This window comes from Platalea leucorodia (genome assembly GCF_965183815.1).
Source record: "Platalea leucorodia genome assembly, chromosome: 7".
In the NCBI taxonomy this organism is placed as follows: domain Eukaryota; kingdom Metazoa; phylum Chordata; class Aves; order Pelecaniformes; family Threskiornithidae; genus Platalea; species Platalea leucorodia.
The window spans coordinates 40,186,820-40,329,609 of record NC_138829.1 but is presented as its reverse complement, the minus strand read 5'-3'; the positions used below and the strand labels follow the sequence as shown (position 1 = coordinate 40,329,609).

General features: G+C 44.0%; 4 protein-coding genes across 6 annotated transcripts; all 4 read left to right on the top strand.

Annotated features, from left to right (window-relative positions):
* Nucleotides 1-15,009: 15,009 nt before the first annotated feature.
* MED6 (mediator complex subunit 6) lies at nt 15,010-27,494 on the top strand. The gene is made up of 8 exons (XM_082316636.1): nt 15,010-15,113; nt 19,207-19,366; nt 20,399-20,490; nt 23,071-23,153; nt 23,841-23,949; nt 24,405-24,520; nt 25,273-25,300; nt 26,324-27,494. The coding sequence occupies exons 1-8, from the start codon at nt 15,092-15,094 to the stop codon at nt 26,452-26,454; spliced, it is 741 nt and encodes a 246-aa protein (XP_082172762.1). The 5' UTR covers nt 15,010-15,091; the 3' UTR covers nt 26,455-27,494.
* A 5,698-nt stretch (nt 27,495-33,192) lies between these two features.
* Nucleotides 33,193-35,524, top strand: ADAM20 (ADAM metallopeptidase domain 20; the record flags this gene model as incomplete). Its single annotated transcript, XM_082318876.1, is given in 3 exon segments — nt 33,193-35,361; nt 35,365-35,444; nt 35,446-35,524. Coding segments are annotated over 3 exon segments (2,328 nt in total).
* A 4,276-nt stretch (nt 35,525-39,800) lies between these two features.
* Nucleotides 39,801-78,904, top strand: LOC309593094 (synaptojanin-2-binding protein-like). 3 transcript variants are annotated; one of them, XR_014228719.1, is made up of 6 exons: nt 39,801-39,911; nt 44,015-44,151; nt 45,679-45,774; nt 46,808-46,929; nt 67,226-67,318; nt 78,823-78,904. XR_014228719.1 is itself a non-coding variant. In XM_082317223.1 (4 exons), exons 1-4 carry the CDS (start codon nt 39,845-39,847, stop codon nt 46,946-46,948), a joined length of 441 nt encoding a protein of 146 aa, XP_082173349.1. In that variant the 5' UTR covers nt 39,801-39,844; the 3' UTR covers nt 46,949-48,247. The 3 variants fall into 3 exon arrangements, 2 of the variants coding, with proteins under 2 accessions (XP_082173349.1, XP_082173350.1); XM_082317223.1 differs by lacking the exons at nt 67,226-67,318; nt 78,823-78,904 and having other exon boundaries at nt 46,808-48,247; XM_082317224.1 differs by lacking the exons at nt 39,801-39,911; nt 67,226-67,318; nt 78,823-78,904 and adding an exon at nt 40,164-40,386 and having other exon boundaries at nt 46,808-48,247.
* A 736-nt stretch (nt 78,905-79,640) lies between these two features.
* LOC309593093 (deubiquitinase DESI2-like) lies at nt 79,641-136,387 on the top strand (the record flags this gene model as incomplete). The annotated part of the gene is made up of 6 exons (XM_082317222.1): nt 79,641-80,124; nt 80,301-80,420; nt 116,177-116,249; nt 117,611-117,704; nt 118,750-118,891; nt 136,145-136,387. The coding sequence occupies exons 2-6, from the start codon at nt 80,382-80,384 to the stop codon at nt 136,385-136,387; spliced, it is 591 nt and encodes a 196-aa protein (XP_082173348.1). The 5' UTR covers nt 79,641-80,124; nt 80,301-80,381.
* Nucleotides 136,388-142,790: the final 6,403 nt, after the last annotated feature.

The window sequence follows — 142,790 nt, the reverse complement described above, 5'->3', positions numbered from 1 at the left end:
GGGTGCCTGCTCTGACCCTTCATGAAGGTGAAGACACTCATTCCTGTAACGCTGAAAGACTGCATATAGTGGGGAATAAGAGACTGCACAGAAGCAGTTACTGCAGGGCTGCTCATGTCTGGCATCCTCTAACTGCCCAGGTAAATGGCAAGTAGTTCAAGGTTAGTAAAGATCACTTAACTCCAGGAGGTGGACCAGGTGATGCTTGTCGTTCAGATCTGTACAGGAGTGTGGAGTAAGTCACTTGGGTTTGAGTCTAATCGGACAGTATGTGAGCGTAACTGGAAATTGAATTGCTGAATGACATAAAGAGAGTCCTAAAATGCACTGACTCCCCGTAAATCTTGAATTGGTGGCACTCAGAAGAGAAACGCCATCCAGTGAACACCAGCAGTAAAGCCTGCTCAGTTTATGTGTCCACATTAGGACTGTTACCTAGTCTTTATGTCATGCTTACACCTTTAGGATCAAGCAGTGATTGCAACTGCACTCCAGGGTAAGTGCATATTTATCATTATTTGCCCATTACCTACATAACTAACACCAGCACCCCTGGACTGAACTCACACATATGGCTGTAACTCTTATTCAGCTGAATTCTTCCATGGTAACATAGAGACACACATCAAATGTGCATCTGACTACCCCCAAGACTGAAAAAACATCTCTCTCTCTCAGTTTTGTGGCTCAATCTCTGTTTATGAGATTAAAAATGAAGCGTGGGAGCAAATGGGGACGCTCATGCTTCTAATTGCCTGCTTTGTGCGACAGCCAGATAGTGCGAGGCACAGCTATTCCCAACCCTTCTTACAGCTGAACTGCAAGAGGAAAACTGTGAGCACTAATTTTACAGAGCAAGCAGACCTGCTAGAGAAGCGGCTGCCTTTTTAATATCTGTTCCAGTGACGTGCGAAGGAGTTAAGATCTCACAACAAGCAGAGTCGTCTGGAAAGTTCCTAGTTTAGTGACGTCTTTGAAAACCAGGGCTTACATGAATTGTCTCACATGTGGCATTTGTTTTTGTTGTCTTATGTCATGGAGCAATCTTTGCTGAGGTGAAGATTGAATGCCTACCAACTTTGTCGTGCCTGGTGGGTGCCAAAGCCTGGCCTCTGGGAAGGCTCTTGCTGTGCTAGACGTACCTGACTGGGCTGATGTCAAAGGGAAAGTTTCTACTGTTTTCCTGTCTGGTCTCAGACAGTCCCTGCAAGTTGTAGATGGTGATCAGATGAGTGGCCTCCAAGGAGAAACAGGCTATTTCAGGAAGTGTAGCTGATGATGCAGTAAATGGTACTCTGCCCTAAGAGAGTACTTAGCCACTCTGTCGGCAGACCAGCAGGCCCTCCAGCTCAGTTAGCTATGCTATCTTTGGAAGAGAGGTGAGATGAAGGTGTTTTATGCTCCTGACCTTTAATACGCTACTGCTGTTATTGAGTTTGAAGTGTAAGCTGCAGGGCCTGGGTCAAATTTCAGTGTAAATGCATTTGCACTTGCTTTTCCAGTTGGATATAGTTATTCTGCTTGCTTTTCTCTCTCTCCTAACATGGTGAGGGTGCTGCAGTGCACAACTAAGCAGATGGCTCACTTCATCCTAGAGACAGATCAATTTCTGAGCATGGGGATTCTTGTATCTAAAGAAGTGCTTGAGTGAAACCCCTCGAGTGAAAGCTGCAGTGGAAACTGGAGATCTTTAAGGTCATTCAGCACATGTATGGGTGATCTACTCACGTGACAGGAGAAAAAGGGAGGAAAGCTCTGAAAGAGGAATGCTTCTTGCTGCATCCCCAACATTCATCATCCTGCAACACGTGGGGTTTTCCTGAGGGCTTGCAATCCCAGATTTGCTAGAGACAAATTTGTGAGGTCTGGTGAGCCCAAAGCCCCAGGCAGTATGGTCACAGGCTTACTGTCTGTGCATGATCCTAGTAGCATCAGGCCTGCCGTTCACATGTGAGGTTCTCGGCTCTCTTCTTTTGTTGCAAAAATGGTTCCGTTCCCCATCCAGGCAGCTTTCCAGGCCAGACCTCATCTCCCAGGACACTGCAGATGATGGAAGGTGGCCAGTATGGTGTGGTATCAGTATAACTGTGTGTATACTGGGAGCTTAAGTGAACCTTAAGTGAGGAAACATCATTGCTTCATCCTGCAAAGAGAAGAGAAATTCTAATAGACCTTGATCTATGAAAGCCTTTCAAACTCATTTAGAGAGGCCACGTGATATTGCAAATGTAAGGTCCCAAGTGTGGACACGTAGAGATTAGCACTATCACTCTTTAGTCGAAGCTCACTGAGGATTTCACTGCAGCAAATTTATTTAGTGGTTCCTGCAGCACACTGTTGCTGCATTGTTATACTCTTTGAAAAGGTGTTTCTTTCCCCATAAGCTGCTGTCCACAGATTATATTAACAAGGTCGCCCTGAGGAGAGTCTGAAGAGCGGTCTTTATGGCCCTACTTGTCTGTCCACAGCTGTTGCAATAATTTCTTAGCCCTGGGCAGGAGTGTCCTGGCAGCTCAGGAGAGGAAGGCTTCCTGGTGTTGAGGAGATTTTGGCTGCTGTCTTGGCATTTGAGTTTTCTCTGATGTTTCGAGATTTTTTCCTTGTTGCTGCCTGCCTTGGGCCTTTTCTGTGCCTTTTCTATGATTTCCTAATTCACTTCTGCATTTTGTGTGACAGTGAAATGTCCCTTGGCTTGGTGGCTTGGCTCCCAAACATCATGGACACACAACACATGAAGACTTTTGATGAAATGTCCTTGGTGGATGCAAAAAATGCATCTCCTGCATATGTATACATGTATGTGTACTTACACACACACAAATGAGAGTCCTTAGCTAAAAAAGCAGCAGTCAGAATACAATCCAAAGACATTGGTTCTTAAAATAAACAGTTGCCAAATAAACAGTTGCCATTATAAAGTATCATTTTCAGCATTGCTCTCATGCAGCTCTATTTGGGCTATTTCTAAATTAGGCCATCTAAAATGTGGGCAAGCTGTAACATGGGCCCGTTTTGCTCTGGAGAAAGTATCTTGTACAAATTGTGTCCCTCAGGTAATAAAAGGTTAAATGACACAAAGTTTGAAATACTTCGTATGTGACTGTTAGGGCAATATAAAATACATTTCTTCAGAATACACAGGTAAAAAAAGGTAGTTTCAATGCAGTGTTTCCAAATTTCTCAAAAAAGAGAGCCATTGTAAGCTATATTCGTGATCCTCTTTCCTTACCCTGCACTTGCCTTAGACGATCAGAGTATGAAAATAATTTAAAAATATAGCCCATGTTGTCAGAGAACTATGGGAAATCACTGCTTTGAGCATCTAAAGCTGGAAATTCCTTTGTCTTGGACGGCAGCTATGAGCTTCTTGATACATCAGTAATGTGTTTCCTCCTTCATAATGTCGTATTTAAAAACTTTAGTATATACAATATATAGTATTTACTAAAAACAGAGATATAGTCCTGATTAATGTTGGATGTGGAGGCTGGAAGTAATTTTTTATTCCAATGCAATGTTTCTGTAAAATACTGCGTGGCTTCAAGGCAGAGAGCAGTTAAATACTAGCTAGGGAGAGGAGAAAATATATTTCTAGCAGGGATTTGAGAAATGGAGAATCACTGGTCTAGAGAGCATCAGATGGATGTTCTAGAAGAGAGCTTTGAAATCAGAGGTAGTGAGAATATGAAAGAACAAAGACAGAATGAAAACAGGAAAAGATGAAATAAAAGGGTGTCATGGATGAGGAAGAAAATGGAAAATACTACAATAAAAACAGTACCTTTGCACTTCGGTGAGGAAGCAACGGATGTTTGAAGATGGAGCCGATGCAACTTCATGAAAGATGAGCTGGTGGCTGGAACACCTGTACGAATAAGGATTTCTAGAGCAGGGACAAACAGAGGCCACAGCAGCACAGGAGTGAGGAAGCAAAGCTAAATGTCGGTGGCAGTGAAAAATTCATGTTGAGGCATAAACAGGCAAAATGTGCAAAACCCTTTTATCTGTCATCACCCTACAGGTAGCATTTGGTATCCAGATGACTGTTCTCTGGAGAAGCCAATTTAATCCTAAGTTAATTAAAAAAATGGCCAGCCTTTTTTTAGTAATCCATGTGACAGGAATAGCAAGCAGAATTTGTCTGAGCCCTGACTCACTGTTTTCTTCAGACAAATCTGTGAAGTGATGTGCATTGATTGTTTTCTAGATTGTACCAGAGGTGGATTGTAGTCAAGACTCCAAAGGCATGGATCTCCACAAATAAAAAAAAGGATATACTATTCCCAAATGAGTAACCAAACCTGCCAAGATGGGCACAGTGGAGAAAGGCGGTTAAGGAGAAAACTCATTTTCTAAACAGGGACAAAAAGTTGTAGGGGCTTGATCTCATTCACCTAAAGGCAGTAAGATATCCCTTCTACAAAAGATGGACTTGCAAAATCCCTGTTGCATAAATTCAGAGGTCTGTGCAGTGAAGTACATGGGCATATGGGACAGACTTTCTGAGACCCTGTCTGCAAATCTGCCAAATCTACAGTATATTACAGACTTTGCAGCTCTCTAGGATTTTCTCATGCCAAGGTCAGGTGCAGTGTGTGAGGAATTAATCTGAAACCAGGCTTTTCTTGCCCTCATTATTCTCATAATTTAAATTAACCAAATCTACACTGACTGAACAGAAAGAAAATGGACACTTTTTCTCTAAAATGAAAATATCTGTATTAATATAGATTTATGAAATTACTCATTGACCATGCCTCTGTTTGCTTCTCTGATTGCATCTCCCATCAACTACTCACTGACTTCGGTATCCAGATTTCATTTAATTCTTAGTCTATTGGTTTTCAATTAAGGACGGTTTGCTCATGAGGATCAGCCTAGAAAAATCTCTCACTGGGCTGTTGCCTTCCTTTATGGATTTGCACAATTATTTGACTGTTCTCATCACGGTGCTAGGCTTAGAAATACCAGTATTGAAAAATGCAGAGCAGTTCGAAGAACAAGCTATGCTTGACCTTATTAGCAAGATTGCTCATTCTGTACTGGGAGGCTTTGGGGATGGTGGGAATTGGGCCAGTTTGCTGGGAGTAATGGGGTATGTCGCAATTGTCCCTGTGTTGTTTACTTGCTAACCCATTTAGTATTTGGTTTAGTTTATTGATTATCCTTTTTTCTCTGTGTTTAAGGGTTCTTCCTACAGTAACTCATATGTATATATCCCTGCCCACTGCAGGGGGGTTGGACTAGCTGACCTTTAAAGGTCCCTTCCATCCCAAAGCATTCTATGATTCTATATGTTATGTTACTAAATGTGAAGGGCTCCGCGTAAGCCACACAGTTTGCTCAGACTATTCTTAGGTGATGCCCTCTGTAGACAGGTACCCATGAGAACAGGAGACACTGCCACAAACCCGTCAGCTGACAACACAAAACGGGTGAACACACGCTCAGGAGCAGCACAGAGCTCTCGAAGCTGCTGATTTCAGAGACTGACCCCCGCAGCATGCCAGGCCATTAACCTCTGGGAGCAGGATCCAGGACAGGTGACAGGGGCCCGAGGTGAAAGTCCAGCCTCTCAGCAACAACTTTGTGCATCCCAGCCGAATTGCCTTCCCGCACCTCTCCCCTCTCCCAGTGGCCCAGCCCCTCTGGCACATCCCGCAGCTCCACCTGCGGGGATGAGGCTTCTCAGCTGCACCTCTCACAGGGGGCTGGGCTTTAGGGCCAGTATCAGGGTACCTGTGAAGCCACCCTAGCAATGTACGATGTGTTTCTAGCATTTTCCTAGTGAACGAGGGAATGAAGAGATGACAGGCATGGACAAAGTACTTGGAAACTTGCTTCTAAATATTTACCATATGCATTAAGAGTGCTTTAAAATTAGGATGGATGCTGAAATGAGATATTTGAGCTGCATTAAGGATATAGGAATTTATAAAATCACTTAGTGTCATGCTCACATTACAAATCAGATCATTGTCTAACAGAGAGTCTTCTATAGATTGAAAGCAAGCAGGTCACTTTTATATCACAGCAAATATTTTATGAAAAGGTCGATTTGTGTAGAGAGACTGGATAAGCAGCATCTTTGTAGCTTCATAGATGATTCTTTTTCTTCTGTTTGAGAGGTGATATTCTGACATACTCTTGCAGTCATAAATCTAGTGTTTATCTGCTCAGCTGACAGAAACGAGAAACACAGGTCCTAAAAAGAACTAGGTTCTGGATGTCATTGAGACAAGCTGTTGCATTGAAAATTGGTATAGGATATGCTATGGTCAGTATCTGGAAAACAAATGCCGTATATAGTCACTTCCACTCCATCAGCAGTGAAAGGTAGTCAGGCTTCAGAAACATAGTATTCACAAATGGGAAACTCAGTGTCTCCTGACCTGAAAGGCCTGAGATCTTTGGGGTGAAAACCAAGAATTTACAACATTTAATATATTCTGTATTTTTCCTGTAGGCAGACTGAATGAAATTTTAAAATATACTGATAAATCTGATAAATAATGACTATAAAACATAGGTAGACATATGAATTATAACAAATGAGACTCATACAGAGAAAGAAATGTGTGATGAATACAGCTTTCCACATCCACTATTGTAAATGTTCAAAGACAGAGGAGACATTTGATCTGCCATAAAAGCCACTGTGGATGAGAAAGTAGAAAACCCATGAGCAATACAAAAATTCAAGCTACAGCCTCTGTATCCTTGATACTCACCTGAGATACAGTTTGAAATGACCAGTTATTCTGCCCAGAATGGAGTCCAAAATTTCGTCTCAAAGGCTAGGAAGTCAGAAGCCATAAAATGTTCCTCTCTGCTCACCTTTCCCTTTTAGGAAGGAACAACCATCCTGAGTTGCATAGGTGGATAAGATACTCCAGTCAACCTGGAGCTTAAGTCTGAAGGGTATTGCTTTCACCACAGCTCTGATTGATAGTGGATTTACAAAGGCAAAGAAACTCATTTAGCTCAACCTTCCTTAAATCCAAATCTTATTATAACTTGGAATGAAAAAAAAAAAAAATTGACGTGATTAAGAGATTTTGTAAAGTGGCAGCGACTAAACAAGGGTTAATGATATATTTTGGGGCTGGGTGAACAAGACCATATAGCTTGGTAAGGCTCATGATGTTCTTTTTCAGTACACAGCGCAGGCTGATTATGTAAGGGCATTTTCTGCTGGGCAGAAATGCAATTTCTTACAGATGCAATTTTTTACAGATGCAGTGCTCAATATGTGAATGAAACACTTTGCTGCTGATTTGTCCCATACTGGGGAAGCCTGTCCTGGAGAAACAGCCCTATTGATAGAGGGTGCTCATTGCCCTGCCTTACTTTCTGTTCCTTCAGACAACAGTCTACACTTCATGGCACTGAATCAAGCTATGAAGGTCAGTCATGTGGTGTACTGCTGATGGTAAATGTTAATTTTTGACAGATTTGTAGGACATATAGCTTGTCTGTATTCATCTCCTGATGTTCCTATTATCATTATTTATCACTGGATCATGATAGCTTCTGAGTCCCTGTGGAGCCGCACTGTGCTAAGTACTATAGAAATACATGCCTGGCTTTGCTGTTTTGGCTTCTCTCCAGTAGATCAGCTATATTCATGCATCTCCTGCCTTGCTATTCTGATTTTTTCCTGTTCAACAAAGGGGATATTTAAAACACTGGGGAGAGGGGACTGGGGGGAATGATCACATAAGATCTTTTGCTTGTTAATCTCTAAGTGTCCTTGCTCCATTTTCTATTGCACCAACAGAAAAACATGACTGGCTCTTTGCTGGATGTGCAACTATCCCAGCATATTCTGTTCGTTGCCACATAGCTACTGACTTCAGTGTGATCTGCAAAGCAGAGAGGTGCTGTGGCACTTTCAATTATACAGATGAAGCTCTGGTATCAGTGCAGGTTTGTCACTTGTTTGAAGTGCATGCTGAATATCTGTGATGTGAGCTTAATTAATTTAACCTACTCTTTCCTATCAAAGTCTGATGTAAAATACTCACAACTGGCCAACTCTTGGCTGAGCTGGTTGAGAGACTATCCCCAGATGGAGATTTCTCTCATGTGAAAGATGTACTGGAAAGTGTCCTCTTGCCAAGCTCGATTGTTTCCAGCTTTGTACGTTGTGAGGGCAGGGTCACAAGTACAGCCTCTTTAAGTTTCTGTGAAGTGGCAGAGCAAGACTAATCTCCATCTCTGATGATGGAGAGTGCAGCACCAGCATGATGGGCTGATATTTTTCTGACACCCAAGGAATCAACCTTGCTTCTTTAGGACCATACTGAAGCCAAAGATGAGATAATCTATCTGTATTTGGGGAGGAAAACCCATCATTTTTTAATGCAGCCTGTGATAGGAATTTTGCTACTCCTGCAGGAGTAGGGATGGATGCTCCTGAGCATGGGATTCCTCTGCAAATTGCAGTCCAGAACTATCTGAGTAGACTTATGCACCTGTATTAGTTCCCAGAGCCCATGCTAAGCACTATTCACTAGTAGTTTCCTACCATGTAGAGGACCTTGTAGCTTAAAGGCTACAGGGCAACAAGGGGAAGGCTATAGTGATGCTCTCCACAGCAGCTTCTGAGTGGAAAGGAAGAGGAACCCATACCTTCTCAGCCACACTTGCAGTGACCGAGTAAATCTCCTCTCTGAAAATATCTTGTGCAGACTAAGCAGGCAAAAGCCTCATGGAGCTGTTGAGCTGAAAGGCCCCCATAAATCCATGCCACCCATACCAAACTGGAACTTTCCTCTGCCCAAAACAGTGTCCAATTACCTCGCAAGTAACCTTCGATAATGCAGTATTACCTGGCAGAGAAGGAACACTTTGCTATAGCTCATTTTTCACAGGCCCAGCAAATGTACCAAGTTGCCCACCTTAGGTTAGCTCAGTCGTTGGTGTTAATTCTCTCTCTCTGGGCCCGGGGATGAGCAGCCCTGGCTATGCAGAGATAGTTGGCCTGGGGTCAATGCTTGGGTGACTTGTCTGCCTTCAACATTGCGTAGTGTGGAGGCACAGATGAAGAAGGGACATAGCAGTCAGGATGGAAATAATGTTTTTTTATCACTACCTGTTGAGGGGGAACACGTAAAATTCCTGGGAAGGAAGCAGAGGTGTTAGGGTTACCAGGCAACCACCAGTAGGAAAAAATAATGTGAAAAGAGAGCGGGGAAGAAGGGATCCAATCAAGGACCTGCCTGGCCAATTAGGTGCCTGAGACAGTGATGGAGTGAGAACATTAAGATTTCATAGTAGGTGAGGAAATCTGTTTTACGTAGACAGAAGGTGCAGAGAAAAAAGGTATGTGACTAAATGGACAGAGCAGAGATGAGAATTCTTCACTGAAATGAAATACACCCCTTTATTTGAAGCATTGTAAGGCCTGGGGTTGTTCAAGCAGAGAGATTTTTAGAGATTTCGTTCATGTTCTGCCACCAATGCTGCTTGTTGGATTTTGCAGTTCTCTCCAATCTTGAAAAAATGAAATCAAGCGTTTCTTTTTCACTTCCTGATCTGATCAGCCTGTCCACGTTTTGCATCCTCCCACTGGGTAGCACAGGGCTCACTGCCAAACCAAAGCCCTGGTTTTTAATAGAAAATACAGTAAACCAGGAAAGCAAGTCCTGATTTCATTCATCGGACTAGAAAGACACTTATTTTATTAAAACCTTCTTTCAGATCAGCCAAGTGCCTGACTAAGGGCGTAAAAATCAAGGACTTCACAATTTGGCCATATTAGGGTTTATAACACACGGTAAAATGATGGCATTTAAAGCTTACCGAGAGGTATTCTACAAACGCTAGGTCTGTAGTGTGGTCTGGATATTGGTATTATTAGATTATCAGGCATGTGCAATACAGAGGATGCATGGGGATTTGATTGCTTTGCTTTTCTTCCCTTCCCTCTCCCGGGCAAGCCTTGGCTGTAAGTGGTCACTCACTGCCTGCTTGTTGGCAGCAAGCGGGGCCAGGGCTCTGCTCCAGGGCTCTGATCTTCCCTTTGGTAACTGGGTGGAAATAAAACACCAGTTGACTCACAATCCAGCAAACAATTGCAGACAAGTAGAGCCGTGCAGGATGGAGGCCATGCTCCGGGGTTACCTGACAGCTCCATCTGCCCCTTCCTGGGCATCGGTCTGCGTCTGACCCACGCGGCTCTCGGGACACGGGGCAACTTCTGCTTCTCCCACCAGTCCCCTCTGGGTGATCCAACACCTGCAGACTGGACTTGTTCCATCCTTCTCTATCGTGGGCTTTTGCATTGATTATGCCAATGCAGCAGCAGAGATGCTAAGATCAGAGATGCCTGCAGAAACACAAAAGTCAGTGTGGTTTTAGTACGTGATCATGTGCGAGATGACATAGCTGGTGCTTCTTTGCTTGGGAGCTCATTTCCCCTCCTGCCTGCAGTTGTTAGCAGCCATGTGGCACCCTGACATTTCGTCTTTATTAACTTCTTGACAGATAGCCTTTTGGGGTTTATTGGGAGATTAATTGTTTTCAGGAAGCTTTTAGACTGTTAGCAAGGTTTTATCTTTTTTTTTCCCCATCCCTTCGAACAGGTGACTCTAATAAAGCACTATGAGATGTATTAAAATGCTCTGCGGATGCCAGGAGCTTCACTCTTCTCACCGTCCCCCAGCTTCTCTGCTCTTTGCAGCCCAGAGCTGAGAGCAACGAGGGGGGACCCACTTTTGAAGAGGGCACCAGCTGCAGCCATCATTGCAGCCACTTTAGTTAGATCTTCACCGTGGCATTTTTCCAGGAGAAAAAAAAGAGCACACAAGCCTGGCTATTTTTTTCTACAGTCAATGCATGTGATTAGCGGTATTTATAAAAACTGTGCAGAAAACAGCATCTCAGGAAAAGGAAAAGTACAGACAGATGCACTGAACGAAAGGAGAAATTAACAGACTTTGAAGTCAGCAAAAGTGCCTGATTAAGGATTTAAAAACCAGAATTTTGCAATTTGGCTGTGCTATGGGTTTCTAAAGCACGACTCAATGATGGCTTTTGAGGCCTACTGGAAACTATTCTGTAAATGACTGCATGTGTAGTGCCATCTGAAGATACTGGTAACATTGTCATTGTTTTCAGGGTGGAAAGAAGGAAACTACCCCAGCAAAAATGTTAAAACGAAATAAGGGGGATGAACTTATAGTAGCCCACTCAAACCTTCCCTTTCCCCCCTTTAAAATTTTGTGACTTCAGCATTTTCCTTGGGTTGCCCATAATGTTCTATCAGTGGTTTGTTCATTTTTTGATGTCTTTCCCCCAAACCAGAAGATGAGCATTTAAAAGAACATTTTCCCATTCCTATTTACTATAAAACCAGTAGCAAATCGCTCATTTCGTAAGTAATTCAAGCCCAGCAATTTTGCATTAGCATAGGAATTTAAATCTCCCTTGTGCTTCACTGCAGAACTAGATTTGCCCAGAACACAGAAAGGGACTTGGAGCTTTTTACTATTAATTTGCGAGTTCAAATGCAGGTTGGCAGAATCCAAAGCACTGTGATGATCTCCTTGTTCAGCAGCCTCTAATATGCTTTGGAAACTGCCCAGAGTATAATGATAAGGATACATACATAATACTTTTCACCTGATGGCATATAGCTAGTTTATTTTTTCTGTCTCTGCGGACTGCCAGAGGTGTGCACAGAGAGGATTTTCCTTCCATTTGTAGATGTACTCCTCTCAATTTAGCTGTGTTTATTTGAGACTATAAAGGGAGTCCTTGGTAGTGTCCCCACTGTACCCATAACATGATTGGAGTGCTCGGCGCTACCAATCTTGCATCCACTGGAGATAACAAACATTGTAAATTAGGGGCAGCCTCTTTTGGTATATGTACGTGTAGTGCCTAGCAGAGGGGAGCATAGTAGGATGAGATTCCTCATTAGCTTTGATCAGAGAAATACATAAAAATAATTCCGCTGGGGGGAGAGTGCCACTAAATGACATCCAAACACCGGGGCATGAAAAGGTGCCAGTTTTTATCCAAGTATTTTATGCATTTTTAAAACACACAAATGGAATGAATATGTCTAAATAGTCATTGCGTAAGGTGCCTTTCTTTGACATTAAAAGCAGCGTGCATAAATTCCTCATTTTACCTGATAGCTTTCATTAGCTCTCCATCTGTAATCCACACCTCCTGCTAACAAGGACAGAACCGCAATACTCATTAGGACTCTCCCTTTAGAGGAAGCTGAGTGAAAAAGCCCTAGACTTTTATACTGCAGTAGAAGGTGAAAATGTTACCAGATGAACAATTCTTTCCAGCAGTGCTTCGGCTGGTCTCACCATGTAATTGAAGATTTATTGTAAGCCATCAAACCCCATTATTTCCCATCCAGGAATCTTTGCTTTTCAGCCCCTCACTCATCCGAGGACATAGTTGCTGAGGAGAGGTGCAGAGTCAGCAGGAAAGATGGACAACATGAATAATTAAAATGGAGGTTGAGTTCTCATTTGCTCCTGAAAAGAAATGGTTTGCACAAAAATAGAATGAGACAGGGCGTCAGAGATGCTCCAGAAGGGTGGCTGTTATGTCTGTTGGCATTTCTGCTCTCTGGGAGGATTGTTCATGACAGGGATATTTAAATATTGGATTTAGAATGGCAACCTAGCATAATTTTATTTGGAAACACTCTGCTGTGGATAACGCTAGAGAGGTGTGTTTCGCAAAGGTAGAAACTGCTAACAGGTAGCAGTTAACTAACGAATGGGGGTCTGCAGTGTGCGCACATGTGAATCACCCAGTGGAAAAGTATGTTATACAGAATATTATCTCAGTAGCAAAGACAAACACTCAGAAATGAGAAAACTGAAAAATTAAGCTTAGCTTTGATTTTTAACGTAGTTGTGCCATTAAAGACTATCAAGTGCCATGTTTTCATGGCTTCCTTCTGTATTCAGTGTTAAGGGTGGACAGTGCTCACTTGTTCAGTGTTCTGTTTTCTTCTGCTGTTCAATCTTTTTTACTTATTTTTTGCACATTAAGCAAATCCTTTTTTGAAGAAGGGATTATTAATTTCCTCATGACACCAACCACCCCAGCATCATTATATTTTTGCAGACATTATTAAATTTATTTTCATAAACCACTCAGAGCTAAGGGACCTGTTATCACCGCTCTTTTAGAGATGCAGCCTTGAGGCACAGAGATTACAAAAATCTTATTTTGGGTGCTTAAATTGAGAGAGATTTCAGTGAACTTGACTTCTCAGAGTGCAGAGAATTATAAAACACACGAAGCATGACCACAACTTTATTTGCAGAGAGGGCTCAGCACATCTATAAATTGGATCCCTGGTGTTAGTCTCCAACAAACGAGGAACTGAAATTAGTGGACAACTGTGAAATGTTAGGTTGAAAAAAACTTCATTAATATAATGTATGACTATGTTACTGGCAAGAATAGAGTCCAGTTCTCCAAAGCAGCATTCTTCTGCCTTAACTATTTGGTCTTGTCACTTTCTGTAACCTTCATTTGGTACCTTGACATCTTTCAACGTCTGAAACACATAAAGCAAGTGTTCTGCAGGCAGCTCTCCTTCACAGAAAACAAACCCAGTATATCCGCGAGTCATATAGTGACTCTAACATATTGAACAAGACAGGAATCCTGGGGAGAAAAAAAAGAAGAGCACGCAGTTGTGCAATTAAAGTCCGTCTCCTAATGCATCAGTACAAGAGGACTGAATAAAGAGCAAATAAGCAGCGTCAGCTCTGGTTTGTCCTAACTTTTTGATTGCTCTCATACAATAATAATAATATCCCTTTCCTGTACTTTATACAAACTATACCTGTCTCTAACGGAAGGCAAAGAAATTCCATCACCAGTTACCACCCCAACGTGCCATCAGCAAGGTGATAACCTCCAGGCTCACTTCACAGACCCTGTGCTCCCAGCAAGGGAATGGCTGATCCCGGCTGTCCTCCGCAAAGGCTCGGGCGAGACGGGGGCATGGAGCTACGCTGGTGGGACAGGGGGGTACTGGGCGCTCTGTACAGCAGTTTGGTAGATTGTGGTTGTTAGCCTAGATGAAAAGCTTGTTCATCTTCATTGTATGGATATTCATCCACCCACTGAATGGTGTTCTTCATCCTATAAATAACTGGTGATATCACTTAAGAGTCAGAATGCCAAGGACCAAACCTCAGGACAGGAACCATGCAGTGTTCTGATGGTGTGATCTCAAACATCCCGTATTATTCCCACACGTAACCTAAATCAGGGCTACCCCAGCCAGCTCGACCAGGATGGGTGTGGTGCTCAGCAGGAACCTGCAGCCCACATCTCTTTCACTTTGAAAGTGACCAGCAACTACCAGAGGGCCAAGATGAGGTGAAAATGATTGTAAAATATATGTATGTCTGTTTTTGAACAAATACTTCAGAATTAACATTAAATACATTTAGTTTTCACATTAACGCTGTCATTCTGGTTGTGCATCACTCATGGGTGAAGGGCAGGTCACCTGGCGGTTGTGCTCGGAGGCTGGGGCAGCACAACCCTCCGGTTCTCGCTTGTGTTTCCGCGACCAGCGGCTGTGTGTTGGGACGAGGGACGTTCTCCTCTCCTCTCCTCTCCTCTCCTCTCCTCTCCTCTCCTCTCCTCTCCTCTCCTCTCCTCTCCTCTCCTCTCCTCTCCTCTCCTCTCCTCTCCTTCCTCTCCTCTCCTTCCTCTCCTCTCCTCTCCTCTCCTTCCTCTCCTCTCCTCTCCTCTCCTCTCCTCTCCTCTCCTCTCCTCTCCTCTCCTCTCCTCTCCTCTCCTCTCCTCTCCTCTCCTCTCCTCTCCTCTCCTCTCCTCTCCCCTCCCCTCCCCTCCCCTCCCCTCCCCACCGCACCCCACCGCACGGCAGGGCTGGCCGAGGACCGCCTTCACCCCGGCTGGCCCCGCCCCTCAGCCGGAGGCCCCGCCCACTCCCCGCCTCCCGCCCCGCCAGGCGTGGCGCCGCTCTCGTCTCCCGTCTCTGTTGCCGGCGCCGCTCTACCCCGCTTCCTGTCCTCGCCGCCTCCCCCTGTCGGGGCGGCGGGCGGAAGTGGGCGGCGCGGCCATGGCGGCGGTGGATATCCGAGGTAGGGCCCGGGGCCGTGTGGGCGCTCGGGGCTTCCCGCTAGTGGCCCTGGCGGGCGGGGCGCGCTTCCCGCGGCTCCGGGCCTTGCGGGGGCCGCCTCCGTGTCGGGCTGTGGGCCCTGCCCGCCGTCCCGGGCTGAGCTCCGCCGGCGGGCGCGGAGCCTCTGGGCGCCGCGGGGAGCGCGAAGGGATGAGCTCCCCCCGCGGGGCAGAGCGCGGCGGGCCCGGCTGCCCCGGGCAGCTGCGGCTGAAGGCGGAGGCCGGTGTCCAGGCTCCGTCCTGGCTGGCCGGAGGTTGCTGTGCTAATAGTGTTCGCTCCAAGGAGCGTCCGAGTTGCTGGTGTGGCCAAAGGGCGAGGACAATCGAGCCGCTTCCTTTATTAGTGCTCTGTAGGGGCAATGGAGCTCCTAAGTTTGCTTGCATATCTTTGAAAACTCTGCAGAAGAGAGTTCAGTAGCGTTGCTAATGCATCTGTGTCATGAGAAAAAACCGGGAGGAAAAACTGACCAAAGAGCCGTTTTCTTGGACATGAGGCAGGCTAGGAGGTGTGTTCAGGGCTGCCACGGAAAAACAAACCTCCCTTCTGGTACATTGCTGCCTTTTCAGGTGGAGTAAGGAGGTCCTGGGGTAAGACAGTAACATAAGGGAACAGCTAAAAAAGAGAGTTTTAGCTCCAAGAAGTGTAGAGGAAAGTGGGGAACACTGGCATGTGTGGGACATGCACAAGACCAAAGCAGTGAGTTAGGCTGGTAATCTTAACAGTGCTTCGGGTGGATGTGATGAGGCAGGCCAGGTGTTAGAAAAGCCAGAAAGAAAGCTGAAGTAACTGAGAACAAGAAAGGTTTGGGTGAGAATTCAGGTATATGAATAGAAAGAGAGAACATTTTGAAGAAGAAGGGGTGATATTTGAATGAAGTATTAAAGAAAGTTTTAAGCAAAATACAGGTTAAATTACTGTGAAGAGTTTGAACTTTGAGAGGGGAAGAGGGAATTGAGAAGGCATGAGAAAGAAAATTATTTTTCTCCGTAAGAGTGTCTGAATGAGAGTCACACCAAAAGCCTATGTGATGGAGTTTCAGGAAACGACCAAAAGCAGATATTTAGGGAAAGCCTATGAGGGGTTAATTTTGATAATGCCACAGATGTTTTCTGCCTTTTTTTTTTTTTTTTTTTTCCAATTTCTTAATGATGTCTGCGGTCCTGTTTGCTTTTCTGACTGTCTTGTTTCAGATTGCAGCAAGGAACTATGTGGACAATTAATGGTAGGAATGCTGTATTAAGTTATTAGCTGGTGTGACAACCTTCTGTCTTAATCCAGATTGTTTAAGTTTCCTCAAAGTCTTGTATCTAATATGGTTCAACGTATTAAGTAGAGTTTGAAGCATACATCTATTTTTAAGCTGTCAAACTATTTTACTGTTCCTCTCAGTTTGTCAAAGCCTGGTGTTGGGCTATCCAGCTGGCAAGGCCAGGTACAGCACATTGAGTGAATTGCTCTCCTCTTATTTTTTACCATGGTTTGCTGACTTGTATCCCAAATTGTCCTGACATTCATGGCAGATTGGCAGTATTGTCACAAGCATTTTACTTTTACATCTGTGATGCAAATTCCACAAAAATACTTTGAACAAGATGTCCTGTTTTTGAAAGGAGCAGGGAAGCAGGAACACCATCCTTTCTTTCTCATGCCCAAAATAAACAGAAGTACTCCCTTCTTAGTGGGAATAACAGGCATGTCACGTTCATGGTTGCTTTTATTCTTCCTCCCCTTCTTTCCAAGAATAGTTTAAGAGAACAATCTTGCTAGTTATAAAGGCACTTATAAATATTGGCACTAAGCAGCTGTGGATACTTGAACCTTAGAGCCCAACTTTATATTCCATTTTATGATACATCCATCAGTCTATATACAGTAATATAGCGCGCGCGCTCTCTCTCTCTCTCTCTCTCCCCCCCCCTTGAGTCTTAGAGCCCAACTTTATCTTCTGTTTTACGATACATTTATCAGTCTATATAGAGTATTATAGCTATATAGATATATATGAAGCTCACTTGACATTCCTCTTGAGAAATGTAGTTATTGTTAATCATAGAAGCAAGAAAAGTTTGCATTTGAAATGTAATATGAGAATTTATTATGGCAAGAATGCAAGCACTTAAGATTTTGGTTTTGTTGGGAAGAAAGCTTGTCTTTTGGTTTTGAAAGGCATTTAGGATAATCAGCGCCACCACAACTTAAGTGCTTAATAATGGATTTTAGTGCTGTGTTTCTGAGATTTCCTTTTTTTTGTAGTGAGGAGAGAGAATAGTGTACGTGAAATAACATGAATGCCTCTAGACTTTGTGTTTGGGTTCCCCTCCCCCCCCCCCCCCCCCCCGGCTCTGTGAAAGAGTTAGGCTGGCAGTTCTGAGATTAATGAAGCAAAATGATTTACACATGAGTATTTATGCTGCATTTTTCCTGGTTTGCTGGGCAGCTAGTGTTATTTTATTAACTGTTACTCAGAGAACCTGCTAATAGTATATGAGCTGACATTTTTGGAACTGATCCAGTCATCCCTGGGCATGCAGAGTTGTCACAGAAGTAAAATATTCACAGTGGAAGGATAAGTGGGAGTTCTTAATATGTATATAATGCGCGAACATAAGGGAATGGTTCCTGTGAGAAGGGAATGTCAATTCTGCATTCAGTCTTCAATGGCTTCTCATCACTTATGGTTGTTTGTTTTTTTTTTTTTAACTCTAAACAATGCATGCCTTTGTTTCCTGCTCTCTTGTGTCTTGGGAATTCTGTTTGCTGCTGCAGCAATTTAAAATGGATGAATTTCAGGGTGCTTTTCAAGGCGCCTCACGGATCTTCAATGTTAGCAGAATTGTTGACTGTGGAACCAATTGTTGACACTGGTTTCTTTGGTCTGCTTGAGGAACATAATTTTGCTGCAGTGTGATAATAAAATCCAGGGATTTTAATTCAAATATCCCCAAATATGTAGGAACTTATCTAGCATATAATGATTTGCAGGTTATAGAGTATATTTCATTTAAAAAGCTTGCTATTTCATGTAATTCTTAGTACTCTGTAGTTAGATTTCTGTAATGTCCACTTGAGTTATGGAATAAGGAATTTGCTGCAGGCAGTTTGGCAGATTAATTGTAGAGTCAGGAACAGAATCTGTTGTTCAAGACTACTGGGAAACATCTGCCCGAAGATAGCATCTTTGTGCCTGCCATTTTGGTTTTTTTTGTTTATTATAGATTTCACCCACGTCAAAAATAATAATCTTTGAAACACAACAGTATCAGCTGCTATGATATCATACAGATATGTATTTTAGTAACAGAACATCTTAGAAATGTTAACAATGCCACTATTTGGTTTCACTTAGTAGTTTACTCATTGGCCTTAGCAAACGAAAACTCTTGGTTTAATTAATAGATCTCAGCAGTGTTTTGCCTATTTTCAGTATCATAGTTTACAGCTTGGAAACTATTTTTGTAAGAAATGAACTTTTAAACATGGCCAGGCTCAGATTTATTGTGGGGTGTATCACTTCCCCCCCCATAACGGATCCTAACTTAGTTTAGTAAATTCAACTTACTTGCCAGAGACCTAACTTTCAAAAGGAACCACGCTTTGGATTGTCTTTCTACTCAGCTCTGTGGTTCATAAAGTAAACTGTATATAATACTGCTGAGTAGATGTAGTATGGTAATATTGTACTGTATGTAATGGTACATACAGTATCAGAGCTAATTAACTCCCACTGACGCAGCGCACACACACGTGCACACAGACCCTGCTCACATCCTTGAGACATAAAGGTATGCCAGCAGCTAGTGGTCAAGGAAAGAAAAGTGCAATAATAAAAAAAGATTATGTTTCTATTGTGTACCTACAACAGAACTGCAGAAGGTTAAAGGATATCAATTATTATTTGAACTCTGTGAAACACATTTTTAATTAGAACTGGTTTGTGTGAGGCTGTGTTCCACCTCCTTACCCTGCTATAATGATTAACTGGTGGCAATTTACTCTTGGAGGTATTTGTAGTGTTTATGGCTGCTTTGGTACTCAGTGTAGATTTCTCTTCTCAGATAATCTCTTGGGAATTTCCTGGGTTGACAGCTCCTGGATTCCAATATTAAACAATGGGAGTGTGTTGGACTATTTCTCAGAGCGAAGTAACCCATTCTATGACCGAACATGTAACAATGAAGTTGTCAAAATGCAGCGGATGACCTTGGACCATTTGAAGTAAGTAGTAATTTGGAACTGCTTCCTGTGCAGTGTCCTTTGTCCCTCCATCCAGAGGCTTTGATGGTGGCATGGAAGCATGCTGGAAACCTCCTTCTGTTCTGTGCTTTTTAGTCCCGCTGCTTGCCAGGGAGCCCAGCTTTTTTTGTATTTGATGTCTTCTGCTTCCTCTTATGCCATTTCAAGGAGGTGTTAAGCATGAAGGATTCTATGTATATCCTGAGATTCCAGTATATCACCTTTTAGATATTTCTCTGAATTAGAAAAGCTGTCTTCTCTCATCTTCCCAGCTCAACAGAACCCGAGTAGTGGTAATGTAGTTAAGTGTCTTTCTGTGGTGAAAAGGGTTTATGTTAGGGGATACTTAGGGTTCGTAAATAGTTTGTGTTTCCATATTCCGCTGGCTGTGTGCCATAATTAGTACATAATTCCTCCAAAGAGCTGGCTTTTTAGTATGGATAATAAAAGTAGTGAGTGTTGTAAATAAACTGATCACAGATGGTTGTGTAATGAGATTGCAGCATGCGCAAGTCAACTTTCTTTGCAGTTCCCCATCTGCTACACTGAGCACAAGTGAGGTATTTGAGAACTATTTAAAGACTTCACAGTATGATAAGGAGAGTGCAAGCTGAGCTAAAAGTTCATCGGTAAAGTTGCTTGTGCTCAGATGTGGTTGTGGAGGGACTTCCACATCAGACACACAGATGGTCACATCATACACTTGTCCTTTGTTTCTGTGTTTAAATGACATCTCTATGATGACAGATTGTGTTATCTTTCTTGCTATTTATTTGTTTGCTAACATGTTCTACTTAGATGTTGTGTCAGGTTGTTGTAACTCCCTTTGTGTATGCAGCTAGGTTTTGATAGCTACCTCGGGAAATCCTATGCCTCTAGTTACTGCACATGATATAGAAGAGCTTCCAAAGCATCAGAACTTCATCCCTTTACTGCCAGGCCATTTGGTAGGTCTTCACATCCTACAGATTTTACTTAGAAAGGGGATATTTATTCTGGTTGCTTCTTCTTCAGCCAGATGGTTGGAGTGGAGTACATCCTTCTTCATGCTCAAGAGCCCATTCTCTTCATTATCCGGAAACAGCAAAGGCAATCTCCAACACAAGGTAAGGTCACTCGGTTCTTGTCACTGTTGAGAAGGCCAATCAGCTAGTCACTTTTGCCTGTTCCTAATTTGTGTTTAAGCACTTCTGGTTCCCCTTTTCTGTCTTTATCTTAAATCTAAATAAAAGGGTATGAGGCTTTGTGGTGGGGTGGAGATATTTTGTCTAACAGAGTGACCTCTAGTGTGCTAATAGGAGGGATTGCCATCTTGTGGTGAAATGTAAAGAGTGCAATGAGAAAGTGCTGTCCTGTGGTATATTTTGCCACGGGAAATTGATAATGGCATTCATGCCATGTCGTATTTATCCGTTAGGCTGTGCAAGAGTTTTCATTTTAATTATTTGAATATAAGGCTGACAATATCCTTGCTTGGGGCTGATGAGCTTAGTTTAGAGCTAATCATCTGAAGTGGCTAGTATGCAATTTATTTATTTGTTTATTTTGCTGAACCATGATTTCCATTAGTTAAGGAGAGGGATCATTCATGCTTCTGTTTGTGTCATGTCGCTCTCTTATTTTGCACTATTTCCACCTTCAGCTGTGGGTTGGTTATACTGCTGAGTAGGATCTTGTCAGTAGAAGACAATGACCCAGGTGAAGGATGACCATGAGATACTGCAAATGCTTGTTGGTTTGGTTATTCCTCTGAGAACTGAGTATTTTGGAATCATGAGGGAATCTTGTGACAACACCACCACTCCTTCTTACAGTGTCACTGATGACCTTCCCAAGTTTTAAATGAAATACCTTAGCTTTTTTTTCCATTTGCATGCAACTGGCTTCATTATTCTTTTTAGCCTTAAATTTGTTTGTGCATGTGTGATTAATTAAAAAAGTAACCACACTTCAATAGTTATTGGACTGTCTTCTGTGTTTACTGCATGTATATGTAAAATAAATAAGCTGGTTATTTCAGAGTAAGCTTTACAGAAAAGAAAGGCAGGGTTAATGCTAGTTATTTCTTAACTTTGTTTTTTAGTGACTTAGGCTCTGCATATGCATTTTGGTCTTGCTTATATCGGGTAATGGCCTCTTTATATTGCAGTTTCATACTGAGAAAGAGCATGTATGATGCCTCCTTTTAATAGATTTTTGAGTTGTTTCTTTACTAAAGGTTTTGAATCTAGCTTTCAAAAGGTGAGTATGGAAATATCACGCAGCCCTTAATTTCCTGTTTTGACACTTTTTAAATCAAGAGCAGAGTTGGGGCTTCTACAATATGTCTGTTCAGACTTTTGCTGTAATGCAAATGTATGTTTGGTGGAACTTAACTGGGACTTGTTTGGTAACATTTTTCCCAGTGTGACCATACAGTTTGTGCTAGATACCTTGCTTGAGTCACATAGTTCCCTAGCTCAAATGTTATCCGTGTGTTTCATTTTATCATGGTACAAATATTAGTGTATTTGAGACATGAGAATGGGGATGGAAAACTAAAACTTAGTGAGTCCACAGCAAGTGTTGAGTACTCAGGTAGAACTGGTGCAGGTCTGTCTTATGACTTCTGTGTGGTTTTTTAAAAAAAGTATATTTATATTTTAAATTCTTTAAGCCAGGTTTTTGTCTATTTGAAGTGGTTTTGGAAAAATCTTTAGATCCAATGACTAGGGAGAGTTACCTGGCTAGGAAAATAGGCTGCTCTGGCACAGAGCTGTGAGACAGTAAAGCTGCTGTTCTGTGCCTTGCTCCAGTTCTAAGGAAATGCAGAGAATCCTCTTTCTTTTGAGGAGGACTGGGTACTGGCTGTAATATGCACCCAGCTATCTTGGCCTGTTAATTTAGGCAGGTGTCCAAGCTTCATGAAATGCAAGTACACGATGAATTGGGTCCTGTCAGTAAAAATAAGGACTGACATTGAGACTGAATATGTGTTAATACAGATGGAGGAACTGGAACAAATGTGTGCGCAGGTAAGATCCTTAGGAATGTGAAGCTGATAGCATCGCTATAGTTTCTCAACTGAAGAATGTTTGGCAGAGTATTACGGAGGCAACTGTGATGTTCCTCTGCACTGCAGTTCTAATGAACAAGAATTTTTGATGGGTCAGTAGAGGTTCCAAATCTGATTTAGCAAATGCCTTTGGAAGGTTGTCTTTTTTTGGCAGAATGTTATTAATTTTGAAAGGCATACTCTGTGTGTGCTTAGCTGCCATTGGGTCTGGGAAATCTAGCTAAAGAAGACTGTACAAGTTGAAGAAAGCTGAGGCCAGAAGAGTGAGATCTTTTGTTGTGGGTTTCTACCAGTAGTAAAGGCAAGTGGAACTATTTCTAGTGCAGTTCACTTGACTCCTTGTGTGTAGCTCTGAAAGCCCGAACTCTTCTGAGGTCAATTATTTGTTTGTAGTAGGACAGGACTTAAAGCTGATGCTTTTCTATCTGTAAAGCAGACCTTGGGTTTTTTTGTCCTTATCAGTCTGTGGCTAGGGTGCAAATAAAGCACCTTGAAGGAAAATGTTAAAAAGAGAAAATTTGGTGATGATTATTGCAATTTCTGCTGTTACTACTGAAATTCAGCAACAAATACAGAGTCTTCAGCCAGAGCTTTAAACTGATCCTGCTTTTTTTTTTTTTTCTTCCCACAGTTATTCCATTGGCCGACTATTATATTATTGCTGGAGTGATTTATCAGGCACCTGACTTAGGGTCTGTCATTAACTCCAGAGTTGTAAGTGTTCTGTGCATTTGATGTATAGCAGTTTGTATCTGCTTTTACTTTTGGTTGTTCCTCAGGCTGTTTCAATCCCTCCTTCACTGTTTGGAGGAAAGATCTTGTGTAGTATACAGTAACTTAAAACAAACCCCACTGGTTAATATGGTGTGTATCCCACATGGAAATGAAAGATCCTGGGAGGGTGCAATATGATCCAAAAAGTAGCACACATTGTTTAAGGATGAAGGATCAGAATAACTGAAGCCACGCAATTGGCGGAGCAACATGAGGTTCAAATAATCAAAAGGAAAACTAAATGACAAGTACATATGAAATAGTAATTAAATGCATATTCAGTGAATCTTGCTTTGGAATGTTAAAGTCACGTAATATTTCTCTTCAAATGAGGCTTGTTTTAAGTTAATGTGGTATTTCTTTTTCAATTGGTTACTTGGGTTTGTTTTGATTTCTTCTGTTCTAGTAAACTACTACTTCTGCAAGTTTTTCTCTGTCAGTTAAGAAAAGGTCTTGTAAGAGCCTGTTAAAGAGATTACATTCTTGGTCCAAAACTAGATGTCCCAAGTTCCCTTCCCAGAACAGAAATTAATATAGAATACTAATTTTAAAATCCCTGCTTTCAAAAATTTATACTGTATTTTCTCCTTAAATTCTGAACACTGCCTTATAATCTTGTTCTGAAAGCTCACTGCAGTGCATGGAATTCAGTCTGCTTTTGAAGAAGCTATGTCCTACTGTCGGTATCACCCATCCAAGGGCTACTGGTGGCATTTCAAAGATCAAGAAGAAAGAGGTATGATTCCTAGTTGCTCCTGCGTACTTTAGGAGAGGGAAGGTAATGTAGGGAAAAGCTTGAGGCAATGCACAGTGATGCTGTAGAGATGAGGTTAACTTGTCTGAAGGATAAGTTAGTGCTCTCTATCAGGTGGAAGGAATCTTGCTCTTCTGTGCTGGTGGGGATGAACATTGAGGCGTGGGTGGGAAATGAAAATGGTGAGCCATGTGTCAACAAAGTGGGCAACTCTTCAAGCCACTGGAGACTAAAGTACATTTTCAGAAGCCAAACCAGTTTGTCAGGAGGTAAGAGTTGTCCTTAATCTCCCTTCCACACAAAAAAAACCTGATGTCAAAGGGAAAATGTAGGTGAAGTTTAGAGGAGAGACAAATACCAACTTGTCATATGACAAAGAGCTGCTAAGAGAACAGAACTTTTAATACAGCTTTCTCTTATATTTCTGTGACTTGCAGAGAAAGCTAAACCAAAGGCCAAGAAGAAAGAAGAACCAAGTTCTATTTTCCAAAGGCAACGAGTAGATGCTTTGCTTTTAGACCTAAGACAAAAGTTTCCACCCAGATTTGTTCAGGTATGACACTTATAAGCCATGGTATTATTGTAACTTCCTTAGAACTTAAGGCAGTCATAAGTATTTGAACAGCTGAAACTGAATGGGAATTTTGTGTGCCTTCTGCAGTGGTAACATAATAAATTTGAAATGGAAGGCTCTGACTGGAGTGTAGGATTCCCCTTTGTAATTGCAGGAGTCATTAAAACCTCGGCAAAACTATGAGGGCAAATTTTATTATAGAAATTCCTTATCTAATCACAGAGGGTCTGTACTTGTCAGCTATCGGATTTTGCTGCTGCTTCCAGTATCCTGCTTTCTGAGCTCAATCAAGCCACCACAGCTATTTTGTTTTAGTTAATCCATTGTTCTGGAGGCTTATTAATTAGTGTGGAAATTCTTGGCATTCTGTGAAGTTGTCATTACCTCTGATTGTCTCTAGTAGCCATTTGTTCCACCAGGTCTTCTGCTTGGGAGCAGAGGAAATTGTTTACAGCATCTCACATAACTGTTTATTCTTCAGATGTGGGAAAGACTGGCTAACTGTGTATTTTTTCCTTTAGTGCTTTTCAGTTGTTAGAGGAAAAACTGGATGTTATAAAATGTTGATTGGATTTTGTTTAAAGTGTATTTAGTGATTCCTTCTACCCTCAACTTTTATGTATAAAGGTGCATTGCTTGGTTTATGTTCCTAAGTGAATAGTAGGAAGGGTTAAGAGTTATGACTTTGGTTCCACTGATGTTTTTTATTTTTTTTCCTTCCTCCCCCACAGCAAAAGCCTGGAGAAAAGCCTATCCCAGGTAAAACTCTTAATATTCTCACAAGACTTAAAAAATAGGCTCTACATAGCAGTGTCTTCCAGTTGCCATATAAGCTCCTTGCTACTGAGGTAGTTAGGAATTCTGGCATTGGCTAATTCTGCAAAGTACTAGGTAAGAGTTCTCTGTGACAGCCAGAGTGGAATTGAAAAAAATGTGTATTCTACTCCTGCCCTTTCTGTTTGCAAAACTGTATTGCCTGGAGGTCCAAATGCAGGAGATGGTCTTTGAAAGCAGGAGGAGGGTAAAAAGGTGAATGAGGGAACAGTTTGGTCAGTTAAAAAAAAAAATCTTAGTTTGGTCAGTTAAAAAAAAAAAATCTTAGTTTGGTCAGTTAAAAAAAAAATCTTAGTTTGGTCAGTTAAAAAAAAAATCTTAGTTTGGTCAGTTAAAAAAAAAATCTTAGTTTGGTCAGTTAAAAAAAAAATCTTAGTTTGGTCAGTTAAAAAAAAAATCTTAGTTTGGTCAGTTAAAAAAAAAAATCTTAGTTTGGTCAGTTAAAAAAAAAAATCTTAGTTTGGTCAGTTAAAAAAAAAAAATCTTAGTTTGGTCAGTTAAAAAAAAAAAATCTTAGTTTGGTCAGTTAAAAAAAAAATCTTAGTTTGGTCAGTTAAAAAAAAAAATCTTAGTTTGGTCAGTTAAAAAAAAATCTTAGTTTGGTCAGTTAAAAAAAAATCTTAGTTTGGTCAGTTAAAAAAAAAAATCTTAGTTTGGTCAGTTAAAAAAAAAATCTTAGTGATTTTGCATGGTACTACAAGCTCAAGAAAGCATATGGAGGCTTTGAGTTGATCATAAGCAACCTCAAAACAGGAAAATCATGAACTGTATCTCTTCAATCTATTCCACTTTTTTACCTGTATAGGTAGGAATTTAGTCCTTGGTTATTCTTACAGCTTTGAAATTAATTTTGCCCCTTTGATGTCAACAGTATTTTCTAAGTACTCTGAACAGTATTTTAGGAATAAAAATTGGAGGTTTAACTTTCTTTTGCTGTTACTTCTTAAGTGGATCAAATCAAGAAGGAACCAGAACCAGCCCCTGAAGCTGTCAAGACAGAGGAAAAAGAGACTGTAAAGAATGCTCAGCAGAGTGCTGGTGCTAAAGGACCACCTGAAAAACGGATGAGACTCCAGTGAAGGCAGAAGTTGTTACACACCTGGATTAGTCAGCACCTGGAAAACAGGAGATTCTTGCTCCCCTTTCTTTATATTTAAGCTCTTCAACTGAGACTGATGATCCAGGGACTGAAGTCCCTGTAACAGCTTTTTTCTGTAGAAACCTGTCACGCAAATGTTAATGTCAGGATGTGAGCTGCCTCAAAGAAGGTGTTTTCAGTCTTCATCTTGAATGTTGGCTTCTGAGAATGGTTTCTACGTGGACATATTTTGCAGCCTCCTGAAATCTTTGCAAACTCTTGCATCCCTTGTGTCCTGGTTTCCTATGTAAAAAGAAAAACTTTTATATAAAAAAAAAAAAAATCTGAATTTTTGGCAAATAAAACTCCTGGCTGCTGGAATGCCTTTCTTAAATGCTTACTTTGTTAGTAGCAAATATGCAAATGTTAGTAGCAAATATGTGCTGGCAGCGTTTTTTTGCTTGGATATTGGAATATATTGTGTGCTATTTTGAGGAAGAAAAGTTCAACTAAAGGATTTAGGCTGCCTGCTATAAATTGCTGTGCCTTTAGTATGCTTGGTATACAGATAAAAGATTTGATAACTGGAGGCTGAAATCCATGTAATTAGATGTCAAACTGCTCCCAGTCTCTAAATGTTCTTAGGCACTCATTTTACTTAATGGCTAAGGTGGTCTTTTATAATAAAAGCTAGTGTTCTATGAGAGAGATTTATGATGACATCAAACAGGCTAGAAAGTCTTGCTGTTGCACACTCAGTGAAGCTGTTTATAATTCTCCTTTTTTCACTGTAACTCAAATGTATCAATTACATCTCTTCCTCTGTGCTTCTAGCACTTTCTTGCTGCATCTGATCACCTTGATTAGTCATCTGTCTTTTAGACCTGAGGAGTTAGGGCAGTGGAAGAGAAACATCACTGACAGCTATACACTTTGCTATTTAAGCACGTGGCATACACAAACCATTTTTTTTTTTTTTTTTTTTTTTTCAGAAAAATTAGAAGTCATCCATTGCAAAGAAATGACTATTGGTTTGGTTTTGTTTTTTCATTGAAGTAACGGAGCAATCCTTGAACTAGCTTGCTTTCTTTTCACAACTGTTACCTGCTTTCTTGTAGTAAACTGTAATAAGCAAGAAAGACGTCTGTACATAGCAAACAAAATGTAGATACGAAGGAAGACTAAGATATGCTTAGATAGCTGTGTCAGATTTGTGTTGAGGTTATAAGAGACTCTTTTTCTGTTTCAGTAACTAATAAACAGCTCTGGGTAGCTGTTGAATGATGGAAAGACCCATGTAATTTTTGTCCTGTAATCCAAAGCTGTAACGTTAAAGATGTAGATAAGCCAATAGCTGTTTGCTCTTGATGCAGATACAGACCTAAAATTCATATATCGGTGTACTTAAGCGTGTATTAGCTTTATTTCATACCATGTGGGTCAAGTTTGAACAGCTGTTTCTCCAAATGTTGATAGAAGTAGATGATAAGCTAGTGTGAACTCTTAAATCAAGTGAAGATATAAAAGCAATTATTCTGGGATGCTCAAAACAAGAGAGAGCTAATTATTCAGCATTGAATAATTACAAGGTAGTGTGAATACACTTAGAACAAAAGGGTGTTGATTCTTTCTTGTATTAAACAAATTACTCTGAAAGCAGGGAGCTCAAGAAGCACCAAAGCCATCACCTCATCCACCCCCATGATGGAAAGGGGGATCTCCAGAAATGAGGCATGAGTGGTGAGGAACCTCAAGAGTCCTTCCTGGATTTTTGATGTTCAGAGTGAAGTCCTTGGAAATGGCCATTAAAGGAGCTGAATTTCTCTGTAGTTTTTCATATTACTAAGAACCTGTATATCATTTGGAAAAAAACTTAAGCAAGAAAGATGACTCGACTGCACTGTAATGAAGATCTAGGGTGGTGGGTTTTTTTTTTTTTTTGAGGGAGAAAAATTACCTACTCATACACCAAGGAAAGATTTAACATTACTAGCAGAAGAACGATATCTTTCTTATTGCTGAAGGCACATACAGCTGTGGTCAAAAATGGATGCTAGAACACATAGTATGAGCGAAGTATTCTATCAGTCACTGGACTTCACCTGAAATAGTGTGTTGTACAGCTCAGTGTCTGAAAAAGAATTCTCCTAAAGTAGAAGGATTTGAAGAAGGGCAATAAAATGAGTAGGAGAAAGTTTTTTCTCCTATGAAGCCACTGGGAGGACCAAGACTTTACTTCCTTAGGAAAGAAAAGATAAACAGAGTCTTTATAAAACTGAGGACTGCGAAGCAAGTAGGAAAGTAGAGAACTCTTGTTCTGTCCTGTAGTACAAGAATAGAGGGATAAGTTAATGAAGCTGAATTGTTATACTCCATGCTCAGAATTTGAGCTGATTCAGAGGTGAGGGTGGAACTTGAAGGGGTAGACTGTCCTCATGTCTCTTAACAGCCTTTTTGCTTTCTGCAGAAATGTCTGGTGTTGGCTGGTGTCAGAGGGCATTAAAAAGGATGGACTTCTGCTCTGATGCCATCTGAGTTAAAGTGCCTGCATCTAAGCTATTGAGAGGATAGAAAATGGCTTCCATGCATGAAACAAGGCATTTGAATATGATAAGCCTCTTCCAGGGGAATGATCTTTTCCTGAGAGAATTATATTATAAAGCAGTAAGGGATGTTACCAAAAAGTGTCGATTTCTTAGTAGCTGTCCTTCAATGCTGAAGGTTTGCCATATGAGGGACTGAAGTATCTTCTGATCCCGTTACTTGCTGACAAGATATTCTAAAATAATTTTATCAGTTAAGTAAGCTTTGATATTAACTTACTCAAGTGACATTATGTCAGATATTACTGTTAAACTCCAAGTAATTTACTGTCAAAAAGCTGTTAAGCAGCTATCTTCTAGTCAGTAATATTTTTCAGTGTATGAGCATCTAAGCCTTTTCTCTCTGGTATTTATACACTGTCTCTTGGTTTGGAGCCTGGGTGCCGAAGTCCAAAGTCCTTCAAAGGGCCTTCAGTATTTGTAAAGCTTATAGATGAAAGGGAAATAAGCGAGCAGTTCCAAAATTTGCCCTGCGTGTCACTTTCTTTTGTGAAAAGGAGAGATTTGGTTGTACAGGAGAGCTATCTCGACTTTTGCTCTTTGATAATAACCATTCAGACTTCAAAAGGGCTTTTCTTGGCCTAAATCATGGGGTAGCAGGAGCTGAAAATGACCTAGAACTCTTAATAGAAATGTTCTCCTGAGAGCCTGAAAGTACACATCAATGTGTGTATACACATGAACAGATACGCATACATGTATATACATGTGTGTATATATACACATACATGCAAAAATCGTAGGCCAGATTGTAGGAAGAAGGGCAGTCTAGCTACCTCAGTTCACTGTGTAAAGCTAACGGTGTCTCAGATGCAGCAGAAATACTGTCTTTTCCAACTCTTCACTAAGTAAGGTCTGATGAGGCTATGTGTTATTGTCGTCCACTCCTCTTTGCCACTCCACCCCCATACTTCGTATTTTGGTAACCTTTTCATAACAAAGAAAGTTAGCTGCTGTTTGGGCAGTCGGTACGTGTCGTTTGCCAAAGCAAGCTGTACTTGGAGCAAGGTTAGAAGGCTATAGGCAATAGGAGGGACGAGGCAAAGGGGAGAGATTAGCTTTATTTTGAGACATAGAGGTTCCTTGTGAGAAAAATGGTGAAGATATATTATGCAGATAGGTTGTGGCTTCACTGAACTAACGGGTGGCTTCTGAACAAAAGCTGATGTGATATACTTTTTCATTTTTTTTTGATATTTTTTTTCAATGGCAAAGCAAATGATGATAACTAGGCATTCAAGGTTCAGGACAGTTTTTCTTTTTTCTTGGAGAGGAAGGTGAGTTTTTGATAACGTTTTGCTTTCGTCCTGTAATCATGCACAGAACAAAAAAATGGTTACTTATGTGACAAGTGTCCCTCTGTAGCCTAATGTGGATCATAGATGGATGGGTGGTGGGGAGAAATTTTTGCAGTGGGATGAGTTATGATGTATTATTGATCTCTCAACAATCAGAAGGCTTCATTTCTTTCTGCTAGGAAAATGGATTTCAACCTGTGGTCCACAAGGCTGCTGGGGGTCTGTGACCTGTTCCTAAAGACTCAACAGAAGGTAAGCGAGAAAAGTAAACCTCTTGCTGGTAGGATTCAATTCCATAGGAGCTTGCACCTTCACTGGAAATTTTAGGGGGCTACAGGATTGAAAAAACATTTGAAAAACACTGATGAATCATGAGAAAGCCAGTTACACCTGCCAAACAAATGTTTCTGCAGTTGAAGTAGATACAGATTGCTGCGGTATTTTTTCCCTGGTCTGCTGTAAGGTCAGTCATTTTTTCTTCCAACCTGTTCGTTGTCATATAATGGGAATCTTTCCCTCCCTCCCCTTTGATCTTTACCTGATCAGAGTACAGAAGTACAAGGCTCTGGTAACTTGAACACAACAGTGTCATCTTTTTTTATGTAACCTCGATACTGAAGGGCTTGCTTAGGTGCTCAACAGTGTCATAAGCTTATGTTGACACTTACCCCCAAGAATAACCTGCCATGAGTTCAACAATGGAATCAGAGTACTTTCTAGTCCTAACTATATAGTTATGTTTATATTAAAAGAGAAAGAAAGTAGTAGGCAACTTCTGGGGGTGTTGGGTAAGGCATGTCTCTAGCAAGTTGGCAGAGTGATTTAGTAGGGCCTTTTCCGTAACTTACGGAGTGGTCACACAGCAGAAGTACGCATTTAAAAATAGTGCACAGACGCTGCACACAAAGATTGTGTAACAGGATTTTTCTATTATAGTTATTGTGGTCTGAGTTATATTTATTTCAAAAGACATAATCTGACTTAGGTCACAGCCCTGGAATGCAAAACTGATACTTGAAAAGTAGTGGACAATTATTCAACAACTAACTGCACATAAAAGACTTCACAGAAAATAGTTTCTAGAATTTTAAAATTAAAACTAATAAGAAAATAAATCTAAGGCTAACACAGGTCATGAGTTTGTTCACCTTTAGGTAAAGCAGTAATAAATTTCAGACAATATACAATTACGGATATCTAGAAAGATCTTTCTAGATTAAGATCTAGATGGATATCTAGAAAGATACTAATAGAAGCAGGCGTCCTCCTGTTTTTGTTCCTGTAATCTGAGGTATTGTGTTACAAGGTGTACGCTACTAATGCTGGCCACACTTGCAATGAACGAGCAAGGTGCCAGTTCACAGAATCTGAAGCCCCTTTGGACAACTGTTGGTAACCTCCACCGCTGTTGGTTAGGCCTGCCATGTGCCCAGCTCAGGGTACCAGCCCACTCAGGACCCTGGGGCATGAGGCAGCAGAGGGAGGCTCTGAGCACTCTGCCTCTCTCACTGCTCAGCCTCCTGAGGGGCAGTGCCTGTCTCTGGCCGTTTGAAATGTTAAGTGTTGCTGCCCGTGCCGGGATGATGGTCAGCACCCAGAAGCTGGTGCCGAAAGGCAGGATCCCTGAGATGGGGATGGAGTGGTGGGAGGGTGCACGTCCTGCAGCTGAGAAAGATAAGGGCCACAGCAGGTTGGACTTCATCCCAGACATGCTTTCAGTGCTGAAAAGAAAGTTGTGAAGAGTTCCCACAAGGTAACAGCTGTGGCTATGTCGAATCCCAGCAGTATGTGCCAAAAAAACAGTGCATAGCTGTGCTGCACAGGACATCCTGTCTTACCACAATCCAGATCACTGTCTTATAGCTGTGTCTTGATGGAGCTGTTCCCTGAAACAGGGGTGGCAGCCAAGTCGTAGATGTACCTGTAAGCTCTCTCTTCCCACTGCTCTGCGAGCACAAACCATTAGAAAGGCCATGATGTGGGAAAACGGCTGTTGCATCAGTGATGTCTGTGTTTAAAGCACATTGCTGTAGGTATGTAGCAGCTGTGGCATAGATAGGCTTTATGCTTTTATACTTGGTGCTATTAGTTTGTCTTGATATTATTGAATGTAGTGGAAGTGAATTCCTCCCTGGGTCTACCTTTTTTCTTGCAGGGTGTGTGTGTGTAGCTGTAGTAGCTATAGTAAGGCACGCGCTAAGAAAGCGCACCAAGGAGTGCTGTGTCCTAGTAACCAGCTACAAGACTAGGATTTCTGTACTTTTTCATTTTGGTACCTAAGCTTTTCCAAATATTCTTTTGAGCTGAAATAGTCTGTTCCTGATCTCCACTCACAAATTATCCTTTCATAATAAAAAAGCAAACAAAGCAAAAGCCAGCCTTTGAGCTATTAAAAGAGATTTTCCCCCTTGTAGTCTAACCAAATGATCCCTTTGCTCAACACAAACATCCGTGACAAGGAGTGCGAAGCTGAGCCAGGGCCCCTCCTCGCTATGTCTGCTCAGAAGGAGAAACACCCATTAATTTGAAAATGAAGATTATAAAAAGCTGGGAATGTGCTTGTGGTAGACTAATTTATTTGCTCCTCCGTACGTGCTCAAAGAGCAAGGGACGGATGTCTCCAGGCGCGCTCGCAGCCCTCCAGGTTGTACCCCCCGGCAGCGGGATGCCATTTCTGCAGGGGGAAGGCAAAGGGGCTGCGATGCCGCTGCTCTTCCCCAGCTGCGGCCCTCCCTGCCGAGGGGCCGTTGGAGGCCTCGGGGTGGTTCCCCCGGGCAGGGCCCTTCCAGGCTCCCTCCCCTCACAAAGCGGGGCGTGGGGCGGCACCGGGCAGCGGCGATGGCGGCGCTGCTGGGGCTGCTGGTGTTGCTGGGCCTGGCGGGGTGCCCTGCCGCCTCGGGGGACCTGTCCGGGGAGCTGCGCGTCGCCGGCACGTGGGTGACGGTGCCGCGGCAGTTGAGCCCCCGCGCCGACACCAACCCCCTGGCCGTCTCCTACTGGCTGGAGGTGGGGGGGCGGCCGCGGGTGCTGCGCCTGCGGCCCAGGCGGGGCCTGGTCTCCCACCCCTTCACCTTGGTCACCTACGGCAAGGACGGGGCCCGCTGGGAGGAGCACCCCTTCGTGCAGGACAACTGCTTCTACCAGGGCGAGGTGCAGGGGAGCCCCGGCTCCCTGGTGGCCCTCAGCACCTGCGGCAGGGGCCTCCATGGCGTGCTCTGGGTGGAGGATGGCACCTACGAGATTGAGCCCATCCCTGACGATCCAGCCTTCCGGCACATCCTCTACCACATGGAGGAGGCCAACAGCCCCGCGGGCCCCACCTGCGGGCTGACCCCAGAGGAGCTGCAGCACCAAAAGTCTTTGCTGCCCTGGTTCAAGGTCCCCCGGGTGGAGGAGGAGGAGGAGATGCTGAAGGACTGGTGGACACACATCAGGTATGTGAAGATGGTGGTGGTCGTGGACAATGTGCGGTTTGTGAAGTCAGGCAGGAACGAATCTGAAGTTTTGAGGCAGGTCATAGAAATCATCAACATTGGGGACTCTCTGTATGAACAGCTTTCTGTTCGGCTGTTTCTTGTGGGATTGGAGATCTGGACCAAAAGCAACCTTATAAACATTACTGACTCTGTCAACAAGGCGCTTGACAGCTTTAACAAATGGCGGAAGTCAGACCTGTCTCCACGGATGCGCCATGATACCGCTCACTTATTTGCATTTCAGAGCTTTGGAAGGAGCCTGGGACTGGCGTTTCTAGGGTCCATGTGTGATAACCAGTGGTCATCAGCAGTTGCTTCCTTCACTAATAGGAAGTTGTCCTCATTTATTACCACGTTTGTCCATGAGCTGGGCCATACTCTTGGGATGCGCCATGATGAACGGGGCTGTAAATGCAGACGAAAGAAATGCATTATGTATGAAAGCGATGTTGACACCGATGCGTTCAGTGACTGCAGTTACAAAGACTACTTTGACCTGCTTGGGCGTGGCGCCGGCTGCATTCGTCAACCACCAGCACCCGGCACTTTCTACACCATGAAGCGTGAATACTGTGGGAATAGGATAGTAGAAAGCGGAGAGCAATGTGACTGTGGTTCAGAATCAAACTGCAGAAAGGATCCTTGTTGTTACTCAAACTGTACACTTACTGCAGGCTCAGTCTGTGCTTCCGGAAAATGCTGCAAGAACTGTCAGGTCTCTCCAGCAGGAACGCTCTGCAGAGCAAGTACTGGCGGCTGTGACCTGCCAGAGTATTGCAATGGGACTTCCCCTCAGTGCCCGCCAGACGTGTACATACAAGATGGAACCCCTTGCGAAGATGGTGCTTATTGCTATCGAGGAAAATGTTCTTCCCACAGTAAACAGTGCCAGCGTCTCTTTGGCAAACAAGCCAGGGCTGCTCCTTTAGATTGCTTCAAAGCAGTGAATACTCGAGGTGACCGGTTTGGGAATTGTGGTATTCGTAAAAATATCCATTTTACAAAATGCAGTATTGAGAATGTCTTATGTGGTAGGATCCAGTGTGAAAACATAAACAAACTGCCTTTCTTGCAGAACCACGTAACGCTAGTCCAAACCCCTGTTGGAGATAAAAAGTGTTGGGGTGTCGACTATCATGTAGGGATCCCAATAGCTGACGTGGGGGCTGTGGAAGATGGCACGCCATGTGGTAGGGATCTGCTTTGTATCAACAGGACATGTACCAGCATATCATTGCTGAACTACGACTGTAACGTGACAAACTGTCATGACAGAGGAGTGTGTAACAATCGTAAGAACTGTCACTGCAGGTATGGCTGGGCTCCTCCATATTGTGAACAGGAAGGATTTGGAGGTAGCATTGACAGTGGACCCCCTCCATCCAGGGAGATTTTTCAGGGAGCAAGAATAGGAGTAACACTACTGAGTCTTCTTGTTCTGGGTATCCTTGGAGTAACGCTTACCATATGTTATAAATGGGAAATAGTGGGATGGCTTAGGAGGAAAAAGGCCCAATTCCACAGAAGAAGATAGCAGTTGTTTCAAATACTGGAAGTGGCGGCAGTTCCTCAAGGAGAATGCCTGCTGGTGAGTCAAAATCCACCACAAAGCACTTGCTGAAGACCAACAAGCAGTAGCTTTGGATGCTCCTGGGGAAATCTCCCTTGAGCAGGGCCAGCTGATAACTCATTAAAATAATTCAACACATTCTGAATAGTTCTAATCTCATGTGATATCATTAAATGCAGAGGAAATGTTATCTTTGTTTATTTTAAGTTAATAAATGCAGGCAGTAAGGCATGCTGTTCTTTTTTTTTTTCTTTGCACCTTGAGCTCTTAAACAGAAGTAGTTAGGTAAACTGTAGGTATAGCTTTTATGCTTCATATCAACAGTTTACAAATGTAAACTTCTTAAAACAGGTGTAAATGATTTGCTTCAACTTACTCCTTCATCTAATATTTTCTCCAGTTCAGGGAGAGAGAGGTTTGTGAACATCTTGCTTCTGTCATTCATTAATAACCAAAGAGAAAAAATTGCTCTTGCAGTCTCCATGTAATTCTCATCCATGACATGCAAGCAGGCAAGAGACAGGTATTGCAGTGAGACTGCAGGTGTCTGTGGCATAAGCCCTTCCAGCTGTTTCCAGGGAGTAGCCCGTCAGGAGGGAGGTAGATCACAGGGAACAGGGTCTTCATCTTGTGAGACGGTAGACAAGTATTACCCAGATCATGACAGTATGTTACATTTCTGAACCATCAGATATATGTCAGGAGTGTAGTGACACCAGACCTGACATTTCACAAGAACAAACTGTCTTTCTTTTCTGGATACTTTCCAATGCCTTGACTGCTGGGTTCGGCTGAGAAGTGCTATGTATTTTATTGTTGCTAAGAGGAGCTGTCTGTGAGGCTGCACACGTTAACTGGATTTCTAAAATACTTGGAACTACTCTGCAAGTCTCCCCCAACCAGAATTCCTGCAGTATTTGATAGATGTTTTATCTAACTATCTTGGGAGGGGGCGGGGGGGAGTTCTCTGGGTTTACTATGTGATTGCTTTGTAGGCTATTACTGAATGCGTCTTGCGACTCTACAGAATGCCATGCAGAAGCATCGTATTTTTCATTTTTTAACAGGAGGTAAAATGTGTCTAACTTACGGAAAAAGCAGGAGGGACGTGGAAATACCATTCAATAAATTTTATTTTTATTATTTATATTACAGCAGTGACTAGATCAGCATAAAGAGGAGTCTGTAGTCCAGACTTACAGTGAAAACTTTATTTTAAAGGACTGGTGTTTCTGGATTAAGGGCTATAATGCACTTGTCTGCTACCAAAAGACTTACTTGTATTTGGAAAGCAAAGACGGCATTTTTAGCAAACATTCTATAAAGGCAGGATAAGTACCCCAACACTTGAAACATTTGGGAAGATGCTGGTGACTCTACAAATGATGACGGTAAAGTCTTGCTGCCTCCCAAGTATGTCATTTGTGTTTTTAGAATACAAATTTTCCTGTACCTTTTTTTTTTAATTATTGTGTTCTGCATCCAAAAAGGGCAGGTTACGTTATGATTGGGTGTGAAATACAAAGGATGTGATTCACAGTTCTTCAAGGCTTTTTGTCTAAAGCAAATGGATCCTTAAACTGTTACCTCTATGTGTCTGGGGAGATGAGGTAACACATTGTTCAGCAGTCTACACTTGGTATCTTGATAGAATGTGGATGGTTTTGATTAGATGAAGATTTTGCTTTTTCAATACATAAGCATCAGTGCCAGAAGTCCTAGGCTGCCACCTTGATGGCCTGCTGTGTTGATTAATAGCGTACCGTAAATTGCTGAGTATAGATCTGTGCTGACACCAGAGAAACGTTTAGAGTCAGAGTTCTTATTTACAGACCTGCATACTGCACAGACAGAGGTGTAAATGAAACACAATTTAGGCTATAAAGCTTACTTGCAAATGCAGTTTTGGAAGAGACAAAGCAATAAAATGCTGTAGTTTCCATTTTTCTCTATGCTTAAAGATTGATCTAAAAAAACATGACTGTTAATTGGGAGGAGGCTTTCAGGAAGCTTTGGACAGGAGTATTTCTATACACTTTTCTTCCATTTCTGCTTAGGCCGCATGAGCAAGACAAAAGTGCATCCTCACAAACCTAGTCTATATTTTATAAAATGTGTGAGCTCCCTCGCTAAGGTTTTCTCCTTGAAAATATTGTTTCTGATTTCACCATAGCAACGAATAACTTGATACTTCTGGTGGTTTGTTAGAAACGTCCCACTACTCTGTTGCAGTGTGAAGGTGCAAGCCTAAGTTCAGTCCTAATCATTCTGGCTTCCCCCCCTGTTTTTTTCTCCTGATTTTAATTGCCTTTTTAAATGTTTTAAATAGATGCGAAAACTTGGCTAATGTAGAAGTCACTTCATCATGGAAGAGGCAGCCTGCAAATGCTGCTGTGCCATCTCCCAAGAGATGCTGGTCAGTCTAGTATGTGAAACGGTGCTGGGGGCAAGTGTCTGACTGTGAAGACCCATGAAATGGTTTCTGCCAGAGCACCAAGGTATTAAGTCTTAGGTAGCTGTTAACATGTGGTGGGTGAAGCCTGGAGCTGCCTCCGAGTAAGTAAAAACAATTTGCCCATGTTTCTTGTTTGAAATTTCTTCCTGGCTAAACAAGACTTTAAAAAAAACCCCTCTTAATATTGCATTTATCTCAGATCAAGATGAAATTGGTTTTGTTCTAAGCCAAGACTGTCATCTCTCAGATACATTTAAACTGCTTCTAAGGAACAGTATGTATCTTCACAGAGTGTGCCAAGTATGGTATTAGTAGAACCTGAGTTTGGAGAAAAAATAGTTGATGGCCATTGTACAGGTTTTGCTTTCCAGTGTTCTTAATCATTGGCAAAAATAAGTATAGATATCCAGGACAACATAAGTGTGGAAACTGGACTGAAACAGGTGTGAAACTGCATGCTGGGCTTAAATGGCTTAAGAAGTCCTCCTGTGATAGACAAGCCACGGTTTTGCTCATCTTTCCAGGTGTAATGAGGGCTTGAATGCTTGTCTCCCACCTCTGAGGCACGTGTTCTAACACTCAGCTGAGTGCTAAGCATTAATGCCGTAGCGTTAAGGCACGTGGCACACTTCCTCTAACCCCAGAGATCCAGCACCCAGGCTGGCTCTCCCTATTAAATTCAGGTATCCAAGAGTGTAGATAATCTTGGAATGAATACAGTCAAAAATGTTATCCATACTGCAATACAGAACAAACAAATCAGTAGTCCCAAGTTCAACATGGAAGACCAGAGCACCTGGTCCTCCTTTTCTTCAGAAAAGTTCCTGCAGCGTGTAGATGTGGGTGTCCCAATAGTGCCAAGCAGTTAGGTCATTACATTGCACCTGGCTCTGTTCATTGGTCCCTGTGGCCATTATCTGTTATTGCCACGCTTGTTGCATGTGCTGAAATAGATAAGGATAAAGTTTAATAAGGAAATAAACAGGGATAAATTTTGCCTTGCTATCTCTTTCCCAATCATCTGTTGGTTCAAGAACTCCCTGAGGTACAGGAGTCCCAAGTTCAAGTGGCGCTCCTCTGTTAGATGGAAAGCTGGACTACTTTGCCTTTTCTTGCTAGGTCATTATCTGTTCTGTCGAGTTTTGAGGAAATGGAACATCTTCTGCAGGACACAGTTAAGTATTCACTGTTCCCAGCAGTGTTGGTCAGCACAGCCGTTCCCTGTGGTATTTACGGTTTGGAATTATGTGCTAATAGTTACTACATACCTATTCTACCTTTGTATCGCACTGCAGGATGACTCGGAGTGGGCACGGATGCCCTCTGTGCTACCTAGCTGCACGGGGCTTTTGCTGCTGCCCATCGCTGTCTGATCAGCTCGTCACAGTATGTTGTGTGGCCTGTCGGCTCCAGTTGAAAGGGCTGGGAGCAGGTCACACATCTCTCCATTTATCCGCTACATCCTTAACCTTGAGGAGAAACCCACCTCCACTGTGCGGAGCAAACGGAGGGTGGGCAACCACGCTGTGCAGGGGCAGGGGCTGTGGGCAGGAGGACGCTGTGGAGCCCTGGCAGGCAGGGAGGGTTCCCTAGGGCCCAGTCCTCTTCCGCCTCCGTGGTGGGAGCCCATCGCAGGGGCCTTGGGGGGCCGGAGGGAGAAGCCCCGTTCCGCAGGCCGCCGCAGCTCCTCGGCCCGAAGGACGTACCGCTCCCCAGGCGCGCACTGGCACCGCTTCTGATGGCGGGGCCGCGGCGACCCCCGCCGGCTGTGAGGGCCGGGGCCCGCGGCAGAGGCCGGTGCTGGGCCCCGGCCCCGGCGCGGGTGCCATCGGCGCGTCGGCGGCGCTGGCTGGCAGCGGGGCCCCGGCCCCGGGCGGCGCGGCCGGGCGCGGACTACAACTCCCAGCGCTCCGCGGCGCGGCCCTCCGGCGGCGGCCGAGGAAACGAAAGCGGCTGCCCCGGGAGCCGACTTCACCTACGGGCCGCAGCATGAACGGCAGCGTGGCGGGCGGCGGCTTTTCCGAGGAGGTCATCAGCCTCACCCGCAGACCCTCAGGTAAGGCGGGGGCGGGCGCCGTACCCTCGCCGGGCCCTCGGCGCCTCCCGGGCCGGGGCAGCCGCGCCGAGGCCTGCGCAGCCCCCGGCGGGGCGGGGAGGCCGGAGTGGGAGCGCGGGGGTGGTGACCGGGGCCGGCCGGGGGGGGCCTCAGCGGGCACTGGGCCGGCGGCGGCCGGGGGGTCCCGGCGGTGAGGGCGGTGCCCGCTGCCGGGCACTGGTGCGGCAGCCCGGAGGTTCCCGGCCCCGACGGCCTCTCCTGGCGCGGCTGCCCGCGGAGATCGCCGCGGCCGATACGCTGCGCGGGGAGAGCCCGCGACCTGCGTGAGGGAGAGCTGGCTGGGCCGGGCTTTGCTGCGAGGACAGCGGCCGGGAGCTCCGGCTGCGGCGGGCCCGGGGTGAAACAACTCGGATCGGGTTTTCCCAGGAGCTGCCGTCTCTAGCGCAGCTCCTGTTGCTCTCCAGTGAGATGCCAGGTGCTCGCACTCGGTCCTGTGGGATACCCAAAGCTAGGGGGCTTTTTGGAAAACACTGGTCAGAATGACCCTGTGCTGTCGGAGATACCCTATACGGTCAGCTTCGTGTGAGTTGTTCAGGGTAGCTTTAGAAAGGGCTTCGGGGCGGTGCGCAAGAGGAGCACTGGCTGGAAGGGAAAGGGAACCGGGCAGCCTGTGGGGCATTTTTTTGGCTTTGCTTTTCCTGTCACAGCAGCATGTGCTCTCAGGGAAGCCTGCAGACGCCTGTCCACCTTCGTATTTTTACAGGATTTATAATGCTATTCAAATTACATCTCCAGAAGTGCAGCAAGTTAGCACCAAACATACGGCTCCGCAGCAAAACCCGGCTCCAAACAACTGCAGGCTCCGGGGAGGTTTTGGAGCTAGAGCTGTACTTTGGTGCGCAAGCCCTTCTCTTTAATTAAAATGAGCATGAAAGAAAGCGCGGCAGCCCTTCTGTCCGCACAACTGCTGGGTGCGGCTGCTGGCCGGCCTTGGCTCCACGGGCCCCCCAGGGACCCGCAGCACCCGCATCGTTGGCATATGTGCCATTTTCTTTTCTCGGAGCTGACGGCTGTTCCTGTGCAGGGCTGGGGTCGGTCCTGGCCCCCGTGCCAGTGATCGCAACCCAAAGGGTGAGCCCAGTGGGCAGCCTTCTGCCTCCCTACTTGCTGGAGCGGCCACTGGTCTGAAAGCTGCATAGCCCTACCTGCACAGCCACGAGCTCAGGCTAATGAAGGCATGCTTGTCAGTGAAAACTATTTGTTGAATGAAGCCAGTTCTGATGGGAAAGCTGTTTCCATACATTTGGGAACCTAAAATTTTGAGGGAGGTGGAAGGGTATGTTGAAGGTCACAGTTGAGAGGTCTTGAATGTGGCCACGGCAATTTAAATCTGATTACCTGGAACAGCATTTGTCCCATCATTAAGATGGGCTATGTATGTTTAGAGTTAGGTTTCTAACTATGTCACTTGATTTGAAGGTCCTACAGCCCCTTATGACCTTGATGCATTTACTATGTGAATTATTATTAATTTCTGTGGAAGGAACAAAGCGCTGTTATCTGTAAAGCAAGTGTAATCCCATAATCTCTTTAATCGGAGTTTTGACTGCGATTTTTTAAAATAGGGCTGATGCTAAACATATCTGGCAAGAGTTTGCTGAGGAGGTGAACGTATTTACAGTGGCAAAACTGTGTGTGTACGTCTCTCTTCTTTTTCAAATTTCCTTCTGAAGTACTAGGCTGAAATTAGGCAGAAAAAATCTGGTTTTATGGAAAAATAGATAACTTAATTGATTCAATTTGCAATATTATTCAATCTCTTTTACTAATCCTGCCAATCATGGGATTTTTTTAGTGTCTTTTTGAGGGACTTTTTGTGTTTCCGGGGGGTAAATGAGACATAGGGAGGTCTGCAGCCTCTGAGAGTGTCAGAAGTTTAGCCCAGAGCCTGCTTTTAAAACTGCCATTCCACTTCTGGTCCCTCGTAGACAAGGGATTTAATGCCATGTGCTCTCTTCTTCCCCTTGCTCCTTTTCTCCCGGTTGTGCTGTGTCTCTTTCTATGGCCGCGTGAGCTGGAAGGAGGAGAATAGCAGAGAGTTGAAGGAATGACAGGGAAGATATTTTTAGCCAGAGTGGAAATTTAAGTGCTGGAAAGGAAAGACACAATGAAAAAGCCCTGTGAATACTTAACTTGGTCTGGCATGAACTGCTGCCTCTTTTTGTCACAAAGATCTGCTCCTATCTCATGTTGCCTCTGCTGATGAAAGCTGTGACTTTTGATTATTTTTCCAATCGTGGGTGAAAACTTGCAAAATGTATACTTTTTTCATATATGTATTTTTAGGGATTTTTATATATGTGAGAGAGAATCAATGTACTCTGAAACTCTGATTCCTTCTTTCTGGCTTTTTAATAAATGTTGATTAAACCTTATACTTTCTGTAGTATTGATTCCCCCTGTTCCCAGGTTATTGGCTTCATGGCAAATAATTTTTAGGTTTGTGAATTTTTTTCTTTTTTTTTAAATTCCCATCAAAGGGTGTGTTATTGTGCACAGCTGTCACTTCTTGGAATAGATATTAGTCTAGCTGAAACATCAGTGTTTCTTCAATCTGCTGCCACTTCCATTTTATTCCTTGTTTGTCTGAAGCTGCCAGGAAGGGGAGGGGAAAAAAACGGTGTGGCAAGATTGCTGTTAATATTTCTTTACTTCCCAGCTGTAGATGCACACTTAAAATAGCATGACTCATCTTGTACATCCTTTGATCTCCTATGACTGCTTTAAAATGCTGCTTCCCAGCAGACATGAGGTGGTTTTACTTTCATTTGCAACTCTTCTTCTCAAAGTTTCTAGTCTCAACTTTGAGAGAAGGTAAGAAAGCAGGAGAAAACAAATCAGCCTGGCTGGACGTGGGGAGAATTTGCCTTCAGCCGTTCTTGACAATAGGTTTTGGATGACTGGTTTATGTCAGAAAAAAAAGTTTGATTTTTTTTCTCCATTCACTTTGATTGTATATTTGTTGTTTTTTGGTTTTTTTTTTTTTCTTTTTCCTTGACCTTTCTTTCTTTTTTCATTGCAGGCCTCTTCTTAGGGAATCTGTCCCATCCGTTGTCACATATTATTATTATTTACAGAGAAATTTAGTTGCCTGTGCAATGGGGAATGTGCTTTTGTAACGTGTGGTTTTCCAGATTTTGAATTCAATTTGTTCTTCTGGATTTTGATGAAACAAGAAGTCTTAATCTTTGACTGCACTTTAATCCAGCAGCTGGTTTCAGCTAGAGATCTGTAATCGAGGCTTACTTTAAAAAACAATATGAAACATAACAAAAATCAGAAGAGGACATCAGTTCTGGTTAATGTATGTGTATTCCTTTTTGTTTTGCTTTAAATCTGAGAGCTTTGTCTTTATTTCCTGTCATGTTTTGAATTTCTGAAACAGAACAAAGTGATTACATACAATTTGGAGTAGCTGCATCTAAGCTAATCTTATTCTTGGAGGCGAAGGATGCCAGTTCCAGCTCCTCAGATGTGGAAGGGGAGCCTTCCGAGCTCTAGGTGCCCTCGAGCTGGTAGCACAGCTCCTCTTGCCTGCTTCCTCGTCTGCAGACAGGGTCTAATGCTCCGTGCCATTCCTAACTCTGTTTCCCAGCTCATGAAACACTTGTTAGGCATGATTTCTTGTTGCCCAAAGGTAATGATTTACTATAGTCTCCTGTGAAATGCAGAATGCTTTCCTTTCCTTTCATGCTGTGCTGAAGAGGTGTATTCCTGCTGAGGGCTGAATTGGCATCTCAGAAATGATGGCGTGTCCCTCAGCGTTTGCAACACCCACCTGAAAACGGCTCATGGATGCTTTATGGAATGAAGCATCTGGGCCCTCAGGCATTCGGGGTCTCTCCTCTTCTTTCAAGATGAGTTTCATGAGGATAACTTTTCTAGACAGTGATGGTGGGAAAGAATGATGCAGATATATATGCCATGAGTTTCAATATTGTGGAGAAAACAGGACAATGTGGGAGGGTACAGTCCCCAACAACAGCAGTAATGTCTGAAGCTTTGAGCTTTTTCTCATCAGCTTTCTCTTTGGCTTACCTTAGGGCTGGGCTTCAACATTGTTGGTGGGACAGATCAGCAGTACATTTCCAATGACAGCAGCATCTATGTCAGCCGGATCAAAAAGGATGGGGCGGCTTACCTTGATGGCCGATTACAAGAAGGAGATAAAATTTTAGCGGTAAGCCCTTTCTTCTGTCGCCCCCTGTGTTCTTGAAGTGCTGTGATCAGCGATGTGATATGAGATGCAGGTTTGCCATTGCAGTGCCCAGAGAGGAAGGTTGTGACGAATGCAGCTAGATGATGCTGAGGAAACTCCATGGAAGGAGCTATCTTGGGGGTCTGGGGACAGATTTGAGCACCAGGGAGATGAGTGCCTCTACACATGGGCCCATCTCTTCTGCTTCTTGACTTGTCTCAGAAGCACTCCTTGGTGCTGCGTTTGTATTTCCTCTGTGACTTGCTCCCTGAGGTTTTAGAATCCATCAGACTTTCTGTTGCCCACAATGGATTGTCATTTACACACATGTACGTAAAGGAATCAGCCTCCCACCTCTAAGTTTCCATTTTTTGACTGGTAGTCAGCGATTACTGATCCTTGTGCTCAAGCAGATTTTTAGGCTATAAAACTTCTAGGCCATAAAACTATTCATTGCAGCTCATCAGGAATAACACAGGCCGCTTCTCCTTTCAGAAAAATGTTTTAAAGTGACTGAGGTTCAGTTCCCCTGGTTCTTCAGATAGTTGGCAGTCATGTAAGACAATATACTTTACAAAGTGATGAGTGAAGAAGTAGCTTCTCCTAGTGTGATACACGATCTTTTAATACTCCTTTATTTTATACTTGCTTATTATGTTCCACGTGTAATCTTTTTAGCCTCTATAGAGTGCCTTGCCCTAGTTGGAGCCTATTATTGACCCAGAAAATGATGTTAAGTTAAATGGAGAATACTATCCTATCTTATCTTGACAGTTTGAAATTTATGTACTTGTGTTTGGGGAGTCTAAATATCAAGAGAAGGGAAGCACTGGATATGATCTCAGGGAATACAATTAGGGGCAATGGGGATGAAAAAGAAAAATTAGGGTGAATATTATCAGTTAGTGAATGAAATCAAGCAGGTTATAAGAACTTCTGCCATGAGATATTATTTTAAATTCAGAAAAATCCTAATACTTTTAAGTGGATGCCAGTATGTATGTGAGTCTTGTCTTGTTTTGTTTTGTTACATCAATATGCTTTTAAATGTATGTTTACAACACTTTCAGACAGAAGGGTTTCAAAGGTAGACCAGTAGAGGGAACAATGTGGGAAAGAGACTCATAATAATAATTTTGCTGTAGCTGCTCTTTTATTTTCATTAGCTGTCAGAATTACACCTTTGATTTGTTTCCAGTAAAGCAACAGCATAAGAAGCTGCTTTTGACACAACTGTCTTCTTATATTCAGATTTTGCTTCTAGGTAGTTTTTTTCAGTACCTCTGTGTTTTGGCTTGGAGTTTCTCGTGTTCTCTCTCAACATATAAAAATACATCTGTAATATGGATGGATGAATATGGATCTTGCTGATTATAGTATCATGCCCCAAATGCAGAATTTTGTGAAAGAGGAGGATTTTTATCTCCTATCCTTCCTATGTTAGCCTGCATCATTAAAAATTGGCTTTTTGCCCTTCAGCAACTGGTTCTTCTTTTCCTTTTTTGTTAGGTCAATGGCAGAGACTTGAAGGATTTGCGGCACAAAGATGCTGTGGAACTGTTCAGGAATGCAGGCTATGACGTGTCTCTGAAAATTCAGCGCCGGGTATGTTTTACCTGTTTCTTAGGGTTATTTCTGGCTCAGTTGAGCCTGGTTTCTATGATTGATAGCTCTCTATTTCATGAGGCAGAAAAATAGCATGTCCAGGTGCTCTGTGTGAATGATGCATATAAAGATTTTGTTTGAACTATGGCCTTCTCTAGTTGACCACGGCTGTGGTCATCCACGCATTACTTGTTTGTAACAGTATCAGTGAAGAGGTGAGTTTGGAGAAGTCCCCAGTTCTTTGTTTTGCTGGGGTATGGTGTGTTTTCTGACAGATCTCTTTTCTCAGAGGCAAAGGCGTGTCTGTGAAGACAGAATCTCAAGTTCTCCAGTTTTGTTTGAGAGGCCAAAATCTTACTGGAGACAAAACTCTCCCGTTGTTTCAGAAGTCGTCACTCATGTTAGCGTTGAGGTGTACGCGCAGCCCAGCACAAAGGAACAAATGTGGGCTGCTATAGTTTAAATATACTGGCACCGTTTTGGATATAGAAAGAGAGGAATCCTTAATCCACTGTTGTAATTTGAACATCCTTGGCTAGCATTGAAGTTCACAAAGAAAATACTGATCAGCCTGAAGCTGGTGGGGAGAGGTGGGTTGAGGCCCCTTTTCTACGCCCTTAATAAAAGGAGTAAATCTTCTGGACCAGTGTACAGGGCAGGTAAGAAAAACAGAGCGAATTAGTGACGGCCTTTTCCTGGTAAAGACACCAGGAAATGGCGTGGTGGGAAGTGCATCAAGGGATGACTGGGTACGTGCGTGTCACTGCTTCTGCTGTATGAGACGTACCCTGCTCCAGCTGTTAACGGTCCTAATTTACAGAGTGGCAGAGAAACATGAGGGTGCCTGGTAGTGACTGAGTACCCTGCAGTAAAGCTCAGTCCATCCAAAGCCGTTCTAACCCTCCCATGTGTGCAGTGTACAGGTACCTGGGGAAATCATCTTGCACATCCTTACAGAACCAGCTGGTCCTGACGCAGAACAGGGGGCTCTCCTGTGATGGGCTCTGACACAAATGCTTTTTTTTCCTTGCAGTTGCAGCCACAGAATGGCCCTGTGGGTCATCAAGGCGATGGAGAATCAGGTGGGCTTCCTCTAGCAGCCATTCTTGTGCCAGGCCTGGCGCTTGCTGCGGCAGCAGTCTGGATCTTGCTGAGGTATCGACAGCGGATGTGAAGAGTTCACGTTTTGGATATCACTGCATATTTTACACAGCTATGATGTAATTTAAAGATAGAGAATCAACGATCTTGTCACAGACTGATGTCAAAAAGGATCATTGCCTATCATAAAGCTGCTGCTGATGTTCTTTATATATTGATTTTGTTGCAGAGTGGATGGAAGCAGAGAGGAAAAGAGGAAGGGAGATGACTGTGTTCATGTATAGAGTGGGATAGCTCAGTTTTTGACTAATCTGAGGAGGTTTTGCCATCCCCCTCTATTTTGCACCATGAACTTTCAAACACACTCATCTATTCCGTGTTTTAAATGTGACTTTTGGTTAAAGGGCGTGGGGGTTGGGGTGGTTTTAAATGAAAAACATTTACTAGAGGCTTTGCCTTGTTCCCACTGAATTTTTCTTGAAACTAATGATCCCTGTCTGAACCATCAATAAAGAGAAACAATGTAGAGGGTATATTTTTTTCCATTGAATTTTTGGTGGTTGTTGCTAAATAAATGCCTTAAGAAAAATGTATAAAATCTAACCTGTGGTTTCACAGGTAAAATCATCAGTGTAGCTGCTGATTTAACAGTAATATGCAGTATTGGTGAGGTATTGTACCAGTTCTGGAAAGAGAGAAGACAGTCTGCTGCTAGAAAAAGACTTGCATTGTCAGAATGACTGCTCGTTCTTGGGTCAGAGTTGTAAGAGAAAGCTTTCACAAAATGCTAGCATACTGGAGAGAGACAGGCAGACAATTCAATCACAAGGATAAGCAGTGGCAAGAGATTTGGGCATGCTGAAGCTGCAGAAGAGTCTTTGAATTAGTAATGAAGCAATAGTCCCTCCATCCGTCAAGTGGCTTGAAGTCTGCATCTCTCAGGTTAAAAATTCTGTTTCGGGGATTATTTTTTGCGTGGGGAATACTTTATCTAAAGTTTTCTGAAGCAGCTAACTTGCTTTCTGCAGTCAGAAAATCTTATGACAATGGAAAGGGGGAAGCCAAGAGCAGGCTGGGATCATCCTGGCTATTGCTTGTTTGTGAAGGCTGATGTGATGTTGAGGAGATAGACTGGCAGGTATAAGCCAGGCTAAGGCTTAGCGAGTAAAACCAAAGGGAGAGACCCTTGCTCTGGAAAGCGTGTTGCTGAATTTACCTGCAGGGTCTCGTCTCCTCACTGTGATTTCAATGCTTTTAAATGCCCCAGCTGACATGAGCTCTGCGGGGTAAGAACTGTTTCTCTTCTCTCCAAGAAATCAATGTGTTTTGTTGTTTTTGTAAAAGAAAAGCAAAATGCATGGTCTGGTCTGTATGATGCCAAAAAAAAAATCACATATGCAATATATGTATTCAAAGAAAGAAAAACTGGTGTCTCGGTGCTTTACTTATCTCTGTTCTTTATTATTCTAGCAGGACATTGCTGATGTTATTTGGAATTGTTGTGTGTTTGCTCAGGGCTGTATTCCTGCCGTCTGCTGGAGATAGAAATTGTATGCTGTTATATATGACATTTCTAAATCACCATGGAGTTTCAGAGCACTTAGACCACCTGAAATCTTGCTTTGGCCTACAAACTGCTCTAGTGTAAGGGGAAGACGAAGCAGGGGGAATTTTGCTCAATGTTCTTAGGGGACTTGGGGAACAGATGAGGTTTGGTGAACGTATATTGGTGTTGGATGGCCTGGGCCGATGCATGCAGTGACTTGCCTTGGCCTGCAAACCAGTTATGCCTGATAGCATAAGTGCTGCTGTTCAGACCGATCTTTGGAGATGCAGCATGACCCAGCTTGCTTGTCTGTAACCTGCTCTGAATATTAGGCTGTGGTGTCCACGTGGAGTACACGTGTGTATTAAGATGGATGATTAGAACTTGATGCTGTTGTATCCCAGCCATCGGAATAAAGATGCAGACAGTAAGAAAAAGGTCTGTCTGGGACAAACCTCTTGTTAGCCCTTGGCTGAGTTGAGTTTCTGTGAGAGGGAGTATGTGGAACAGGCTAGGAGGATGAGGATTTGCAGAAGGGAGTGGTTAGTTTTACTCATTTCCCATGGAAGTAAGCAGAGAAAGCAAAGCCTTTGGGTTTTTTTGTATTTTTTTTTACCTTTCAGCTTTGGGACTTTGATACTGTTCAGACATGATTGCCATCCATGTTGCAGGCAGTTTATTATGGGGGGAAGGTTACATCAAATGCCCAGATAATTGATGTGGCTTACTGAGCAACAAAGGGCCCTTCTGGTGCATACTGTTCCTTTGGATTTCTTTTCACGATTACTGAATAATTTTAATACCACCATGTTAACTCAGTGGCTTTGCCAGAAGTCTGAATAGTAGTTTTTACTCAGAATTTAAACTATCCAGTCTAACCCTCAGGAACACCTTTCTGTGTCTGCTGCCTTCAAACGAGTGTCTGAGGAGTACCAAACAATCCCTTTTCCAGTTCCCAGCCACCTCTTGTAACATTTATTGACAAAATCCTTGTGGAAAATACACCTCAACCCCAAACTCTCCTGTGAGCTATCACTCATATTACTTCCTCTCAGCAGCTGGACTGTCTCACCTAAACTTTGTGTGTTTTCCAAAGTCGTTTCCACCACATGGTTTCTGTAGCCTTGAGTTTCATCTTTACACTGAATGCTATATATACATTTTCTGTCATTGCGGAAGAAGTGAGTTAAAAAAAAAAATCTAATGAGGACAGCTTGTAAATGCAAGTGATCAGAAAGAGTTTTTGCGTTTGTTACAACTTAAATCTCTGGGGTTTGAAAAAAAGATAAGTTGAAATCTTGAAGACAAACATAAAAAGCATCCTAACTGTAATTCATAAGTTTGTTTTTTTAAGAACTCATTTGCCATTAATACTGAGGGCAGCTGAAACTCTTAAATCCCCACGCTTCTCTCCCATTCTCATCTGTTCCCTCAACCTTATTGTGACCTTACTGACCTGCTGGAGCCTTGATTTTCATATCCATGGTTTAAAGACAAACCCATCTAGTTTGACTTCCTGTATATTCTAGGCATTTGTGTCTCACCGAGCCTCCTGAATTGTATCTGCTAATAATATGTATTTGACTTAGGCATAACAGTGAGAAAGAGCAGCCAGACTTGATCTGAAGATAGGAAGATGCACTACCTCTGGCACTTTTTAATTAAAACAAACTAGAAAGGAGGGTGTGGGAGGGAAAGGTACCTTTGCTTTCAGTTTGCCTTTAGGTTCCAATGACTGGTTTGTTAGGTTGTTCTGTGCTAGATTAAAGAGGCCTCTAATAACTGATAGTCCCTGCCTGTGAGGGGATTTGTGTGTTGTAATTGCCTTACCTCTGATGTTATTTTTAAGAAATGAAGCCAACTGAGCCCTTTCAGATTCTCAGGGTAAGATACTTTCTCTCTTGGGGTGGTTTCTGTGGCTTCCTGTGCCCTTTCCAGTGTTTCTGTATTGCTTTGTAAAATGCAGACACCCCAACCATGTGCAGTCTCACTATTGAGCATACCAATGCCATATACTAGAAGTTTTCCATATCGTTTTTATCTGCAAACCCTTAATGTTTTTTTGGTGAAGGTGCAGACACCTGCAAAGCAAATTTAAGCCAACACCTAAGAGCTGGCTTTTCTTCAATAACTTTTACGAATCTCTTAGAAGTGGTATACAGCTTTTCCCCTCTTCATTTGCTTTCTCAAGTGCCCAAAGGAACCTGTAAACTACAGAATGGCCACCATTGCCACATGAGAGGTAAATTCTCTTAATTCCAGTTCGTAGATCAAAAAAGCAATCCCTTTTGGTCATAGTGTGACACTAGAAAGGAGTGTTAAGTGCCTGTAAGTTTTTACTTCTGAATCCTCGTCCATACCCAAATGTGACCTGAATGGTATGGGTGAAGGTGTCTGACTTTGCCTTTTGCTGAATGACTGCATCTCCTGTTCGAATTGGCTGCATGCACTGACGGGCCCAGATTCCTCTCTCTCTGCCTTGTCTGCTGTATTATTTACCAGTCCACTATCTTTAGCAGTACCGGTTTTGTCTTCTGCCAGATCATTGGTGAAAATACTGAATGGAGTTTGGCACAGAGGCAACTTCCCCCCATGGTTATGAATTTTCAGTAACTGTTGGTATCTCCTGGTTATTGGATTCTTCGTTTAATGGATTCATTTTGATGGTGTATAGCATTGATTTTTTTAAAAATACCTGGATCAGCATGTTGCATGGTACTAAGTAGATTACATCTGAATGGCCAGTAAACTTCATCTGTTTTCTTGCTGGCAGAAGCTGATACAAGGGTAATAATCAGGTCAGGTGAGCTTTATGAGCCAGTTTCCCTCCCCTCCTCTTTCCTAATTTACTGATGTGGGTTTTACCTCTGGAAGTTGGTTTCTTCTACTCAGGTTGAAGGAAAGAGCAGGTAACTTACTGATGGGACTGTGCCCCCAGGCTGGGGGCTCAAGGGAAGGGTTACGTGGAGAAGTCTGAAGGATGGCCTTAACTATACCCTTGTCGTCATGACTAGCTTTAGGCAGACTCATGCCGCATCCGTGCTGCCATGCTTGGTACGTGTCCTCTCTGGAGCTCTGCTCTGTCTCTCCCCACGTGCAGCTGAGGGGGACTCTGGGCCTTTCAAAGCTTCCTTGAAGAAGGATCCATGTACGATGAGAACGTACACTGTTTTAAATGAAGAGCAATGTTATGCAGACTCAAAATGGCTTTCCTTGTCAAATTTGAAAGCTTTTGTCCTTGCTGCTGCAGCTGTAACTGATCGCAGGCTAACTTCACCATAGCGCAAGCTGCATATCTCCTACCTGGCTGCCAAAACCAACTTTCCTTGGCTGGCACTTTTAGTAAAGAAGAGTAACTGTGCTAAGTATGCAGGGTAATTATTCAAAGTGGCGTGTGAATGATGGAGATCATTCACCAAGCTTTCATGCTTGTGTTTGTGTTCAAGTCTTCCAGCCATGTTTCCCTTTGGTAAAGTTCTCTTCCCTCTCTTCACCACCTCTCAGCAGCCTAGCATTTGTGCCTGGCTTGCATTTTGTGACATGACACAAAAGCAATTTTCATAGAAAAATTGCTGCTTTTGCTCTGTGTCAGCAGATACTGATATTTGTTAATTCAACTGTGTCCCCTTCATTGCTCTGAACTAGCTATTGGACTTGGTGTTACTTGTTCCTTTGCTTTTCTCCTCCCTTTGGAAATGAATGTTGGCAGTTAGTTCTGTGGCTGCCCTCGTTCTGGCTGGTTTGTCAGGTGTTGGAGGACAGATCAGCAGCACGAGCTGTGGTCTCCTCTGAGGTAGTGGAGGCTGTACAGTTAGAGCAGGAGGAGGCTCTGACCGGCTCTAAACTGAGCCCAAAGAAGCCCTAAGAGCTTCACACTGTGATTATGTGGACGCTAGGAGCTCTTGCGGAGTATCAATATTTTAAGCAGGATGGTCCAGTCTTTACAGCAATAAGGGCTGGATTCCAGTTTTGGGAATGCCTCTGAAGACCTGTGTTGATGTTGTGACACCTCCCAGCTCCAGGCCTGCCCTTTTTGCCCTTACGATGTGTCTGTCTCACCTTCCCAAGTTCCTGATCGGAGTGGTGCTGGGAGAGAAGATGTTTCTAGTGGTTAGAGCGTGGCATTCCACATTAGACCTGTACCCCATCTCCTGCTGTGGGTTCGATGGGCAGGATAGGCAGATCTTAAGGCTCACCAGCCAGATGACTACGTATCTGCTACTTGGGAAAGTGCAGCAGAAGGGTAGTTTATGCTAAGCATGTCATTCTTCTGCTCGGACAGAGTATCGCCAGAGAAAGAAGAGAAAACAGAGAAAGTTTAGCGAAGGCAAGCAGAGTTTTGGAAAGACAGCTGTACTTGTGCTGGAGAGCAGAGTTGTCTATATATCTGTGGCTAACAACATCTCTGGGAAAAGTTTTTGGAAAAGACTTAGAGTGGATGAGAAAAGAAAGGCTGAAGAAAAGCTGTTTGGTTTTATTCATAGTGAGTGTGCGAGGCAAGCGTGCTCCTAAAGAAAAGGAAATGAGATTTAGAGGAAATGACGGCTGACCCTGGTTCAGGAGGACTGCTTGGGCTGGGGGAGGCGGGGGGAAGCCGGGGAGCATGGCTGGGGCTGGCTGATTTAAACACAGTGTTGTCTGGGAATGGAGAATTAGCAGTGTACAGTGTAAGTCATGCTGTTTTTCCATCTTTCACACAGCCACCTGCTTCAGCTTCTTTAGTCTAACTAGTAATAAGCACTTGATGAACCATTAGAGCTACTCTGGATGTTAATAACATGCATGCAAATAGACTAGAAGCTCTGTTTCCCTGAATCACTTAAAATTTAGAGTTCATAGATAGTTTTCAAGGTAGATTGCTGACATTAATTGAAGGACATCAAGCTGTTAAATGGGAAATAGTCTAAGTGAGATAGTTCTGTGGTTATTTAACATTCATTAGTGCAGGAAAATGCTTAGGTTCTTAAAGGTGTTTTTTAAATCTAGAATGATTGATATACTAGCAATCTGGTGTTAAAAGTTGTTAGCATGGGGATTCCCAGGTGGAACTGGAGACTGTATGAAATAAATTACTTGCTTAACTGGTGAAACATTTGCTGTCGGACTGAAGTGCATAGGCTGTATGGGAGTCCAAATGCAACACATGAAATAGTGGGTTCACAGTTACCCAAACAGCCTTTTGCATTCATTGCTCCTCAGCATGTTTTAGTAGACTTCTAAACCACTGAAACAATAAAACATGGAAGGAAAGGGGATAAAAGAATTGTAATATTTAGGGCTTCTTTCACTTCCTTCTTTCTAAATATAGCAAGTATAGTACAAAGTTTGGGAATATAGTTCAGAAATTTGATTTTAAAAGGTGAGTAGTAATCCATGATTATGTGGATTTTTTTCTTCTTTCATTGTGTAAATAATACTCTTCAGAAGGGTTTCTAGTGAATTTAGAGAAGGCTTTATGCAGCTCTGCTTATGCTCCGCCTCAGACTGTTGTCAGCTGATGCACAAGAAGGCATGCTGGTCATGCACTCTAATGGCAAAGATAATACCTTTGGCTGTAAAGTGCTCTTATACATGGGAAGTTTTCATGTCTTCTTGGCTTTGCCGTGTTGGGATTGCGTGGGAAGGGAGCAGAAATCAGGTAGGAAGTAAGGCCAGAAAAGGCGCAGAGGTCTTGCAGAAGCAGGGTGGGTATCAGTGGGACACATGGCAGAGATGCGGTCTGCCTGGCATAGCAGTCCTCCTCCGCGCTGGGAGCTTCCCTGCAGAAAGCAAGCCCTTCGGCCCCTTCATCCAGGTCCCTGCAGCAGTGTGGGGCTTCCGAGTCCCAGCTGAGCTGTCATATGCCACGTGGCTGAATTGCAGCAAGAGTGCTGCAAAAAGCCGGTTTGTCTGCCAGCCCAGCACTTCAAGATCACAGTTCTGCAAAGAAATTTCAGTCTTAAGTCCTTTCTTTTAAATTGCCTGAATTTTTTCCCTAGCAGTGGTACCAGCTTTGCCAGTTAACTATAAACCACTGAGGAAGTATTGCATAGACATTGTGAAGAATCTGATTAAACTGTTAACTTTCTTCTAGTGGTATTTAAAAGGGAGTGTTTGAATCTGTGCCGAAATTATACAGCACAGTGGTTTATGGGCTCCACTGCATTTCGCTCAGAGGTTGAAACAGGACTTCAGATGTTCTCGTGTGAACATTTAGACACTCTGGGATGAGGAGCAAAAAGCCTTCCCATTCCATATTCAAGTTCTCCCTGCTTGGCAAGCTTTAATTAATCTCTCCTTGAACTGCTGGTATGTCCCATTTTGGCTACTGAATTTGTTTGTATTGTATAAATACTTATAAAAATCCTAAATGGAGGATGTAAGAGCAATGATCAGCTGAATGAGAACACGTGGTTCTGAGGCTGTGGTATGAAGCTGGAAAATAAAATCAAACACAATTCAGCACACGGACTTCTGTGGCTGTGGTTAAAAAAAAAAAAAAAAAAACATAGTCAAAATGCTGCTTCAGGGAAACCCCTGTACTCTGCTACTGCTGTCTCTAAGTGCTATTTTAAATGCTGGTATCAGAACATGTATGGTGGCGTTCAAGGTGAACACTGCAGTACGGAGATATGGGCTGGATGTGAAAGGCACTGATTATAAAAGATTGGCTGGAGAGGGAGAAGGGTTTGGATAACCTCGAGGACTCAACAGTTGTTGCTGAAGGAGGAGGTTTGGGCCACCTTGTGGCACTGTTTGCTGTGCCTCGGTCAATGTCTCCTGAATATCTGTGCTGATTCTTTGAGAAGCAGGCCCTACTTTCCCGAAATGCAGGCTTATTTTTTGCATAAAGCCAACATGCCCTTGATTTGAAAGTGGTTAAAGTTAAAGGGATTTGCTTTCAGCGGCTTCAACTGACTGAAATAGGTTCTGACAGTTGTGATATTTAACATTTTAGAGGTGAGTTTGTAGGCTGCCCTTTAATAGGGGCAACGATTTATGATTCAGAGCTTAACAACAGGGGACACAGAGGATGACCGTCTTGCATCGAGAAAAGAAAAGCAATGTTAGGCCAGTGTTCCCGCCACGCTTCTCCTGGCAGTGGGGGCAGGTGGGAGGAGAAGGAGGATGGCAGAGAGTTGTCTCTCTTGCTTGTCAAATGCTGATCTATTTTAAGAGCACCAAACTGGAAACTGTTCTCTGAAACTTTGCTTTGCTATGGCCTTCTAGTGACTTTTTCAATGCCTGAAATATACTGCTTTTTTGCTGGGCCATCAGCAAAACATACGTGACCTTTCTCCACCTAATTCTGAAGGTTTTCTGCTTGTCAGGAGCCCCTCCATGCACTGGAAGGGCACAAGAACTTTTTCAAGCCTGAAATGGAAACCACAAACTTGAGACTAAATAGAGGCTGATGCATCTTCTCTGAATTTAACTTTATTATGTTAATCAGATAGACAACTTGACAGAGAAAATTGTTTTTTCCCTGTGGAGAAGAGATCTCTATTTGCCCTTACTGAAGGGCAGAGAGGTAATTGCCACCTGTGGGACAGGGATGGGTTAGCAGGAGGGAAATCCCAGCGTGCCTCAAAGCTGTCCTCTTGAGATTCTGATTCAGAGATTAATTCCAATCGCTTGACTTGCCTTTTAAAGGTATTCTGTGCATCTCCCGTATGGCTTAAATCTAAGGTGTTGAAAGTAGGATGCTTGTTTTGTGAAACCACCGGTAATGGCGTATTTCTGTTATTTAACAATTGCCCTGGTAAATTCTTTCCGACTGCATAGTATTTGTGTGGTTTAGCCCCCATACTTTTCATGACGGCACTTGATATACTTTCTCTATCATCTGAACACATTTTTAAGTGTGTAGTAGAGCAGGGATAAAAAAAATGAAGTAATACTGCATATACACAGAAATGACCCATCTATACAATCACTGCCTGTTGAAGATACAATCACTGAGCATTAGTGATTCATTAGCAATTCTCAGTTCATTGGTTCCCAAGATGGCAATATCAAATCAGCGCAGTGTTCTTGGTTATGATCAGTGGCTCATCTAAATACCTGTGTTGATGGTTGTTGTTTTAAGGGGAAGGGTCAGACAAATATTCCTGCAAGTTGGGAAGCATGAATGCTAAGAAGAATGTGGAGCAAGGAAAATGAGGGATTAATGCAAATGACATGTTGTCACAGATGGTGAAAGAGATGAGTCAGACTGGGGTGTGCTAATAGCTGTTATTGATGAAGGAACTCTTTCTCAAACAGTTGTTAGTATGGTTTAAGCTTATCATTTGGGGACCTGTGTATTTATCCCCAGGCTTTAACGACACAGACTGCTCAAAAGCTGACGCTCATAGCCACTTGTTCAGCTGCTTGCACGCATGGCTGCATGAAGAGGGTCTCCAGCAAGATGATCTATGCCAGAATCAGTGACTATCTGTCTTGTTTTCCCTTGGCTAAGAGGATATGTGTTGATTATTGAAATAATCTTAAGAGGGCAGAAGAATGGAGAGCTTTAATATTTTACCCAGCACATCTTCAGCTTTGCAAACCAGAATAAGCAGCACATTAGAAGTGTCTAGTTATACACACCAGGAGGAAAATCTGCCTGACAGTGGAGTTATCTGTGTTGAAGAGAGGGGGTGTTCTGCTTGCCGTTCACTTCTTTCACTGTCTAAACTGTAGTTCCCCCCTTTTACAAGAGGCTGCATTCATTGTGCTTCTTTCAGGATGATAATAATGAACTTTTCCATAGGAGGAACAACTCCAAAACAGGGAACTGGGTCCAAACGTCATACAAATTCAAGTAGACATAGCTGGGCCAAGTGTTTGTTTAGAGTGAAAACTTTGAAAAGCTTATCTAAGTGGACAGTGCCACAGCTCTCTAAGTAATAGTTCATAGACAGTGACTATATTCTAGGACTCTGGTCTTTATCGAAATCACTGCTGTTTTTTGATCTGCAGAGCTTCTGTTGAAGTCCTGCCCTGTCTCTGAATCATAGAATCATAGAATTGTTTAGGTTGGAAAAGACCTTTAAGATCATCAACTCTGACCATTAACCTAGCACTGCCAAGTCCACCACTAAACCATGTCCCTAAGCACCACATCTACCCATCTTTTTAAATACCTCCAGGGACGGGGACTTAACCACTGCCCTGGGCAGCCTGTTCCAGTGCCCGATTACCCTTTTGGTGAAGAAATTTTTCCTGATAGCCAATCTAAACCTCTCCTGATGCAACTTGAGGCCATTTCCTCTTGTTCTATTGCTTGCTGCTTGGCAGAAGAGACTGACCCCCACCTTGCTACAACCTCCTTTCAGGTATAGAGTGATAAGGTCTCCCTTCAGCCTCCTCTTCTCCAAACTAAAGAACCCCAGTTCCCTCAGCTGCCCCTCATAAGACTTGTGCTCCAGACCCTTCACCAGCTTTGTTGCCCTTCTTTGGACACGCTCCAGCACCTCGATGTCCTTCTTGTAGTGAGGGGCCCAAAACTGAACACAGTACTCGAGGTGCAGCCTCACCAGTGCCAAGTACAGGGGGACGATCACCTCCCTGGTCCTGCTGGCCACACTGTTTCTGATACAAGCCAGGATGCCATTGGCCCTCTTGGCCACCTGAGCACACTGCTGGCTCATGTTCAGGTGGGTGTCAACCAACACCCCCAGGTCCTTTTCCACCAGGCAGCTCTCCAGCCACTCTTCCCCAAGCCTGTAGTGTTGCATGGGGTTGTTGTGACCCAAGGGCAGGACCCAGCACTTGGCCTTGTTGAACATCACACAATTGTCCTCGGCCCATCGATCCAGCCCTTCCAGATCCCTCTGTGGAGCCTTCCTACCCTCCAGCAGATCGACACTTCCACCCAACTTGGTGTCATCTGCAAACTTACTGAGGGCGCACTCGATCCCCTCGTCCAGATCATTCATAAAGATATTGAACAGAACTGGCCCCAGTACTGAGCCCTGGGGAACACCACTTGTGGCTGGCCGCCAGCTGGATTTAACTCCATTCACCACAACTCTTTGCGCCCAACCATCCAGCCGGTTTTTTACCTAACAAAGAGTACGCCCATCCAAGCCATGAGCAGCCAGTTTCTCCAGGAGAATGTTGTGAGAAACGGTGTCAAAGGCCTTACTGAAGTCCAGGTAGACAACATCCACAGCCTTTGCCTCGTCCACTAAGTGGGTCACCTTGTCATAGAAGGAGATCAGGTTAGTCAAGCAGGACCTGCCTTACATAAACCCATGCTGACTGGGCCTGATCACTTCTAATGTGTCAGTTTCTCAACAGGGAGAGCTAGTGGTTGAACTAGCTAAGTGATACTTTCTACTAGACTAGAGGCTTAGCAGAAGGGAAAATTAAGCCATTAACTAGAAAACCTGCTAAGTGATTTTTATGTTTTGAGTTTGTATCCAGTATGAGCTGAGTATATTATTAAGTCCCAATTATCACTTCTTGTTGTGCTTTTACCTGTGCTGAATTTAAAGTTAACTGGTTGCTTAATAAATAAATGAACTGAATTTCTGAGCTGTGGGAATTCATCTTGCAGGTGAGGTATGTCAGCACATAATGTGTTTTTCTAAGGGGTGGATGCCTGTTTTGAACCCTGAGTACTACTTCTGTTACTGGCAAAAGAAATGTAGTAATGGAGGCATGTGGGTAAAATAATCTTTTTATAAGGTGATATTAAAAAAGCCTATGTTAGAAGAAGACTCAGTGATGATCTAAGTAGAGTGTGTATCGTGAAAGTAATAGGGACAGAAGCACCGCTGCTCTGGAACAGTTCAGAAATCCTTCCAGTTTGGGCCTGATTCTAGTTCCAGTCTGTGTCTGGGACTAGTATTGGCTGTTTCAGATGAAGATGGAATGGACCCCACAGGAGGCATTGAGGAGATGGTCTTTTTTATAAACCTCTGTAATTAGTCATTACCTTATGTTTTGAAGCATCAAGGTCCATCTGAAAATCCTCCTCCTAAATACCGTTGCTGGTAGTACTGTTAGAAACGTCTTTTTCTATAGACACAAGTATGGCAAGTTTCGTGGGGAGATGTTATTATCCTTTTATTTGATCAGCTAATAGAATTGAAAACAGGCAGGTCAGAGGAGAGTTCGCATGCCCATATGCTGGCTGTTTTCTAACAGCTGTATCCATTAGTCAAATAAAAGGTATCACCTCCCTGTATAAAATCTGCTTTTCTATGTAATGGTATCACTTGAAATACTGTTATCGTATTGTTTGTCTTCCCTTCCAGTTCACTAGCATGTATTTTAAACAAAATACATCCAAGTGTTGAAAGTTGATGGATCCTGCTGTTGACCTTCTGTCATTGAGGAAAATTGTTCATTTATTCCCATTTTGCTGCCCTCAGTCATAGATCAGAATGGTCAAATTGTACTTCTTGCAGCTCAAACAATAATTATTCATTATTGCACCATGAGGAGCTTTACTAGATGCCTTCCAAAAATAGAAGTTGGTCACTAGTTCTCTCCCGCTAACTGTTTTATTGATACAACCAAAGAATTACAATAGAGGATGCTTTTTCTTTGCACTGTAATCCTGCAGAGGTGTCTTTAGGATTCTGCCTTCTAGGAGCTATTCAGCTGATTTATTAAGAAGGCGAGCAAGGTCTAACTTGCCCAGATTACTATCTGAGCCTTTTAAAATGAGATAAAACAAACTTGTTTTCCAGTTCTCTGGAAGAGATGCTGGTCTTAACTTGTCACTTGAAAGTTCAACATCTAGGCCTCATCCTTTGCTGCTCACAGTCCAAATCCCTTTGGGTTGTTTATAGTAAAGAAATTGAGGGTAGGATTAGGAATCTTTGATGTTACTTTCCAATGTGCAAAAATATTCAAGGTCCTTTTCTCATCTACTACAGCAGGTAGGGTCTGTGCTCTCTCCTTGTCTCTTTCAAGGAGATATCCAGATCTCACCCCAAAACTCCCTTGCTGAATTGTTCTCCGAGCCATGTTTCTGCTTGTTCTGTCATTTTTTTTTTTTGCTTTCTTCTCCTATTCTGTGCTGGTTCCTGTGGTGTTTCCCCTGACTGCTCTCTCACTCTCCTGCAACTCTGTATGTGCAGCCCTCTAAGAAGAGCAATGTACACCTTAGCCTCTTTTGTAGACTCCCTGGGCAGCCCCAGGAATGCCTTTGTTTTGGGCAGTGATGTACGCTCATGTTTGGAGTGGAGGCTGCTAAACTCTTTCAGATAGCATCTTAAATAATAGGTCCTAGTTTTTCTACTAGTTTCAGTACGTATTATGTTGATTATCATAGGTTCTTACCTTTATTATCAAGCTTCAAGTCAGCTAAAATTCCACACATGGAGATATTGTTCAGGGTGCTGATGTGCCTGGCAATGTGTCATTGATTGCACAAGTTGTTCCAAAGAGAGAGCTCTGGTCCCTCCTCCTGCAGGTGAGCTCTGGGTAGAGACTCTTAGTTTCTTCACTCCTCCATGAACTTCAGTTTTCCTCTTCTCTCACCACTCAAATTTACCAGGAGGAAAATTAAGACTCTTTCTGCTTACAGTTCTCCAGATTCCTCCCTGTGCCTTTTTGGAACATCATACAGTGTTTTCTACTTTCCTGTCCTCCAGAACAGGAGCTGATCTTAAGATATAGTATGATTTTTGGTTGAGATGCCAAAGGAAAGCTGCACTAACCCTCTAGTGTTTTTGCTGATGTTTTGCAGGTCAGAAGAGTGCCAACCCAAAAGACTCCTTCTGGAAGGCACTGTGTTTCTTTTTAAGGGAGTCTTCTGGGCAGCTGGTAGTGCTCAGGTCATCGGAAAGTCCCTGACTGAGTTTTTGTGACTCCCACAAGCTCTGAAATTGTATAGCAGTCAAAGCCAACCCTTTACAGATGGCAGCACCCAGAAAGATTCAGGAAGGAGTGATCTAATAATATTGCAGTGAAGCAAGTGGAAGAGCTCCCAACAGGTAGTGCTTTGTCTTCTGGGACAATTTAATAAAGCTATAGCAACCCTGTACTGTTGGGGGAGTAACACATGCATCCCCTAGAGGTAGTTATCTTATTTCTGTGGAGAACCAAGTAATTAGTGGTGTTCTAACAGCTCCTTTCCATTTCCAGGTTGTTCCACTCTTGAATCTTGTTCAGAATGGGAGATCACTTAAGAATATTGGCATATAAGGTTCTTCTATTCACAAAATGCCCTCTCCTTTCCTTGTCTTTATCCTTCCCTCTTTCAAACATCAACAGTTACAGCAGTGGGAAGATTGGAGGCAAAAAAGCAGCTGGCAGTCTTCCTAATGGGCAGAAACACAGGCTGGAGTCTCTCCTGAATTCAACAGCAGAGTGGTAGAATCACAGTAGCATTGCTAACAGTGGCACAGAGTGCATTTTGAGCTCGCAGGGTAGCTGGATTTAATGAGGTGAGATATTGCTCATGCTAAACCTTCTACCAGAGCTGAACAACGTGATGCATGCAAATGCAGAAAACATGGTCTAAGGTTTTAAAATTAGTTTCCTTTATTTATTTATTTATTTATTTATTTATTTATTTATTTGGTAAGAGATGGCCTGGGTTGCAAAACTGGGACTGAAAGAGCTGCTTAGTTACTGATTTCTGGAAGGGAAAAAAGAGGGATATCGTGGTTGCCTCTTATTTGGCTTTAGTGCAATGCCCTTCTTTTAGCCTAGCAAGTTTTCCACAAATGAGAGGTGGGGGAAAGAAGTAGGTTTGACAACTATGGAGTTAGATACTAGTGTTCCAGGGTTTGGTTTCTAATATACTTGTATCTAGTCCCTCCTGCTGTTGGTGTCTTTTGTTGGACCCTCACTCTGCAGACTGTTTTTCTGACATATCTATATTATGCTTCAATCCATTCTTTTTTTGTCTGCTGAGAGTTTCTTTAGCTCAGACTGTTCCCAGTAATAGGATAAAAAAAGATATTTTACAATCGATATGCCAATAAGGTGAAAATGTTTGGTAACTGTTACCTTTATTCGGCCCCAGATTAAATTGTGCAGATTTATCAGGTCTAATGGGACAGATTGATTCATGATGTGATTGAAAGGCATTGAAAGGCTGAATATGTCCTCAGTTATCTGTGGATGGAGGTGAATACTCCAAATTTCACATCTCAGTCCTACTCTCCTGAAGAAGTTTTGATTGGAGTTTCAATCCAAACTCCATTACTTAGCTTTATCTGCCTACTGGTTTGAAATGAACCCAGAGTTGAAACACCCTCCATGCTTCAGGGTGGTTCAAATTTAAATTTCAAGGACGGGGAAGATCAGGAGGAAGGCAGGAGGGAAGTCAGTGGGGTTCCCTAATTACTAGTAATGTTTTAATTAAGTGGCGTAGAGCTACATGAGTTTGATAATCTGAGTTCCTCTTTAGAATATTGCTGTCTATTAGGAGATACCTGCACTGGAAGTGGTTCCTTTTCATAACACCGCAGTTGTGTAAGAGCCATTTTATCCTGTCATTTTTAATGAAAGTTAAACCAGGAGTAATAGTATTTGAAGGCTGTCACTTCTGGCTGACAACTACTTCATCTCTGTTTTCATGCAGTCAGCTTTATATTTATAAGCATCCTCTGCAATGGTACAGCTTAAATGTACGGACTTCTGCATGCCTAGACTACCTACAAAATGCATTTGTCTCAGAACTACTCAAAAGTCAACGATTAGATGTGCAAGGTATGAGAGCATGTGTCCATGTCTGCATTTGGTGACAGACTTTGGATTTAATCCTAAAATACCTCCCAGGTTGCAGCTATAAACACGACTGTTGTAAGCCATAGTGGGTAAGGCCAGCTCAGCGTGTGTCAAGTTATATGGTGGCATGTGTCAACAAAACAGCTCTTCTATAGTCACAATTATTTTTAGTTCTTGGGCATCCCAGAATACTGCAGCTTCTGCTGCCTGCACTGAGATGCTAAGGGCTCTACTTTGGCCCCTGTTAGCTTCTGCTCCTGAGATCTCTTATTCCTCCCCTGTGATGGAGTGGCCATGCAGTGCCAATCCTGTGGATGACGCCGAGTGCCCCTGGGTTTTGGTACCCAGCCATCCAGAAGCAGAGCAGAAGGAATCGGAGCCTTTACAGCACTTTGGGGTTGGAAGGGCAGAGGAAGGGGAGACTGGGGCTGTCTGGACCCACGTGCCAGCGAAATTTTACTGAATGGACTTTGTGCAGTGCTCAGAGCAAGCTGTCACTGTGCTCCAGGTTTTCAGGACATGAAAAGGAATTACAGTCTTTACGAGCTCATCTAAGAAGTGTAGTAGTGCTGCTCGCTTACAGCCTGTGAGTCAGAGCCTGATGGGAAGCATGTTTGCAGTTGGGGATCAGTAGAGGCACCAACAGGGATCACCTCTATGTAGCAGCGTGTGCACAGTGATGCAGTCTGTGTTGCACGACAGAGGGGCTGCTGCTCAGGGCCTGTTCTGTCCTGCCCCCCAGAATCATGGCCACATCCAGCCTTTGCTAGTGTCTATAAACAGCGTGGTGAGTTCAGCTAGGCTAAGTGGACATCAGCCAGTGGACACATGCTGAAAACTGCAAGAAAGCCTGGTAGCAGGGAGAACAGGGGTATTCTTTCTTCTTTTCTGGTGGGAATCATTTGCAATTCCTTTTAAAGAGCATTATATTACAGGGGCATTTAGGCTTCAGTGACCCGAGACTTGGCACCACAAGATGTCCTCATGGCTGTCCGAGAGGTCCTCAGCACCTTGCAGAATTGGACTGCACCTCATCACCCACGTTAGACTGGCACATGGGCTCTTCCTTATTTCCCTACACCTTGCGTTGCCCTCCAAGTGTGGTAGGACACTTCTTCTTTCCCCCATGCCATAATTCCCAGACCTGTGAAATTGCTGCTGTTTCTTATCATTAAAACCTGATCTGCTCCCTGTGTCTTTTGGGTCTGCTTTTGCTTCTGAATTCAGTGGGGCTTCTGTCCATAGTTTCAATATATTAGGAGAGGGACGTTGTTTTTAAAAAGCAAAGCAAACAACATGAATTCTGAGCAGGGAAGCACTTTGAAGGTATAATTCATTTTATGGCGAAGTGCTTTCGAGCCGTATATAAAGTAAACAAAAATCCTAAAAAAATCCTTCAGCTACGCAAAGCAAAACAAACTTGGCACATTAAATAACGTGTTAATAAGCATCTATAAAATAGATGATGGTTTAAATCTGATTTATTTTTCAGTCCTGTGGAGACAGCTGATGAATCATACATGGTTATGGCACTTGTGAATTGTAAGTCTCCTCACGACTGAAGGTAAATGTCAAAGACACCATGTGTTAGAACAAGATATTTTGCTTGGCAGGTATGGCTTATTCAGGAAATAAGCTTCTGTTTTATACATACACACTCTACATTGCTCAATTGAGTGTATCGGTTCCTTGAGCACCCATCCTGTAGCTGTCTTGTGTGGTTGAATACCTCCTCCTCATTTAGGTAAATAGCATTTTCTTCGGTAGCGGAGAAGGGAGAGGGTACGATCAGTGAATCCTTTCTCTTTGGCACTCTTCTAGTAAGCAATAAGCAGAACGCATCTGTCACCTGGGCGGTTCGGAGGCACAACGTGAGCTGGGTTAGAACTGAGTTGCCAGAAGGCAAAGCGTTTGTGGCCGTGTCCTCTGCTCTTGCTGACTTTGACTTCCTGCCTGAGTGGGAGCGGGTTTCTGTCAGTGCTCAGAGCTCTGGGGCCTTTTTCCAGCAAACAGAAGAAGTTTCAGACATTCAGGCTGAGCAGAGGATATCTGATGCAAAACTTTCATCTCCTGACCTTTCAGGGCTTCTCTGGGAGAGGCGAAAGCTTTCTTAGAGGACCTGGCTCTGAAACGGTTCCCTGGAGAGTTTTCACATCTCCTGGTCTCCTTTAGCCTCTCACTGCTCTCAACACAGAGCTTATTCCAGGGATAAATCCAACAGCCCTGGTGCTGACTTTTGAGAGAGGAGCAGAGAGGAGTGCCCCCTCCCCGCCTTTTGGGGTGGGACAGTTGCAGTCAGCAAACTTTGCTCAAAAGTGAGTGCTGTTCTTGCCAGGCAGGGTCTGTGTGACTGCGGGCTGATCAAAGGGGAGGTGGGAAGAAGATGGGAAATGGCATCATGCTTGCAGCACTGCTAGTGGAGCACCCTCTAGAGAATGCTGCATCCACCAGAAACACAGCACAGAATTTTTCCTACTGAGCCTATGTATTTTCTCCCTTCACCTGAGAAACTAATGTAGTCAATGAGATTGGGAGACTCCGCGTACATGGACCATCATAAGTCTGAGACCCATGTATCGCTGGTGTCTTACTGACTGTGTATGAAAGAACAAAGTATGCTTTGTGCCAGGCACGACGGAAGGACGGGATTGGTATGAACGAGAGCGAAGGCACTCGTTCCCTTGTAGCTTGGCCTCAGCAAGTCAGACATTGGACAGGGTATGACCCTTGTTGAGTACATCTAAAGATTAGATTACCAAAGTATTTTGACTCTGTTCCAGTAGAACACACATCAAGGAAAATTGGAGCTTCAAGACGTGGCAAGCATCTGTACAAAGATGCATACCTAGTAGTCCTGAGCGGACAGAGGTGCCACTGTGCACAGCACAGTGCATAGCGCTGGTCTTCATGCATACGTGAAACATGCCTCTGGTGGCTGCACCTTGATTCCTGTAGCTCCATATTCTGCCTCTTTCCTCCAAGATCCTTGCCTCTTGCCTATCTACTCTACCTACAGCCACTGCTTTGCTGCTGTGTACCACAAAGAAGTTGTGGTCCTGAGCCAATCTCTGTAACCTCAGGCACCCTGCTGGATGGTGGTTTTGAACTATCCTACTTTCTTCTTTCTGGATGCTGCCTCCCTCACAGATTCCTACAGCTGTGATGAGGCAACACAGGGGAGTTTATAGGGAACTCTTTCATTGTAGTCCCAGGGGAGGTAATCTCATCTTTGGCCAGTGATGAGTAATGGAGTGGATACAAGGGAGATGGGGATGTAGCCCTGATGAAAACCTTGTTGGTAATGGAAGGTAGGATTATTCCTGTGCTGTTACACATCCTACGCATATCTAAAAAGACCTTATATGTGAAAGTCACCTTACTGCTAGCAATGAGTTTCATAGATGCAAAATTGAGGTGTTCTGAATTGTTCTGAGTTGTTACAGGTGTATCTTGGCAGAAACACAGCTGAACTGGTGCAAAAGATATTGCTGACTCTCCCTCAGCTGCTGGGGTCAGGATTCAGTTGTGGGTTGGATGAGTTTGACTGAGTGGCAGGGACAGGGGATGCCACTAAGCAGATTTTAAGAAATTTCCTTTAAACCAACATTTTTCGGAATCTGGCATCTGAATCTCTCTTCTCATACCATGTACAAGAGATGTGATTAGCAGAGAGATTTCAAAAGCAATGCAGCTCAATATAATGGAAAACACCTGACCTGTATCTGATTCCATTTGGGATCTCAGTAACAGCTGCAAATGAGACCAAGCTGAATTCCATCAGCATAGTGAGATCTCAAGAGCCCCTTTGGAGTATGCCCGGAATACAAAATAGAGCTAACCCCCTTGCATGCATTAGCATGACAGCTCTCTGAGTAGGAGAGAGAGGATGTGTACGCCTGTGACTTGGTGGCTAAAGGTGGAGTTGTGCTGCTTAAATTTGTAAGGATGAATTTGTTGAGGGGTTGATGCTTGATGAGGCTGGGATGCTTTTAAGCTGGGGAAGGAGAAAGGTTGAGTGCCTGCTGGGATTCTATTTTGCAAGTGGTTCCTTTCTTTATAATGACTGGAGTTGTTCTGCTGCAATGTGTTTTTAGTAAAAACTGTCTTTTTCATACAAAAGGCTAGGGTTTTTTTTTTTTTCAGGCAACGCTGATTTCCCACTCAGTCTCAGTGGGATTTACCAAAAGAAGCAAATTCCCTTCTTTTCCTTGTCCACAGAGAGACTCTGGGGAGCAGGTAAGGGGATTTTAGCAAAGTTAGAAGAACAACGCACTGAACTCTTGCCAAAAGTTGAATTTTTTTATATATATGTGAATCTATATGTATATATGAATGTACACCTATATGCGTATATATTTAATGAAACCCTGAACACCTTTGAGGAAAAAAGTCCATGCCGGTATTTTCAGTTTCATCAGACTTTCCTTTTCAGTTCTAATAATCCTGGTTCCTTTAAGGATGGTCAAAATCTGCACCTGTGACTTCACCCTTCATTTGGCTTCAGTCTTTACGTTGGATCAAACCCTGTTGATTGTCTAGCCCCCCTCTCCCTTGTTCTCTGATGATGTGTTGAGCCTATAGCCTCTGCGTCCTTGTGTGCTAAAATTGGTACAGTCTCCTGAGTTGCAGAGGGGCCTCCAGAGCATTACAGATGGTCGTTCTGGGGCACAATGGGGAGGCCTTGATGAATTCAAATCATCTGCTTCTCCTTCATTACCCTCCACCCACCCAATTCAACACAGCAGATCTTCCTATTGTATCTTTTAAAATAATTTTTCTTTTCTTTTTTTTTTCCTGCCTGTTTAGGCTGTACCCTTGGCTTAATCACTCCATAGTGCTTTCAATGTCAGGAGCATGCCCTTGTGTTACAGCAGAGCCTTGTATGGCTGAGCTCAGTTCTCCCAGTGCCAAACCAGCTGTCTCTGCTTTCTCACCCAGCTAGCAACATTTCCCCTTGGCATAAATACGTTAATTGCAGTCTTCGCTGTTTCCCACTTAAAGAGGTATGTCCCAGGCACCAGCAGGCTGGTGTCTCTGCAAGCCAGGGCTCTCCGCTAGTAGTTGTAAGGCGGCATAGTTCTCATCTGTCGCTTTGGCACATCTTAGCCAACAAAGGGTTTGTGCTGGTCTGTTACTGCCTGCCAGCCGTTTTCCTCTGCCTTGCTTAGTGGTGAGCAGGAAACTATATAGGACACACCATTTGGGTCTATGTATCCCATCAGGCTTTATTGTCACGAAGAATACAGGTGCTGTTGCTGCAGTGCTATAACTGAGGTTTTTAGCTGTTGAAGAGGAAAGCCAGAAGTAGTTGCCATTTCCACAGCTACTTTGAAATGTTTTGGGTTCTAGATCAGCAAGGACTGACCATTCAACTCAATTGATTTGCAACCCATTTGATTTATTTTCCCACCATTTCTTTATTTCATCTAAAAATAAAAGGGAATTCTGCCAGCAGCCAGATTTCCAGCAGTTCCCTGCCCTTCATCAAATAATAAATAACAAGAACTAACTGGAGTTCTTAATGTAAATCAAGAGAGAAGTTGGGAACAGATCAGAAGCTAAGCCTCACCTCCGAAAAATCTGAGACACAAATGTGCCAAGACTCTGATAGGATGGGTTCAAAAAGGGTCAGTTTTCAGCTGCTGCGTTCCCCTTTTTCCCTCCTCTTCCACTTTTCCCATCAGCTTCTCTGTAAGTCATCTCCCTCTCCTGGCTGTTCCAGGATTACAGAAGCAGAGGAGCTGTTGAGATCTGTCCCATATCATATGGGACAGATCTCAACAGCTCCTCTGCTTCTATGGCAAGATGAACCTGGGAGGAAAATGGCTAAGACTAGAAAACAGAAGAGCTGAAGGATATTGTCTTGTCCTGTTGGTGAGAAAGGACAGTGGTGCTGGTTGTGGGGTAGGGGTGATTATGTGGAGGCTGTTTCTTCCTGCACACTTCTTACCCCAGGACTCTGTTACAGACCCTGTGGGAGACACATCAGCCCGTCTCCTACTCAGCAAATTCTACCCAAGAAAAGGAGATGAGCAAAACCCTCTTCTCCTGCCACAGCACTGTCACTTTCTTCTGTCATTCCCCACATCTGAGATGAGGAGTTAGAAAGGAAGAGAGCTGCTGGTCTGGGAATTCACAGCCCCCGGTAGGAGAAAGGGAGATGGCTGAGGAGGGGTTAAGACCCTTCTGCTCCAGTAAGTCCACAGCCATATGAAGTACACGAGTGCAGCCTGGGTGTAATGGGTATCTTTGGAGCCTTAGCGTAAGGAAAACCATTTTGTCTCTTGAGTTAAGTGCAATGATGCTGAGGTTTTGCTATATATTCTGGAGTGCTGGTGTTGCTGCAACAAAAGCGCATGTGAAATCAAGGTAGCGGGTGCGACGTGCTTTAAGGATCACAGGGTTATCCTATTGGAGCAGGTGAAAGAGCAGATGGCATAATTTAAGTCCCCAGGTTCTTTAGACAAGATCTATTGGAGACTGAAAGGTACAATCCTCATATCATTGTAAGGCATGTCATAATCTTAGATTTCACACATGACAATCAAAATGTAAGTCATAAGGCATGGAAAAAAAATTACACTATACAAGTAGGAGTGTCAAATTTGAGAAGCTGGAAGATTTTGCTGTCTCAGTCTATTGTTGTTCTCCCAAGTGCTGTGTCTTGTACTTACCCTGCCTCTGTTAGAATACTGCTAAGGGTGTATTTTGCTTTTCAATAAGGAGTCATTTGCTAAGTAATAATCATGCAGGAGCTTTTATTCTAGAAACACCTGTCCTTCAAACTAACATCTTCACCCTAATTCAGAGCTGGAGATCCTTCCTTGCAGTTACTTTATACATGAGAATTATTGTTGTTATAGAAGGTGACTGTGATTACTGCTGTGCAGAGATGCAAGTAAAGGCAAGGCAGGCACTATGTATTTTTTCAAGACACACAGAAAGAGAAATGAAATCTCTTTGTGGAATGAAATAACTGGAGACAGTGGGAATGACCAACAGGGACCACGGTCTAAGATGGGGCCTGAGCAAGGCTAAAGCATATGGTCAAGGAATGTTTTAAAATGCAGAGAATCAAAGAGGCACATGTATGTATGTGTGTGTGGGGGGGAGGGTATGAGACTGAGAAAGAAGGTGTCAGGAATGATGCCGATGGAGCAAGGCACAGAGTTCACTGGGAGGAGCAAGCCTGCTATGGGTTTTTGCTTTGTTGGCGGAAATAGGACTTTGTATACATTTTTGTGAGCCAGCAGTAACATCTTTACTGGTATCGTTTTTTCCCAATAGGAACATAGATAGGCCTCCAATACTGGCATACTGCTTAGGCAGAGTAGACAACACGGGAAGAATGATGCTATTTTATTTTATTATTTTATTTTTAATTTTATTTCAGGGCTTTAACCAGAAAAAAGCAGATATCACTGTCTCTGTTAGGCTAGGTTATGGCAGTAGGTGGGAATGTGCGTGCTTTAGTGTTCATGACACCTACAGTGAGGAACTGGCAGAACAGGCAAACTCTGATATATGGCTGAAGCAATATTGACATTTTTATATACTTACTCCATTCCTTCAAGCAAGGTTATAAGGATGAGCAGTGCTTCAGAAAAGTGGGCTCCTATTGCTTCTATTCATTCCAAGACTGACCTTGCAAAATTATATACTTAGGCCTGTTGCCTTCAATTTTTCAGTGATTGAGGGTTGAAGAAATCTATATTAGCCATGGAGCTTGCTGATTAGATCACCAAATTCACTTAATTAATTCCTGTAATAATAAGCTAGTCCATTAGCCTGCAGTGCCACCTAGCCTCCTCATCCTTTGGAGAGCAGGAAGTATGGCGTGAATATTTAGGAAGATAAAAACAACTTGGAAAGGATTCATGTAACGATCTGTTTTCCACCTTTGTTTAAAGATACAATCATTCAATCTCATCAGAAGATTTTCATCAGCAATCTGAAAATAGTTGCTCTGGTATTAGCCAGTGGGGGATAAACAGGAGAAACAGAGATTATTTTTCTTTAAAATGTTAGTTCCTTGTTCAATGCAAGTATTACTCATAATTTGTAAGGTCTGAGCTTGGTAAGGAAGCAGCTGAGATGGTGCATGACTATTAAATATTTTAACAGTCTGATTCATCTCAAAGTGATTCAGAGACTATTGATAGTAGTCCTGTCAGGAGTTGCCATCTCTGTGGTGAAGTTGGAGCAGTAAGTGACATACCAGGAGCACTTTGTGGCATTTCATCGCATTCACGAGTTAAAAGTATGCGGGGAAATTAAGGCAGCAAATGGAGTTCTGCTGGGACGCCGATATTAGCATCTCTGCTACCTGAAGAACTGGCGTAGAATTGGCTTCCACCCACGGGCAGGTCCCAGGGCAGATTGCTGAGGGGAAAAACGGCCCTGGGAAAGGGGAACCAAGGCTCTGCTGCCTGCCCTGCCAACGCATGCCTTGGGGAGCCAGGGCTGCTGCTGTCCCATTCCTTCTTCCCTGATTCTTCACTGGGTGAGAGGAAGTCATTGTATCTGGGCTGGGAGACTGTCTACTGCAGGATAGCCGTTTGGCTGTGTTTCATGGGGAGCCATGCTCCTGGAATTGGAGGAAGAGATTGAGACATCAGCAAGGATGCAGGGTGGGAACAGCATCCCCAAATCAGATTGGATGCAGGAGGTTAGTGAAGGGTAAGAAACATGTCCTTACATCCATGAACTCCACCAACTTCATAAGAGGCCTCTGTGCCCTACCTGTCAGTTGAACCTTCTCCGTCACTGATGCAAGACAGAATTGTTTTTTCCTCACCCTTTGGTTGGCTAGGTTCACATTTTTTGCCTGCTGCTCAGATGTTGATCTGACTTCTGTGATACAGGATTGTTAATAAGTGATGGAGAAAATAAATTCAAATAATCCATTTCTGACCAATACACTTCCAAGACATCTGTGATAGCTTCTGCCTTCCTAAATAACAAATGTATTTAATCTGAAGCTTTGGTTTTCTGTAGCTCTGTAGAAACAAACACACAGCTTTTTGTTTTGGCACCATTAACCAGAATCTCCCTGCATTTAGAGTTTAGCATATAGGTCCTTTGTGAAAGACTGCAAATGGTGACTAAACCTGGGGCCGCTTTCATGGTGTGAACAAAAATAGGCAGAAAATGGAAAAAGTGCGCTGCCACGGGCTGCCTTTGTGCAGTGGGCTCTTTCAATTAGTTTGTCATTGCCAAGTGAGACCTCACACTAAGCTCAATGAATGTGGGTGGGATGGGACACCATTACTGGTGTTGTTTGATATGGATTTCAGCTTACATTATAGCAGTATTCAAAAGCATTGGTAGCCAGATTGTTATGTGTGCCACAGCAGGCTTATGCAAATTCAGGGGTGGTAGGAATGAGGGGGAAAAAAAAAAAAAATCTATTGAGTTTCATCTTCAAATCCTGCTAGATTTTCCTCTTTATCAACAGACATTCCTTCGTTGTTTGATGATCTTTTTATATATGAGCAATTTTGTTTGAGAAGGTACTGCAGTGGGTTTTGGCATGACTAAATAAAGAATTGGCTGCGTAGCGTACGCGTGCCTAATGGTTAGCCACAGCCTGTTTGCTCATACGGATTACGTGCAAGGGCCTGTTTGAGCCCCCCAGGTATGCCTTACAGAGTATATCGGGTTAAACAAAACCCATCACTAAGCCTTGTAAAGCTGTAAAATGCTATCCATGTTCAGAGATCCAATGAAATGACATAAGGGTCTAACGCTGAAGCCATACCCTCCTGTTGTTTTGAGGGAATGAGCTGCCCGCTCTCTGTATCCAACCAAACAAGGGATGAGGTACTCCAGGGGGATTAGAGAGCTACCAGCTTTGCTTAGGCACAGATTGATATCTCACTCTTTAAAATTAACAGAGGTTTTTGAGTGGCAGGGGTTAAAACTAATCAAAAAATTAACCAACTAAAGCTGGCATGGAGGTACCTATAGGTGGTGCTGGTCAGTAGAGCATAGTAGTCTTGAACCTACTAGAAGGCACTTGTGGATGCACCTGCCATCAGATATGGGTTTTGCTCTGTTATTCTAGAAGCTAAAAGGTTGCTTGTGTTGTCTGGATGCTATAATAGCTCCCAAGAATCACAGCATACCATCCAACATGAGGCTATGGCAAGTAAAATAAGAAAACGAAATTAAGTTTTTTGTATTCGGGGGGGTAAAAAAACCCAAACAAGCAACCACAGCGATTTGTAAAAAAAATTAATACAATCATGGTAAAGACAGTAGACCAGTTGTAGTTATTAACCACTGTTACCAAGCTGTAAGACTGCCTTGCAAGTTGTATTTTACCATACTTTGCACATACAGTAAAAGAAACTCAATGGAAAAGTTAAAAATTAGGACTAGTTTTGAGAGACCTTTTGATATTTTTGTGATTTCTTCATTTCCTTTATGTTCAGGTTCTATGAAAGGACTGTACAGAGAGGCTTACATATAGAATAAGGATACTTAAATTCTGTGAATAGCTTATGATGCTTATATGCATCTCTTTAATGAATCCCCTGTACCACTAGCTTTGATAACTTTTCTAGAATGACTGGACTGCAGCTGTGATACAGCTGTGATACAGCTGCAGAATATGATACTCAGCGTGACTGAAAAAAAGACGTAATACCTGGGCATCTAATGTCTGGACGCTAATCAATAGGCAGCTTGAGGGTGCCGGAACAGTGTAACTTAGTAGCTAGGGAACATGTCGAGGAGCAAGTGCCGGAGCTCCCATCTGCTATTCTGTGGACTGTCTTCACCCAATGTTAAATGCATTTGGGAATGGAGCCCAGGGGTCTTGCATCCTTTGCCGTGTGGTGAGCAAGAAGGATGTAAGGTGCCTACGCCAGCTCTGTAATCTGAAGGTTTGGGTGCTCTCCTTGATGCGATGAGCTTTAAATCTGCAGGACTAAGAGAGCCCAGGTTTCCAGTTCCCTGTAATCTAACAGGTGATTAGACAAAAAGCAGTCTGTGGCCCCAGCAGTGTGTTTTTGAAGGAGCTTGGCCTTTTCTTCTGGATTCTGTGTTCAGCTGTCAACATGTGGTAGGAGGGATCAGAGCGTATCAGGCAGACGAAGTTATCTGGGGGTATTATGTGCCAGCACGCTGATTTTCTGGGTCTCTGTCAGACTGCAACAGGAGTGAAGAACCACAGTGCCTGGGCTGGGGTAGTTTTGGGCATGCTGAGCAGGGGGGCAAAGATTGTCCTGGGCCGAGAGGGAGGCAGCTTAGACACATTCATGGTTAAGCAGCGTCTGGCTTTTTGGATCGCAGCTTATGATGTCAGTTGCTATCTCGGTGTAGAAGTGTGGCATTGCACCTCGCTTCAGTTCTCTTTGGTCCTGACTGTACAGCAGATTTGCTGTTTGGCTGAAGGCTGGTCACTTTGCTTCCCCATACCTCTATGACACAGGGTTGATGATGTTTCTTTTCTCTTGCCATTCACCTGTACTGTCTCTTTAAATCACCACCTTTCATTGAGTAGGTGCAGTTGCCTCCTGTGTGTTCATATAGCGTCCAGTAACACGGGTCCCTGCTCCCCCCTGCAGCTTCTAAACATTATTATAACATAATGCAAATAAATAATCTGAAGATGTTGCTGATGGAAAAACCCTCTGAAACTAAACCTGCTTAGCTCCTCAGACGTACAACACGTTACTGTTACTGTGTACTATCCCGTTTAACTGCATGCATCGGCTGCTCTTGAACAATTATTGTTTGTGCTGTGAATTTGTAATAATAACAACAACAACTACTACTACGTGCCTAATCCTTAGCATCAGTATGAACATGAACGCTCAGCATTTTCATTCCAGCTTCCAGGCTGAAAGTCTCTGTGTACATTGCTTGGCTATCAGTTGACAGTGTTGCTTTATGTAAACAGAGGCGATAGAGCCCTGTAATCCTCTGGGGTCTGCCCGTGGCCCAGGAGCACCATTTCAGCCTAGCCCAGGGCCATAAGTCCCTGCCCCAGTGACGTGGTAAGATGCTGGTCTCCAGCCCTGCCCTGCTGGGCCTGACCCATGGGCTGACGTTCCGGCTTGACTTTGGACCTGCCTTATCCTTATGAACTTGCCCGATGATCTGGACTCTTGGCTGAATGTGGTGGCCTTCTCCAGGCCTGCCCTGCGCACCTTGCTCATGGGCTGTGGGACAGGGCCCTGGATAGCAAAGTCCCTGCTCTGCCAGCTATGTTATTGCACTCAGGTCCCCATCCCTTCAGGAGCTGCCAGCCTTCATTGCTCCCTGACAAACAACAAACAAATTCCGAAGTTGGGAAGTGGAGCTGCAATGAGAAGGGAGACAAAATGCAAAATCAAGAGTGACTCAATGAGGAATTCAATGCAAATGTTAACTTTGTTTCCCCCAGCTACTAACACGCACCTAGCTTTCAGCTACAGGTCCCCGCAGTCTTGGATAAAATCTTTTAAATGGTTGAAATCATCCAATTTGACTTTTGTTCTTTCCTTTGTGGTGCAATCTGAAGTATTTCACATATTGCCTTACACAGGGCAAAGCACAAACCCTCTGCCTTCGCTGGCATCCTGTGCTCATTTTCTCTCCCCATTTTTTCCTGTACCCCACGCTGAAGTCAGACCAGAATCAGTCAGCTCCTTGGTATATGCAAGTGTCTCAGGTAGAAGTGAGATAAAACTCTTTCAATCAAAATGCCTCCTGGAATAAGGCTACAAAGCTCCAGCACCTATCCAGGAGATGATTTATTGTTGTAGATGGAGGAAGGACAACGCAAATCTCTTTACATTCTCAAATACCCTCCACCTTTCTCAAGGACCTGAAAAAATATTCTCTCTAGTTTTTAAAAGGCCATTTTATACTTCCTTTAAAAAGGATAGTCTTGGCTAATGTACTCAGAATGGGAGAATAATGACAACTTGACGTGGGCAAAAGCACTATATACAATCCAAAATGACAAGTTGTCGAAAAGTATAATGGACAGCCAGGGGAGGTGTACCTGATGTGGAGACAAGACCATTACGTGTCTTGAAGTTTAAACTGGGCAGCCCTGCTGTGAAACATGCTTGAAAGCCCCATTGTCTACTGGGTTGCTAAGGAGCCTTTGAAAGTGCAGGAGGGTAAATTAAGGAAAGGTGTTAATTTAAACCAGAATTCCTGAATAGGAACACAAGTAGGCAGACCCTCAGATACGACCATCATCTCTAATACATCCATTAGTTCTCTCTTGCACTACTGTTCTTTTGTTCTTGTCCCCATGGAATGTCACAGCACTGTTTACAGTGCCCAGTGCTGCCATTTTTGTGACTGGGACCTGGAGGAGCTGGCTGAAGCTCTCAGCCAGGTTTAACTAGCTGTGGTTAATGTACCAGGTAATTACTGAAGGTTGTACCTGATTCTTGGTTTTCTAATCTATGCTGGATGGTGGCATTATTTTCCTTTTAACCCTTTTCACTTCACCTCTTTCTTAATCTAAGAACACATGTAAGACCACTTCATCAGCTTTAGACAGTGATCCTTGAAGGTGCACACTTATTTCTGTCATGAATAGTAAGTGTGAATGACTACAATTAAACACAAATACATTAATCCCTTTGAAGGGAGTGCTAGGGATGTGAAGAATCTCCGGAAATCAGGCCTTGCAACAGGCTGTTTAAATGTGACTGAAGGTGTTGTCTAGCTTTAGGCATACATATGGGAAAAATGTAGGCATACGTATGGGAAAAATGTGTTTCTGCTAAGTCCTAAAAGTAGCGTAAGTGGTTGAAAGAAGAATTCAAAACAGGTCCTAAAGTTCTAGTTCCAGCTGCTCTAATCAGTAGTAAGAAGAATCTCCCTTTTCCTCTGTATTTGCAAGTCATTTAAATTTTAATGCTTTTACAGGGTAAGACTCAGACTATGGTGCCTGTTGGCAGCAGGGCTATCTGCAGGGGTGTACTTAAGCACCTGAAATAGAACAGTTCAGTTTCTTGACTGGTGTCAGCCTGAGCTGTTGATGAAACACTTTTAACACAGCCCAAAGCAAACCAAGCCTTGTAAAGACTTTATGTGACTGTTTAACAGCTTATATTAATGTTAGGGCATTTGTATGCAGACTGATCCCTTCTATCTGGAGTTACAATAAGTCACCTAGAATAGAATGAGGTAGAAAAAGGAACTTTCAAAGCATCACTGAAACACTGATGAGGTGGAGTCACCATGTGGAACAACTTCTTTCCCTGAAGGGGAAGAAAGGGGAGAACAGAGCAACGACATCCGTAATGTAGCTCTCGCAGTTACGTATCAAGTTAGGCAGAGTGAATCCAGGTCTTAATGTACAAGTGACATTTACTGTCTCTCCTACAGCAAAAGTCCTTTAAATAAAAAAAATGCACATTTGGACTGGCTTTGATCTCTTAAAGCAAGAAGATGAGTTTAAAGACAAGCTTTTAGCTTTAAATTTTTTTTCCTCTTCTATCTCTAAAATTTAGAAGTAGAATCCTGGTCTTAATTTATAGCTTCCCCAACCCCGCCCCGGCTGATTATTTTAGAAACGTTTACAGGACAAAACATCTAAGCTTCTGGCTGCCTGTCACCTTTCCCAAATCCTACGTATTTATAGATGTCTGTCCCTGGAATGTGGATCTGGTTTAAGTCTCTTAATTTATTTTAGTGAACTCTGGGCACAGCAGACATTGGAGTTAATTTAGCAAGTAAGCATGTGTACAAGTGTGGGAAGAGCTTGTGTGCTGCTTTTCTTTTCCAATTACATCAGTCGCTCTAATATCAGCTATTCCCTCTTCTTTCAAGTCTCCTTAAAGTCACCATCACCAGAGGAGGACACATACCCAAAAGTGACAATCTCAGGGTATCTCTGACAGTTTAGCAGGAGCCCTGTGGGATTCAGTAGGAGGTTCGGTTTACAAGTTAGAGCATGAATGATGGTGCTTAGCCCCTTACAGAGGGAGCTTTTCATTGCTTCACAGTCTCCAAGATGATGATGTGGGCTCAGTCCGTCCTCTGAGCAGTATCTGGACCCTGAGATGGTAGGGTGGAGGAGGAGGCATCTTTGCCCACCTGAACAAACTGCTCCTGCTGAGTCAGATAGTTAAATGCACCTAACAGGGAAGTTGGAGTTGGTGGGTTGGAGGGCTTGGGGGTGGGTGGTTGGGATGCTGGCCTCGCGTCTGTGCCATGTGCGTGGAATTGCCTAGCCCACCCATGGAATGACTCGCCCAGATGAAATTACTGTGCTTGAGTCCCTGCCACGCTGCATGCCCAGGCTCAAGCTGTAGCTTTGCCCTTTCAAAATGAAAGTGCATACCATTAGGGCAAAGCAGTTCTGGGTCTCCTTTGGCACTGGCTGGGGGAAAAGTTTTATGGCTGACTCTGTCGGGCTGGCACTTAGCTATGCAGGACGTGGACTCACTTTCCTTTTGGGCTGCCTGCCTCCACCACAAATCCTCCTGCACACTGCGTAACAAGTCATTCACAAGGCTGCAGCACTATGGTCTTGTTCTTCCACTCCTGACAAAGGGAGGTGAGCCCTTCTCTTGGATGGGATGGTTCCCATGCGGCTGAAAACAGTATCGGGAAGGGCTGGGGCATGCTGGGCTTTGCTGATGTAACGGGCTCCCTGCAATTTTCATTCAGATCTGGTTGGCTGTGAGCTGGCAGAGAGCCTCAGATACGCCTCCAACTCAGATGAGGTCATCCCTGCTTTTTTTTTTTTTTTTTTCTTTTTTTCTTTTGGGCTGTTTCAGAAAGAGTCTGCGGTGTCTGAACGTTTAAGGTCAGCGTGCTAATTCCCACACCACACCAAATCTCTGGGCGCAGGATCTCCCCCCCCCCCCCCCCCCCCCGGCTGCACCCTTTCCCAGCACCATCACAGACCCTGCTCTCCCTTTAAAGAGAGAGGAGGAGCAAAAGGAAGATGAGTTTACCGCAGTGGATTTTATAATCGACTCTCGCATCCAGGTCAGAGGGGAGCGTTTGCTGGCAAGACCTTGCAGAGCTGCCCGGGTCTAACACGAGTGTAAAGTAGCTCCAGGACGGAAGAAACTCCAGACCCTGCCGCTGCCAGAAGTGAAACTACTCGCCCTGCCCAGTCGCTTCGTCCCTTCCCCGCCCTCCCACCGTGTGCCATGCAGAGATGCATCCAGCCAGTAGAGGACGGGGTAGGTCCCCCCGGCTGTCAGTCAGTAGGGGCTGCCCGGCTCGGGACGACCAGATCCCGAAATAAGGACTGACCCTGGCGGAGAGCAGAGCACGCAGAGCTGGGGGTGCCCAGCCCCGGCCCCGCACCGTGCCTGGAAGCATCGCCCGCTCGGCGTCTTCCTCCCTCCAGCCCCGGCGCCGGGAAATCCCGCGCTATCTCCCGCGGAGAACTGCCCGCTAACTTCGGCGCCGACGCCAGGTCTGCCTGCGCGGCTGCGGGCAGGATGGGGGTTGCCGCATCCCCCCTCTGCCCCGGGGGCAGCAAGCCCCTTCCTCTTCCTCCTCCCACCGCCGAGCCCCGCGCCGGAGCCCCTCTGGCACAGCCTCTTCGCCGTGTCCTGCCAGGGGCGGAGAGCCCCCCCCGGAGCGCCTGAGCGCCGGCCGAGCCCAGCACCGCGGACAGCTCCCGGCTCCCGGCGGGCCGAGCCCCAGCACCGCCGACGGCTCCCGGCTCCCGGCGGGCCGAGCCCAGCACCGCGGACAGCTCCCGGCTCCCGGCGGGCCCGGGCGCGGGTGCTGCCGAGCTCCGCCCGCGGAAGGGACAACGGTGCCCGGCTCCGGACCCTGCTCCGTGTCTCGGTGCCCCGGTTGATTGCGTATTGCTGGCAGCCCTCTGCTGTAGCAGCACGCCGCTCTGCCGAGAAGGACGCCGAGAGATCCACACACACACACAGAGTACCACCCGCCTCTCTCACGGAGCCAGAAGAGGGCTCAGAGTCTGTTTGTCTTCTGTGGATCGGGATTCACAAGCCTGGACGGTGCCTGGTTACAGTGGTGTATGAGTCTACAGACCCCGAGGTGTGCTACAGAGTTAGAAAGAAACCTCAGATCTGTCGCGCTGTGGAGGGGTAAAATAAACCCTATACAACCAGCAAACCCAGGCCAAGCCTTCCTGCCTCCCTGTAACCAACTTTACCCCCCCTCCCACCACCCCCCATTTACAAGAATTCCTTCCTTTCCTCCTCCCTCCACACTCCGTCCTTTGGAGACTGTAGGATGAGGCATTTCCTTCTATCTGGCTCAGGGTAAAAGCATACCCTGGGGACAGCAACACACATCTGGCAGGGACTGAAAGGTTTTAATCCAGCCTCTACTGCAATCAACAATGGCAAATGAACCGGTGATTCTGAATGTTTATGACATGGTGAGTATGAAACAGTACTGATTGGGGGGGGGACGGTGGGGCCGGGTGGGAGTTTGTGCTTGGAGGTAGGCATTGTATGAAGAGGAGCCAAGTACAGATCCCCAGAGAGGCTGATCTCCACCCCCCCAAACTCCTCATCCAAGCATGTCATGTTCTGGCTGTCAGAGATGATGCTGACCCCGGCTCTTTTCTTTGAAACGTTTAGCTTATTGGGCCAGATTACAGGTAAAGCTGTGCCCGATTTTCTGCAAGGTCTTTCAGGAGCAGTACTGGGTGAGGGGAGGACTTTTTAATTTCCAGTGTCCCAGTTAAGGAAGGAGATGTGATCGCCTCTCTCTTTGTTGGAGCTAATTGTCCTTTAATTTTCAGTAAGCAAGCACTGCCAGGCTGTGGAGAAGGGGTCAGGATTTCATCCAGGGAGGAGAAACAACCGTAGAATTGCAGCGAGGACATAGTTTCTAGGCTAATAATCTGGATCAGTCCCTCATATGCATAAGATTGTAGTTAATCATTTTCTCTGAAGGTTAATTGCAACAACAGGAGTAAGAAATTGTCTGAACTGGTGAAGTTTCAGTACAGGGAGGAGCACAGGGACATGCTGCTTGGCAATGTTTCCTGAAAGTTCACAGTGTAGCAAGTGGCTTTCCTTGCCCTCCTCTCACAAGGGGAAATGTGAGTGGGAATTATCTGTGCTAACAAATCAGAAGATCCAAATCCTAGCCTTGGCACAAGCCCCCAAAGAGAAGAAGGCTTGGCACAACCTGTTTGCTTTCTGGTCTGACGGAAGCTTAGGAGAGGTGTGTTCAGATAAGAAACATTTTGATAATGATAGATTTCCCCTCCATTTTTTGTTTATGAACTAATGACTTAAAAAAAAGTAGTTTTCAGATCTTCCAAAGATGTGGTGAACTTTTTTTGGGAAATTATAAACTGACGAGGCCCAGGTGCTTACTGAGCTCTCAATACCGAGCTCCAGACCTTTAAGATTATGGCATATATTTGCTTTTTGTCATCAGGCAGTGACAACTTTCAACAGAAAGCCTGCAGAATAGTGTGGGTTTCCCTGTTGGGGGAATCCAGAGAATAGACACCAAAGAGATTAGGAGTGGGTTGCTGTAAATGTCAAACCTCTTCTTATTATAAAGATTAAGTGATCTTTTGTTGACTAAAAAAGCTGGGTTGTTTTGTGAGGGAAGTGGGAATGGTAAGGGCTATTTAGGTAGGACTGTAACTGTATTGAAGGATGGTCTGAAAAGCACAACTACAGTGGCTTGAAGCTGCCTCTTCCAGAGCTATTATTGATAAAATTGAGCAAGTTGGTGTAAAAGCCTTCCCTAGCCTTTGGTCTTGAGTGTTTTATGGTCAGTTGCTTGGCAGCCTGAACTGTGAACTCTCCCAAGCTCTTCTTCAACCAACAACAAGCCTTCAACAGGTCTGGTAACCCAAGCAGGTGGTAGCTAGTGCTCGGGAACAAGGGACTGGCATTGCAAATGCACACACGAGTTTCTCATTAATACTTTGAGGATGATAAAGGGTTGTGTTGCCCTTTTATTATATTCACTGTCTTCCTTGCAATTTTTTTAGTTTGTTCTGCAGCAGGCTGTGGTCTGAACTTTCCTCTCTCAGCCACTGTTGAGCTGTCTCAAATCAGTGAATATTTTGCTACTGAGCTGAAGAGCTCGGAATACTGGATGGACATGGTCTTTGCCTTTTTTCATGTGATTGACACCAAAGATGAAGCCCAAAGGAATTATGGGAGAAGGGACTTGCTGTTCATGGTCACTATGTTCTGAGATGGACACCCAGACACAGTGAACTGAATTGAGGTCATCAGTTTAATTCAGACTGAGTAATTTTTGCTGCTTAGCAAGCCATGAAAACCTTCATGTGTGAGTACTAACTCCATGGGTTAACCGCAAGTTAATGCTCTGTACATAGAAACCGTTCTATTTTCATATAGCATCTGTTTGACTACCACTGAGTCACCTCTAGTTCAAGTCCTACATTATGATTATTGAGGCTACATGCTTTTCCATTGCTGCTATGATTATAACACCACGGAGTTTGGAATGTAGCCATGCAAAATCTGCACTTTGTTACACTGTGGTGGGGAATTGCGGGGGAACTGGGAAATGAGCACATTTGCTTGAATGACTGTTGGAAAACTAGTCTCAATGAAAAAAAAAAAAAGACAGCTGGGGATAACAATTAACTGGATGTAAAGCTCTGCTTTCCTGACAAGGAACATGACCCCTGTGTGGCATCTGGAAGCACTTACACTGCAGGAAAACTTACCCCTAGGGCAGAAGTTCAATTATGGGCTTTGTGCAGCTATGAAATACTCACTCTGTGTAGTCTTGTGTATTCAAAGATTATAGCCATTCATCCTTTTACCCATTGGATAGGTACCAGGCTTCTTTAGGAAAAAAAAGTGCTTCTATTTAATGAGGTCTTTTGCATGAATAGCTGAAGCAGGTAGATCAATTTGTAGACTTATTTTCTTCAGCATAAAAGAATTGAGCAAAGATCACTGAGTATTCCAAGTGTTCAGAATATCGTCGTCAAAAGCAACTCCCCTCACCCCCAGCATGCAGGGCGATTATATCCTATTTTATCTGTTGCTAAAGAGCTTGTACACACCTGTACACTTGCAAAACAGACAGGGCAGGATAACTTTGCTGCTAAACCAGGACGTTTTATGCAGGGTATTGAACTCTGATTTAAGGTGGGTGTAAGTGTGAACACAGAATAACAACATGAATCACAGGTTTGATCATGGATGAATCTCTTTCCCGATCTGAATCCAGCTCTCGCATGGACTTACTCTAAGCCCACAGCTGTTCGGAGACCTGCATGAAATAACTGGGTCTATAAAATCTATGACAGAATTTGCTCTGATCAGTCAGTGATCACTTTGCCTTCAGGGGATAAATCAAATTCCCCTTCATAACTTGCAGCTCTCTTCCCTCCACTCCGCCTTAATAAGCTGTTTATTGTAGATCAGATCTTACTTAGATCACAGGGCTGGCTTTCTTCAGCCAGGATATCATCCTGTTTCCTCATCGCTTTAAGTCTTTGTGGCTTACTTTGGAATAGTTGACTTGATCACTGTACATTAATAAATGTTGCCTACTTAAATCAGACAGAAGAGTAACTGCAGTTATTGCCTAGGTTTAAATCTTTAACAAGCAAGCTAAACACATTTCCACTAAAAATAGTTCATTTGGCGAAGATTCAAGTTGGGGGCTCTCATATTTTCAGCTTATTGCATAGCACATTCATGCTATCAAATTAAAAGCAAAGATATTCATATCACTGCTGTCCCTGTTCTATTACAGATACGGTTGTCCTGAATTTCCACTGTCTTTGCAGCTGATAACATACAAAACTGTCATTTTGATTTACTGGTATTTTTGCTTACTATTTATGCTGGGGAAAATGAGCTCCTGAGATGTGCTGCAGAGGAGAATGAGAGCCCTGGTCAGCAGGGAGCCAGGGAGCAATGATGTAGGGTCTATTTGGACGAGAGGGGCGAGTCTCTTTCTCAGCCTTGACTCCACTGACATTACTTGTCAACCTCTCTGGAGTGAATGAGAGGGAAATAAGATTCAGGTCACCATAGACGCGCTAGCTCTGAGATTTTTCCTTGTGACTTCCAACTTCAGAGAGGTAGCCAAAATGTAATTATTTATAATGGTCCTCCCATATTCTTTCAGTTCTTTATATAATTTATATAATTTGCCAGCTAAATGGATGAAGGCCAATGGCTGATGGCAAAGGGTGGCCCTGCAGGTGACTGACTGGGGCCTCTCTTGCTTCACTGATCAGTGGGTGACGGTGCTATTGATTTAATTTCTCCATCATGCCACTGAGTGGATCATCCAAGTGGCCCTGGCAGAAAAGCAAACACAATAGCATTCTTGTCTCCACGGCAGTGATAAAGGCCCCTGTTTTGTGTTTGTGATATCATGGCAAGCTGCCTGTGTTGAAGTAGGGGTGGCATTTTGGGCTGAGGATGTAAAAGCTTATAGTCATGCATGTAGTTTCTAAGAGTTCCAGGAACATGAATCCCACTCCTGATTTTTACTGGTGTGGTGGAGCGGAGCATCCTGGGAGACTGCATTTGCACAAAGGGCAGCCTTTCTGGGGAGGGAGAGAAGGAGGAAGGTGGTGTTACAAACCATAAGGTTTTGTAATGAGTTTATCTTCCTCCGTGAGAGAGGAGAAGTAGTTTCAGTTGTACCACCAAGAAACATTGACCGTGCTCTGTGTAGCCAATCAGCTGGTGGTCTCCCAGCAGAGGCTGATGAGAAGATGATCACAGCCTGTGAGTGGCTTAGGTGGGGAGAAGAGCTCTGATGAGGTTGTTTCCATCTGGCTCTACAAATGTCTGTCATCTTACAGTTTCTTCTACATAGAGCTGGGCTCAGGGACTGAGGGCTGGCAGGAAGGTGCTGGCTCAAGAAGTAGAAGTTGCAAGAAGCAGTCTGGCTTTTCTGTCAATCCCAGGAGGGAGGGCGGTTGGATTTTTGGACAAGGAGTTGTGGTGTGGGAACCTGTATGTGGGACTCTGCAGCAGACCCTGGGACAGGATGAAAGTTGGGTTTTGTTTATTTTATGTGCTCTGAGAAAAGGATTGTGAGGGAATCCCTGCGTGACAAGGACACACCAGCTATCTGTGAGGAAAGACATAAAGCTAGAGGGTCTGTATGGCCAAGAATACACGCATAAAACTTCAGTGCTTTAGGCCAACTTCTCTGATACAACATAGTGTTATGGATGTGGGAGTTACTTTTCCTTTTACTCTTTTCAGTTTTCTCATTTTCAGCATTTTGCTTTAACATCCAATGCTCACGTGTGATTTGGAGGTGATGACCTGTGTGTACCATTGAAAGCCAGCACAGACTTAACATCCTAGTACCCTTTTTTGGCTTCATATGCAAGCGGAAAAGAAAGAGTGACACTCTTGGCCACTACAATTAAATGCTTTGGGACTGAAGGAATAGAGGTGCTTTGTACCTCTAGCCTCAGTACATAAGGAGACTTTGAGTCTATTTTAGAAGCAGCAACAGGATTGCAAGCAGAGCACTTCATTCTGTGAAGTGACTTTTTTTTAAGCACTGACTAGATCATGGAACATTTACTATCTCTCTGGAGGAAAGAATAAGTCTAGTTACTCAGAAAAATGTCAATGTGTTTGTGATTACTGTTAGTAGAGGTCTCAGATGCTCTCAGCTCACTTAGAAGAGTGAGAAATTCTATTGCAGGTGGTGGTCCCATCTCTGCACTACTCATTAGTTGTTTGTGAGCTGCTATGTGCGGAGAAATGAAGCATCACCTGACTCTATTTGGTATTCCAAGAAGCCACTTGGAAAGCAAGGGGACTTTTTCGTCAAGTAGGTTGATAGCTGTGGAGTTTCTTGCTGTGATGAGCTGAAGAGGTGCTCCAAGTCAATAGAGGAACTTGTGGTTCCTGCAAGATTAAGTAATAGAGAGTCAATAGGATCTCTTCTTTCTTTTTCCTCCTTCATATGTTGGCCAAACTGAATGTATTTAACAAATGGAGAGCAAAATGCGAAATATTGCCTTTGGGAGATTTTAATTAAATTCTGGCAACTCCTAATATGTATATAAAAAAAGTTGTTCTGAAACAAAATCACCAATTTTTAAAACACATTAAATGAAATGTTTTGACTCTGCCTTAAAATATTTGCCAATCATCTCTGGCCAAAAATATTTGCCAAATCTGAATCATTTCAGTTCTCTAAAACACACTGTTCACTCAAAAGTTTACCATGTTCTTGGAAGGGCTTGGTAGGTGTATCGTATTCTTATTTATTCTGTGGCCACTCTCAAAGCTCATAAGAATTCCCTCTCCTGTGAGTAAGCTCTAGCTAAGGAAGGTCTGGGGTCTTGTCTTCTTCACAGGCTTGCTGTGAGGGTGAGGTCAAAGGTAAATCCTTAAATTGCTGAAGGAAAAGGGGAAGATTTTGGTCTTGGGATTTTACTTTATCACTGACTCTTCATTTATGCAGAACCTTGTTCTGCTGTCTTCAAACCATATCAAGTATAACACACTGGGTAGCAAAACAGAACGGTGAGGTAGCAGGTGCCTGGTGTCTAGTAGTGGGTTTCCCCGCAGTGCTATAACATGTCCTACATAAGTGCTAAACTGTCTTTGTTTCGAAGAGTGGTTGAACATAGTGTTAGTCATAGGCGGTAGTGTGAGGGATCAGGCAGATCTCAGATGCTTGTTCTCTGTGCCTTCCTGGAGCTTTTAGCTGGCCTTCTGTGCTGGTTTCTTTGTAGGGCTGAGTTTCGAATATTAAACTATGCTTATGCTGCATTATAGGTCTGGGGTTTACAACCAGTCAGGTATCGTAATTGTCCCGCTGCAAAATCTGTAACAGTACTGTCATACTAATGTCTGTTATTATGGGCCCAAAAATTCTCTGGGAAGGCTCTTGAGGAGAGGCCAGAGAGACCAGACAGATCACTGCTGTGAATAAGAGAGGAGGCAGAGAAAGCTGCTCTCACTGGATATCAGCAGAGTCCTGAGCCCAAGATATGAGAGGGCCATCCAGACTGCTTCACTTTTCTTGGATGCAACATTTCCCAGTAAAATGCTCTTGACTTAAAAAAAAAAAAAAAAAATAAAAGGTATTATGGCAAATATGATGGCAGGACATCAGAGTTTTTCAAATAAACCACGCTGAGCAGCCTGGCAGTGTCTGCAGGTAACGAAGACTAGGCTTTGTTTCTGCTTCTCTTTTCCTCCCAGACTGCATCAATTTAATTTGGGTGACAACAGGCTGACCTCAGCCAGGCCAGTCATAGAGTGGGATTGCTGCCTTGCCCTGCTTGAACTCAGGAGCAGAGGGAAAAGGAAAGCAGTGTGGTGATGCAGAGCACTGTGTTGTAGTCAGTGCCTGGTTCAAGCCTGTGAGAAAATGATGAAATGCAACTAGACATCCCTTCTCTTTTGTATCTTTGGAGAGAGGAAATCAATTGATGGAGAAAAGACAAAAAACCTAATAAAGTCATCTGCAGCTGAGTTCATTCCTTCAGGAAGAAAGAATCCAAACATGGCATCTGATCTAAACCAATTAAGAAGCTAAAGAGTAAGTGGCATGGCCTGGGTTAATAAGTCCAGTGATGAAGCGTGCCCATTTATGCATAATAACTGTTTTGGTTTTTGTTTTTTTTTTTTTTTTTTTTTTTTTTTGTCTTAGCAACAGCCTGGAGATGTATTATCCATCAGGGGAACAGTCTGTTTTGATGTTGTCAGGGTGACAAGCTGGGTACCTGTCCATGTTACTGCTGATCTTCTCCAGCACTGCAGCTCTTTAGCTGACTACTCCATGCTTATGCATGAGATGTTTTAAGAGCTGTCTCTTGACTGTACACAGAGCATTGCTATCCCCAGCTATGACATTCATCCCATCAGCAAGTTCATTGAACCAGTGCTCTGTTGCCCAGTGGACTGACTTGAACTGACTCATCCAGGGCAACGTGCAAGTTCTCACTTCTGCTAGTCCTGCATGCGCTAGGAAAACTGCTCCACAACATGCTCTCCTTTACATCAGCAAATATAAGAAACCCTTATGAGTGGGGCGAACCTAGGAAAGCTAACACAGTGTAAAAAATGTGTGAACTCTGCTTCTGGAGCAAAGCTTCACAGGTCTTGTCATTAGCCCAGTTCCCACATCAGTGCTCGTGAGTTGGTTCCTGCAGATGACAATCTGACTTAGTGTCTCTAAAGCACTCATTTCAAGGCAGCCTGAACTCTTGTGGAGTCGGGAGTCTCACGGGCAGGATTTCACGTGTAAGCCCAGGGGCTCAAGGTAAGGTCAGCTCTAACCTAGAGATACAGAAAACTTTTGCTGCTACTGGAAGTTGTCCTTTAACCCCAGCTGCAGGCAAAGTCACAATCCCCTGGCCTGTCTCTGAGCAACTCTGAGAGAAATGATTGTTTCCTCTTGAAACCATATGGAAGCTGGTTTCCAGTGAATTTTTCTCTGGTGTTGGTTTTTGGGGTTTCCCCAAACAGCAAGGCAAACTTCTTCTAGAACATGACACTTCTGTCAGCAAGATTTAGCCTCTGGCTCATTAGGCTGTCAAGGTTCCTAATGTCACTTGGCTATTCTTTAAAACAACCAAACAAAACACAAACCCAAACAAAACCCTCTTAGTACTGATGAAAGGTGATGTGTTGACAGTACTGGAGACTGTCACTCTCCTACCAAATAAATTTACGCTGGCAGTAGCAAAGCAGACCCTTCTGCCTTTTGTACCCCATCCCTGGTTTATAGGTTGAGCTGCTCTGGTGTCACGGCTCAGCTGCTCATCCAGCTCCCTATTGAGGCAGCCCACAGGGACCAGTTATGCATGCGGTGGGAGCTTCTGCTGTGGAGAGCTGAGCACTAGTGATGGAAACAGGTACCAAGTTGGAACAGCTGTCAGATCCATTTCTAAGTGTGGTGATGGGCAGGTATGCAGTTGTGCGTTAGTGCAATGGACTGAATTTAAATGGGTGTCCTAGGGCCGAAAGCTATGTTGGTGACCTGGGTTGCCCTTATTCTAATTCTCCGTTTGTTTCAGTCTCTCTTGTTCCTGTCATTATGCCAAGATGACGTAGCTGAAGCTGGGGAGGGAGGCAGAGATCAATCAATACATAAAATCTGTATTTCTGCTGGGGAAGAAAAGAAGTAAATTCACAAGTCTAATGATTCTTTCTCTAGCAAATGGTCTCAAACTGATAGGAAAGAAAAAAATGTTTGATACTGTTCTAGGTAAACACTGGATATTCTTGAGTATCAAAGATGTAGAGGAGTGAAAGTAGATATCTCCTTACTTTGGAGCTTTATCTAAGCAGCACATGAATCTGTGAGACTTCTCATCTCAGAGCAAAATATGAGGCTATGTCCTAAGAGTGGAAAATTGTTTTAATTGGTAACTTAGTTTTTCAGCAATGAATCTTAAGGTGCCTGGAAAAGCAATGATAAGGGAAGAAGAAATGCTGTGGGTTACAAATGATCTCTGATAGGTGGGAATGCTTATCTACAGAAGTATGTGTCAGATGCTAGAAATCCTGAAAGCATTTCAGCCTGTTTAGTAAGTGCCTTCATCATGTGGGTCAACACATGGGTCGAATGCCATGTGACTACTGATAGATCCACATCTCTGGGACATGGAGAAACTGGCACAGCATAAGCTCTGTTGATAACATAGTTTGCTGAACCTTCAACCATGGATCTGTGATTTTCATGCAGTCTTACTTAAATCCACAAGGAACTAATAAGCCCTTTGCTCTTCTCTTCAATATCTTCTGCTAGTGATTGATTTACACTGGATACTGATGCAAGAAAAAAAAGCTTCCTAGATGTTGATTGCTGCCTCAGGGTTTAGAGTGCATGAGGAGCCCAATGTTGCCTTCTAGAGTGAATTACAGGCTTTGCCATAGGTTAGCTTTCCCTAGGTACATGGTGTTCTTCTAGGCATCTGTTCTTGGCTCATCTGTGTGTCTTGCTCTGTTTGGGACTACTTGGAGCAGATGATTTTATAATTGCCCTGTATTTGTCATTTCCCCCAGCTCTGGACTAGTATGGTGAAAGTGAGAAGTGACAGAAAGAGAGGACCAAGAAGTCAAGCATGGGACTAATCTGATAAGTCATTACCTCTATCATTAGCCTGCACCCTTGGGCAGTACTTAGGGCAAGAGCCTTAGCAGGCTTCTTCTAGTTGCATAAGAAGAGGCCTAGGCTGTAGGAATTTCCAGGCAGGGCTGAGGTGCTTTCTTAGCAAATCACTTATCTAGAAAATGAAAGGCTCTATTCAGCTGCCTAAGCAGAGACATCAACGGCTGTTTTAGGATATCCATCTGACCTCTGGCTTCCTCTCAGGAAAGGTCCAGGTCTCTTCCCTCATGGATCCTGTTTCATAGCTATCAACTTTGTAGAGATATCTTGAATATTTTAGGGCATTTGAGATGGCATAACATGCCTAGAGGTTCTGACATGAGTGGTACTTATGTGCTGGGGGAGGATCAGTAGTAGTTCTGCATTTGACTTCTACCATCTAGTGCGCTGATGCATCTGGAATGACGGAGACCTGGTTAAAATCCCTGAGGGACTCGAACACAACCGCCCCTTCACGCAGGTCTGCCATAGAAGCAGACGGCAGGAAATTCTGGATTTGTTTGTTCTGGGTCTCTTGTGTCAAAACATTTAGTTTGTGTCTAAAATGTTCACTTAGCAGAAGGGTGGATGTTTCTAGTGGACCCTAGCTGTTCCAGGAGGGTGTCCAGGCTGGTGCCAGGCTATAGTGTTACTCACACTTGTTCTCTGGCCCCCTGAACATGTACTTTATATGAAAGGAATCTTTTCTTTACTTTATATGAAAGAAAACTGCTTCACCACGAAGGACTGAGAAGGCCTGACTCCAGATACACTATGAGAGAGTGACCAGGCTGCTTCCCTCTGAGACAGGTGGAGAGACAAATCCCCTCTGGCAGGCTGAGGTGGTTAGAAAATTGGTCTGTACCCTCCTGGACGAGTGTCTGGACCCCTGGTTATCAGGTACAAGCAGAAAGGACTTGCTCCTCCTGGTAAGTAGAGGCCAACCTTGCTCTTCCCTTCTCCTATTGCTTTGTTTCCATTCAGGGCGGTTTTTAGACAGATGTCAGGCTTTGTTGCCCTGAGAGGATCTCTGCTGCCCTTTCCTCCTTAACTGGCTACCTAACCTGGAGAGTCAATTACTTGTGCAGCCTTTTTTTCTGAGTCTGTCCCAACACTAAGAATACACAGGCTAGTGCATCTTTAGAGTACCCCTGTGACGGAGGCATTGTGGAAAGGTGGGAAGGCCGTGCTGGAGGTTTCCAAATCTGCGGAGGCCAGAGCTAAAAATGCATGTCCCGAGCTGAAATCCACCCACCATCTGTCTCCAGTTCTAACATTCATTGTTCTTGATTGCAGTGCCATTTGCTGTGCCCTTGTTCACTCTAATTTTTATGGCTGCTCGTTATCCAAGGCAGCTGGCTATCTTCTCTTTGGCAGTTCTTTGGGATGTGGAATAGACCTCTTCTGTTCTCTGCTGCTGGAGCACTGTGCCTCTTGTGCTTGCTACTGCGAGAATATTGGGGGCCGATGCACTGAGGAATGGGTTGTACTGAACTGAAACAGAACAGATTAATTCCAGTGTAAGCCAAGTAGAAACAGATCAGAGAGAGAGGGCAAACTAAATGGATCCATTTCAAGCTCAGGTGTTCTTGGGACCAGAAGAAAGGAAGTACTACAAATCCCTTTTTTCCCTGTGGGTCTCATAATATAAGCAAAAGAGAGCTGTGACTTCTGCTGAGCAAAAGCCTCTGGAAGGATAAACAAAAGCAAACCACGTGGATCCATGCAAATTTCACTTGGTTTTATTGTCTGGGCCAAATTCTGTCTCCTCCCTTGGGCAGAGTGCTGCTGGCAGGAGACGCTCTGCATCATGGTAGCCAGAGGCCTTGGCAAAGCCTGGCAAGCAGGCAGGACACCCCTTGGGGGGCAAGGGAGGACAGAACAGCAGTTGTCCCAGCACCATGTTAATTGGATTGGTCACACGTCCCCCTGACTGCTGAGCGTACTCTTCTGTCCCTTGTATTCAGGCAGAGCTAATGGGAGGGAACGCTTCATCTGAGAGCTGCATCAGGAGGCAAGAGAAAAGGGGGATGGGAAAGGTGAGACTCCTTATACTGCTCCTTTTCACAGTCTTCAGTCCCACAGGACCAACCAGAACTTGAACTTTTTCAACACTCTTTAAAACACCCCATACTTCTGAGAGAAAGGCAAGGAAGCAAGAAGCAAGCTGGAGTAAAACTGACATCCTATCTTCCAAATCCATCTCTGCAGTAAAGCTATGCTAGGAGGCTCACACGTCCATCTGTGGCTTTTTAAGTGCTGTTTGTAATATGGCATGTTATTGAAATGCTTCAAGGATTCCCTTTGTAATGTGTAATTACTTTGAGATGTGCAGTTCAGTGCCTATTGCAGCTGCTGTTTTGGATAATCTTGATACAGTTAAAGCTGTTGCTGGATCAAACAAATTTATGCAGATGGAGATTTTAAAGTTAGTGTAAAGAACCATTTTATAGTCTCTAACACATCAGGTGCTTAAAAATCCTGTACTTGGTACCTCTGAACTTGAATTCTACTTCTCATACCCACAGGACTTTGAAACAGGTTTCCAGCTGTCTGTTACCTCTCTTGAGGTCTCAGAGGTGTCTCATTAAAGCTGATGTTAAAGCCTATTAAATACATGAATGTAGCTTCTAATGATGCATCTCATTTAGCTGAGTTGTCACCAGGAACTGGCAGGGATCATTGCTGCTCTGGTCCCCCAGTGACTAGGGTAGTGAAAGCCACCTGCAGAAGTGCAGGATAATACTTCTGTGTTGGGAGACAAAAGGCAAAGTGTCTCAAAAAGGCAGCTGACTTCCAGGGGCACACCAACCTTGTCACCTTCTCACCCTACCACCTCCCCTCCCTCCCTCCTGCAAAGTGCAGCCTCAGCTCCCAGAGCTTGCAGATGGGAGACATCTGTCCTTGGGCTCTCAGTGTCTCCAGCCAATTAATTATTAATCATCACGATATCCCTTATGTCAAGCATCTGAACTGCCCGGGAAGCATGGAGAACTGTTTTATCAGTAGAGTCATAAAGGTTTTAGTGCCTGCCACTCATTATTTGTAAAGTTGTTGTTCTGTCAAAGAACTTAAGCACCCAGAAGTGATAGTTATCTCATCTGAGCCCCACACCAGATGACCTGGTGCTAGCAGGGGCAATAAATATGTGAATTGGGAAAGCAGAAGAGAAAGTTAAGCTTGTACCATGGATCCTGCAACAGTACTGCTACTGTACCATTGGGTATGTTTAGAACTGTGATGCTACTGCAGTGTAAGTATATTGCCCATTATGAGCACCTACTAGGAAAAACACCTAAGTATTCAGCCCCCTTGAAAGATACCTGAGGGGGCTCTTAAATCCTGGGCAGCACAACTAATTTCCTGTGGCTGTTGGCTGGCTGGCTGTTGTGCCTCTCTTTCGGATGCTGCTGCTCACCACTGCTCCAGAAACAGTGACACATGAGCTTGTGTGGGGATCTAGGGCTTGCCTGCTCTCTGTATTCAAGTTGTAGGCTAGTCTAAAAGAGAGGGATTGAGCAGAGACAGACCAGAGAGTAGACATGAAAGAAGAAGAAAATCACTCAGCTTGTATCAAGGCACTTCTTACTGTTGGGAGTAATCAGACATGAGAACCTGACCCCCGGCTCCTTCTAGCTGGGACTATTCTAGTGGCAATGGAATGGCACCAGCCACTTTATTTCCAGTTTAGTTTTGATAACATACATTGAAGCAGACCTGAAAACAACAAACTAAAATCCTGGCTACTTTCCACTCATCTGTAGGGCAGTTTTTACAAGGAACAAATTTGTTTCCTTCTGCCTGTCTGCAGAAGCAGCATTTTAAATAATGTCATACTCTCAGAATCACCCAAATAAACAGAAAGATCCTGAAGTCTCTCTTAGCAATGTGGCACTAAACTACCTGAAGCCTACAGCTGGCCCTTGTCGCAGTGGTAGCTCTCACTAAACACTGCCAGCCTCTGTGCCCTTTGCAAAAAGTTTCCGGAGTACTCTGAAGGCTCTGTCCAGTAAGGGCATGTTTCTAATAAGCTGCTGAAGCTGACAACTGGAGGCAATATTACACTTTCCTGCCACCATTTAAAATCCTACTGTGAGAAGTCTTGGGTGATGCAGGTCATACATATGACTTACTAAAGAGCACAGTTTAAGTAAGTGTCTCTATGACATGATTAGGTCCTCAGGTACTTCTGTGTTCTCCTCCATCCTTCCTTCTATCCCAGGATGCCTTCATGCAGAGTGAAAGAAATGACAGTGGATCTGACAGGATGCTTTTTTGTCTCAGTAAATTGATGATAGATCATCACTAATTAGCACAGCTAGGGTCAAGCTCACTCTTATTTCATTCTCTACTAAGATAGCATGATTGTAGGAGACCAACTCTTATTTACGCGTAATAATAGATAGAGATGTTTTTTTCTTCCTTTCAGTTCAAACATAACATCGTGTTCAATGACACCACAATGTTTTGTGAAAAGTACAAGTGCTTTGAACATGTGGGAATCAAAAAGCTCTAAATAGATTGTGTAGTGCTGCCAACAAAGCATGTCCTTGGACCCTAGCCGAGAACAACCAAACCTTCGTTTCGAGTGAAGCACTGGATGTTGAAAAAGAGAAGTACCAAAGCTTTAGTCCTAGCTCCCACCTCAACCACACTTCTAGCAAGTCACTTCAATCTCTTTGCCTCGGGTTGTCTCACCTGTAAGAAGGGAAAGAGTGCTCTTGTTGGGGTGGAGGGAGATGCTTGTGGGATGCTTGGGAGGTTAAAACTCTAACCGCATTTTGGCATCTGAGATGTAACTGCCTGGGTTGATGTGACTCCCATAGGAATGGGAGGCAGCAGGAGGGTTTCTGGGCGGTGGGCTGAGGGGCAGCATCCCTGTGTCCTGCTGGCAGCACCCGCCTGACCTGTGCCCGGGTGAGCACGTGCCCTGTTGCAGCCTCACTCCTGCTGCCTCGGCGGCTGTCCCTGGCCTTCCTGTCAATTAGGAGGTGGTGGTCCCCCGCCCTTCCCCACCAGAGCCTCCCTGGGGAGGGTGGGGAGGTTCTGCAATCAGTCAGCCCTCCACACCTGCTCCTGGCCTTGGCTTTTACTGCCCTTTGACCGCATATAGCAGATGAAGTATTTAGAGGCAGCTGCTATTTCTGTCATTAGCACTCAGACTTCCTGGGAGAAAACCGCTGGCTTTGTGACAGCTGAAATCTGATTCAGTGGAAGCTTTTTACTTCAGCATGTACAAAGGCAAGGGGAGAGTGAAGTGAGGGGGAGGGAAAGACAGCACTCAATTTGCTATTCATTTAATTCTGTCAGGAAAGCCCAAGCAACTCGAGATGACGGCGTGCAAATTGCAGACACGCATGTTGCAGTGCAGTGGATATTGTTCAAGGGATTGAGGATGCTGAAACAGTGGGTAAGAAAACAATGCAGCACGAGGGGGCTGTGTGCCATGCTTCTTACCAGGATACGTTAGCTCCCACTGAGCAGTTCTGTGCTCTGGAGCCTGCTGATGGTACTTGCCAGTTTAAAGCAAATGTGGATACCTCCATGTTGTTCTGCCATTGCAGGTGCTGGAACAGGAGGGTACCCAAGAGATCTGCCTAGCTTTCTCCACTCCAGCGCATGATCCTTTCTCAGTCTTCTCTAGTGTACTTCCCAGTATTTCTCTAGAGAAGGAAAAGGCTGTTATTCCCATTCTGCAGCTGAGGCACTGGTGTGCAGAGAGGCTGACTCGTCTGATTCTAGGACGTGGAACTGGAATGAAGCTGTGTCGGGGGAAGTTCAGACTGGACATTAGGAAAAAGTTCTTCACTGAGAGGGTGGTTGGTCACTGGAACAGGCTCCCCAGGGACGTGGCCATGGCACCAAGCCTGTCAGAGTTCAAGGAGCATCTAGACGACACTCTCAGTTATTATGGTTTAGTTTCAGGTAGTCCTGCGAGGAGCAGGGAGTTGGACTTGATGATCCTTATGGGTCCCTTGCAACTTGAGATATTCTATGATTAGGTGCCTTGTTGCTGTGCCATCTCTTGGGTTTCGATGTGGAGATATGTTTGTGAGACTGTTCTTCCTCTTCTCCAGCTGTGGCTGCTGAACATGCTCTGATTTCTTTTTAAGGACTGTGATAGATGGTTCAAAGCGAAGCGTTCTATTGAGGCTTCCCAGTTTACCTGTGCTCCCGTTTGATGGAGTTCAGATAGCTTCCAGCACTGGAGGGAACTGTGGGTCAGGAGCACTCTTCCAGCACTCAGTCTTTTTAAAATGAAACTGCAGGCTTTCTGTTGCTATCGTGATTTCCAATTTGAAAGAAAACTCCTAGGATTTCATGTTGTACTGTGACGCCAACATGATCAGAGATGGTTCTTCCCAAACCAGTTAATTTACAGAGCAGCTCTGGTAATATAATTTAAGAGGCTTTCTGAAAAGATGTCACTTAGTAAATAGGGGTAGATGAGCCAGAGCTTGAAAGATTAATGCCTCCCTTGTTTCCCATGACTCTGTACAAGCCTTGGACTGAGATAGGAAGAGGTAAGGAGAAACAGCCAGTCCTAGTTCTGCCCAATGACTCAGCAACAGGATTGCATGCATGTTAATCTACCAAAATTTATCCTCTGCTTTAGAAATAAAAATGATTGCTCTGGGCCAGCCCGAAGTCTTTATGCTGGCCAGTTTACCCAGGTTGTCATTTAATTTGATGCCCAAGAGGTTTGAAAATCTTCTTGTGTTTTACTTGAGACTTGTCAAAATAAAATGCTACCTTGGATTTTGAGGGGATAGGAACAGAGTTACATTACACACTAGGGTTACAGGAGGTGATGTGGTTAAACACTGCACGCACATATGTGCTCTGGGGACAGCTTGACAGACTGCAGGCTTTTGGAAAGAACTAGTCTAGCAGAGGAGGGGGGAAAAAGCATCTGTCAGTAAATAGATGGATAAAGATGCTCTGTGCTGCTTTTAAGAAGCACCAATCATCTTTACAACTTTGACAGGTGGCAAAGGGGCAGGGTGGGGAGGAAGAGATTCAGAGAATTGTGTGGGTGGTGAAGAAATTAATCCTAATGAATTGGAAGAGCAAATCCACAGCGGGCAGAAAGCTTTGGATTTCTGCCCTGCTGGATATGGATAAATGCAAGAGAATCCCTTTTGCACGCAAGAGCTAATTGGGCAATTACAATGTAATCTCAAAACCTTTGCTTAAATTGTATCCTGACTATCAAAGCATGAGGCAGATTCTCTTCCAGTTGTTCATAAGGCTTGCCCAGAGTCTTTCAGATGGGTGTTTGAAATAGGTCCTCTCATTATCTTTCCCTCTCTTCTGGGAAATGAAACACGTTGCATGGTTTGGTTTTTTTTTTTTTTTTTTAAATCACTGTGTTATGATGGGAGAACTCATTTCCAAGGCTTCCTTTCAATGTTTGCATTCTTCTTCACACAGAAGAACACACGAACATAAGAATGGCCAAACTGGCTCTCAGACCAAGGGTCCGTCTAGTCCAATATTATTATTTTTCCCTCAGTACCTGCTTGTGGCCACTGGAGACAGCAGCATGAGCATATATGACATTTCCTTCTAACACTTTCACAGCTTCCAAACATTTTCAGCTCTTGGGCTTCTCTGAGCTTGATCTCTGTCTCTTTACTAATCCTCGATGGCTCTTTCTTCCATTCAGTTCTCTTGAACAAATGTAACCTTTTGTATCAACATCCCTTGCCAGGGAGTCTGCAGGTCTACTACCTGGTGGTGAAAAGCCAAGTCCTTTTTTTTTCTTCTTCTTTTTTTTCCAAATGACTTTCTTTTGATAGGTTTTATATCTGACGGAATAGTCACTTCCTATCTACATTTTTCATGCCACCTGCAGAACCCCACCATATCTCTTTGTCTCATGACTAGTTACATCCTTAAAGACATTTTCTGAAGAATGTAATCAAAAACATTTTTGAAAGAAGTTAACTAACTATGTCAATGAAATCACTGATTTCCCCAAAGAATACCAAGAGACAGGTGTCACAGGACTCCCCATGCAGAAGTCATGTTGACCCTTACCCAAAAGATCATATTTATTGTCTGTTAATGCTATCTATTGGTCTAGATGCCAGGCTTGCAGACTTGTAATTCCCTGGCTCTCACGTGGACCTCTGTTTGAAGATTTGCATTACAGTTGCTATCTTCTGGTGCTCAGGTCCCAGAGACATTTTACATGAGAGGCTGCTCATGATCATCAGTAATTCAGCTGTTCTGTCCCTGCAGTTCCTCTGTTACTCTTGGGAAAGTGTTGTTCTGCCCCTGCCTCCAGGGCCAATTCTGTCTGTCTGTATCACACACTCATCCATGTCAACTTTAAACAGAACCTCTTCTGATTTCCTCACTCTTCCTACTCCTTCTACAAAAATAAAAGTGGGAGGTTCAGGCATGGGAATCTCACCAGTTTTCTTTTGGTGGAAACAAGAAAGCTCTGATGCAAAAATTTATTTTCTCTGCAACAGCCATGTCATGTCTGAGTTCTCCTTTTACAGCTTTGCTATCACTTGGCCCTACGGACTTTTCTTTTCTGACATGTTGGAGGAAGGATTGAAGAAACAGCTAAATGTTACCAGAGAGGCTATCCTTCTCTTTTTTAGGTCTATCTAGAAGCTAAAAGTGACAATGTTTTCATCTGCTTTTGAAAGCACAGGATCCTGAGACAATTTGGATGAGGAATGATCAGTAGGAGGGCGCTCTGTTTGCAGTGCTGTCTGCTGGATACCTTGGAGTTTTCCCACCCCTAATTTCTGGGTTCATGTTGTCTAAATCTTTTATGTGAATGCACTTGAACTAAGCTTTGAATGCTACAATGCCAAGTAGTTCCGCACTCCAAAGAAAAGGAGGGTCTGGGTGCTTCCAAAAGCTTTGGTGCTTTTAAGCATTTAAAACTCAAGACTGATTCCTGTTTACTTCAACCATCTTCCAAAGGATCACTTGTGACATGAAGCATGTTATTCTCCGTCCTATCTCTCTGCTGAACCTAGTCAGTATTTTTTCTCTTGGAGGGAGTGTTTTTCTTTAGAACTGGCACCAACACAGCGATTCAGCATCAGGCTGGTCTTGCTCACATCCGTTGTGTATTGCCAGCTGATCACACAGATGAAAAACAGCCTGTGCCTTGCTAGGATGGAGTTGGAAGGGAAAGCAAAGAAGGTATTATTTGCAAGCATAGGTGCCCAAACCCCAATGGTATTAGCATTCAAGTGAGGTAGCAACCATGGCTACAAGATTACACAAAATAGAAATGAAGCTCATGTCACAGTGTGTGGTGGTTTTTTACAAAGAGAGAGGAAAAAGATGCGTTGGTGGCTAGTATTGATATATCCAGCACTGTCTTCATGCTTGGTTACCTGGAAGTTGCTGCTGCTGAAGGGCAGCAAACGAAGTTGTGTATTTACTCTCATGGTTCACAGTGTACAAATACACCTTGGAGGATAAAGTAAGCTGGGAGAGAGTTAAGAAATTTGCCTCTTTTTGTAATTGCTGAAGGAGGCTGTCCTCTGAGCAGGCTAACTATTGCCACAGAAACCACAGGCATTTCTAGGGATTCAGCAGCACTCCTGTGCAAGTAACCATGTCCTGGAGGAGGATGGCTAGTAGAAAATTGTTCCCATAAGGAGACTTGCCAAAGACAAATCTATAGTGCTGCACCTTTGTTGAAATACTGGCCCTGTTTCTAGGCTTGATTACTAAAATAGCGTATGTGAAGGGAGGCTGATTGTCAGTCTATCCATGGTTGGCTTTGTACACACTCTTGGGCATGTTTGCGTATCACCAGCAGGAAACCTCATGTAAACCAGAGAGTTAAAACACTGCTGTTCTCTAAGACTTCATTGTATACATACAGACTGTATTTATGTTTGTACATGTGATGCATGAGCAAATATATCCTATTGGCTTGTGCAAGTTTTATCTGTGTTCTCCTGTGGAATGAAGTAATGCTCTCCTGGCTACAGCATGCTGGTGTCTGCCTTGTCTTGCTGTTAATGAATTATTTGTGATACCAACTATGAGCCCCAGCCACGAACTGGGATTCCACCATATTTCATGAAGATACTGTATAAGTGGGAACAAGAGAAAGAAAGAGTTCTGGCTCTAAAGAGATTATGAGCTGCTTTTCATCTAGATCTGATAGGATGCACGCGAACAGCGACTGTTTCTTTAACTCCATCTTGTGACCCTTACCCCTTATATCTCCCACTATGCAAACATTATGCAAAGATATCTCACACTGATGCAAACATTACTTTGGTCATAATGTTTAGCCAAATACAACTTTGTTTCCTCTGTGAAGTTTTATACTGACTAATTTTTTTTACCTCTTTTTGGTCTCTTCCAGTAAGAGAGGCTGAGCAAGATTTTTGAGGTGTTAAAGGGAAGCGCAGCAAAATGAATTATATAAATGCTACAGAACTCATACTTCATAGAGCAAACGAAAGTTTCACATAAGATGAAATATATCTCAGGCTGTGATGCTGATCTTATTTGTTTGATGAATCTGTTTACCTCTTGCATGCATCCATCTAACTCATGAGAAGGCAGATATATGGAGTGGGAACTGAATGGTCTCAAACCTATCACTTCAATGATGCATCACTTGCATGACTTTCGTTGCTGGAGTGTCCAGATACTTCCCTGTTATATAGGAATAGAAATCTTTCTTTTCTCTTGGTCTGCAGGATAATTAGCTTAATTTATAGGTTTATGACCATTTGTATTCCTTAGCTTGCATGAGTGAACTTAAAGAAAATCAAGTCAGGAGAACTGAGATACACATCTGTTGTACAATACCCTTCATCTCTTGCGGGAGTTGTATCCGTATCTAAGCTGGGCCCAATTCTATGGAGTTCTGCTCTTGTTCTCCTGCCCTATGGATCACTTTGGAAAGAGTGTGGTGATTTTTTTTAGGTCTCTGGTTCTCTGAGAAGCATTTTTGGGTGAGTATGGAATATGACTTATGTGTGTAGTGTCTTATTATAAAGAGCATGGGCTCTTATTTTTGGTACTAATCAAAATGGGGGTGTACTTGGAGTGTGCTTCTTCACTCCTAGAAATGAGTTACAATCCACTTTTGAGAAAGGTGGTGGGCCATGGTCAGCTAGAACTGAATAAGGCTTTGTTTTCCTACAATAGATATCTGGGCATCTAGAAGGTTCTTAAAAGGGCTAAACCAGGGGGATAGTTTAATCTGAGAGCAGATCTCTCTGATATTAGAGGATGTTGTGAGCTAGATGAGGCATTCACAGTGCTTACCTCTTTCTCCCGCATTAGCCTGGCCACAGTTCGGATGAGATGTATACTCTGCATGCAGGAGAATTTTTTGTCAGGTCTCTGAGGGATCTGGCAGACAATACCACTTGCGTGCTGTGGTACAAATATAAAACCATTTCTCTTTTCACTAAAATAAATAGGAGCCAAGATGCAGTTGCAGTATCTAATGGATTTTTATAGAAAAAAATACAAATGGGGGGGAGGAAGGGGAAGAAATATTCCCAGTGAAACCTGCTACATAAGGCAAATTCTCCTCCTTGATCTTACTGAAGTATTTCCTCTTCCCCTTCAATCCCTGATCTCACTGGGTACATATCAGATGTGGAGATACCGTGGGATGCATTTCCATGCAGAAACCAGTTGGCTGAATCACTAGGGTCATTTCAGGTCTGTTTCTAAGATATATGCAACACACAGTGGACTAGCACGGGAGTTTTGCTTTAGCACAAGTGTAAAATTATTGCTGTGCCCAGAAGAAGGGAAATATTTAGGGCAGCCGGAATGATATTCCAATGCTGGTCTCGTACATACTCTGCTGTTTAGAGGGTGGGGGCAAGGAGAAGTAAGAAAGGATAGATTTTGTGTTTTCCAAAGAAGCTGCAGTGGAATGTTTGTGCCTCTCCCTGTGCAAGGGTGTGTGTGACCCTTAGGAGAAGCAAGCACAGAGGCTGTCCCTTTGAAGGGACAAACACCCACATTTTAATCTGAAATGGTTTTCACTCAAAACAGTATTTTCATAACTAAATCATCACTGAACGCTGATGATTTGTTGCCAGGCACTGCTGCTAACCATCATCTCTGCCTTTCAGCAAGGGATGGCTATTAAATGGTATTTCAGAGCTGCATGTCCAATGCTGCTCATTAAATAAAGACAGTGGGAATCCTTGGGGGGGGGGGGGAGGGGGGGAGGGAAGAAAAGAAAAAAAAAAAAATCCCTTGTAGCCCCCAGACAAACCACAGCAGAGCACATTACATCAGAGTCATTAAGATACTCCCACGGCTTTTAAATCTTTTCCCAGCCGTCATGGCATGCTGCACATATTGATCATTCTGTTGCATCTTCATATGGCGGGGCGGGGCAGGGAAGTATCCTTAAAGCAGTCTGTCAGCATCCAATAGCTAAATGCTGACAATCAGAAATGATTACTCATTTCCAAAACTATTAGTGGTTAGTATCTTTGGTCATTTTAAACAGTGCTAAAATCACTCAGTATAGAAGCCCTTGGGTCATGGGTTATAAACGAGTTTCTATCTGAACTTCCCTTATCGCTATTTTTATATCAGTTTTGTGCTTTGTAGAAGATAATTATTCCAACAACCCAATTTGGCATTGAGCTAGGTTATACAGCTGCCTCTTCTTTAGACAGTTCCCTTCTCAAGGAAATGATCCTTGCTCTACCCTTTTATTGTCTTCTTCAAACCGGCAGAAACTGGGTTTTTGGGGGAAGGCATATTTGAATCTCCATGGCACAACAGTATTTTATCATTGCTATATTCAAGTCCCTTGCTTTCTGTTTTATCCCTTAAATTCTAATCTGGAGACAGCACTGCAATGTGACTCTTTGGTAATTGTGCTGTAACAGCAGAGAGAGCGTACGATTATGGCAAAAATACACTCATATCCTTTTTCTGTAGGAAAGATAATGCAGAGATGAGACATTGTGTGAAACTGGCACTGTATTTGAAGAGTTTTATCCAAGACAAGACAAAGCACTGTAGGGGAAAAAAGAACAAGTCACTAGCTGAGAGAATCTGTATTTCCCAGTATTTTTCTAAGCTAAGCTGGTTAGGCGCACTGCCAGCCAGGCATGGCCCCTGGAAACTCTCCAGGAAAAAATCTCAGCTCACATTGTAAAAGGGTTTCCCCCATCCATGCTGGAGAAGAGATTCCCTTCTCAGAAGCTTGCAGATAAATATTGATCCCCCCCCCCCCCCCCCCAACAGCAAACTAATGTTAATGGCACATAGCCAATTTTTATCATGGGCACTGTGAAGTATTTTGAACACAGGCCAGCAAAGCCAGCATGGAGTGTAGATTCCTTAGGTGCAAACAGACCCCACCTCACTCTTTTCTGACGCTGCTGCTCTTGACTCACAGGACAGGCACAACTGTTTTTGGCAAGTGAATGGGAATGAGACAGGGAGTGAGAATTTACGTGCCTATATGACATGGAAGCGCTGGACTGGATTTTGGCCTTACATAGCACTTTCATGGAGAGGAGATCGGGGGAGTGTTACTTTCTTTTTTATTTTCTGTAGGGATCTAGATTCACTTGTGGGTAGGTTTCACTCCTGGCTGTGAGGTGCTATTGCTGCCATTGGGAATCCCAGAGTGAGGCCTATGTCCATCGACTTCCAGCAGCAAATGATCAGTGCTGGAAAGGAGAGCTGGGATCCCCATCTCTATTGGGAATGCTCGTTATCTGAGTATGGAGCCCACCTGTTTTAGCTGTAGTGGAGTGGGAAGGTCTTGCATTCGGATCGCTGATACTAATGGTGTTAAACACTTCAAGGTAAATGGGAATCTGAAGAAGAATTTGGAGGATCACAGTTTTGAATTTGAATGTAGTAACATCCTGATGAAATTTTAGTTTTGACCTGGTTCGAAGTAAATCTGTAGTATTTCCATAGCAGAACAGGGAATATGAACCTCACAAGCCCTTGTTTGACATCCTAGCTATGGAATTGTCCTCCATCAGTAGTTTGTCTCTGGAGGTTTGAACATGCTTCCACCTCCTGTTTGAACCCAAGATTTTTTCCTCTCCTTTCTTCTGGGCAATAATTTTCTTTCCTTGAAAGTCTTTGTGCCTCTCATTTTTAATTTTTTTTTTCTACTGAAGATGTCAGCTTTTGTCTAACAAATGTAAGCCTGCCTGCCTGCAGATTCCTTTGAAGTAGTCTGCTGTCTCCCTTGGGTCCCCGCACAACAGGTTGAAAACAATATGTTGTTGTGCTCTGCATTAATAGGATGGAACAAAAGGACTATTTATTCCATTGCCTGTGGTGTTCTTGGTCCTTCTGTGACATCATAAAGAGACTTCTTATCCCTTTGTGCTGGCTGTAATTACAATGACTTTGTTGTTACCTCAGTCTTCTCCAAGTAGTTATCCATGTAGGTACTTGGCATAAGTCAGAAGTTGTTTTAACTAGTTTCTTATACTTTCTTGGTATAAAGAGAGTAGATGTCCCTGCCTTGTGTATCTAGGAGGCTGTTGGCCTTGGTGAAAGTGTTAAAGAATCGGGTTGTAAAGCAAATATGAGTACAGTGTTGTCAATAAGAGGTTTGACTTTTAAGGCTAGAACTCCTCAGGAGACAGTTCAAGCTGAAAAATCACAGCTGAAACTTTTAAAAAGCTCCATACTCTTCTTCTCTAATTCTGTTTGTCAAGTAGGATGCTAGTTTTTCAGTAAGTTATAGTCTCTTTGGCAAAGGAAGCCACTGTGATATCCATTTTCAGAAGAGGAGCTGTGGTGGATGAGCCTCACTTCTTTCCACTTCAACAAACCTCATGACAGTCCTGTAGATCACTTCTTTTTGGTGGGCAGTATGGAAGTGTTGCTGGATTGCTAACATTCGAGCCAGGATGTTGAGCTCATCTCTGCTCCCGATTTGCTCTGTCTTCATAGTCATAGCACAAGCTGTATGCTGGTATTTTCTTCTCCCGCCTCTAAAATGAAGAAGGTCTTCCTGCTTCACACAAATTCTGTGCGACTTAACAATTTAATGCTTGTAAAGTATTTTGAAATCCTAGGAAGAATTGCAAAGTAGAGAAGCAGAGTCTTGTTGAATCACCTGATCTGAGACCATAAAAAAAAACAAACAACCCCAAAACAAACCTTTGAGTATATCTTTAAATTTACAGAAAGTGTATACCTCAATAGTTTCCTTCTCTGCCGTGCATAGGAACAATCTTCAGCCTCATGGTTTCCAGAGTAGCAATTCCTGAGAGACTTTCCCCTCTAGTATTACATCAGAGAGGTTTACTTCTTCAGGGATAGGCAAAGAGCCAGATGATGATGAACCTGCTCTCTCTTGCTCTCTCTCTCTCCCCCCTCAGTCCGTTTCTTTTCGGTTTTTAATCCTTTCATCTTTATAGAAATTTCTAGCTCTGAGTCAAGCTTGATTCCTAATTCCTTCCACTCGGTAGTCATCTCTAAGAGTTCTTCTCCCCACTCCTGTTCTACCTCGGCACAGTATGCCTTCAGATGGCAGCACTTATGGGAATGTTCCTGCCAAAATAAAGTCGAAAGTGGTGTGCATGCAGCTGATCAAAATCTTCAAGGTCATACCTCTGACAATAGGGGCTTTATTGCTAATCTATTGCATCACATCCCTTCAGGGTGGTCACAGCCTGGCACTTTGGAGATGATCCTGCCTTGCCCTGCCACTGACTAGATATGGTTTGGAGAAAAGGCAGACTTGGCAGGTAAGCAAGCCTTATGATATGAAATGAGGATTGAGTATGTTTGTCTGGATCACCTGGCAGGTCTGAGTAACTGTCAGAGGATAACTGAAAGAAACATCATTCAGGAAGAAGAGCAGATGCTCCAGCCCACCAAGCCATGGAGCTCTGCCCCTTGTTAACAGGATAAGCAGACAGACTTTTTTTTTTTGTCATAGGTATTAATTTTTCTCCCCCAAAGGCTCTGATGGCTGTGCCTATGAATTGGATCCTGCTGGGCAATACTTTGTTCCTGAGTTACTTATGAATGGAGATAGCATAGTGGAGGGTGTTTCAAACTACTGTGTTTCAAACTATGCCGTAGTTTGAAAGACATTAGTGGTTTTGGATGTTCTCATTAGAAACCTGAGAAGACATCCCAAGAAATCTGCCTTAGGTGGTCAGGCATGGACTTTTGGTGTGGCTGAACTAGCCAAAGAGCAGACATTTGTGTTTGGTCAGGCAGGAACACCTTAAGAGAGAGCAAGCCAGTGCAGAAGAATCAGTGTCATATTAGTATTTTGCTGCTATGGGAGAGAAATTGAGGAACCTGAGCAGGGATCTAGATGAGCCCTTGGTAGGAAAGTCTTAACTGCTGGTTTATTTGGTGTCATGGATCTCTATGTCTCCCCTGCTGGAGCTGCTTACATGTGCATGCATCACTTCGACTGAGAAGCTATAGCTGGTGATTAGGGTGTTCATCTTCAATATGACAGGCTGAAGTTCAAATCCCTGCTACCTATCTGCCAGAGCAGAGAGATGGACTGTGCTTTTCAGCACTTCAGGGACATGCTGCGGCTGTTAGGCAATCAGCTGTTCTGTGGAGGGCTTGGGGTGCATGTTATCTGCAGCCCGGTTCTCTGAACAAAGGCAGATGCTTTGGCCTAGGCAAGATTGGCATGTAGACTGGAGTGCATTTTCAAAGGATGCACTAAATGTCTGTTTTCCCTCTGTATTGCTGGACATTGGGACAGGGCTAGTCTCTTCTTTGGAGAAAGAGACTGTTAGAGGTCCACGGAAGACAGCAAAGATCCTTACCAACAAAGAGAAGGAGGTGTTAATGTTTCTTGGTCTGAGCAGGGCCTAGCCACAGCATTACTCCACATCTGAGAAATCATTTAACAGCCCTATTTATTAATTATTACAGATCTAATTTACATCTTTCCTGCAAGATGAAGGACAGAGAGCCCTGAGGCCACAATTCTGACCCTACCAGGCATGTCAGGGCCAAGCTAGTTCCAGAGTAAAAGCATCTGCACTGTGCTTCAGATAGCTCCTGGTGAACGATGGTGTATATATGTCCCTATGTTTTTTTTTTAAGTCACCTGAATCCTCTTTGATGGGAAGCCTACTTCCTGACACGCTCTGAAGACTGGGCTGAGGGCTCACAATGCACATAGATGTGCAGGGTCTGAAATATGCTCAACTGAGGATGTTAACAGCCTCCTACACATTAGCTGAGGAAAACATTTCAGACCATTCAATGCTCTGTCCTGCACAGGCACACTAAGGCTTTCTTGATATCTGGCTTTCAGTCATACAAATGTTTTCTTGTGCTTTCTTACTGCCAGAAACTTATAAACACTTAGCCAAAGTCTCTCTTCTTTTTAAGCTGAGTATATTACTCCTACTTGAATCCTTTTGTATAACTCTTAAGAAGTCTTCTCCCATAATTCATGTCAACCCTTCAAATGTTTGCAAATTTGTCATCTGTAGTCATTGCTTTGCCACGCTATTATCTCTTCTGAATTAATGCTCTTATAAGTCAGTCTTGCCATTTCCCTGATCATTTTGCTGCTGTTCTTTTTGAATACCTCTCAATTTGTCATTGTGAATGCATCTAAGGCAAAGGCATTGGCACTTTGCTAAGTTTATAACACATCCAAGTTTCTCAGGCACTTTCCCTGAGTAAATACACTTCAGTGTAATCCTGCAAATGGACATTTTTTTTCTGGCTCCATATACTTGAGATTAAGATTGTACATGAAAGTTGTCAAAACTAAGGAGATACAGCATGTGAAGTCGTGTGCAGCAGCACGAATAGTCCTTCTGCAGGGCTTATTATGAGACCACTGTCTGGGACAGGCTGTCAGCACTGGCATGTGCTGCACCTAGCTCCAGCAACTCCCCCTCAGTGATTTCTGTTTGATGCCCCCAGTCCCACCCTGGCCCCTTCAGCTGACTCCTTCAGGCACAGTCAGGACTGAAGTTAAGGAAAGCAGGTGGAGGTTGGAAAAATGGCATATTGCTTCTCATATGGCTCAAACAATCTACTACAAATACCATGTTGTGCACACAGACACCCAAGCTGGGCCATTAGTGTCATGACTGGTGTGACAAACCCTTGGGCTGGTGGATTAACTTTTGCTGGTTTCTGTGTGAACTTGCAAACAGAAGAGGCAGGGATGTTCATTCTGCAGGGACAGAAAATAGTTGCTTAATTTAGCCAGCTAGCTGCCCTCTCTTTCCATTGGTAAGGCAGGTTCCCACTCAAGCTCTGAAACATAGGGTGGATGAGTGTTCACTGTCCCCAGCAAGAGTCAACTGTATTTAACGGAGAGCATGCTGGATCGGCTACCTTCTGAATAGCAGGCTAGTAATGTGTATGGCTCGAGGCAAAAGATACAGTGGTAAAATTCCTCCCAGATGTGGCTGTAGGAAGCTCAGGACAACGTCTGCCCTCAGTGCAACAGGGTAGACAGTGGAACAGTAATGAAGAAAGCCAAAAACTGTAAGAGACTTCAAGTAATACCCGTATAGTGAGCCAAGACTGTGCCTGCCCTTTTGTAGGATGAGGCTGTAAGTGGAAACACTGAATGTATCCCATTCTCACAGCTAAATCTTGCTTAAGATTTTTAATTTAAAATGTTCCAAATACACCCAAAAGTTAACTGCTGAAATGCATACTGTTTCCTTTCCACAGCATGATTAATATTTTCTTCTGTCCTGCTATTCTTCCAGTAAAATCGCATTGCGTCACAACACTGAAGCATAAGTAATCTCCAACTCTCCCTCAGCAGCAGCATCGGTTTTTAATCCACATACAGCATTTTAGAAGCCACTGAAATAAGCTCTTTATGCTTCGTGATTGCAAAGATTTTAGTGTTGGCTCATGCATCAGGCAATTCAGAAGCATATTATAATGTCTGAAAAACCACGGCAACCTCCAAAGAAATTCCTCCTGAACAGACAGCTAAGGAATGTATTTAGCCCAACCTGAGAGGAAAAGATCCTTTGCAGGGAAGAACCTGGCTGAAATAGAAGAGCTGCTGAGACAGAGTTGGCTGTTGCAGACCTACGGAGGCTTGGCCTGTCGCTCCTCTCAAGGGTGCAGTTGAGCATCTTGCCTTATGTCTCTTAGCATTTGTGGGTTTGCATGAGGGAATGAGGGAATACGTTTAGCAGTATAAGTTGTAAATTTCAGGCTGTCATTTCCCAGGAAATTCCCGGTCTATTAGAGTATATTAAACTGAAGGATGGAGAACTGTCCTCAGCAGAAACTCCTTTGATTCAAAATGCAGCAGAGCGGAGTCAGTTGCATGCCAAGAGAGGCCTTGTCTTTTTCTTCTTTTTGTAATGTGACCCTCCTCCTTGGATGTCTATTCTCCAGCCAGTTCTCCTGTCCCAGTCCAAGTCTGAAGTGTCCCAGTCCAAGTCTGAAGTGGGGGCCTTGAGTGGGGTCCTTGCATAATCCTGTATCCCTGCTTCATCAGAGCTACATCAAGCGCTCTGGCTGCACTGAAGCTGCAGATTTCTCAGCACTTGGATGCTCTCCTGGAAGAAACCCTGTAGTTCCTCAAGCTTCGATCAGTTCTGCCAGTTGGGTTGTTTGCAAATATGCCAATGACCACACTGAGAACTGTTTTTCTTGAGACTTGCAAGCTATTGCCTATTGCAACTGGAGGCTGAGCCCGTTTATAAACAGAGACTTGCTTACTGCAGTATTTTGTTTCTTTACCACCATCTGGCATTTTCAGTGAAAGTTAGCATACCTGGCTAAAGCAGCCACTTTTGGCTAATCAGATTTGGAGTGACCTGACAGGCTGTCACACCCTGGCCCGTGACTTGCAGATTGACAGCTTTTGCCAACAGCGAAGAGGACCTGGCACAGGAAGGGATCCTCCAGCTAGGAAGAGTAGTGTTCTGCGTGCGCTGGAGTGAGGAGCCACCCAGATAGCTTTCCCCAGGTATGAAGTACCAAAGACAGGTCCGTGTCATCACTCCACTTCTCAATATCCTGTTAAGCTCCTTTTCTAGTTGCTGTTCTGCCCACATGCATTTAAATCCTTTCCTGCTTAATCTGTATTCACAGTATATTAGGAAAATAGCATTTTAGGCTTGGTTAATACACAAGCCTTGGACCTCTGGAGAACTGAGTGTAAGAGAGATGCAGGTCACACTGAAATGAGCTTGGGTCTCATCCAATTGCTAAAGAAAACTTACTAATAGCAGCTATGCTGTATAATTTGATGTCATTCCACATGACAGTGAGTTTTTATTATTAGAGCTCCAGGCTAGAAGGGGTGAACAGCAGAAGGACTCAGACATATTGGCAGAACTGTGTGCATGCCTAGGGCTGTGGGACATAAGTGAGCGCTGCTGCAATATGACTGAAGTGCTTTGGCAAAGATCTGCGGGAAGCCCCCTGTCCTGCATGTCTGTAGTTGAGGTAATGCTTCCTTCACCACCGCAAGCATTACTCAGGGAATAAAGTCTGTGATCTGTTTTTGACTCTCTCCTTCCACCTCTGTGAACCCAAGATTCTGGATCCTGGTTTAGAAAAATGTCTTGGAGGAAACTGAAACTCTTCTGAAGTTGCTGAGTGTTTTGCACTTGACCATGTAGGGCTGGGATTGCACTCACTGGTTTCCTGAAGTGATGTTCTCTAGCTTCGTCTTTTGTGCTCTCATATTTTGCATCTGGATCAACACATCTCGGAAAATAATGCTGAGATATTACTTTGATGCTCCCTGGCTGGTCTCCTGCATCAGTCTGATGTTGTCTTTAATCCTAGCTTTTATATTGAGCTTTAACATAGCAGAGGATTTTTCTGGTGTATGAAATATGATAGATCAGTGCATTTATTAGTACACACACTCTCATGAGGCTGCCTAGGTAAGTTGACCACAGGGGCCAAGCGCTGCCAAGCCCACGACTAAGCCTCTGGGAAAAGACTTTCCACAGTGTATCTAATAAAGCCAGAGGTGTGAAGAGATGCTCCTTGCCAGTCTGACTCCTTTCATGGAGCACACTACTTAGCATCTGGAGCCCTGGGTGTCCTCCTCTTGGATTTGTTGAGCCAAAGGTCTCTTCTGCAGTGAGCAAGCTCCCCCATCCTACAGGGAGGAGACATCTCTACAAAGGAGAGCTTGGTGTGATGGTGTGTGACTTGGCTCTCAAAGAGGAAAGGATTAAAATCAAGCCTAGGTGGTAGGGCAGTCTGTTATTGGACCTGTGTTGCCAGGAGTGCTCCATGATCTGAAGACGAGCAGAGGGTGAGGTGACTTGGCCATTTCCTTCAGTCCCTTAACATGGTCCTTGCTCACTAGCAATGTCAGAATATCATCTGTAGCTCTGGTCCCCCTTTACTGTTATTCTCTTGCTCCTAGAAACAAAGCTTTGCCAGGGAAAAGGAAATAATCCTACTGAATTATATGCAGATGGTGCTTTGAGAGGAGATATGGTTAATTACTGGTTCATCACCTGCACCCATCCTTGGTAAAGGTGTCTTTTTCAAAGTAGTGTGTATGGTCATGCACAGACATCAGAGCAATTGGGCTAGGTCAGAACAAAACCCCAATCTAGCCTGGTATTCTGGCTCAGATGATGATCGCGTGTGATACCTAGTGAAGAGTAGAAGGGCATAGCAAGGATCTACAACGCTTCCTTTGAATATTCAGAGTTTGCAACTATTTGCTGAAACCAGATTTGTTTAGCAACTCCCAGTGGATTTCTTTTCTGTGTGTTCATACAGATCATAGGAAAGGGTGGGTGAGTGTCTGTTCAGCAGCGGATGGATGTGGTGGAGTGGAAGATCCAGTCTGTACTAGGGTGATAAGTGGAATATTGCTTAGTGTGTTGGCTGCTCAGAGAAAGTAATACCTGAGATAGCAACAGACGTGGTCTTGTCTCCAGCCTCTAGGGAGCTGGTTAGTTAAGCTGCTCAGCACAGTTACGCAGGAAAGATTTTGGTGATACACCATGGAAAATAATGGTCTGAAGTAGGGAGGTAAAGAGAAAGTTAGTGATAGAAACTTCAGTGTTATGTTATGATATTAATTGATGGTAGAAGTTAGTGGTTACATGGACGGGCCTCTCCTATCTGGAAACCCATGTTTCTGGTAGGAGTTCCCAGGAACTCCTGCTCTGAAAAGTCCCAGGATGACATAACCTGCTAGTATCACCCCATCTGCTTCTCCATCCTAGACCTACCAGAAGCATATCAATATAATGAAGCTTTTTAGTTTCTTTCCTTTCTGGAAAGTTAGGACATGGTTCACTGTCTCGGTGAGCCTTTCACTTCTACCTCTGCGTGAAGGATGGATAAATGAAGTGAGTAACACAACAACTGACTCAGAGTATTTCCCAGAATCTAAACTATCTGTCTCACCAGACATTTTGATCTCTGAACCAAACCAACCAGGAAATCAGGGAAGGCTTGAATAAAAACTGTAAACTTTCAAATTCTACTTTGTCAGGGACCTGTATGTATCTTAACCGAAACACTACAAACCCTCAATGCAAAGACGTTCCTCTCTGGGTTTGAACTTTGAGTCCTGGGCTATCTGCTGCTTTTGTGAAGCAGCTGCAGTTTGGTTAGCTTTCCTCCCTGCCTCTCTTCGCTTCTGAGCTGTTCGCTGTCTCTGAAGATGGAAATGAGACAGAATGCTCCAAGTCCCTTTGTGTAGAGTTTACGGCATGATTTTGCAGGCAGTATGCGATGCAGGCATGAATCACAGCTCCCTTTAAGATACTGCTGTATTTGATTCCCTGGCTCTTCCATCTGACTCAGAACAGGCTGCAGATTTTTGTTTTTAATCTAAGCAATAGCCAATTTACTCCTGAGACGAGTATTTGCTGACTGTTGCTGCTGTTCTTATGCTCAGAATTGCAAACCCCTTGGAAATCGAGGCCAGCTTGTGCATGTGTGTACAAACCGGGTTTCAAATCTGGCTTGAATTCTCTCTTCCAGCTCAGCAAGTGACTGACATGTTCACTTTAGCATAGCTTCCTCCCGAGACAAGCCGTGGGCTGTGCCAAAGTGCTGTGAGGCGTTCACTGCGCGTTCAGTCGCACACCGGAGGCAGATTCTGCAGCACCCTGGAGACAGGGGTGAGATGAGGACAGTGGCGGCCATGATTCAGAGCTGCTTTGCATTTTGGTCTTGCTAATAGATATAGTCCTGAAAATTTTTATTTGCAGTGAACCAAGATGCAAATCAGATCCCACTTCAATAACGCCTTTGTGTTATTGAAATTATTTGAAAGAAAGTACTAAACCAGTACAGCTTCTGTTCAGTTCAAATTCGGGTATGGCTGAGGTTGTTGCAGTTCAGTCCATAATAGTTCATTAAAGGGATTCATAGTGAAAAATACACCATTTAAATACAGAAATGTCCATGTGATGGTCATAACACCTGGTATCAGCCAGAGAAATACTTTTGCTTATCTCTCCCTTATCTCTGGTGGGGCCTCCTCATCATTTGTGTTTCCAGAGCTGTCCTGCAGCTGTCCTTCTGTGCAGGGAACAAGAGCGGTGCAGGCAGATGGGGGACAGGGAGGACTTGTGTTCTGGCAGTGCCGTGCACATATGAGGTGAACATGTTCTGTGCATGGTTCTAACATGGTAATCAAGGAGAGGTTTGGTTTTCGCTGCTTGTTTGCTTATTTGTTGTTTGGATCCAACATAAACTTTAACATGGAGGAGGAAAAAGCTATAGCTGAAAGTGGCTTTCAGTTTAACTTCCTTGTTTGAAATACAAAGCCTGATGCAGACCAGCCTCTGCAGATAGCTCTGACTTTGATAACTGGCAAGAGCATTTCTAATTTAAAAAGTCTCCCTTCTCTTCCTATTAGTTACTCCTCTAAGCAAAGCAGCTGGCGTGACCTGGGCATGTTTTGCTTGTATTGTTACTGTGAGACAATAGCTCAGCCTGAGGGAAGAAGACAACCTACTTACCATATCCTCTGGGAGTGTTACAGCGGGACTCTGTAGAAACCAGTGTTTCTCTGAAGCTTACTGAGACTATCTGACAGTCTGAGGAGTTATCCCATGAGATCTGGGAGATCAAAGAACTGAACTGAGGGCTATGTGTCCATGGGAGGCAGGCTTTGGGCTCCTCAGCAGATGTGGCTGATGTGGCTGCTGTCATATGGACTCACGTATGTAGCCTCCACCTCTGTATCTTCTTCCCCAGTCAGAGCTGGGATATTCCTGCTGCAGAAGACAGGGCAACAGAGATCTGTGTAGAAGGGCAGCAGAAGGCAAGGGCACATCATGTCCCTAAATACGAGGCATGGTGTTCAACAGAGGGTTCACTGCTAATGCACTGGCAGAGGTTGAGAGCTACCTGACCTAGCTCCAGTCCAATGCTCTGATGTATCCTAAAAACAAGAGTTTGCGTAATTCAAGTGAAGAGGTAAGTGGAGGTTATACGAGGTCTGAAGAGAGCAGTGGGCAGGGGTCCAGCCAGGGTCAGGTGGCTTGCTGCCTTCCTGCGGTAATACATCATTTGTGATACCAAAACTCACAAAGAACAAGAAGCATTACAGCATTTTCTGGAGGGAAAGTGAACTGCTGCATTGCCAGAGGCAAGCATTTTGGGGGAAATGGTTTAAGGTATCAAGACTGGCCATACATTAAGTCAGGCTTGGGGGCTGCACTTTCCCTATCAAAGCTATGGTGTTTTTCCACAGTAGCAGTGGTCTCACAGAAAGCATTTCTAGGTGATCTACAGAGCTACTGCAGTCATCAAAAATACATAAGCAAGCAGTGTGAGGAAAGTAGATGGAGTACGCCAGACCTCTGGTTACCTGACAGCAGAGGGGTTCTCGCCCATACTGTGGCAGCTCAGTGATACCAGACACCAGGCAAGGTGCAGCTTATTCTGGCTCCACCAGAAGCAGCTACCAGACCCAAAAGAGAATTTTAGCTGAATGAACCTGTTATGTCATTGTATGGGGACAAGTGAACAACACTCATTTTTCTTGCAGTGCTTGATTAAAATAAGAATTCAGTTGCTCTGAGTTACTAGAGATGCATCTTCACTGCACAGTAGCTGTAAGTGAACTGTAAATATACCAGGCACAGGCAGTTCCCACTCATTGCCTGAAAACATCATTTCTGTAGCAGCACAGCTCTGCAGCTAACCTAAGAAATACTGGTGCTGAGCAGGGCTAATTATCTCCAATGCAGCACTGCCCTGGCACAGCCGTGTGGCTTCCCGCTCCAGAATTAGCTTAGCTGGGACTTGTTTGGGTATCTATCTGCACTGTCCTTCATGGTATGGTGGAAACAGTGAGCAGTGCTTGGTGGAGGAGTGTCGCTTCCGTGCACCGGACTGCAGTATTCCTCTGCTCTAAATGTACTGGGGAAGTGCTGGACTCCAGAGCAATGAGGTCACTTAACAGCTCCTCTTGAAAATTTGTCTTTGAATTGGGTGAAGCTGTGGTCACCTTGGACGTAATTTTGGAGGAGCAAGCCCTTGTCCCTTCTGGAAACGATGCTTGATAGTATGTGATGCCTCTAAGCAAAACGTTGACTAGTATGCTCGGAGCTTCTTTTTTTCTATACAGCAGTTACCAGGGTCATATAGATAATTGCTCCTCTGACCTACTGGAGGAATGGATCTCTCTTTCCAAGATCTCATTGCCTAAAAGCAACTTAATAAAAAGTAGATGTTGGGAGGTGATGTAAAATGGTATGCAGAAAATATTTGGGGATTCTTTAACTCAAGACTTTGAAGATCAGAAAAGACAAGTGAGTTGGTAAAACTGGCTCAGCATGAGCTATTTAAGTGAGAAGATAGATAAATAATCACACATCCTGTAGCAGCTGGATTTATGGAGGTTCTGGTCCAGTTATATCAGGGAATACAGGGAAATGCCTTATGTGGAAAGGACTAGTGAGCATTTTTTGGAGACCTAATCCCAGTCAGCTGTATAAACACAGTGCCCACTTCGGTTGGTCTGTAAGGAGTCCCAGTTTGTTTGTCTCAAGGTAATTTCAAAATCACTCTTGTCTTTAAGACAAGTTGCCCGCAGGATGGGAGATGGGGGATATATCCTAGGCCAAGATTGTTTCTTTTCCACTAATGCTTCCAAATGTGGCTTTTCTTTTACTGTAGTACTGGATAAATGAATACACTTCCACCTTGGGGATTGGTGTCTTCCACTCTGGCATCGAGATCTACGGCAGAGGTATGAAGTATTTCCTTTTCACTACCTGCAGACCATGGGGACAACTGTATGGTTAGTCTGATATGGAAAAGTACCGCAAACTTATAGCTTTTGGCAAGGAATGTTTTGAGGAGTCAAAAACTCAACCAGTTCTCTTTTTAGAGTCCATTGTGGAGTCCAGCAGGAACTCGTGCAGTTCTGTCATGACCCACGTAGCCCTTCTTATTTTCAGCATGTAACTGCAGCCTCTATAGCTTGTGCAGGTGTGTAGCAGGATGGCAGACAGGAGGGACGAAGCAATGTTGGAAAGCTGTTCTGCAGTGAAGGAGGGGGAGAGAGAAGGGCAGAAATGGGGGAAGGGGAAGAGAGAGGCGGATCAGTGGTTGTCTTGTGAGCTGAATATGCATGTTTGTGCTAATTCTGTGTCAGAGTAAATCCATTTTGCAGTAATTCTTTATGAATGTCTGTGGTCTAGAAATCTTGCAAGCTGGATTTCCAGATCTTGGAAACTGTTCTTTTGAAACAGCAGAGTTAGTTACAAGGAAAAGAAAATGTCTCATAAGACTATTGAAATGGTCTGGATGGGGTCGAAGCTGATTAGAGCAACCATTGCAAAAGGAGCAGTCAAGGGATCTGGGAAAACAGCTGTAGTACAGTGAAGGACAGACTAGCATCACTGACTTCCCATTTCCTCCTTCAGCGTTAAATGGGAATGACTTGGGATATCTCACTCACGGTATTTTTAGCCAGTGCCATGCAGTAGATAAACCCCCTGGGGTGCCATGTTCCATCTTGAGCACAGAAGTTTGCACAGGCCGTGTGAGATGGCGTGGATAACACCGTGAGGTCTACAGGCTGTGTGTCACAGGCCATGCAGGATGGCCTCTATGGCATGGAGGGACCTCCTGGCTCAACTTGTGTGCTGAGGCAGCAGAGCACAATCAGCTTGGCTTTCTGAAAAGAATCCCCAGTCACTGCCTGTAAATCCCTCTGGAAGAAGAAGACTTGATTTCTCCCTACTCCAGAAAAGACTTCTTCCAGCTCAGTACCACCATCAACAGTCTCTTGTAGTGTTTCTAGATGCCTCCACCACAGAACTTTCCACTGACAGGAAGCCACCTGGATGGGCACAGAGACAGACTTGGAGAGTTCGTCTGGCACTGTGGGAAAGCAGCAGTGTTATTATGGAGGGAGGCTGTGAGGGCACCCTCAGGCTAATAGGTAACCAGACAGAGAAAATGGCTTTCAGAGTCTGGCTGAAATCAATGATGGCCATGGCCCAGCCCCTGGTGCTGATGCTGAGCTGTGCAGACAGCTGCCATAGACTTTTTCCTGACATTGCGTTCATTCAATTACTCACAGTCTGTTTCTTTCCTTGTCAGAGTTTGCCTATGGAGGGCATCCCTACCCTTTCAGTGGGATTTTCGAGATCACACCTGGCAGTGCGGTAGAACTTGGCGAGACCTTTAAATTCAAGTAAGGGCCCTTTTCTACCTCTTCCCCTCTCCGCTTTGGTAGCCATCAGTATAGGGGGAGCAGGGAAGTCCTCTCTTCTGGGTCCCCCTTTCCCTCTTCTCATAAGCACCCTCACTGCATCCTTTACATGATCCTGGTTTAAAGGCAGCCCTGCAGGAATTTTGGATGTCGATAAAAGAGTGTGTACACCAAACAGGGAACAGTGCTGAACTGTGTTTGGCAGGGTTTAAAAGCATACTTACAAATAAATGCAGTTCTCTTTTCTTATTTTCTTTTTTTTCTGCACTCCCAGTTTCACCTGTCAGCAAGAACGGGAGTGACTGTGTGTTGCATAGACCCAGTGCACAGGGGAAAAAACAAAATCTAGTCTTTTTATGATGAGTATCACCTATTTATGGATACTGCACAGAGTACCAGAAGTCATCTCGTGTGTTTATTGCTACTCTGTCACAAGGGACAGGCCAGCTGCTAGAGGAGCCTGACAGGATGCTGCATTAACGTGTTGTTCAAGGTGCTCAGACTGTGGGGCTGTGGGTCAAGGAACTGCCCATGGCAGGTGGGGCCTGACCTTCCCAGACGGCCAGTTTGTCAAGGGTTGTGGGAGACTTTTAGAAGCATGAGCGCCATTGAGTGAATATTGGGAGAAGCAATAGATTTCTGCAGAAAGTTCTCTGTCTGCTCCTTCTTGGTCCACCCCAAGGAAACCTTCTCCATCATGACGAAATCATCTCCTCTGTCCTACTGGAAGTTTCTATTGAGGGGTGACGGGCAGAGTGGGAGCAGACCCCCAGAGCTGATACTTCCTTAGGGGTGAGCAGGAAGCTCTCGGGGCTGTTGCCTGTGCTATAACCTGCTTTGTGGATAAGCTGGGGATATTACTGTGCCATTTTGTCAGCAAGAGTCTCCGATAGCCCCAGACATGCACGTCCACGTTTTAAGCCTGTCCTTCTTGCCAATGTCTGATCCTTTCCTTTTCCCTGGGTATGTATCACTCGCTTCACTCTATCTTTCCATGTTTCCTGTTGCGTGTTTTGTTTTTAACTAGAGAATCCATTGCCTTGGGCACTACAGACTTCACAGAAGAGGACGTGGATAAGATCATGGAAGAGCTGGGCAAGGAGTACAAAGGAAACGCATACCACCTGATGCACAAGAACTGTAATCACTTCTCTGCTGCTCTGGCTGAGGTGGGCACAGCTAGCTTTTTTTCTTTTTTTCCTTTTTTTAAATATTTTTTTGTATTTTTTTGCTGCTTCAGACCTGTAGTAGTGCTTGCAGAAAGGGAACTGCGGTCAGCACAGCCTGCCAGGCCAGAGCCCGTAGCCACATCTTCTGTCTCTGCCCTTAATATTTTTGGAAGCCCTTTGCTGTTGAAAGGGATGAGATCAGGAGGTGCAGATGCAGCAGATTTATCACATGCTTGGTCTAAACTGTGTGGGAAATTAGGATTGCCTGCATTTTGGTTCACTGAATAGGCGCTGTGCAAGAATTGGAAGGGCAGACCTGGCTAGCATGCATATGTGCATCATTTTAATAACAAGCACAAATAACCCTACATGATCTGCAAAGGAATAAGAATGGATTATCAGTGTTCTGCAAACAAAAATATGCAGTATTTAGGAAGTGGGTGTCCCTTTTCCTTATTTAATGTGCACCATCCAAGAGCAATTAAAAAAAAGTATTGATTTTCTCATAGACATCTTCGGTGCTTATTCATTTTCATGTTCACAAACCCACTGTGAATTATAAGAGAGCTATTATTTCTCTTCAGAGAGAACTGAAGCACAGAGAAGCACAAATTTATCCCAACTCTCGGCTAATTTGGCATATTTGATTTTCGATTCCTGAAGATCTGATTATTTCGGGGAGAAGCTGCCTTCCTCCTCACCCTCCAGATGAGATGTTTAAAGTGTATTTCAATTAAAGTGTGAGTATTCAGCACTTGTGTAAATCTGAATTCAGGATCTTGACCCAGTGCCAGAAAAAGACATGAAAAGCACAAAATGGAAGTCACCTTCCATAAAAGCTGTTTCTGTGCTTTCCATAGGTGTTTATGGCAAAGGCGAGGAGAGAATATTGTTCTTCATAATAGAGTTCAACTGCTTTAACAGTGAAACTTTCATTTCTCTTTCTGGGGTCCCCATCCTCATTCATTACACAGCTCTCCCCTTTCTTCATCATAGGGGGCAAGAGTCCTATGCCAATAACCTCTTTTGCCGCAAGTGTCCATTCATCCCCAAACAGGCCCATCACAGATCCTGAGTGAGATGAGATTCTGTAGAAAAAATACTGCATGATTTTGTAAGAAAAACCCTAGTGAATCTGAGAATCAGCAATTCATTTGCGAGGGACCTGCTTAGGCTCTTAGTAAAACCAGTTCTCTATCAATCAGTTTCATCCTTGCTAATTATAGAAAGAGAAAATGACTGAGTCCTTTCTGTAAATGTTAGCACATAAAACCAAAGGAATTGTATTGGTACAGAGAACGAAGTTTCAAGGAGTACAGTGATCAAATCAATGTTAGCCACGCTACTGGTTTGGAGTAAAAAAATCAAATTACTACAACAGAAAAAGGGAAGTTTAAAAATTATGAAGGAAACCCAGGAGAAACCTGTGTGATTATTAGCTAAAGCTGGAAAACCCCCAGCAGTGAAATAAGGTCATTGCTTATTACATACTTTGATATGTAAAATTTCTGTCTCATGTCCAAGCCATAAGATCAAAGCCATTCTTCCTTGATTCTGCTGCTACATATCAGTGAACCCTCACTGCCTCTTCCTTGCCCAACCTTCCAAACCCAAGTCAAATAAGAGATCTTAATAAAAAAACTACTAGGGTATTTTAAATTTTGCTTTCACTACACCTTCAGTGAACATCTTTACAGGAGTGGAATTTAGGGTTACATTTTCCTGCAAGAGCTTTCTTGGTGGATTGTGTGTGCTCATTCACTGCCCCATAACCTATCCTGATAATAAAACAAAAGCCTAAATGGCTAGTTATGACACTTCTGCTCCCAGAAGCAGAATTTACTCAGGGTTTAGGTCAGTTTAAATAAACCCTTCATGGGCAAGCAGGATTTTTTTTGTTGCTGTTACTCTTCACACATGCCTGTGTTTGTCACCCCTCTCTAAAGTATTACAAATGCAAAACCAGAGGAGGTGCACTTCAGGCCCAGGAGCAGAAGGCCCTGGATGGTCTCTAGCATCAAGATACAGAAAATGAGAGCTGAAATTCTTAAAGAAATAGCTGGTGTTAAGATGCTAAACAAAAGTCCTAGCCATTCAATGTGCCTCAGTCAGTAACATGAGAAATACATGTGGCCACCTCATGACAGATATCTCCATCCTTTCTGGTAAACACAGTAATTTGGCAATCAGTGGTTTTGGAGCTGGGTGAGAAGTAGCACAGCTTATCTTGGGATACTTCTGACCTCTTGGAGGAAAGACTGCTTGAAATCTGTTGGGACAGAACCTGCTTGAACTGAAAGCAATGGAAGTTTCTATTCTCATTTCCCAACATCTGAATGCTTGCTTAACTTTATAGCCTTAGTGCCTTTTTTTTCTTGCTAGTTCCCATTAAAACAAAAAAACCCCCATCACATTAGAAAGCTCCAGACCCTACCTTATAGATCTATAAGGTACAGCCTTATAGTGTGCAGAACGTGCTGACTACATGTGAGTGGCTCTCAAGACCGTGTAGCTATGTGTCACTATAGAGGGCAGAAACCAGAACTGATATTCGTGCCCTAAAACCAATTCTGAGACGTGTCTGTTTAGGGTTTGTATTGCCCTTTCCTTCAGAATCTTCATCTGTGAAGCAGCAATAATAATAATTAGCATGTATTTATGCATGGCCATGTTATGTGGCAGTTAAAGACCAGAAGCTGGAAAAAGTATCCAAAGATGTAGAAATTTTTTTCAACAGAATAAAATTGCTCACTGGAACTGGGATTTAACTCCAGCCCACAAAAGGCAGCCAAGGATTTTAAGCGAGCATGAATTCTTGGTCTGTCTGTTGCTGTAGCCCAGCTGAAAGGGGATGGTATCAGTACGCAATGCCCTTTCACCACAGCAGGGGGTGGGGGCAGAGGCTAATTTTTAGCATGAAAGAGGGAATGACCAGCTCTGCTCCACTCCCTACAGCCCTTTAGGCCTTTCTGCCCAGGGGCATAAACAGTGTGGTGAGTTCAGGAGATGGTTGTTCTGAGCCTCCTGATTAATGCCAGACAAGTCACATCCCTGCTCTGTGCCTAAGTATCTCCCCGTGTATGCCGGGTTATCTCCTGTCTCTAAAAAGGGCTCTGAAATCTTTTGATGACAGCGCTCTTATCTGCCAAGGTTAATTAGCTGGTTCATGGCTTGTATTGTTCTGTGTCAGCATGCAAAACCAGAGCTAGAGCTTTATAGCTGTGTGGTGATGAGTTAATGTGTGTTTGCACAAATCCGTCTGGCAGGCCTTGAGATTTGGCTGTATGGCCATGTGCTCGGTAGCTGTGTTTGGCCACCTTAATTTCCTCATCTGGCTGTGGGCTTGCTAATTAGTATCCATACAGATGTTGCGCGGGTGGCTGGGCCATGTGTTGGGAAGATACCATCTGGTCACACGGACTGAGGGCAGACGCAGCCACGTGTCCTGCTGGTTGAGGTCACGATTCTGCAGAGGGAATGGGAAGGAGGTACAAGGCTGGCTCCCCCTCCCAGATCAGCTTTCTCAGGATCACACCGTGAGACAACAGCCGCATGTCCAATTGCCAGGACCTGTAAGCCAGGTTCCTTGTCCTCAGAAGGACTGCTGAAGCCACAGGAGTCAGACCTGACTTTCAAAGGTTTTGTTTTCTTGTCCTTTATCAGTGTTTTCTCAGCAAATAGAACATCCATCCAGAAATCTTTCATCTATATCTGTCTATGAATGACTTTTCTGTCAAATTCATGTTTAATACAATGATGCCTCAGGTCCCACCATGATAACTGGTAACTGTTATCTTTAACAGTTATAAAATTTGTGGTCTAAGCAGGCAATGCAGATGGAATGCTAATGGTTAGGGGCATGTCCAGACCTATGTTCATGACTATGCCATTTGGCCATACATCTTGAAAAATCCCTGGACTACAGCAAGTCCAGCACAGGCAGGTAAGCTCTACTTAACCACTGGGCATGCTTTTGACCTATCTACCTCTGAAAAAACTCACTTTGCAGTGCCAGTGCAGCCTAATTGCTTGCTGCAGTGGCATTGAGCCTCTCCCTACAATGCCATGCATCTCTTCTGATCTTCCTGCACACATTCACTTATAAGGTGCAAGGGGGTTTGTTACGCCCTCATTGGCACTTAGCTCTGAATTTTCCTTACTCCCTACTGCAGACTGCCAAGCATATTAATACTTGCTCAAGACTTAGATCTCTCCCTGCTTTGCCAGTTCCCTATGGACTTCTAATGAGCAGCTACTGGATCAAAGAGGCATGGCTGGGTCTACTCACAAAGCAGCTCCTGTGGAAAGAAAACAGAGAATGCCCTGGGTTCAGCAGCAGCAGTTCAGACTTCATCTTCTCCAGTGCCATTTTATGGCAGCTTTCTCAGTGAGCGATTCAGTGAACATGCTGCATGATCAGGAGTCTCCTCCTGTGGATTTCCTGTGGAAATTCTTCTTCATCGGGGAACTTTGGATTATTTAAGAATTCAGGAACTACCAGAGAGCATAAGTCTCTGCCTAGTAAGTGCCGCACATCTCAATTAGTTTTGAAGAAAGTTCTGATGTAAAGCAGGGCAGAATTTCCTAGTGGATAGTCATGAGAGAGAAATCAGATGCATCCCCTGTGCATTTGCCCAGCTTCAATTTAAGGCTGCTGGTACACACACCACTTAATACACCTTTGTGGTCTCCCTTTACTCTCACTATCTATGTCAGTGCGGGAAGGTGAGGGAACCTTGATCTAAGCAGTGAAAATCTAGTTAGGGTTGCCTCAGCCACTCTGACTCCTGCAACATGGTCCCATGGTACCTATATTTACAAACCACTTAAGCAAATTGTTTGCGGGTTAAAATGAAGAGGTTCATCAAACTGGGATTAGCAATTCGCCTACAAGAAGCTTGTTCATTTCCTGTTGTTTATGCTGACAGTCCCCAAAATCAAGCAGTATCAGTACCACCCTCTCTGAAGAAACTGTCCGGGAGGATGGGCAACCCTTTTGGGGGACTTATGCCTGCAATTTCTGCAAAGAAAAATCAGTCAGGCCATCAGTAGCACAGCCCAAACTTCCCATCCTGTTCTGAGCTTCTGTGCCTTTCTGCGTGTCAGTACTCCAGTCAGGTAACGCTGCTGGCACAGAGCAGGGATTTGGCATTCTGATAAGGTTATGCATGTGTGGGTAATTCAGTTAGGACCATATCAATATTGGGTGAAGTCCTTCTTCCTTCTGTTTGATCATCTGTTAAGTCACTGTGTTCCTAACAATCCCCCATGTATACTGACATCAATATGTTCAAATGGCTCTTCAAGGAATTGCAAAATATTTACGTTCTTTATGAGTTGCCCTGGCTGATGAAAGAGGCTATTTAAACTCTGCCAGATGGAAAAAATATTGGCTTTTGAACATTAGAAAAACCTTTTAAAACAAAAAGGAAGGCTAAAATAATTACTTCTTTCCACGATGTGATTTGTTGAATTTCCTGATTTTTCAGAACAAGATGATGTGATTTTTCAGAACAAGATGATGTGAGATAGCAAAAGGACAGAAGTTACAAATTGCTGTAAAGCAGATATAAAGGGAGAGGAATACATTTGTGCTTTCAGGGAAAAGCCAAACTCAAACTAATTCCTGGGCTGTAAGTTCCCCCGCAAGGACCGGCAGGTTTGAGGTCCCAGCTCTGCCATTGCTTTGCAGGAGCACTTGTCACTGCAGCAGTGGGCTACAAGGAGGTATGCCATGAGGTGCCAAGAAAGACATGCAGTCACACACTCTTTGTCACCAAGACTGTTCTTTGGGCATAGATAAGGGTAGGTGCATGCAGATACAGGGAACTGTGAAATTGCTGTCAGAGGGCTCTTCTCAACATGAGAGCATGGCTCATGATTGCCCTGCAACTTGATTGCCCTGCAATACAATTCGGGCTTGTGGAAGGCAGATACTAGGCAAGGAAAATGCAAGCTTGGCACAGCTTGTACCTCCAAACACATGTAAAGGAGAAAGGTTGACTGCCAAGGGTTGAAATATGGGCATATAAGAATATAAGCCCTGCTGATGCGTAGGCGTATGGTGAGTGTACAGTGCCTGAGGACAGCTTTTTTAGAGAAGATATCAGTAACTAGAGGATCAGAGGGAGGATGAAGGTTTTCTGCTTCCAGGTTCTTCTCCAGTCTGGCGATATTCCTCAGTACTGAGTGTAAGGATCACACCATGTCACTGCAGCTTAAAGACTCTGAAAAAGCTTTTGCTGCTTAGCCCATTCACAAAGAGAAGATGACTCATTTGACTTCCCACCAGCAATTTTCCATGCTTCTGAAGTTTCCTGTCTAAGATAAGCTATGGAGCTGTGTTCTTACCGGAGTGATGACAGGTGCTACAGCATGTCTCAGAAAAGGGCAAACCACTGTGGGAAGGGAGAAAGCCACCTTTGAATCAGCACCAGAACTGGAAGATAAGTGGAATGACTCAAGGAAACCACTCCTTCTCCCTTCATCAGTGTGATTACTGCCAAGCAACTGGAATGATCCCTATTTAAGGAAACTCTTCAGCACCTTGCTATGGGACACATGACAAATAATTATCAAAGAAGTGTGGCTTCTGAGCACCAGGGAAGATAGCCCCTTTCATTCCCCAATAGCCTTACCAGTGGTGGAATAGCAATATAGTCAGTGGGTCTTATGGCCCCTTTTGACAAGATATGAAGTTGATGCTCGTCATAATTAGGAAATTAATTGAGAGGCACTGATTTGATTCACCTTAAAAATTGTTGATGGTGGAACTTTACCTGAGGACAGCAGTGACAGAAGGTTTTATTCTTTTATCATGTCTTTCCTCCCTCTTCTTGAAAGGGGAATGATTTCTTTCTGATTCATATGCGTAATTTATCTTAAGTACCAGAAAAGGTCAAAACCCTCTGTATTTTGTAGCAGTTTCGCAGCCTGGAGTTATTTATCTGTCTCGCAGCTGCTCTAAAACTACCTTACCCTACTCTTTCTTTTTTTTTTTTTTTTTAAAGGAGAAGGCAGGCAGGAGAAGGCTGAGTCTGTGTTAGTAGGACCTGTCTGGATCTCTAAGAGCATGGTCAGAGAACCTGCAGCAGCCCCTGGGACAAACCTGGCTCAGAAACACCTGAGTGATCTGGTACGAATTCCCCTAGAGTCACTGAAAGCAGAATTTGGCTGTATGACTTGAGGTATGGTGAAGCACTGTTAAACATCCTTATTTGCTTCCTAAGTGATCATAACTTTCTCTTATACCCAGAGAAAGCTATTAAAAAAGACTAGAACCAACTCTGAAATTGGTGTGGATGGTTCACATCCACACATGACCATTCTTCAGAAGGCTCTTTAAGGTCATTTAGATTTGAGGGATTAAAAACCCTTGAGGAAAGCAGATTGGTATCTCATTATCCAGCTTCCTTTTGTACCCATTGATATTTTTTACCCCTTTATTCCATTAAATATTAAAGGATCTGTTTCCTTGTTGCTCAGCATTTCTTGATCCAAAGGACTGGATCCAGGGGACAGTGCTCGGAGATGCCATCTGGGTAAATGGCTAAAATTTGAACTAATTATTACAGCTGAACTAGGATTTTCAGAGTAAACCAAATAATCAAAAGCAGAGCCTTTTAGAGGGATCTGACAGTTTTATTTAAAACTTTTGCTAGGACATTTTGTGGGTTCAAACAGAAGTTTTAGCTGGTGAGACACACTCATCAGCAAGTAATGGAGAGATTCCTGGATAGAGAGAAGCTTGCTGAAGTGTGGGAGAGCAAGTTGGACTAAAGATTTATCTATCTTTTCTCCTATATTTCAGCAAAAATTCTCCTGAATATCAGCTACAAGATGTTCTGGAGCAGGGAGTCCCTCAGCCTCTCCTGTGGGAACTATCCTACTAATTTAATTATTTACATAAACAGAGAGATAACACATTTCAGCAGGAGAAGACAGAGGCCTAAATCAGAATTCGTGTGCTTGTAGTTTTAGAAGCTCATTTTGAAGTTGTAGGATTTGCAGAAATTTCCAGAGGGAGAAAAATATTTTGGGGAACTGGGGGTCTTGTTCTAGGGCTGAAGGGGCCTTGGAAAATAGGCCTGGGGCTTAATGAAGTGAGCTTGGCTCATTCTTTGTTGACACAGGAGGGGAAGAGAGTCTCCTAAGCATCTGAGGTGGCTTAGGTCAGCCTTGGAAAATTATTTAGCATCCTAGATGAGGCTGGCTCCTACAGGGCAGGGATTACGGACCCTGTCACAGTCAAATGGTTTGCAGCCAGAGTCTTAGAGCTGCAGCACTGCAATGCTCAACCTGGGACGTAAATAGCTCCCAGTCTCCTGAAGTCAGCAGGACTCTCTCAAATCAGCCTAAAAGGATGGTCTCCAATGGGAAATACCTTGAAGATTAACAGATGGAGTCTGCACAGTGAATCCTGCAACCTGATGGTTACAGAGGACTGAAGTAGGCATCTAGCATACCCACTATTGATGCTGACACCACAGTGATATTATTAAACCTGCATGCCAGATTGGATGGAAATGCTTGGTGAAGCCACACAATCTGAATTTCCTTGGGAGGCAGGGGATGATCTTGGTGCAATCAATCAGGCTTGCTTGCATGCGGATCACATCTAGGCTGGGTGCTGGGGCTTCTTTCCCCTTTTCCTTGTATTACTGGCAAAGATCTGTCCCATTTATAGTAGCAGAGAGAGGCTTTGTCATTGCATATCAGCATGGTAGCAGGAAATACACATTTCTCGTCACTGAAGGGCAGTGTAAGATATCTCTGTGATTGGCTTTAAAGCTATGTCTGATGTATACTCCCCTGATGGTGCGGCTGTCTTGGTTGTCCCTTGTCAATGTGGCTGGAGCTCTGGTAGAACAGAGGGATCTTACTTTACTGGTAGAGGGTGTGGAGCTGTGCTGAAGTGACAGGAGATGGTAGCCAGTGCATATTCTTTTCTCTCTGGCTATTCGCTTGTCCTTTTTAAGCCAAGGCAAAGCTGACAGCATTTAACAAACCTACATGAGAATCCTGCTTTCCTTAGAGGAGCATGACTTTCAGTAAATTCTCTGAAAAAGGCAGGTTTGCTGAATCAAGGACCAAATGAGGGCAGTTTTTTAATCATCAGTGAATAATTCAAGCCTAAAGCTTTTCAGGTCCATCCCCAGGCACACGTGAGTTCTCATCATAATGTTATTAAAAACTAGGAAGCTCTTAGTCTGAAAGCTATCAGAGAGAAAGGATTAAACACCAGAGAGGGGAGCTTCAGGTGGCATTTGAGTCACAGCCAAAAGCAGCAGAAGCTTTTATAAACCAGTCTTCAGCAGATCCTAAGGAGACAAGTAATACCCATGTTTTCCTTAGTCAAGAATTGTTTTTCAGCTGCCTCTGTTGTAGAGGAGGGGATAGGTGTTTTGTTGCATAAAAGCCTACGTGCCATTCTGTTAATGGCAGGGGACACAATGCTCCCAACAGACAGAAAGAAGAGAAGGAAATGAACAAACAAAGAAACAAAAAAACAACCACAGGGCATGAAAGAACATTAGGAAAGCTTTATTTCCTGGCGCCTCAGCCAGTCCTCACTGAAGCTGATGGAAAGACTTGCTTGCACTGCATCAGCCTTCGAATGTTGTTAGCTCTACGGGGAACAGGCTGTGTTTGTTTTCTGCTTTTTAACTGCCACATACATTTAGAAGCAGCTTATTAATAAAGACGTCCTGCACCCGTAAATTATCCTCATGGTTTCAGGTGGATGTCATTTTTTCCCTTGTTTCTGCCTGTAAGTATGGACAATTTTGACTGCATGTGGTTAATAAATTGGTATATTGCATTCCAGATGTGGCTTCTCTGCAGTAGTAAAATGAGATTTCTAGGTGTAGCTTGTGTATTAGTTGAAATCTGTGAAGTATTTGGGAACTCCTTAGAATGAATGCTGCTATAACAGTACAAACTACTTTTCCCATCATTAACCTTTCTAGCCTTGCTATCCTAAATGAGTCCTCTAGCCCAACAAAAATGATTAGTGGGATAACTCTTATATGCACCTTTCAGCTCTCAGTTCATCCTCTTTCCCCTATCTATCTACTTGTGCAGGGGAATAGTATGAGGTGGCAAGTAATTTGACACAGAAATCAAGCCCCCCTCAATGGCAAGTTTTCAGCACATCATTTCAATTGTTGAAAAAGGGCTGAGCACATGTGCCTCTGCACTTATTTCAGGTTTTCCCTTTAATGTGATCTATCTGGACAAAAAGATTAAATGTCAAGATATTTTAAGAGTAAATTTGAAAAAACTAAAAAAATCTAAAGCGCTCTGGGGCTGATGTAAATATGTGTGTTTCGTATCATCTGTTTTATTTTATCTGCTTTTTGCATCTGTCTTACCAACCCCCAAACCCTTATCTGTTATAAATAAGCATAATACCTTGGAGCTAAGTTAGTTCACACTATCTGGGGAATTCATCTTTAGTCATCATGGAGCCTTTGAGTCTTTGTGTGTGCAAATGCCTGAGAACAGATGCCTTCTTTCCACGAATGAAGATGGCAAGGAAAAACCCTGTCCTTTTTCCCAGCTGCCTGTTGATAAATGAAAAGTGTCACCAGTGTAAATGAACTAAGTGCGTTGATAGGCTTTAGAGACTGGAACCTTTTGCTTAGGAGTCCTGCCACCACTGCCAGACAGAAGGTCTCTCCCTGTTCCTATGAGTTCCTGTATTCTCTCTTCTCATATCTCCATCCGCAGTAACCTGCTGCTCACAAATGTTAGGAAACAAGGCTTGAGACTGAAACACGGGATTTTCTTGGTTAGCCATTCAGGAAAAAATAGATGTTCTTGATGTCCACCCCTCTGTGCATATGGGTTGGCCTGGTCATGTTCAGCATGTCTGTAACACCGGAAAGGATGATCCCATTAGGCGACAGCTGTTCTCAGCCACTGGTCTCGAAACAGCACCTGCTAGGAGAAGGCAGTTCCTCTTCACGCCATCATGATAATATGAATGAATTGCAGTTGCTCATTCATTTGGTGGGAGAGTCATTATTTTAAATGTCACTAACAAGTCCAGACTTAATTATACTTAGTACTCCCAAAATGGTCATCTGTTATGAGGCCACTTGCTGCCTACCTTGTCATCCTGCAGCTGCTGGCTGTATGTATAAGTGCTGGTTACAAGGAACTTCATGCTCAAAGAGGGTATTGCCATACTCCAGTGTTGGTACATAACTAATCAGTGATGACACTCAGAATTCAGCTCTGAATGTGTTCATCAAGATGTCACATTTGCAGCCACTGTGCTTCTCCTCTGGTGGCCTGGCCAGTGAAGCTGAAACAGTGCTGTGAGTGCTGAGGTGCTATAAGCCAGCTGTCTCGTTTGACCCAGAGCTATCTACTCCATCATCTCTGTTCTTGGCATCTCTCTGCTTGCAGACTCCTGCATAGAGGCAGCTCTGTCCTTCCGTCACAGGACCACAGAGGTGACTGACACGTTCGCACTAGCATCACAAGGGGAGCAAGACCGTGGGTATTAGTCCCTCCTTTCAATGCTTTCCCTTTTCCTCTCTCCTGGCTGGTCTCAGGGAGATGGTGCAGATGCTTCATCTGCTTTACACAGGAGAAATGCCTGCAGTCCTGGGGAGGACCCACAGGAGTGGCAGTGCCCTGCCTGCTGTGGAACAAGAAGAGACTGCATAGGAGAATGGGGGCATTTTAGACAGTTGCTTAAATTCATTTAAAAGATTTTTTCCTTCCTGCCTTTGACTCGGGATGCTACCTCCCAGAAAGCAGCCTCATTACAGAGCTCATTCAGGCTCATCTACAGTTTCTCAGCTGTACCCTTTCCTCTGCAAGATGCAGGCCATTCCTGGCTCTGCTGAATGCGTGCTGCATGCAGCTTCACAGCCCAGTGAAGTGGCTCCCCTCATCTATTCTGTTGATCCCCACAGGCTAGTTATATTCCCTAGAGTAGAAATTGTCGTTTTTACACAGTAACTATACAGTAAATCTGTTTCAAACAATTGATCCTAGCAAGGCGAGACTGTGCTTTCAGGTGTGTTGGGAAGGCTGTATGTCCATTCTCTTTCAGGAATGTTATTTCCAGTGTATACACCATGTGCAGCAGCCGATCGGGAGTGCAGAGCTAGAGGTATGCTCCTCGCTGATGCACTCAGACTCCCTTAGCTCTGCCAGCACTGGGCAGTTACACTACCAGTTTAGTTTTTGCAAGGTGGTAAAGGATGTCCCTGTATATTGGGTTAATGGGTTATTCCAGATGTGTCCAAATACTAATTTCATCGTGTTGTCATGCTTCTCTTTCTACATATGGGTTTTGGCTGCCCTAGCACGGCCTGCAAGCTTTGCCTGAGCAGATGTACTGGTTTGTATCTAATGGCCTTATTCTGAAATTCTGATAAGCATCATCTACGCTATATTGTCTAGACCTTGTAGGAGCCAATTCATGCAAACACTGGAAAGATTCCCCTTGGGCTCTAAAGGCTTTGCTCTTAAAGTGCTCTGGGGTGTGTGTTAGACTCCTCAGGTGCCAATAAAAGCCCTTTGCATTCTCTAAGACACACCAAGGGGAATACTGTACAGCAGCTCAAATGGATACATGCCCCATGTGGACGCCACCTCATTTTCACCAAGGCTGCTAAGTGGAAGTGGCAGTGGGTGGTTCAGCAATGTTCAGTGCTGAACTCTCCGAGCCTCAGTTTGAAGACAAGAATTGAAGTAATTAGCATGTATTGTTTGAGGAATGTAATGTTGTCTCTGCACATTTTGATTTTCATGGATCGGAGCGCTACATGGCGCCTTTGGGAGGGCTCACTTAAAAAAAATTCCTAAGTGCCTTGAGTTATACTTCTGTGCATGGCCTGAATCGCCCCAATTGCGTCATCCAGCACAGCACAGAACCTATTGCATTTGAGAGCTTTCTCTTAGGTTCTACAACTAATTAGCCCTTCACTTTATTTTGAAAGGGGCTCAGCCTGTTAGACTATCTCAGATAATGTCTAGCATACGCCCATAGACCCAAAGGCCTCAGCAAGTGGAGCGCATTGATAGCGTTGTCCTCTAGAAGGCAGAAGACTCAGCTTCTTCCATTGTGGCCTTCCATTTAAACCCACGTTTCCCAGCTGCTAGGCTGCTCCCCTGCCTACAGTAAAGCTTTACGGGGAAGCTTTAAGGCCTTGCTGAGCAATGAAACCTAGTTCTTAGGGCACTTAGGGGAGGGGAGAGTGATGGGGTGCAGTCCTTTCTCCCAGGGCAGTTTGTACATTTTAACCAGTGACTGTTTAGTGCAAAACAGCACAGCTTAAGATGCTCAGAGGATCTTTTTGTATCCAAAATTAGTCGTTTCTTGATGTGTTGAAATCCTGATATGGATTTGACAGCTGCCCGGAAATAACACCCACGCTGTCAGGTCCCATTTCTCCCTCATGTTTGGCTGCAGCCACAGATGTCTGAACTGCTGTTTCCACTTGAATCTACAGATGCCAGCTGGGTCATTCGCAGCTCTTAGGCTAAGTCCCCAGAAGAAGCTGCAGCTCTGGGAGACGTGGCTCTCTATCACAAGGTGCCGCTCAGTGGAAGCTGCAAGTACATGCAGCCTCCGCCAAAGTTTCTGCCTGAAACGGGGACAGGTCTCTTGGTGGGCAATCACAAGCTGCGCTCGCTATCCCAAATGCTGGATTTCAGTCCGTGACAGGGACTGGTTGGCTCTGTGGGGTGGATAGAATAACTCACCCCATCAGAGACCTCACCGTGAGAGAAAGATGAGGAAGAACTATGCTCAGCAATGATGGCTGGACACTGTTCACAGGAGGTTTGCAAAGCTTGGGGAAGCCTTATGTGGGCTGGGGTGTTCCCAGGCTTTGCTGCTAGTAGTCCAGCCTCTCATGTGCTCTGCAGGGTTTCCCATCCCAAACACTTTTCTGCCTCAGATAAGCTATAACTAACCCCCCAGCTACCTTTCAGACTTGCATCTCACATAGGCTTAGCCCTTCTGTGACTCTGTTCATTTCTTTAAAGTTCCTTCTCCAGTCAGCTACATATCAAGAGGCTTAGCTGCTTTCTTGTCAAGTGTCAAGTTCAGGCTCCACTACAGGTATGTTAAGTTTCCTGAAGGGATGGTAGCAGGATAAATTGATGTGATGGTCAGGAACGGTGATTTCTGACCCATAACAGTTTATTGGCTTAGTCTGACAGGACAAGTATGTGACCCATCACAGAGAAGTTTACCCCCTTCAAAAGAGAAAAACCCACTTGTTTGGCAAACAAGAAAAAAAAAAACCTGAAATCCTAAAATCTAAAAACATCTAAAAAAGAGTTCTGCTGATGGAAACAATGGTAACAGGCTTCTGTGAGTTTATTGTTCCAGTGTGAGGTTTTCACTTGACAATTGCCCTGAAAAGCTGGAGTAGGTATATTTTTCTGTGGCTTCATATGCAATTGGAAAACACCCACTTCATCTTGCTTGTACTGTTTTATTTAAACTCAGTTGGCTTAATCCCATTGCAGCCAGGTTTATTTGATGTTTCTCCATTAGTTAAGTACTGCTGGATTCTCCAGCACAATACGCTTTATGGCAGGGAGCAAAAAACACAGGAGCAGGTTGTAGCTTTAGTGGCATTCCCTGCCATTGCCCTTCTGCTCCTGTCGAGCATTGTGTTTTACTGTGAATAGTAACGAGGCTTCACTGACAAGAGGCAAGGACAAGCATGACTGAGGAAGGGGAAACCACTTTGACTTCATCATTATCCTTAAGCTCCACAAACTGCCCTTTGCTGATTGATGGTCTGATACCCACACAGCTCCGTTCTTTTTCTGGCTCTTCCTTGCCTCACTGATTCATTTTGGGTGAAGAAGCTCCCATAAACAAAAAGCAAACATCTCAGCATTGCTTCCACATTGGGAAGTGCTATTTCAGTTGCTAGGGGATCTGCTTAGAAAAGAAAGCCAACTCTTAAAAACAGTATTTCCATTTCAGGCAGTCTTACCTTGTGCTGTTCTGTTATTTCAGCTAATTTTCCAAAGAATCATACCCTGGTTCTGTTTTCCTATTAATATCTGGGGGAAATCTTTATTAAGCCTTATGACTGCTTGAGAACTAAACTCACATGCATGCATACATCACAAGGAGCCTAAACTGAGTCACTTTCTACACTGGAAATATGTTGCCTAAGTTCCTGGAGAGGAAGAAAGAGAAATGCTACAAAATCTAGAGGCAATTGTGCTGCATTTTATGGCTTTGGCTCAGGTTCAATGTTCAAGAAGAACATATTGAATACAATTAAAAAAATTCAGCGGTATTCTTGTGAAAATGAGCAGGTATGTCTGGTGAGAAAATCAAATGGATTAGCAAATTTTCTATGAATGAGTCTTAAACAGAGGTGGAGAGGTCATCTGCTTATAGGCTCAGGCAATAGCTCTAGCAATGGAAACCTGGGATCTGGATGGAGATAAAGAATTGCTAATAAAGTAATTGTCCTCAGATTAAAAAATTAAAAAATATAGATTCATGTAGCTGTATCTGAGGTTAAGTAGAATGCAGCACTGGTAAGAACTGAAATAAAAGTCCTTGGGGTGTATTAGGTAAAGAACAGTCTATGCTTGCAAGTAATTTTAGCAGCTAAATGGCTCTGCTCATTCTCTGATACCTAATGATAATGTCTTCAATTTCACACATTGATTTTTAAACAATGCATGTCAAAATAAAGTGAGTTTCGTAGTCAAATTAGCACGGTCACAGGTTTGCCGCTTTCTCCATACCTCATTAGCTTGCTCCAACAGCGTGGAGTTTCCAGTTCCCTTATCCTCAAGGTGACTGTTGGAGTGGGACTTAGATCATTCTGCCCAGGCCATATGCATGAAGGACCAGCTGGTCATCAGCCATAACAACTATAATGCGGCACAGCCCATCCTCTAGCAACTGCTCCAGTCGTGCTCCCTGAAAATCTCTTGAAACCTCTAAGCACTGCTTTACCATTGTCAGTAACAGACATCTCGCCAAATAACCTCCTTAGTGGATGACAGACAAACACCCTCTTAGGTTTTGCAGTAATTAGTATTAAATTAAGTGTAGTTTTAGATGGGGAGAGGGTGGGAGGAAAAGCAAAGGAATTTAATATTGACAGAAGGTGCAGTATGGAGAGCCCTGGAACCACTAATCCATGTAAATTGTGGGACAGCGTCTGTGGGGTGGAGTTTCCTCCCTGCCTGTCTTGCTTCATGGGAGACAGCACCAGGAAGGAAGAATTCGGGTGTTATGACTACTGTACCCACCACAGACTTCAGGCTCTAGTATACTGGTGTGGGGCCACACAGGCAGTACATTTACTAAAGACAGGCTCTTGAGGCACCCTGGCTGATCAGTTCCACGTGCCTCTTCTGTGTCTGGTAAGGGAAATGGTAAAATGTGAAGGGAAACTTTCCTTATGTGGCCTAAGCCAGATACAGCTACTAAAATCTGGCACCTGTATGTATGTGCGGTCAAATGCTAGAGCAGAAAGGAGCTGCCATATGCAGCACATTGCTTCATTGTGCTGAATATGAGATGACCTTGGAAAACAATATCTGTGCTAGCAGAGTGTAACCCAAATCAGTGCCAGGAGCATCTATGATGAAACACAGGCCTAGTGAGAAGCTAGTATTTTTCTGTTCGTTGCTTGCTTTCCACATTTAGGAAATACCACATGAGGAGAAATTAAAGGGTGATGTGCTAGGATAGGAAAAGGACCCCCAGATACTGTGACTTGACTGACCCCGTGTGTCAGCCCAAGGAAGAAAAGTGAGCAGCAAGAACAGCTTCTCAGGCATCTCCATCCACCTAGTCAGGCTCAGCTTCTGGGCTCCTCAAGGTCTGGCCAGCAACAGCCTAATTATTTTTCCAAAATTTTTGAGCCATTTGGAAAATGAGTGTCATTGTCTTGGTTGAGAAGCACCAGCAGGCCTATCCTTTCACCCATGGACTGCCTGGAGAACAGAGTGGCCAAAGCTGTTGAGGGCCATGAACTGTTTTCCCCGGTCTCTGCTATGATGCTGACAAGGGTTATGGCTGGCAGGGCTCTCTGTGCGTGTTGAGCAGTCATATAGTCATTTGCATTTATAGCTGTTTCTGACTGCAGCAGATGCTCCCTACATTTCAAACAGCTCTCTTCTGAGCAACAGGGAATTCACCCTGCTGAGGCGGTGGTGCGGATGGGGATGACATTGCCACCGCGCACGTGTTTTGGTACTATTAACCACGCTCCTTTTCGGTTTGCTCCACAGATACTATGTGGGAAAGAGATCCCCCGCTGGGTGAACCGCCTGGCCTACTTCAGCTCGTGCATCCCCTTCCTCCAGAGCTGCCTCCCCAAGGAGTGGCTGACCCCAGCAGCCCTGCAGAGCCACATCAGCCTCGGCCTCCACAAGGAGGAGCAGGGCGACACAACGGATGAGGAGTCCCCCTCCACCTCCGCAGCCCCCTCAGCCTCAGGCACATCGCGAACCTGTAGACATACCCGGGTCTAAACTGTGCCCAGTATGCTCTCAAATAACGTCCCACTCTCTCTTGTACTATTTCTTTCTCACACCTTGGTTTCTTTCTTCTCTTCTTCAACGGACAACACGGGGAGGGAAGACCCTTTCTACTAAGGAGGTTAAGCTTCAGTCCCTTTTCCAAGGGCTGCCTGCCACTACGGTTGCTCAGCAAAATGACTGTGAACCCCAACGCTGAACTGAGGAGTATGGCAACTAAACTGGATTCTCCTCCCAGGGCCCCCATGCTGCTTGATCCACGGAGAACTGCTGGCTCTCTCGGGCATGACAGCACGCGTATGGGCAGGGGGGCACCATACTGTGATGTTCCTTCTCTGGAACTGTTTTATCTTTTTATCTCTTCCCCCACCCATGTGAGCCCAGCAGCCTCCTCTCTGTTTTGGCTGGGTTTGCCATTCCCCTATGACAAATCTCCTGCCCACACCCAGTGAAGGAAGCAGAGCCAGAACTCAACCTTCTCATCTCTTAGACCAGCAACAAGCTCCACTCAGCCCCATCCCTTTTGTAATTATCAGGGTTCTAACTCATGTGAAGGACAAATGAAAGGTGCTGCTGTTCTACAACCACCAGTTTTCAGTACTCAGATTTAAGAGCTTGAGTGACTATCCTGCTCTTGCAAATAATAACAAAGAACCTAGAAAATGAGTGTGTTTGTTAGAGCGGCTTTTCTTTGGGGTCAAAAACAGGATGGGGCTAGTGCTTAGAGGCAGCTACTAAGTAGGTGCAGAGATGACTGTTGACCATACTGGTGCTTTTTGGCACAGACCCCTCTCAGTTCCCCTAATTCTAGGCAGTGTTCCTGGTTTCCTTTATTCCCCCAGATTTCCCTGGGGAGTCTCTCTCCTAGCTGACATTTGCTGGCTGCCTTTGGGGGAATGGCCCTCCTGAGCACAAGGAGGAGCAGAGAGAATCTGTTGGGAAGGTCAGTATTTCCTTCAGCTTTTCCTCCTGCACTCACAGACCTAAAATGTGGCTCCAAAGCCACCCTTCCCCAGCCTATTTTTGAGCCAACACAAGAAGGTAAAAAATAAGTGATGAACCCAAAGAATGTCAACCTGTTTCCTTCTCCTCCCTTTTTGGAGGTGGAGGGGGAAAATTAGGGCCACATCTGGAAAGCATGGATGACCCTTCCAATGCACGGGCCACCATTGTACCTTCCGTTGTGTGCACTGTTTCGGTGGCATGAAAAATGGGCACAGCTGGCTCACTGGCCTCTCCAGGCTGGTTCTTGGAGAATCAAGAATCTGGTACTTGGATGTATTTATGCTCATTCTGACAGCTGATGAGAAAGCAGAGGAGGAGGAAAGGCCAAGTACACCAACTCTTCCAGTCAATTACCTCACTAGGAGTTCTAGTCAGAAGATGTAGGAGAGAATCAAAGGGGAAATCCAGGCCCCCTCTCTCCCTTGCAACTCCTCTTGGCTACACAAAGGAGGATGAAAAAGGAACAGGCACAGTGTTGAGAGGGGGTTGCCATTTTAGAAATGCTGTTCTCAACAGCTACTACCAAGTCAGGACTTCCACCCTCCACCCAGAAAGAACTACAAGCCCTTAAGATGGGTGGTTGTTTCCTTTTATTGGTCGCAATAGCATGCTAAGTCCAACCAGCTGTTTCTTTAGCTCAGGTATTCAGAAGTGTGTGCTTTCAGGGCTGAAGGTCTTGGCTATGAGGTACATCATGTCTGCACAGACAGCGCTTAATGGTTTGTTACATGTGCACGCTCTTAGTGAAGCAGGAGGCTTTGGAGAGATCTATTGGATGGAAATATAACTCACAGGATGGCCTCACTCCACTGCCTCCTGAAGTGATGCATGTTTGGGCAACAAAACCTTTATAACACACCTCTCATTTTCATCCTCTGAACAAATTGCTGCAAGTTCTGTACTGAACTGAAGTCATGTTCCTTATTAACCTTGGCTAGTCACAGCCAATACTGCATTGTGAGCAATTCTGCAGCTCCTGGTATCCGGTCCAGCACCAATCTTGATTACCCTGGCTTGTCCAGGGATGTTTAATAAGATTTCCATCCTGTTCTCCATCCCGCTGCCCAGAAACCATGTTACACAATGTACTGTTGCACTCTCTATTCCCCTGCAGTCATGGTCATTGCAGCCTAAACCAGCAGTGCAAGCTTCATTTGTCTGAAGTTCCCAGGGTGCCTGCCAATAGCCAGCAGCACATTATGTGCAGTGAATTTTAAAATCTCTTTTTAGGTCCTTCTCTGGAGGAAAGTGAGAAGAGGCTTTCCCAGAGCTTTTGTATAGGCCAGGGAAACTGCAGTCAGAAACACCTAGTTCCTGATGTGACAAATGCCAGCCAGCCATCACCCTCGTGTTTCTGCTCTGCACCTGAGCTCCAGATAAAGAACCATGTATATACATCTAGGGGAGAACTAGGGCTCCAGAGGCAGGTTTCACATGGAAAACCCTCTCACAGTATTTCACAAAGTAAAAAATGCTTAACTGGCTGTATGGTAACCTGGATAAGAAAGCTACATTCAGCCTCCTTGGGGACATGAATATGTGCTTGAAGTATTGGGAACAACACTCGGGGTGAGCTGTCAATGTCATAAAAAACAGATGTTTGTTTATCTACTTTTATGTTTGTCCATTTGTTTATGACAGTAGGGGTCACATCAAGGAGGCATCAAACCTCTGTTGTAAATCAAAACCAGAATATATTCCGATCTTCAAAAGCGTTTCTCCCCACCCCTCTCTGTTCAAGGTGACCAACCAACAATGACAAGTACAAAGGGACACTGTGGAAATAAAATATATGTTGATGATAGCTTTACCTCTGTAATTTAACAGCATTTTAGATTATTAAACATGAAGACATTTTAAAAGTCTAATTTACTGTTCATCTCTAGCACAGTATGTTTGTTTTAGGCACTTTTCTTACCATTCCAATTATTACAAAATGATTGTTGCTATTATATAATTATATCATATTTGTATTTAGTTACACATTTGCTTTCTCTTGCTGTTTTAGAGCATAACACTGTGGGAAAATTTTAGATACGAAGAGTTATCAATGAAAACAAAAGAGCAGCTTATGAATCTCAACAAGAGCACCCCATGGCACTGACACAAACTCTTAACCCTTCTTCTTACTGCCAGGACTTTTGGGGCCCTTTTTAAAGCTGGAATGAGAAGGCACCAACTCTGTACATGGGCATCAGCAGCTGTGGGTTGTGTTTCTAGCAGAGAGCTAATGGTACTCAGGTGGGACAATAAGACTGAAGGTGAGGTTAGCCGAATGCTGGAATATTAGAGTTACAATACAAGCTGTTTCTAGGGAAAGTTAGGGTGAGAGGAAAGAGGTAAGTAATGAGCTCTCTTCTCAGCACCTCTGTATCTATAATAGCAACTCTCTTGATTTCAGGAGATTATTCTTACTGATTTTTTTTTTTTGTCAGTTGGCTTCCTCTTCCCAAGTCTGTGATTTGAGGCCTATATCTCTTAAACTCTTACAAAGTTTTAAAAGGGACAGTTGTGCTTTCAGAGGCCCTGGGTGAGCTGGTCCCCCAGCACTGAGCCTGTGCTGTGATGGGTTCAGCACAGCATGGGGATGGACACAGACCTGTTCTCTTGCTCTCATTGCTCCCACCTGAGAGTTTGCATTTCTGGAATTCAGACCCATGTTGCCTTCATGTTATTGAGGTACTCAAGAAGCAGTCATTTCCTGCTATGTTATTTTTTTATTCTTCAGTTCTGTTTATTTGTCTCTAGGCTGGAGAGGCTTTCAGAACAAGTTAGTGGCCACTAGATTGCAATAATGTTAGCTTATCTTCTTATTATATGTGTTTGATTTTCTTCTTATTTTAGTTTGTATTTATGTGGTGGCTTATCGACATGTTCAGAAAACTTAAGTAAAGGACCTCCACCAATTCCTTGATGTGATTAATGGAGAAGACCAAAGGAAGTAATCATCAGTGTTTCATTTTCAAATGGTTTTAAATTACTCTTTGAGTTGAGGCAGCAGGTGCCCTGTTCCACTTTGTCCCTGCTGTGCTTGCCATCAGGCAGTGATCTGGGTTATGGAAAGGCTGTGTAGTGACTCAGGAAGTATTTAAAAGAGGAGCTTTCATTCTCCCAGCTCCACTCTGCCATTGCCACAGGCTACCAGAATATGGCAGAGCCTTTGGCTACAGTAATCTGTGAAAACATCGCAGCCTATGCCTGGAGAATATGTGCTCTTATCTCTAACACTTCAGTGCTCCTCCTTTGTGCATGTGGCTGTAGCTGAGAGGTGTTTGAGTGGATGGCATGGCACATTTAATTACTAGCAGGAATGAATGACTAATGGCTCTAAATCTCAGAGTAAGACTGTCCATTAGTCCTGTTGTAGCCAGCTTTGTTTTGAAAAGGCTATAAAAGTTTTTGGGGGTCCAATGTGGTTCGGTCAAGGGGTAACAATGCAGGAAAACAGACAGTATGATCATGGCAATCATCTTTCCTTAGGAAACCAGGCTACAGAATGAAAGACATGGCTAGCGGCCAGGCCTTCACAACTGCTTAAATCAATGAGCTTTGATGGCAAGTTCAAAATTACAGAAGGCAGCCCTCAGTAAAGATGTGTGTTCACCTACAAAAGCTAGTGGGGACTGCGTGGGCAGCTTAACATTGTTGAGCTGGCCTGTCTCTTGTTACAAGTAAAGATTCAGCTGGCTAAGTTCTGGTCATCCACTGGGTAAATACTAACACAGCGTTCAGCTCTCCCTGGAGACAGCAGAGGCTGCATATATTTCTCTTCAGTGGTGCCCTCCATGCTTACCAATCCTGCACAGCAATGTTTCCTGCTATTTCAGCCCACCCTGCCAAGGTATCCCAGGTGTAAGCTGCAGAAGCTCTTAAGTCTCTCCGTGCCACTTGTTTCCCTGACATGTCCCTGACCTCAGTTCTGCAAGCTGGCTTTTCCAATGTGTGGAAGGAGGTGAAATCCCCAGCTCTGTTGAGATTCAGTGAACTAGTCAGTCATTTGAACTAGTCATCATTTGATTGTGATTTTGCAAAGTGGCAGATTTTTGCCTTTGAGGTCCACTTTACCTGAGCCAAGTCCTTTTACCAAATACCCCACAGAAGCACAAAAGGAAGTTCAGAACACAGAAAAAAAATGTTAGGAATCTGAGTCAAGTCCTCTCACTTGAACGTCTTTGTAAATGTTCAGCACAAAACAGATAGGTATGCTCAGTGAGGCTAGTAACCCTGCATATGTGAAATATATCTCTATTGCTGGAAGTTCTTACAAAGTAGGTATACGCAGTGCTAAATCTTCTCTAGGCTCCAGACTGCAGCACCTAGAGCTCCTCAAGCAAGAAAAGGCAATCCTCGCCTTGCTGACAGGTGGAATAGCACTCTCTTCGCTGCTGGGAATGCTGTGGCACCTATTGATGCTCACATGGATTTTTCTTCATTATGCACAGCATGAGTCTTCATTTCTTACCAAACTATTAGCTGCAGGCTTTTCCTCTGTCTGCTGGAATGGATTTGTCCCAGGAAACATGTTCTTTTTTTGCCTTCAAGGTTCTTGAAGGTAACTTCTCCTGAGGGACTTCTGTGGTAAGCCACCCGGACACATGGTAGCACTGAGCTCCTCATCAGCCTCCAGGTTATCTTGAGAGTCTTCTCTGTAGTCTTTTGTTGTTGTTTCCTCATTTCTGTGACTTCAAAGGTGGCTTTACTGAAGGTGAATTCCTCTTCCCCTTCCCCATACACATCCAAAGGGAATTTTATCTTAGTAGGACAATTCAGGGCTGGGCCTGCGTTACTGCAGTTTTGTGGACGGTGCTTTCATCTCACCATTAGGGACTATGCTGTAGTTACTAACTTTGAATTTTCAGGCCTGGAATACAGACAGAGTGAACTGCCACTCATGGATGTAATTACCTTAACATAATAGCACAATATACGTGTACAATGTTTTGTGATATTAGTGAACGGGCATTCACAAGTACCAAAAGTAATCAACAGAAGAATAACAGCATTATGTGCAGCAGCCCTAATCCAAAAATGCGAATGCCACTGTGCTAGGTGTGGTACAAACACCTAACAAAAATAGCACATTTGCACAAAAAAGCTTTCAGGAGGAGTAATGGGTGGGGAGATTTCATTCCAGAGGCCATAGATGGCAGATGAGAAAAACGGGCAGAAACCTCAGGGGGGCTTCAGGACAGCCCAGGTCTGGCAGCCATGGAGCTGGATCGTTTTAAGCCTCGATTCCCCTCTCAGCACAGCCATGCTCTTACTGGCATCCCCTGGCCTTAAATCCTGGCTGCATACTTGTGCGAGTGACAGCATGGCTCCAGCCCTATCCTTTTCTTCCCATAGATACAGTGGAAGCTAAATGAAATCTAAGCGACTTAGCTACGGTTGG

What these genes read in the sequence shown, in the direction of transcription:
- MED6 (XM_082316636.1), top strand. Translation starts at nt 15,092, where the DNA reads ATGGCGGCGGTGGATATCCGAG. An exon ending in AAGGCAATCTCCAACACAAG is followed by an intron (nt 20,491 to 23,070) that starts GTAAGGTCACTC and finishes TTCTTCCCACAG; the next exon opens with TTATTCCATTGGCCGACTAT. An exon ending in TGGAGAAAAGCCTATCCCAG is followed by an intron (nt 25,301 to 26,323) that starts GTAAAACTCTTA and finishes TTACTTCTTAAG; the next exon opens with TGGATCAAATCAAGAAGGAA.
- LOC309593094 (XM_082317223.1), top strand. Translation starts at nt 39,845, where the DNA reads ATGAACGGCAGCGTGGCGGGCGGCGGCTTTTCCGAGGAGGTCATCAGC. An exon ending in CCTCACCCGCAGACCCTCAG is followed by an intron (nt 39,912 to 44,014) that starts GTAAGGCGGGGG and finishes GGCTTACCTTAG; the next exon opens with GGCTGGGCTTCAACATTGTT. An exon ending in AAGGAGATAAAATTTTAGCG is followed by an intron (nt 44,152 to 45,678) that starts GTAAGCCCTTTC and finishes CTTTTTTGTTAG; the next exon opens with GTCAATGGCAGAGACTTGAA.